Raw genomic sequence first — 144,179 nt, forward strand, 5'->3', positions numbered from 1 at the left:
AGTGAGATCTATGCGATATGGCCGAGAAATGTAATTTTGATGTTAACTCCCAAACCGCTGCGCAGAAGTCAACCAAACTTCACCCAATAGTGTATTGTATCACAATCTAGTAGTTACATTTGAAAATTTTGTTCTAGGACATTTTGTTTGAACGCAATAATCAAACTTAATTAAAAAAGTCATTTAAGCCTTTTCACAGTGAGATCTATGCGATATGGCCGAGAAATGTAATTTTGATGTTAACTCCCAAACCGCTGCGCAGAAGTCAACCAAACTTCACCCAATAGTGTATTGTATCACAATCTAGTAGTTACATTTGAAAATTTTGTTCTAGGAAATTTTGTTTGAGCGCAATCATCAAACTTAATTAAAAAAGTCATTTAAGCCTTTTCACAGTGAGATCTATGCGATATGGCCGAGAAATGTAATTTTGATGTTAACTCCCAAACCGCTGCGCAGAAGTCAACCAAACTTCACCCATTAGTGTATTGTATCACAATCTAGTAGTTACATGTGGAAATTTGGTTATAGGACATTTGATTTGAGCGCAATCCTCAAACTTAGGTCAAAAAAGCCATTTAAGCCTTTTCACAGTGAGATCTATGCGATATGGCCGAGAAATGTAATTTTGATGTTAACTCCCAAACCGCTGCGCAGAAGTCAACCAAACTTCACCCAATAGTGTATTTTATCACAATCTAGTAGTTACATTTGGAAATTTAGTTCTAGGACATTTGATTTGAGCGCAATCTTCAAACTTAATTAAAAAAAGTCATTTAAGCCTTTTCACAGTGAGATCTATGCGATATGGCCGAGAAATGTAATTTTGATGTTCACTCCCAAACCGCTGCGCAGAAGTCAACCAAACTTCAACCATTAGTGTATTGTATCACAATCTAGTAGTTACATGTGGAAATTTGGTTCTAGGACATTTGATTTGAGCGCAATCCTCAAACTTAGGTCAAAAAAGCCATTTAAGCCTTTTCACAGTGAGATCTATGCGATATGGCCGAGAAATGTAATTTTGATGTTAACTCCCAAACCGCTGCGCAGAAGTCAACCAAACTTCACCCAATAGTGTATTGTATCACAATCTAGTAGTTACATTTGAAAATTTTGTTCTAGGACATTTTGTTTGAACGCAATCATCAAACTTAATTAAAAAAGTCATTTAAGCCTTTTCACAGTGAGATCTATGCGATATGGCCGAGAAATGTAATTTTGATGTTAACTCCCAAACCGCTGCGCAGAAGTCAACCAAACTTCACCCATTAGTGTATTGTATCACAATCTAGTAGTTACATGTGGAAATTTGGTTATTGGACATTTGATTTGAGCGCAATCCTCAAACTTAGGTCAAAAAAGCCATTTAAGCCTTTTCACAGTGAGATCTATGCGATATGGCCGAGAAATGTAATTTTGATGTTAACTCCCAAACCGCTGCGCAGAAGTCAACCAAACTTCACCAATTAGTGTATTGTATCACAATCTAGTAGTTACATGTGGAAATTTGGTTCTAGGACATTTGATTTGAGCGCAATCCTCAAACTTAGGTCAAAAAAGCCATTTAAGCCTTTTCACAGTGAGATCTATGCGATATGGCCGAGAAATGTAATTTTGATGTTAACTCCCAAACCGCTGCGCAGAAGTCAACCAAACTTCACCCAATAGTGTATTGTATCACATTCTAGTAGTTACATTTGAAAATTTCGTTCTAGGACATTTGGTTTGAGCGCAATTATTAAACTTAGGTCAAAAAAGCCATTTAAGCCTTTTCACAGTGAGATCTATGCGATATGGCCGAGAAATGTAATTTTGATGTTAACTCCCAAACCGCTGCGCAGAAGTAAACCAAACTTCACCCATTAGTGTATTGTATCACAATCTAGTAGTTACATGTGGAAATTTGGTTCTAGGACATTTGATTTGAGCGCAATCCTCAAACTTAGGTCAAAAAAGCCATTTAAGCCTTTTCACAGTGAGATCTATGCGATATGGCCGAGAAATGTAATTTTGATGTTAACTCCCAAACCGCTGCGCAGAAGTCAACTAAACTTCACCCAATAGTGTATTGTATCACAATCTAGTAGTTACATGTGGAAATTTCGTTTTAGGACATTTGGTTTGAGCGCAATCCTCAAACTTAGGTCAAAAAAGCCATTTAAGCCTTTTCACAGTGAGATCTATGCGATATGGCCGAGAAATGTAATTTTGATGTTAACTCCCAAACCGCTGCGCAGAAGTCAACCAAACTTCACCCATTAGTGTATTGTATCACAATCTAGTAGTTACATGTGGAAATTTGGTTCTAGAACATTTGATTTGAGCGCAATCCTCAAACTTAGGTCAAAAAAGCCATTTAAGCCTTTTCACAGTGAGATCTATGCGATATGGCCGAGAAATGTAATTTTGATGTTAACTCCCAAACCGCTGCGCAGAAGTCAACCAAACTTCACCCAATAGTGTATTGTATCACATTCTAGTAGTTACATTTGAAAATTTCGTTCTAGGACATTTGGTTTGAGCGCAATTATTAAACTTAGGTCAAAAAAGCCATTTAAGCCTTTTCACAGTGAGATCTATGCGATATGGCCGAGAAATGTAATTTTGATGTTAACTCCCAAACCGCTGCGCAGAAGTAAACCAAACTTCACCCATTAGTGTATTGTATCACAATCTAGTAGTTACATGTGGAAATTTGGTTCTAGGACATTTGATTTGAGCGCAATCCTCAAACTTAGGTCAAAAAAGCCATTTAAGCCTTTTCACAGTGAGATCTATGCGATATGGCCGAGAAATGTAATTTTGATGTTAACTCCCAAACCGCTGCGCAGAAGTCAACTAAACTTCACCCAATAGTGTATTGTATCACATTCTAGTAGTTACATTTGAAAATTTCGTTTTAGGACATTTGGTTTGAGCGCAATCATTAAACTTAATTAAAAAAGTCATTTAAGCCTTTTCACAGTGAGATCTATGCGATATGGCCGAGAAATGTAATTTTGATGTTAACTCCCAAACCGCTGCGCAGAAGTCAACCAAACTTCACCCAATAGTGTATTGTATCACAATCTAGTAGTTACATTTTAAAATTTCGTTCTAGGACATTTGGTTTGAGCGCAATCTTTAAACTTAGGTCAAAAAAGCCATTTAAGCCTTTTCACAGTGAGATCTATGCGATATGGCCGAGAAATGTAATTTTGATGTTAACTCCCAAACCGCTGCGCAGAAGTCAACCAAACTTCACCCAATAGTGTATTGTATCACAATCTAGTAGTTACATTTGAAAATTTTGTTCTAGGACATTTTGTTTGAACGCAATCATCAAACTTAATTAAAAAAGTCATTTAAGCCTTTTCACAGTGAGATCTATGCGATATGGCCGAGAAATGTAATTTTGATGTTAACTCCCAAACCGCTGCGCAGAAGTCAACCAAACTTCACCCAATAGTGTATTGTATCACAATCTAGTAGTTACATTTGAAAATTTCGTTTTAGGACATTTGGTTTGAGCGCAATCCTCAAACTTAGGTCAAAAAAGCCATTTAAGCCTTTTCACAGTGAGATCTATGCGATATGGCCGAGAAATGTAATTTTGATGTTAACTCCCAAACCGCTGCGCAGAAGTCAACCAAACTTCACCCAATAGTGTATTGTATCACAATCTAGTAGTTACATTTGAAAATTTTGTTCTAGGAAATTTTGTTTGAGCGCAATCATCAAACTTAATTAAAAAAGTCATTTAAGCCTTTTCACAGTGAGATCTATGCGATATGGCCGAGAAATGTAATTTTGATGTTCACTCCCAAACCGCTGCGCAGAAGTCAACCAAACTTCACCCATTAGTGTATTGTATCACAATCTAGTAGTTACATGTGGAAATTTGGTTCTAGGACATTTGATTTGAGCGCAATCCTCAAACTTAGGTCAAAAAAGCCATTTAAGCCTTTTCACAGTGAGATCTATGCGATATGGCCGAGAAATGTAATTTTGATGTTAACTCCCAAACCGCTGCGCAGAAGTCAACCAAACTTCACCCAATAGTGTATTGTATCACAATCTAGTAGTTACATTTGAAAATTTTGTTCTAGGACATTTTGTTTGAACGCAATCATCAAACTTAATTAAAAAAGTCATTTAAGCCTTTTCACAGTGAGATCTATGCGATATGGCCGAGAAATGTAATTTTGATGTTAACTCCCAAACCGCTGCGCAGAAGTCAACCAAACTTCACCCAATAGTGTATTGTATCACAATCTAGTAGTTACATTTGAAAATTTCGTTTTAGGACATTTGGTTTGAGCGCAATCCTCAAACTTAGGTCAAAAAAGCCATTTAAGCCTTTTCACAGTGAGATCTATGCGATATGGCCGAGAAATGTAATTTTGATGTTAACTCCCAAACCGCTGCGCAGAAGTCAACCAAACTTCACCCAATAGTGTATTGTATCACAATCTAGTAGTTACATTTGAAAATTTTGTTCTAGGAAATTTTGTTTGAGCGCAATCATCAAACTTAATTAAAAAAGTCATTTAAGCCTTTTCACAGTGAGATCTATGCGATATGGCCGAGAAATGTAATTTTGATGTTAACTCCCAAACCGCTGCGCAGAAGTCAACCAAACTTCACCCATTAGTGTATTGTATCACAATCTAGTAGTTACATGTGGAAATTTGGTTCTAGGACATTTGATTTGAGCGCAATCCTCAAACTTAGGTCAAAAAAGCCATTTAAGCCTTTTCACAGTGAGATCTATGCGATATGGCCGAGAAATGTAATTTTGATGTTAACTCCCAAACCGCTGCGCAGAAGTCAACCTAACTTCACCCAATAGTGTATTGTATCACATTCTAGTAGTTACATTTGAAAATTTCGTTCTAGGACATTTGGTTTGAGCGCAATTATTAAACTTAAGTCAAAAAAGCCATTTAAGCCTTTTCACAGTGAGATCTATGCGATATGGCCGAGAAATGTAATTTTGATGTTAACTCCCAAACCGCTGCGCAGAAGTAAACCAAACTTCACCCATTAGTGTATTGTATCACAATCTAGTAGTTACATGTGGAAATTTGGTTCTAAGACATTTGATTTGAGCGCAATCCTCAAACTTAGGTCAAAAAAGCCATTTAAGCCTTTTCACAGTGAGATCTATGCGATATGGCCGAGAAATGTAATTTTGATGTTAACTCCCAAACCGCTGCGCAGAAGTCAACCAAACTTCACCCAATAGTGTATTGTATCACAATCTAGTAGTTACATTTGAAAATTTTGTTCTAGGACATTTTGTTTGAATGCAATCATCAAACTTAATTAAAAAAGTCATTTAAGCCTTTTCACAGTGAGATCTATGCGATATGGCCGAGAAATGTAATTTTGATGTTAACTCCCAAACCGCTGCGCAGAAGTCAACCAAACTTCACCCATTAGTGTATTGTATCAAAATCTAGTAGTTACATGTGGAAATTTGGTTATAGGACATTTGATTTGAGCGCAATCCTCAAACTTAGGTCAAAAAAGCCATTTAAGCCTTTTCACAGTGAGATCTATGCGATATGGCCGAGAAATTTAATTTTGATGTTAACTCCCAAACCGCTGCGCAGAAGTCAACCAAACTTCACCCAATAGTGTATTTTATCACAATCTAGTAGTTACATTTGGAAATTTAGTTCTAGGACATTTGATTTGAGCGCAATCTTCAAACTTAATTAAAAAAAGTCATTTAAGCCTTTTCACAGTGAGATCTATGCGATATGGCCGAGAAATGTAATTTTGATGTTCACTCCCAAACCGCTGCGCAGAAGTCAACCAAACTTCACCCATTAGTGTATTGTATCACAATCTAGTAGTTACATGTGGAAATTTGGTTCTAGGACATTTGATTTGAGCGCAATCCTCAAACTTAGGTCAAAAAAGCCATTTAAGCCTTTTCACAGTGAGATCTATGCGATATGGCCGAGAAATGTAATTTTGATGTTAACTCCCAAACCGCTGCGCAGAAGTCAACCAAACTTCACCCAATAGTGTATTGTATCACAATCTAGTAGTTACATTTGAAAATTTCTTCTAGGACATTTTGTTTGAACGCAATCATCAAACTTAATTAAAAAAGTCATTTAAGCCTTTTCACAGTGAGATCTATGCGATATGGCCGAGAAATGTAATTTTGATGTTAACTCCCAAACCGCTGCGCAGAAGTCAACCAAACTTCACCCATTAGTGTATTGTATCACAATCTAGTAGTTACATGTGGAAATTTGGTTATTGGACATTTGATTTGAGCGCAATCCTCAAACTTAGGTCAAAAAAGCCATTTAAGCCTTTTCACAGTGAGATCTATGCGATATGGCCGAGAAATGTAATTTTGATGTTAACTCCCAAACCGCTGCGCAGAAGTCAACCAAACTTCACCCATTAGTGTATTGTATCACAATCTAGTAGTTACATGTGGAAATTTGGTTCTAGGACATTTGATTTGAGCGCAATCCTCAAACTTAGGTCAAAAAAGCCATTTAAGCCTTTTCACAGTGAGATCTATGCGATATGGCCGAGAAATGTAATTTTGATGTTAACTCCCAAACCGCTGCGCAGAAGTCAACCAAACTTCACCCAATAGTGTATTGTATCACATTCTAGTAGTTACATTTGAAAATTTCGTTCTAGGACATTTGGTTTGAGCGCAATTATTAAACTTAGGTCAAAAAAGCCATTTAAGCCTTTTCACAGTGAGATCTATGCGATATGGCCGAGAAATGTAATTTTGATGTTAACTCCCAAACCGCTGCGCAGAAGTAAACCAAACTTCACCCATTAGTGTATTGTATCACAATCTAGTAGTTACATGTGGAAATTTGGTTCTAGGACATTTGATTTGAGCGCAATCCTCAAACTTAGGTCAAAAAAGCCATTTAAGCCTTTTCACAGTGAGATCTATGCGATATGGCCGAGAAATGTAATTTTGATGTTAACTCCCAAACCGCTGCGCAGAAGTCAACTAAACTTCACCCAATAGTGTATTGTATCACATTCTAGTAGTTACATTTGAAAATTTCGTTTTAGGACATTTGGTTTGAGCGCAATCATTAAACTTAATTAAAAAAGTCATTTAAGCCTTTTCACAGTGAGATCTATGCGATATGGCCGAGAAATGTAATTTTGATGTTAACTCCCAAACCGCTGCGCAGAAGTCAACCAAACTTCACCCAATAGTGTATTGTATCACATTCTAGTAGTTACATTTTAAAATTTCGTTCTAGGACATTTGGTTTGAGCGCAATCCTCAAACTTAGGTCAAAAAAGCCATTTAAGCCTTTTCACAGTGAGATCTATGCGATATGGCCGAGAAATGTAATTTTGATGTTAACTCCCAAACCGCTGCGCAGAAGTCAACCAAACTTCACCCAATAGTGTATTGTATCACATTCTAGTAGTTACATTTTAAAATTTCGTTCAAGGACATTTGGTTTGAGCGCAATTATTAAACTTAGGTCAAAAAAGCCATTTAAGCCTTTTCACAGTGAGATCTATGCGATATGGCCGAGAAATGTAATTTTGATGTTAACTCCCAAACCGCTGCGCAGAAGTAAACCAAACTTCACCCATTAGTGTATTGTATCACAATCTAGTAGTTACATGTGGAAATTTGGTTCTAGGACATTTGATTTGAGCGCAATCCTCAAACTTAGGTCAAAAAAGCCATTTAAGCCTTTTCACAGTGAGATCTATGTGATATGGCCGAGAAATGTAATTTTGATGTTAACTCCCAAACCGCTGCGCAGAAGTCAACCAAACTTCACCCAATAGTGTATTGTATCACAATCTAGTAGTTACATTTGAAAATTTTGTTCTAGGACATTTTGTTTGAACGCAATCATCAAACTTAATTAAAAAAGTCATTTAAGCCTTTTCACAGTGAGATCTATGCGATATGGCCGAGAAATGTAATTTTGATGTTAACTCCCAAACCGCTGCGCAGAAGTCAACCAAACTTCACCCAATAGTGTATTGTATCATAATCTAGTATTTACATTTGAAAATTTTGTTCTAGGACATTTTGTTTGAGCGCAATCCTCAAACTTAGGTCAAAAAAGCCATTTAAGCCTTTTCACAATGAGATCTATGCGATATGGCCGAGAAATGTAATTTTGATGTTAACTCCCAAACCGCTGCGCAGAAGTCAACCAAACTTCACCAATTAGTGTATTGTATCACAATCTAGTAGTTACATGTGGAAATTTGGTTCTAGGACATTTGATTTGAGCGCAATCCTCAAACTTAGGTCAAAAAAGCCATTTAAGCCTTTTCACAGTGAGATCTATGCGATATGGCCGAGAAATGTAATTTTGATGTTAACTCCCAAACCGCTGCGCAGAAGTCAACCAAACTTCACCCAATAGTGTATTTTATCACAATCTAGTAGTTACATTTGGAAATTTAGTTCTAGGACATTTGATTTGAGCGCAATCTTCAAACTTAATTAAAAAAAGTCATTTAAGCCTTTTCACAGTGAGATCTATGCGATATGGCCGAGAAATGTAATTTTGATGTTCACTCCCAAACCGCTGCGCAGAAGTCAACCAAACTTCACCCATTAGTGTATTGTATCACAATCTAGTAGTTACATGTGGAAATTTGGTTCTAGGACATTTGATTTGAGCGCAATCCTCAAACTTAGGTCAAAAAAGCCATTTAAGCCTTTTCACAGTGAGATCTATGCGATATGGCCGAGAAATGTAATTTTGATGTTAACTCCCAAACCGCTGCGCAGAAGTCAACCAAACTTCACCCAATAGTGTATTGTATCACATTCTAGTAGTTACATTTGAAAATTTCGTTCTAGGACATTTGGTTTGAGCGCAATTATTAAACTTAGGTCAAAAAAGCCATTTAAGCCTTTTCACAGTGAGATCTATGCGATATGGCCGAGAAATGTAATTTTGATGTTAACTCCCAAACCGCTGCGCAGAAGTCAACCAAACTTCACCCATTAGTGTATTGTATCACAATCTAGTAGTTACATGTGGAAATTTGGTTATAGGACATTTGATTTGAGCGCAATCCTCAAACTTAGGTCAAAAAAGCCATTTAAGCCTTTTCACAGTGAGATCTATGCGATATGGCCGAGAAATGTAATTTTGATGTTAACTCCCAAACCGCTGCGCAGAAGTCAACCAAACTTCACCCAATAGTGTATTTTATCACAATCTAGTAGTTACATTTGGAAATTTAGTTCTAGGACATTTGATTTGAGCGCAATCTTCAAACTTAATTAAAAAAAGTCATTTAAGCCTTTTCACAGTGAGATCTATGCGATATGGCCGAGAAATGTAATTTTGATGTTCACTCCCAAACCGCTGCGCAGAAGTCAACCAAACTTCAACCATTAGTGTATTGTATCACAATCTAGTAGTTACATGTGGAAATTTGGTTCTAGGACATTTGATTTGAGCGCAATCCTCAAACTTAGGTCAAAAAAGCCATTTAAGCCTTTTCACAGTGAGATCTATGCGATATGGCCGAGAAATGTAATTTTGATGTTAACTCCCAAACCGCTGCGCAGAAGTCAACCAAACTTCACCCAATAGTGTATTGTATCACAATCTAGTAGTTACATTTGAAAATTTTGTTCTAGGACATTTTGTTTGAGCGCAATCATCAAACTTAATTAAAAAAGTCATTTAAGCCTTTTCACAGTGAGATCTATGCGATATGGCCGAGAAATGTAATTTTGATGTTAACTCCCAAACCGCTGCGCAGAAGTCAACTAAACTTCACCCAATAGTGTATTGTATCACATTCTAGTAGTTACATTTGAAAATTTCGTTCTAAGACATTTGGTTTGAGCGCAATCATTAAACTTAATTAAAAAAGTCATTTAAGCCTTTTCACAGTAAGATCTATGCGATATGGCCGAGAAATGTAATTTTGATGTTAACTCCCAAACCGCTGCGCAGAAGTCAACCAAACTTCACCCATTAGTGTATTGTATCACAATCTAGTAATTACATGTGGAAATTTGGTTCTAGGACATTTGATTTGAGCGCAATCCTCAAACTTAGGTCAAAAAAGCCATTTAAGCCTTTTCACAGTGAGATCTATGCGATATGGCCGAGAAATGTAATTTTGATGTTAACTCCCAAACCGCTGCGCAGAAGTCAACCAAACTTCACCCAATAGTGTATTGTATCACATTCTAGTAGTTACATTTTAAAATTTCGTTCTAGGACATTTGGTTTGAGCGCAATCCTCAAACTTAGGTCAAAAAAGCCATTTAAGCCTTTTCACAGTGAGATCTATGCGATATGGCCGAGAAATGTAATTTTGATGTTAACTCCCAAACCGCTGCGCAGAAGTCAACCAAACTTCACCCAATAGTGTATTGTATCACAATCTAGTAGTTACATTTGAAAATTTTGTTCTAGGACATTTTGTTTGAACGCAATCATCAAACTTAATTAAAAAAGTCATTTAAGCCTTTTCACAGTGAGATCTATGCGATATGGCCGAGAAATGTAATTTTGATGTTAACTCCCAAACCGCTGCGCAGAAGTCAACCAAACTTCACCCAATAGTGTATTGTATCACATTCTAGTAGTTACATTTTAAAATTTCGTTCAAGGACATTTGGTTTGAGCGCAATTATTAAACTTAGGTCAAAAAAGCCATTTAAGCCTTTTCACAGTGAGATCTATGCGATATGTCCGAGAAATGTAATTTTGATGTTAACTCCCAAACCGCTGCGCAGAAGTAAACCAAACTTCACCCATTAGTGTATTGTATCACAATCTAGTAGTTACATGTGGAAATTTGGTTCTAGGACATTTGATTTGAGCGCAATCCTCAAACTTAGGTCAAAAAAGCCATTTAAGCCTTTTCACAGTGAGATCTATGCGATATGGCCGAGAAATGTAATTTTGATGTTAACTCCCAAACCGCTGCGCAGAAGTCAACCAAACTTCACCCAATAGTGTATTGTATCACAATCTAGTAGTTACATTTGAAAATTTTGTTCTAGGACATTTTGTTTGAACGCAATCATCAAACTTAATTAAAAAAGTCATTTAAGCCTTTTCACAGTGAGATCTATGCGATATGGCCGAGAAATGTAATTTTGATGTCAACTCCCAAACCGCTGCGCAGAAGTCAACCAAACTTCACCCAATAGTGTATTGTATAACAATCTAGTAGTTACATTTGAAAATTTTGTTCTAGGACATTTTGTTTGAGCGCAATCCTCAAACTTAGGTCAAAAAAGCCATTTAAGCCTTTTCACAATGAGATCTATGCGATATGGCCGAGAAATGTAATTTTGATGTTAACTCCCAAACCGCTGCGCAGAAGTCAACCAAACTTCACCCAATAGTGTATTGTATCACATTCTAGTAGTTACATTTGAAAATTTCGTTCTAGGACATTTGGTTTGAGCGCAATCATCAAACTTAGGTCAAAAAAGCCATTTAAGCCTTTTCACAGTGAGATCTATGCGATATGGCCGAGAAATGTAATTTTGATGTTAACTCCCAAACCGCTGCGCAGAAGTCAACCAAACTTCACCCATTAGTGTATTGTATCACAATCTAGTAGTTACATGTGGAAATTTGGTTCTAGGACATTTGATTTGAGCGCAATCCTCAAACTTAGGTCAAAAAAGCCATTTAAGCCTTTTCACAGTGAGATCTATGCGATATGGCCGAGAAATGTAATTTTGATGTTAACTCCCAAACCGCTGCGCAGAAGTCAACCAAACTTCACCCAATAGTGTATTGTGTCACATTCTAGTAGTTACATTTTAAAATTTCGTTCAAGGACATTTGGTTTGAGCGCAATTATTAAACTTAGGTCAAAAAAGCCATTTAAGCCTTTTCACAGTGAGATCTATGCGATATGGCCGAGAAATGTAATTTTGATGTTAACTCCCAAACCGCTGCGCAGAAGTAAACCAAACTTCACCCATTAGTGTATTGTATCACAATCTGGTAGTTACATGTGGAAATTTGGTTCTAGGACATTTGATTTGAGCGCAATCCTCAAACTTAGGTCAAAAAAGCCATTTAAGCCTTTTCACAGTGAGATCTATGCGATATGGCCGAGAAATGTAATTTTGATGTTAACTCCCAAACCGCTGCGCAGAAGTCAACCAAACTTCACCCAATAGTGTATTGTATCACAATCTAGTAGTTACATTTGAAAATTTTGTTCTAGGACATTTTGTTTGAACGCAATCATCAAACTTAATTAAAAAAGTCATTTAAGCCTTTTCACAGTGAGATCTATGCGATATGGCCGAGAAATGTAATTTTGATGTTAACTCCCAAACCGCTGCGCAGAAGTCAACCAAACTTCACCCAATAGTGTATTGTATCACAATCTAGTAGTTACATTTGAAAATTTTGTTCTAGGACATTTTGTTTGAGCGCAATCCTCAAACTTAGGTCAAAAAAGCCATTTAAGCCTTTTCACAATGAGATCTATGCGATATGGCCGAGAAATGTAATTTTGATGTTAACTCCCAAACCGCTGCGCAGAAGTCAACCAAACTTCACCCAATAGTGTATTGTATCACATTCTAGTAGTTACATTTGAAAATTTCGTTCTAGGACATTTGGTTTGAGCGCAATCATTAAACTTAGGTCAAAAAAGCCATTTAAGCCTTTTCACAGTGAGATCTATGCGATATGGCCGAGAAATGTAATTTTGATGTTAACTCCCAAACCGCTGCGCAGAAGTAAACCAAACTTCACCCATTAGTGTATTGTATCACAATCTAGTAGTTACATGTGGAAATTTGGTTCTAGGACATTTGATTTGAGCGCAATCCTCAAACTTAGGTCAAAAAAGCCATTTAAGCCTTTTCACAGTGAGATCTATGCGATATGGCCGAGAAATGTAATTTTGATGTTAACTCCCAAACCGCTGCGCAGAAGTCAACCAAACTTCACCCAATAGTGTATTGTATCACAATCTAGTAGTTACATTTGAAAATTTTGTTCTAGGACATTTTGTTTGAACGCAATCATCAAACTTAATTAAAAAAGTCATTTAAGCCTTTTCACAGTGAGATCTATGCGATATGGCCGAGAAATGTAATTTTGATGTTAACTCCCAAACCGCTGCGCAGAAGTCAACCAAACTTCACCCATTAGTGTATTGTATCACAATCTAGTAGTTACATGTGGAAATTTGGTTATAGGACATTTGATTTGAGCGCAATCCTCAAAATTAGGTCAAAAAAGCCATTTAAGCCTTTTCACAGTGAGATCTATGCGATATGGCCGAGAAATGTAATTTTGATGTTAACTCCCAAACCGCTGCGCAGAAGTCAACCAAACTTCACCCAATAGTGTATTTTATCACAATCTAGTAGTTACATTTGGAAATTTAGTTCTAGGACATTTGATTTGAGCGCAATCTTCAAACTTAATTAAAAAAAGTCATTTAAGCCTTTTCACAGTGAGATCTATGCGATATGGCCGAGAAATGTAATTTTGATGTTCACTCCCAAACCGCTGCGCAGAAGTAAACCAAACTTCACCCATTAGTGTATTGTATCACAATCTAGTAGTTACATGTGGAAATTTGGTTCTAGGACATTTGATTTGAGCGCAATCCTCAAACTTAGGTCAAAAAAGCCATTTAAGCCTTTTCACAGTGAGATCTATGCGATATGGCCGAGAAATGTAATTTTGATGTTAACTCCCAAACCGCTGCGCAGAAGTCAACCAAACTTCACCCAATAGTGTATTGTATCACAATCTAGTAGTTACATTTGAAAATTTTGTTCTAGGACATTTTGTTTGAACGCAATCATCAAACTTAATTAAAAAAGTCATTTAAGCCTTTTCACAGTGAGATCTATGCGATATGGCCGAGAAATGTAATTTTGAAGTTAACTCCCAAACCGCTGCGCAGAAGTCAACCAAACTTCACCCATTAGTGTATTGTATCACAATCTAGTAGTTACATGTGGAAATTTGGTTATAGGACATTTGATTTGAGCGCAATCCTCAAAATTAGGTCAAAAAAGCCATTTAAGCCTTTTCACAGTGAGATCTATGCGATATGGCCGAGAAATGTAATTTTGATGTTAACTCCCAAACCGCTGCGCAGAAGTCAACCAAACTTCACCCAATAGTGTATTTTATCACAATCTAGTAGTTACATTTGGAAATTTAGTTCTAGGACATTTGATTTGAGCGCAATCTTCAAACTTAATTAAAAAAAGTCATTTAAGCCTTTTCACAGTGAGATCTATGCGATATGGCCGAGAAATGTAATTTTGATGTTCACTCCCAAACCGCTGCGCAGAAGTCAACCAAACTTCAACCATTAGTGTATTGTATCACAATCTAGTAGTTACATGTGGAAATTTGGTTATAGGACATTTGATTTGAGCGCAATCCTCAAACTTAGGTCAAAAAAGCCATTTAAGCCTTTTCACAGTGAGATCTATGCGATATGGCCGAGAAATGTAATTTTGATGTTAACTCCCAAACCGCTGCGCAGAAGTCAACTAAACTTCACCCAATAGTGTATTGTATCACAATCTAGTAGTTACATTTGAAAATTTCGTTCTAGGACATTTTGTTTGAGCGCAATCATTAAACTTAATTAAAAAAGTCATTTAAGCCTTTTCACAGTGAGATCTATGCGATATGGCCGAGAAATGTAATTTTGATGTTAACTACCAAACCGCTGCGCAGAAGTCAACCAAACTTCACCCATTAGTGTATTGTATCATAATCTAGTAATTACATGTAGAAATTTGGTTCTAGGACATTTGATTTGAGCGCAATCCTCAAACTTAGGTCAAAAAAGCCATTTAAGCCTTTTCACAGTGAGATCTATGCGATATGGCCGAGAAATGTAATTTTGATGTTAACTCCCAAACCGCTGCGCAGAAGTCAACCAAACTTCACCCAATAGTGTATTGTATCACAATCTAGTAGTTACATTTGAAAATTTTTTTCTAGGACATTTTGTTTGAACGCAATCATCAAACTTAATTAAAAAAGTCATTTAAGCCTTTTCACAGTGAGATCTATGCGATATGGCCGAGAAATGTAATTTTGATGTTAACTCCCAAACCGCTGCGCAGAAGTCAACCAAACTTCACCCATTAGTGTATTGTATCACAATCTAGTAGTTACATGTGGAAATTTGGTTATAGGACATTTGATTTGAGCGCAATCCTCAAACTTAGGTCAAAAAAGCCATTTAAGCCTTTTCACAGTGAGATCTATGCGATATGGCCGAGAAATGTAATTTTGATGTTAACTCCCAAACCGCTGCGCAGAAGTCAACCAAACTTCACCCATTAGTGTATTGTATCACAATCTAGTAGTTACATGTGGAAATTTGGTTCTAGGACATTTGATTTGAGCGCAATCCTCAAACTTAGGTCAAAAAAGCCATTTAAGCCTTTTCACAGTGAGATCTATGCGATATGGCCGAGAAATGTAATTTTGATGTTAACTCCCAAACCGCTGCGCAGAAGTCAACCAAACTTCACCCAATAGTGTATTTTATCACATTCTAGTAGTTACATTTTAAAATTTCGTTCAAGGACATTTGGTTTGAGCGCAATTATTAAACTTAGGTCAAAAAAGCCATTTAAGCCTTTTCACAGTGAGATCTATGCGATATGGCCGAGAAATTTAATTTTGATGTTAACTCCCAAACCGCTGCGCAGAAGTAAACCAAACTTCACCCATTAGTGTATTGTATCACAATCTAGTAGTTACATGTGGAAATTTGGTTCTAGGACATTTGATTTGAGCGCAATCTTTAAACTTAGGTCAAAAAAGCCATTTAAGCCTTTTCACAATGAGATCTATGCGATATGGCCGAGAAATGTAATTTTGATGTTAACTCCCAAACCGCTGCGCAGAAGTCAACCAAACTTCACCCAATAGTGTATTGTATCACAATCTAGTAGTTACATTTGAAAATTTTGTTCTAGGACATTTTGTTTGAACGCAATCATCAAACTTAATTAAAAAAGTCATTTAAGCCTTTTCACAGTGAGATCTATGCGATATGGCCGAGAAATGTAATTTTGATGTTAACTCCCAAACCGCTGCGCAGAAGTCAACCAAACTTCACCCATTAGTGTATTGTATCATAATCTAGTAATTACATGTGGAAATTTGGTTCTAGGACATTTGATTTGAGCGCAATCCTCAAACTTAGGTCAAAAAAGCCATTTAAGCCTTTTCACAGTGAGATCTATGCGATATGGCCGAGAAATGTAATTTTGATGTTAACTCCCAAACCGCTGCGCAGAAGTCAACCAAACTTCACCCAATAGTGTATTGTATCACAATCTAGTAGTTACATTTGAAAATTTTTTTCTAGGACATTTTGTTTGAACGCAATCATCAAACTTAATTAAAAAAGTCATTTAAGCCTTTTCACAGTGAGATCTATGCGATATGGCCGAGAAATGTAATTTTGATGTTAACTCCCAAACCGCTGCGCAGAAGTCAACCAAACTTCACCCATTAGTGTATTGTATCACAATCTAGTAGTTACATGTGGAAATTTGGTTATAGGACATTTGATTTGAGCGCAATCCTCAAACTTAGGTCAAAAAAGCCATTTAAGCCTTTTCACAGTGAGATCTATGCGATATGGCCGAGAAATGTAATTTTGATGTTAACTCCCAAACCGCTGCGCAGAAGTCAACCAAACTTCACCCATTAGTGTATTGTATCACAATCTAGTAGTTACATGTGGAAATTTGGTTCTAGGACATTTGATTTGAGCGCAATCCTCAAACTTAGGTCAAAAAAGCCATTTAAGCCTTTTCACAGTGAGATCTATGCGATATGGCCGAGAAATGTAATTTTGATGTTAACTCCCAAACCGCTGCGCAGAAGTCAACCAAACTTCACCCAATAGTGTATTTTATCACATTCTAGTAGTTACATTTTAAAATTTCGTTCAAGGACATTTGGTTTGAGCGCAATTATTAAACTTAGGTCAAAAAAGCCATTTAAGCCTTTTCACAGTGAGATCTATGCGATATGGCCGAGAAATGTAATTTTGATGTTAACTCCCAAACCGCTGCGCAGAAGTAAACCAAACTTCACCCATTAGTGTATTGTATCACAATCTAGTAGTTACATGTGGAAATTTGGTTCTAGGACATTTGATTTGAGCGCAATCCTCAAACTTAGGTCAAAAAAGCCATTTAAGCCTTTTCACAGTGAGATCTATGCGATATGGCCGAGAAATGTAATTTTGATGTTAACTCCCAAACCGCTGCGCAGAAGTCAACCAAACTTCACCCAATAGTGTATTGTATCACAATCTAGTAGTTACATTTGAAAATTTTGTTCTAGGACATTTTGTTTGAACGCAATCATCAAACTTAATTAAAAAAGTCATTTAAGCCTTTTCACAGTGAGATCTATGCGATATGGCCGAGAAATGTAATTTTGATGTTAACTCCCAAACCGCTGCGCAGAAGTCAACCAAACTTCACCCAATAGTGTATTGTATCACAATCTAGTAGTTACATTTGAAAATTTTGTTCTAGGACATTTTGTTTGAGCGCAATCCTCAAACTTAGGTCAAAAAAGCCATTTAAGCCTTTTCACAATGAGATCTATGCGATATGGCCGAGAAATGTAATTTTGATGTTAACTCCCAAACCGCTGCGCAGAAGTCAACCAAACTTCACCCAATAGTGTATTGTATCACATTCTAGTAGTTACATTTGAAAATTTCGTTCTAGGACATTTGGTTTGAGCGCAATCATTAAACTTAGGTCAAAAAAGCCATTTAAGCCTTTTCACAGTGAGATCTATGCGATATGGCCGAGAAATGTAATTTTGATGTTAACTCCCAAACCGCTGCGCAGAAGTAAACCAAACTTCACCCATTAGTGTATTGTATCACAATCTAGTAGTTACATGTGGAAATTTGGTTCTAGGACATTTGATTTGAGCGCAATCTTTAAACTTAGGTCAAAAAAGCCATTTAAGCCTTTTCACAATGAGATCTATGCGATATGGCCGAGAAATGTAATTTTGATGTTAACTCCCAAACCGCTGCGCAGAAGTCAACCAAACTTCACCCAATAGTGTATTGTATCACAATCTAGTAGTTACATTTGAAAATTTTGTTCTAGGACATTTTGTTTGAACGCAATCATCAAACTTAATTAAAAAAGTCATTTAAGCCTTTTCACAGTGAGATCTATGCGATATGGCCGAGAAATGTAATTTTGATGTTAACTCCCAAACCGCTGCGCAGAAGTCAACCAAACTTCACCCAATAGTGTATTGTATCACAATCTAGTAGTTACATTTGAAAATTTTGTTCTAGGAAATTTTGTTTGAGCGCAATCATCAAACTTAATTAAAAAAGTCATTTAAGCCTTTTCACAGTGAGATCTATGCGATATGGCCGAGAAATGTAATTTTGATGTTAACTCCCAAACCGCTGCGCAGAAGTCAACCAAACTTCACCCATTAGTGTATTGTATCACAATCTAGTAGTTACATGTGGAAATTTGGTTCTAGGACATTTGATTTGAGCGCAATCCTCAAACTTAGGTCAAAAAAGCCATTTAAGCCTTTTCACAGTGAGATCTATGCGATATGGCCGAGAAATGTAATTTTGATGTTAACTCCCAAACCGCTGCGCAGAAGTCAACCAAACTTCACCCAATAGTGTATTGTATCACATTCTAGTAGTTACATTTTAAAATTTCGTTCTAGGACATTTGGTTTGAGCGCAATTATTAAACTTAGGTCAAAAAAGCCATTTAAGCCTTTTCACAGTGAGATCTATGCGATATGGCCGAGAAATGTAATTTTGATGTTAACTCCCAAACCGCTGCGCAGAAGTAAACCAAACTTCACCTATTAGACTATTGTATCACAATCTAGTAGTTACATGTGGAAATTTGGTTCTAGGACATTTGATTTGAGCGCAATCCTCAAACTTAGGTCAAAAAAACCATTTAAGCCTTTTCACAGTGAGATCTATGCGATATGGCCGAGAAATGTAATTTTGATGTTAACTCCCAAACCGCTGCGCAGAAGTCAACCAAACTTCACCCAATAGTGTATTGTATCACAATCTAGTAGTTACATTTGAAAATTTTGTTCTAGGACATTTTGTTTGAATGCAATCATCAAACTTAATTAAAAAAGTCATTTAAGCCTTTTCACAGTGAGATCTATGCGATATGGCCGAGAAATGTAATTTTGATGTTAACTCCCAAACCGCTGCGCAGAAGTCAACCAAACTTCACCCATTAGTGTATTGTATCACAATCTAGTAGTTACATGTGGAAATTTGGTTATAGGACATTTAATTTGAGCGCAATCCTCAAACTTAGGTCAAAAAAGCCATTTAAGCCTTTTCACAGTGAGATCTATGCGATATGGCCGAGAAATGTAATTTTGATGTTAACTCCCAAACCGCTGCGCAGAAGTCAACCAAACTTCACCCACTAGTGTATTTTATCACAATCTAGTAGTTACATTTGGAAATTTAGTTCTAGGACATTTGATTTGAGCGCAATCTTCAAACTTAATTAAAAAAAGTCATTTAAGCCTTTTCACAGTGAGATCTATGCGATATGGCCGAGAAATGTAATTTTGATGTTCACTCCCAAACCGCTGCGCAGAAGTCAACCAAACTTCAACCATTAGTGTATTGTATCACAATCTAGTAGTTACATTTGAAAATTTTGTTCTAGGACATTTTGTTTGAACGCAATCATCAAACTTAATTAAAAAAGTCATTTAAGCCTTTTCACAGTGAGATCTATGCGATATGGCCGAGAAATGTAATTTTGATGTTAACTCCCAAACCGCTGCGCAGAAGTCAACCAAACTTCACCCATTAGTGTATTGTATCACAATCTAGTAGTTACATGTGGAAATGTGGTTATTGGACATTTGATTTGAGCGCAATCCTCAAACTTAGGTCAAAAAAGCCATTTAAGCCTTTTCACAGTGAGATCTATGCGATATGGCCGAGAAATGTAATTTTGATGTTAACTCCCAAACCGCTGCGCAGAAGTCAACCAAACTTCACCCATTAGTGTATTGTATCACAATCTAGTAGTTACATGTGGAAATTTGGTTCTAGGACATTTGATTTGAGCGCAATCCTCAAACTTAGGTCAAAAAAGCCATTTAAGCCTTTTCACAGTGAGATCTATGCGATATGGCCGAGAAATGTAATTTTGATGTTAACTCCCAAACCGCTGCGCAGAAGTCAACCAAACTTCACCCAATAGTGTATTGTATCACATTCTAGTAGTTACATTTGAAAATTTCGTTCTAGGACATTTGGTTTGAGCGCAATTATTAAACTTAGGTCAAAAAAGCCATTTAAGCCTTTTCACAGTGAGATCTATGCGATATGGCCGAGAAATGTAATTTTGATGTTAACTCCCAAACCGCTGCGCAGAAGTAAACCAAACTTCACCCATTAGTGTATTGTATCACAATCTAGTAGTTACATGTGGAAATTTGGTTCTAGGACATTTGATTTGAGCGCAATCCTCAAACTTAGGTCAAAAAAGCCATTTAAGCCTTTTCACAGTGAGATCTATGCGATATGGCCGAGAAATGTAATTTTGATGTTAACTCCCAAACCGCTGCGCAGAAGTCAACTAAACTTCACCCAATAGTGTATTGTATCACATTCTAGTAGTTACATTTGAAAATTTCGTTTTAGGACATTTGGTTTGAGCGCAGTCATTAAACTTAATTAAAAAAGTCATTTAAGCCTTTTCACAGTGAGATCTATGCGATATGGCCGAGAAATGTAATTTTGATGTTAACTCCCAAACCGCTGCGCAGAAGTCAACCAAACTTCACCCAATAGTGTATTGTATCACAATCTAGTAGTTACATTTGAAAATTTTGTTCTAGGACATTTTGTTTTAACGCAATCATCAAACTTAATTAAAAAAGTCATTTAAGCCTTTTCACAGTGAGATCTATGCGATATGGCCGAGAAATGTAATTTTGATGTTAACTCCCAAACCGCTGCGCAGAAGTCAACCAAACTTCACTCAATAGTGTATTGTATCACAATCTAGTAGTTACATTTGAAAATTTTGTTCTAGGACATTTTGTTTGAACGCAATCATCAAACTTAATTAAAAAAGTCATTTAAGCCTTTTCACAGTGAGATCTATGCGATATGGCCGAGAAATGTAATTTTGATGTTAACTCCCAAACCGCTGCGCAGAAGTCAACCAAACTTCACCCATTAGTGTATTGTATCACAATCTAGTAGTTACATGTGGAAATTTGGTTATTGGACATTTGATTTGAGCGCAATCCTCAAACTTAGGTCAAAAAAGCCATTTAAGCCTTTTCACAGTGAGATCTATGCGATATGGCCGAGAAATGTAATTTTGATGTTAACTCCCAAACCGCTGCGCAGAAGTCAACCAAACTTCACCCATTAGTGTATTGTATCACAATCTAGTAGTTACATGTGGAAATTTGGTTCTAGGACATTTGATTTGAGCGCAATCCTCAAACTTAGGTCAAAAAAGCCATTTAAGCCTTTTCACAGTGAGATCTATGCGATATGGCCGAGAAATGTAATTTTGATGTTAACTCCCAAACCGCTGCGCAGAAGTCAACCAAACTTCACCCAATAGTGTATTGTATCACATTCTAGTAGTTACATTTGAAAATTTCGTTCTAGGACATTTGGTTTGAGCGCAATTATTAAACTTAGGTCAAAAAAGCCATTTAAGCCTTTTCACAGTGAGATCTATGCGATATGGCCGAGAAATGTAATTTTGATGTAAACTCCCAAACCGCTGCGCAGAAGTAAACCAAACTTCACCCATTAGTGTATTGTATCACAATCTAGTAGTTACATGTGGAAATTTGGTTCTAGGACATTTGATTTGAGCGCAATCCTCAAACTTAGGTCAAAAAAGCCATTTAAGCCTTTTCACAGTGAGATCTATGCGATATGGCCGAGAAATGTAATTTTGATGTTAACTCCCAAACCGCTGCGCAGAAGTCAACTAAACTTCACCCAATAGTGTATTGTATCACATTCTAGTAGTTACATTTGAAAATTTTGTTTTAGGACATTTGGTTTGAGCGCAATCATTAAACTTAATTAAAAAAGTCATTTAAGCCTTTTCACAGTGAGATCTATGCGATATGGCCGAGAAATGTAATTTTGATGTTAACTCCCAAACCGCTGCGCAGAAGTCAACCAAACTTCACCCAATAGTGTATTGTATCACAATCTAGTAGTTACATTTGAAAATTTTGTTCTAGGACATTTTGTTTGAACGCAATCATCAAACTTAATTAAAAAAGTCATTTAAGCCTTTTCACAGTGAGATCTATGCGATATGGCCGAGAAATGTAATTTTGATGTTAACTCCCAAACCGCTGCGCAGAAGTCAACCAAACTTCACCCAATAGTGTATTGTATCACATTCTAGTAGTTACATTTTAAAATTTCGTTCAAGGACATTTGGTTTGAGCGCAATTATTAAACTTAGGTCAAAAAAGCCATTTAAGCCTTTTCACAGTGAGATCTATGCGATATGGCCGAGAAATGTAATTTTGATGTTAACTCCCAAACCGCTGCGCAGAAGTAAACCAAACTTCACCCATTAGTGTATTGTATCACAATCTAGTAGTTACATGTGGAAATTTGGTTCTAGGACATTTGATTTGAGCGCAATCCTCAAACTTAGGTCAAAAAAGCCATTTAAGCCTTTTCACAGTGAGATCTATGCGATATGGCCGAGAAATGTAATTTTGATGTTAACTCCCAAACCGCTGCGCAGAAGTCAACCAAACTTCACCCAATAGTGTATTGTATCACATTCTAGTAGTTACATTTGAAAATTTCGTTCTAGGACATTTGGTTTGAGCGCAATCATTAAACTTAGGTCAAAAAAGCCATTTAAGCCTTTTCACAGTGAGATCTATGCGATATGGCCGAGAAATGTAATTTTGATGTTAACTCCCAAACCGCTGCGCAGAAGTCAACCAAACTTCACCCAATAGTGTATTGTATCACAATCTAGTAGTTACATTTGAAAATTTTGTTCTAGGACATTTTGTTTGAACGCAATCATCAAACTTAATTAAAAAAGTCATTTAAGCCTTTTCACAGTGAGATCTATGCGATATGGCCGAGAAATGTAATTTTGATGTTAACTCCCAAACCGCTGCGCAGAAGTCAACCAAACTTCACCCATTAGTGTATTGTATCACAATCTAGTAGTTACATGTGGAAATTTGGTTATAGGACATTTGATTTGAGCGCAATCCTCAAACTTAGGTCAAAAAAGCTATTTAAGCCTTTTCACAGTGAGATCTATGCGATATGGCCGAGAAATGTAATTTTGATGTTAACTCCCAAACCGCTGCGCAGAAGTCAACCAAACTTCACCCATTAGTGTATTGTATCACAATCTAGTAGTTACATGTGGAAATTTGGTTCTAGGACATTTGATTTGAGCGCAATCCTCAAACTTAGGTCAAAAAAGCCATTTAAGCCTTTTCACAGTGACATCTATGCGATATGGCCGAGAAATGTAATTTTGATGTTAACTCCCAAACCGCTGCGCAGAAGTCAACCAAACTTCACCCAATAATGTATTGTATCACAATCTAGTAGTTACATTTGAAAATTTTGTTCTAGGACATTTTGTTTGAACGCAATCATCAAACTTAATTAAAAAAGTCATTTAAGCCTTTTCACAGTGAGATCTATGCGATATGGCCGAGAAATGTAATTTTGATGTTAACTCCCAAACCGCTGCGCAGAAGTCAACCAAACTTCACCCAATAGTGTATTGTATCACAATCTAGTAGTTACATTTGAAAATTTTTTTCTAGGACATTTTGTTTGAGCGCAATCCTCAAACTTAGGTCAAAAAAGCCATTTAAGCCTTTTCACAATGAGATCTATGCGATATGGCCGAGAAATGTAATTTTGATGTTAACTCCCAAACCGCTGCGCAGAAGTCAACCACACTTCACCCAATAGTGTATTGTATCACATTCTAGTAGTTACATTGGAAAATTTCGTTCTAGGACATTTGGTTTGAGCGCAATCATTAAACTTAGGTCAAAAAAGCCATTTAAGCCTTTTCACAGTGAGATCTATGCGATATGGCCGAGAAATGTAATTTTGATGTTAACTCCCAAACCGCTGCGCAGAAGTAAACCAAACTTCACCCATTAGTGTATTGTATCACAATCTAGTAGTTACATGTGGAAATTTGGTTCTAGGACATTTGATTTGAGCGCAATCCTCAAACTTAGGTCAAAAAAGCCATTTAAGCCTTTTCACAGTGAGATCTATGCGATATGGCCGAGAAATGTAATTTTGATGTTAACTCCCAAACCGCTGCGCAGAAGTCAACCAAACTTCACCCAATAGTGTATTGTATCACAATCTAGTAGTTACATTTGAAAATTTTGTTCTAGGACATTTTGTTTGAACGCAATCATCAAACTTAATTAAAAAAGTCATTTAAGCCTTTTCACAGTGAGATCTATGCGATATGGCCGAGAAATGTAATTTTGATGTTAACTCCCAAACCGCTGCGCAGAAGTCAACCAAACTTCACCCATTAGTGTATTGTATCACAATCTAGTAGTTACATGTGGAAATTTGGTTATAGGACATTTGATTTGAGCGCAATCCTCAAACTTAGGTCAAAAAAGCCATTTAAGCCTTTTCACAGTGAGATCTATGCGATATGGCCGAGAAATGTAATTTTGATGTTAACTCCCAAACCGCTGCGCAGAAGTCAACCAAACTTCACCCAATAGTGTATTTTATCACAATCTAGTAGTTACATTTGGAAATTTAGTTCTAGGACATTTGATTTGAGCGCAATCTTCAAACTTAATTAAAAAAAGTCATTTAAGCCTTTTCACAGTGAGATCTATGCGATATGGCCGAGAAATGTAATTTTGATGTTCACTCCCAAACCGCTGCGCAGAAGTCAACCAAACTTCAACCATTAGTGTATTGTATCACAATCTAGTAGTTACATGTGGAAATTTGGTTCTAGGACATTTGATTTGAGCGCAATCCTCAAACTTAGGTCAAAAAAGCCATTTAAGCCTTTTCACAGTGAGATCTATGCGATATGGCCGAGAAATGTAATTTTGATGTTAACTCCCAAACCGCTGCGCAGAAGTCAACTAAACTTCACCCAATAGTGTATTGTATCACAATCTAGTAGTTACATTTGAAAATTTTGTTCTAGGACATTTTGTTTGAGCGCAATCATTACACTTAATTAAAAAAGTCATTTAAGCCTTTTCACAGTGAGATCTATGCGATATGGCCGAGAAATGTAATTTTGATGTTAACTCCCAAACCGCTGCGCAGAAGTCAACCAAACTTCACCCATTAGTGTATTGTATCATAATCTAGTAATTACATGTGGAAATTTGGTTCTAGGACATTTGATTTGAGCGCAATCCTCAAACTTAGGTCAAAAAAGCGATTTAAGCCTTTTCACAGTGAGATCTATGCGATATGGCCGAGAAATGTAATTTTGATGTTAACTCCCAAACCGCTGCGCAGAAGTCAACCAAACTTCACCCAATAGTGTATTGTATCACAATCTAGTAGTTACATTTGAAAATTTTGTTCTAGGACATTTTGTTTGAACGCAATCATCAAACTTAATTAAAAAAGTCATTTAAGCCTTTTCACAGTGAGATCTATGCGATATGGCCGAGAAATGTAATTTTGATGTTAACTCCCAAACCGCTGCGCAGAAGTCAACCAAACTTCACCCATTAGTGTATTGTATCACAATCTAGTAGTTACATGTGGAAATTTGGTTATAGGACATTTGATTTGAGCGCAATCCTCAAACTTAGGTCAAAAAAGCTATTTAAGCCTTTTCACAGTGAGATCTATGCGATATGGCCGAGAAATGTAATTTTGATGTTAACTCCCAAACCGCTGCGCAGAAGTCAACCAAACTTCACCCATTAGTGTATTGTATCACAATCTAGTAGTTACATGTGGAAATTTGGTTCTAGGACATTTGATTTGAGCGCAATCCTCAAACTTAGGTCAAAAAAGCCATTTAAGCCTTTTCACAGTGAGATCTATGCGATATGGCCGAGAAATGTAATTTTGATGTTAACTCCCAAACCGCTGCGCAGAAGTCAACCAAACTTCACCCAATAGTGTATTGTATCACATTCTAGTAGTTACATTTTAAAATTTCGTTCAAGGACATTTGGTTTGAGCGCAATTATTAAACTTAGGTCAAAAAAGCCATTTAAGCCTTTTCACAGTGAGATCTATGCGATATGGCCGAGAAATGTAATTTTGATGTTAACTCCCAAACCGCTGCGCAGAAGTAAACCAAACTTCACCCATTAGTGTATTGTATCACAATCTAGTAGTTACATGTGGAAATTTGGTTCTAGGACATTTGATTTGAGCGCAATCCTCAAACTTAGGTCAAAAAAGCCATTTAAGCCTTTTCACAGTGAGATCTATGCGATATGGCCGAGAAATGTAATTTTGATGTTAACTCCCAAACCGCTGCGCAGAAGTCAACCAAACTTCACCCAATAGTGTATTGTATCACAATCTAGTAGTTACATTTGAAAATTTTGTTCTAGGACATTTTGTTTGAACGCAATCATCAAACTTAATTAAAAAAGTCATTTAAGCCTTTTCACAGTGAGATCTATGCGATATGGCCGAGAAATGTAATTTTGATGTTAACTCCCAAACCGCTGCGCAGAAGTCAACCAAACTTCACCCAATAGTGTATTGTATCACAATCTAGTAGTTACATTTGAAAATTTTGTTCTAGGACATTTTGTTTGAGCGCAATCCTCAAACTTAGGTCAAAAAAGCCATTTAAGCCTTTTCACAATGAGATCTATGCGATATGGCCGAGAAATGTAATTTTGATGTTAACTCCCAAACCGCTGCGCAGAAGTCAACCAAACTTCACCCAATAGTGTATTGTATCACATTCTAGTAGTTACATTTGAAAATTTCGTTCTAGGACATTTGGTTTGAGCGCAATCATTAAACTTAGGTCAAAAAAGCCATTTAAGCCTTTTCACAGTGAGATCTATGCGATATGGCCGAGAAATGTAATTTTGATGTTAACTCCCAAACCGCTGCGCAGAAGTAAACCAAACTTCACCCATTAGTGTATTGTATCACAATCTAGTAGTTACATGTGGAAATTTGGTTCTAGGACATTTGATTTGAGCGCAATCCTCAAACTTAGGTCAAAAAAGCCATTTAAGCCTTTTCACAGTGAGATCTATGCGATATGGCCGAGAAATGTAATTTTGATGTTAACTCCTAAACCGCTGCGCAGAAGTCAACCAAACTTCACCCAATAGTGTATTGTATCACAATCTAGTAGTTACATTTGAAAATTTTGTTCTAGGACATTTTGTTTGAACGCAATCATCAAACTTAATTAAAAAAGTCATTTAAGCCTTTTCACAGTGAGATCTATGCGATATGGCCGAGAAATGTAATTTTGATGTTAACTCCCAAACCGCTGCGCAGAAGTCAACCAAACTTCACCCATTAGTGTATTGTATCACAATCTAGTAGTTCCATGTGGAAATTTCGTTCTAGGACATTTGGTTTGAGCGCAATCATTAAACTTAGGTCAAAAAAGCCATTTAAGCCTTTTCACAGTGAGATCTATGCGATATGGCCGAGAAATGTAATTTTGATGTTAACTCCCAAACCGCTGCGCAGAAGTAAACCAAACTTCACCCATTAGTGTATTGTATCACAATCTAGGAGTTACATGTGGAAATTTGGTTCTAGGACATTTGATTTGAGCGCAATCCTCAAACTTAGGTCAAAAAAGCCATTTAAGCCTTTTCACAGTGAGATCTATGCGATATGGCCGAGAAATGTAATTTTGATGTTAACTCCCAAACCGCTGCGCAGAAGTCAACTAAACTTCACCCAATAGTGTATTGTATCACAATCTAGTAGTTACATTTGAAAATTTTGTTCTAGGACATTTTGTTTGAGCGCAATCATTAAACTTAATTAAAAAAGTCATTTAAGCCTTTTCACAGTGAGATCTATGCGATATGGCCGAGAAATGTAATTTTGATGTTAACTCCCAAACCGCTGCGCAGAAGTCAACCAAACTTCACCCATTAGTGTATTGTATCATAATCTAGTAATTACATGTGGAAATTTGGTTCTAGGACATTTGATTTGAGCGCAATCCTCAAACTTAGGTCAAAAAAGCCATTTAAGCCTTTTCACAGTGAGATCTATGCGATATGGCCGAGAAATGTAATTTTGATGTTAACTCCCAAACCGCTGCGCAGAAGTCAACCAAACTTCACCCAATAGTGTATTGTATCACAATCTAGTAGTTACATTTGAAAATTTTGTTCTAGGACATTTTGTTTGAACGCAATCATCAAACTTAATTAAAAAAGTCATTTAAGCCTTTTCACAGTGAGATCTATGCGATATGGCCGAGAAATGTAATTTTGATGTTAACTCCCAAACCGCTGCGCAGAAGTCAACCAAACTTCACCCATTAGGGTATTGTATCACAATCTAGTAGTTACATGTGGAAATTTGGTTATTGGACATTTGATTTGAGCGCAATCCTCAAACTTAGGTCAAAAAAGCCATTTAAGCCTTTTCACAGTGAGATCTATGCGATATGGCCGAGAAATGTAATTTTGATGTTAACTCCCAAACCGCTGCGCAGAAGTCAACCAAACTTCACCCATTAGTGTATTGTATCACAATCTAGTAGTTACATGTGGAAATTTGGTTCTAGGACATTTGATTTGAGCGCAATCCTCAAACTTAGGTCAAAAAAGCCATTTAAGCCTTTTCACAGTGAGATCTATGCGATATGGCCGAGAAATGTAATTTTGATGTTAACTCCCAAACCGCTGCGCAGAAGTCAACCAAACTTCACCCAATATTGTATTGTATCACAATCTAGTAGTTACATTTTAAAATTTTGTTCTAGGACATTTTGTTTGAACGCAATCATCAAACTTAATTAAAAAAGTCATTTAAGCCTTTTCACAGTGAGATCTATGCGATATGGCCGAGAAATGTAATTTTGATGTTAACTCCCAAACCGCTGCGCAGAAGTCAACCAAACTTCACCCATTAGTGTATTGTATCACAATCTAGTAGTTACATGTGGAAATTTGGTTATTGGACATTTGATTTGAGCGCAATCCTCAAACTTAGGTCAAAAAAGCCATTTAAGCCTTTTCACAGTGAGATCTATGCGATATGGCCGAGAAATGTAATTTTGATGTTAACTCCCAAACCGCTGCGCAGAAGTCAACCAAACTTCACCCATTAGTGTATTGTATCACAATCTAGTAGTTACATGTGGAAATTTGGTTCTAGGACATTTGATTTGAGCGCAATCCTCAAACTTAGGTCAAAAAAGCCATTTAAGCCTTTTCACAGTGAGATCTATGCGATATGGCCGAGAAATGTAATTTTGATGTTAACTCCCAAACCGCTGCGCAGAAGTCAACCAAACTTCACCCAATAGTGTATTGTATCACATTCTAGTAGTTACATTTGAAAATTTCGTTCTAGGACATTTGGTTTGAGCGCAATTATTAAACTTAGGTCAAAAAAGCCATTTAAGCCTTTTCACAGTGAGATCTATGCGATATGGCCGAGAAATGTAATTTTGATGTTAACTTCCAAACCGCTGCGCAGAAGTAAACCAAACTTCACCCATTAGTGTATTGTATCACAATCTAGTAGTTACATGTGGAAATTTGGTTCTAGGACATTTGATTTGAGCGCAATCCTCAAACTTAGGTCAAAAAAGCCATTTAAGCCTTTTCACAGTGAGATCTATGCGATATGGCCGAGAAATGTAATTTTGATGTTAACTCCCAAACCGCTGCGCAGAAGTCAACCAAACTTCACCCAATAGGGTATTGTATCACAATCTAGTAGTTACATTTGAAAATTTTGTTCTAGGACATTTTGTTTGAACGCAATCATCAAACTTAATTAAAAAAGTCATTTAAGCCTTTTCACAGTGAGATCTATGCGATATGGCCGAGAAATGTAATTTTGATGTTAACTCCCAAACCGCTGCGCAGAAGTCAACCAAACTTCACCCAATAGTGTATTGTATCACAATCTAGTAGTTACATGTGGAAATTTGGTTCTAGGACATTTGATTTGAGCGCAATCCTCAAACTTAGGTCAAAAAAGCCATTTAAGCCTTTTCACAGTGAGATCTATGCGATATGGCCGAGAAATGTAATTTTGATGTTAACTCCCAAACCGCTGCGCAGAAGTCAACCAAACTTCACCCAATAGTGTATTGTATCACATTCTAGTAGTTACATTTTAAAATTTTGTTCTAGGACATTTGGTTTGAGCGCAATCCTCAAACTTAGGTCAAAAAAGCCATTTAAGCCTTTTCACAGTGAGATCTATGCGATATGGCCGAGAAATGTAATTTTGATGTTAACTCCCAAACCGCTGCGCAGAAGTCAACCAAACTTCACCCAATAGTGTATTGTATCACAATCTAGTAGTTACATTTGAAAATTTTGTTCTAGGACATTTTGTTTGAACGCAATCATCAAACTTAATTAAAAAAGTCATTTAAGCCTTTTCACAGTGAGATCTATGCGATATGGCCGAGAAATGTAATTTTGATGTTAACTCCCAAACCGCTGCGCAGAAGTCAACCAAACTTCACCCAATAGTGTATTGTATCACAATCTAGTAGTTACATTTGAAAATTTTGTTCTAGGACATTTTGTTTGAACGCAATCATCAAACTTAATTAAAAAAGTCATTTAAGCCTTTTCACAGTGAGATCTATGCGATATGGCCGAGAAATGTAATTTTGATGTTAACTCCCAAACCGCTGCGCAGAAGTCAACCAAACTTCACCCATTAGGGTATTGTATCACAATCTAGTAGTTACATGTGGAAATTTGGTTATTGGACATTTGATTTGAGCGCAATCCTCAAACTTAGGTCAAAAAAGCCATTTAAGCCTTTTCACAGTGAGATCTATGCGATATGGCCGAGAAATGTAATTTTGATGTTAACTCCCAAACCGCTGCGCAGAAGTCAACCAAACTTCACCTATTAGTGTATTGTATCACAATCTAGTAGTTACATGTGGAAATTTTGTTCTAGGACATTTTGTTTGAACGCAATCATCAAACTTAATTAAAAAAGTCATTTAAGCCTTTTCACAGTGAGATCTATGCGATATGGCCGAGAAATGTAATTTTGATGTTAACTCCCAAACCGCTGCGCAGAAGTCAACCAAACTTCACCCATTAGTGTATTGTATCACAATCTAGTAGTTACATTTGAAAATTTTGTTTTAGGAAATTTTGTTTGAGCGCAATCATCAAACTTAATTAAAAAAGTCATTTAAGCCTTTTCACAGTGAGATCTATGCGATATGGCCGAGAAATGTAATTTTGATGTTCACTCCCAAACCGCTGCGCAGAAGTCAACCAAACTTCACCCATTAGTGTATTGTATCACAATCTAGTAGTTACATGTGGAAATTTGGTTATAGGACATTTGATTTGAGCGCAATCCTCAAACTTAGGTCAAAAAAGCCATTTAAGCCTTTTCACAGTGAGCTCTATGCGATATGGCCGAGAAATGTAATTTTGATGTTAACTCCCAAACCGCTGCGCAGAAGTCAACCAAACTTCACCCATTAGTGTATTGTATCACAATCTAGTAGTTACATTTGAAAATTTCGTTCTAGGACATTTGGTTTGAGCGCAATCTTTAAACTTAGGTCAAAAAAGCCATTTAAGCCTTTTCACAGTGAGATCTATGCGATATGGCCGAGAAATGTAATTTTGATGTTAACTCCCAAACCGCTGCGCAGAAGTCAACCAAACTTCACCCAATAGTGTATTGTATCACAATCTAGTAGTTACATTTGAAAATTTTGTTCTAGGACATTTTGTTTGAACGCAATCATCAAACTTAATTAAAAAAGTCATTTAAGCCTTTTCACAGTGAGATCTATGCGATATGGCCGAGAAATGTAATTTTGATGTTAACTCCCAAACCGCTGCGCAGAAGTCAACCAAACTTCACCCAATAGTGTATTGTATCACAATCTAGTAGTTACATTTGAAAATTTTGTTCTAGGACATTTTGTTTGAGCGCAATCCTCAAACTTAGGTCAAAAAAGCCATTTAAGCCTTTTCACAATGAGATCTATGCGATATGGCCGAGAAATGTAATTTTGATGTTAACTCCCAAACCGCTGCGCAGAAGTCAACCACACTTCACCCAATAGTGTATTGTATCACATTCTAGTAGTTACATTGGAAAATTTCGTTCTAGGACATTTGGTTTGAGCGCAATCATTAAACTTAGGTCAAAAAAGCCATTTAAGCCTTTTCACAGTGAGATCTATGCGATATGGCCGAGAAATGTAATTTTGATGTTAACTCCCAAACCGCTGCGCAGAAGTAAACCAAACTTCACCCATTAGTGTATTGTATCACAATCTAGTAGTTACATGTGGAAATTTGGTTCTAGGACATTTGATTTGAGCGCAATCCTCAAACTTAGGTCAAAAAAGCCATTTAAGCCTTTTCACAGTGAGATCTATGCGATATGGCCGAGAAATGTAATTTTGATGTTAACTCCCAAACCGCTGCGCAGAAGTCAACCAAACTTCACCCAATAGTGTATTGTATCACAATCTAGTAGTTACATTTGAAAATTTTGTTCTAGGACATTTTGTTTGAACGCAATCATCAAACTTAATTAAAAAAGTCATTTAAGCCTTTTCACAGTGAGATCTATGCGATATGGCCGAGAAATGTAATTTTGATGTTAACTCCCAAACCGCTGCGCAGAAGTCAACCAAACTTCACCCATTAGTGTATTGTATCACAATCTAGTAGTTACATGTGGAAATTTGGTTATAGGACATTTGATTTGAGCGCAATCCTCAAACTTAGGTCAAAAAAGCCATTTAAGCCTTTTCACAGTGAGATCTATGCGATATGGCCGAGAAATGTAATTTTGATGTTAACTCCCAAACCGCTGCGCAGAAGTCAACCAAACTTCACCCAATAGTGTATTTTATCACAATCTAGTAGTTACATTTGGAAATTTAGTTCTAGGACATTTGATTTGAGCGCAATCTTCAAACTTAATTAAAAAAAGTCATTTAAGCCTTTTCACAGTGAGATCTATGCGATATGGCCGAGAAATGTAATTTTGATGTTCACTCCCAAACCGCTGCGCAGAAGTCAACCAAACTTCAACCATTAGTGTATTGTATCACAATCTAGTAGTTACATGTGGAAATTTGGTTCTAGGACATTTGATTTGAGCGCAATCCTCAAACTTAGGTCAAAAAAGCCATTTAAGCCTTTTCACAGTGAGATCTATGCGATATGGCCGAGAAATGTAATTTTGATGTTAACTCCCAAACCGCTGCGCAGAAGTCAACTAAACTTCACCCAATAGTGTATTGTATCACAATCTAGTAGTTACATTTGAAAATTTTGTTCTAGGACATTTTGTTTGAGCGCAATCATTACACTTAATTAAAAAAGTCATTTAAGCCTTTTCACAGTGAGATCTATGCGATATGGCCGAGAAATGTAATTTTGATGTTAACTCCCAAACCGCTGCGCAGAAGTCAACCAAACTTCACCCATTAGTGTATTGTATCATAATCTAGTAATTACATGTGGAAATTTGGTTCTAGGACATTTGATTTGAGCGCAATCCTCAAACTTAGGTCAAAAAAGCGATTTAATCCTTTTCACAGTGAGATCTATGCGATATGGCCGAGAAATGTAATTTTGATGTTAACTCCCAAACCGCTGCGCAGAAGTCAACCAAACTTCACCCAATAGTGTATTGTATCACAATCTAGTAGTTACATTTGAAAATTTTGTTCTAGGACATTTTGTTTGAACGCAATCATCAAACTTAATTAAAAAAGTCATTTAAGCCTTTTCACAGTGAGATCTATGCGATATGGCCGAGAAATGTAATTTTGATGTTAACTCCCAAACCGCTGCGCAGAAGTCAACCAAACTTCACCCATTAGTGTATTGTATCACAATCTAGTAGTTACATGTGGAAATTTGGTTATAGGACATTTGATTTGAGCGCAATCCTCAAACTTAGGTCAAAAAAGCTATTTAAGCCTTTTCACAGTGAGATCTATGCGATATGGCCGAGAAATGTAATTTTGATGTTAACTCCCAAACCGCTGCGCAGAAGTCAACCAAACTTCACCCATTAGTGTATTGTATCACAATCTAGTAGTTACATGTGGAAATTTGGTTCTAGGACATTTGATTTGAGCGCAATCCTCAAACTTAGGTCAAAAAAGCCATTTAAGCCTTTTCACAGTGAGATCTATGCGATATGGCCGAGAAATGTAATTTTGATGTTAACTCCCAAACCGCTGCGCAGAAGTCAACCAAACTTCACCCAATAGTGTATTGTATCACATTCTAGTAGTTACATTTTAAAATTTCGTTCAAGGACATTTGGTTTGAGCGCAATTATTAAACTTAGGTCAAAAAAGCCATTTAAGCCTTTTCACAGTGAGATCTATGCGATATGGCCGAGAAATGTAATTTTGATGTTAACTCCCAAACCGCTGCGCAGAAGTAAACCAAACTTCACCCATTAGTGTATTGTATCACAATCTAGTAGTTACATGTGGAAATTTGGTTCTAGGACATTTGATTTGAGCGCAATCCTCAAACTTAGGTCAAAAAAGCCATTTAAGCCTTTTCACAGTGAGATCTATGCGATATGGCCGAGAAATGTAATTTTGATGTTAACTCCCAAACCGCTGCGCAGAAGTCAACCAAACTTCACCCAATAGTGTATTGTATCACAATCTAGTAGTTACATTTGAAAATTTTGTTCTAGGACATTTTGTTTGAACGCAATCATCAAACTTAATTAAAAAAGTCATTTAAGCCTTTTCACAGTGAGATCTATGCGATATGGCCGAGAAATGTAATTTTGATGTTAACTCCCAAACCGCTGCGCAGAAGTCAACCAAACTTCACCCAATAGTGTATTGTATCACAATCTAGTAGTTACATTTGAAAATTTTGTTCTAGGACATTTTGTTTGAGCGCAATCCTCAAACTTAGGTCAAAAAAGCCATTTAAGCCTTTTCACAATGAGATCTATGCGATATGGCCGAGAAATGTAATTTTGATGTTAACTCCCAAACCGCTGCGCAGAAGTCAACCAAACTTCACCCAATAGTGTATTGTATCACATTCTAGTAGTTACATTTGAAAATTTCGTTCTAGGACATTTGGTTTGAGCGCAATCATTAAACTTAGGTCAAAAAAGCCATTTAAGCCTTTTCACAGTGAGATCTATGCGATATGGCCGAGAAATGTAATTTTGATGTTAACTCCCAAACCGCTGCGCAGAAGTAAACCAAACTTCACCCATTAGTGTATTGTATCACAATCTAGTAGTTACATGTGGAAATTTGGTTCTAGGACATTTGATTTGAGCGCAATCCTCAAACTTAGGTCAAAAAAGCCATTTAAGCCTTTTCACAGTGAGATCTATGCGATATGGCCGAGAAATGTAATTTTGATGTTAACTCCTAAACCGCTGCGCAGAAGTCAACCAAACTTCACCCAATAGTGTATTGTATCACAATCTAGTAGTTACATTTGAAAATTTTGTTCTAGGACATTTTGTTTGAACGCAATCATCAAACTTAATTAAAAAAGTCATTTAAGCCTTTTCACAGTGAGATCTATGCGATATGGCCGAGAAATGTAATTTTGATGTTAACTCCCAAACCGCTGCGCAGAAGTCAACCAAACTTCACCCATTAGTGTATTGTATCACAATCTAGTAGTTACATGTGGAAATTTGGTTCTAGGACATTTGATTTGAGCGCAATCCTCAAACTTAGGTCAAAAAAGCCATTTAAGCCTTTTCACAGTGAGATCTATGCGATATGGCCGAGAAATGTAATTTTGATGTTAACTCCCAAACCGCTGCGCAGAAGTCAACCAAACTTCACCCAATAGTGTATTGTATCACAATCTAGTAGTTACATTTGAAAATTTTGTTCTAGGACATTTTGTTTGAACGCAATCATCAAACTTAATTAAAAAAGTCATTTAAGCCTTTTCACAGTGAGATCTATGCGATATGGCCGAGAAATGTAATTTTGATGTTAACTCCCAAACCGCTGCGCAGAAGTCAACCAAACTTCACCCATTAGGGTATTGTATCACAATCTAGTAGTTACATGTGGAAATTTGGTTATTGGACATTTGATTTGAGCGCAATCCTCAAACTTAGGTCAAAAAAGCCATTTAAGCCTTTTCACAGTGAGATCTATGCGATATGGCCGAGAAATGTAATTTTGATGTTAACTCCCAAACCGCTGCGCAGAAGTCAACCAAACTTCACCCATTAGTGTATTGTATCACAATCTAGTAGTTACATGTGGAAATTTGGTTCTAGGACATTTGATTTGAGCGCAATCCTCAAACTTAGGTCAAAAAAGCCATTTAAGCCTTTTCACAGTGAGATCTATGCGATATGGCCGAGAAATGTAATTTTGATGTTAACTCCCAAACCGCTGCGTAGAAGTCAACCAAACTTCACCCAATATTGTATTGTATCACAATCTAGTAGTTACATTTTAAAATTTTGTTCTAGGACATTTTGTTTGAACGCAATCATCAAACTTAATTAAAAAAGTCATTTAAGCCTTTTCACAGTGAGATCTATGCGATATGGCCGAGAAATGTAATTTTGATGTTAACTCCCAAACCGCTGCGCAGAAGTCAACCAAACTTCACCCATTAGTGTATTGTATCACAATCTAGTAGTTACATGTGGAAATTTGGTTCTAGGACATTTGATTTGAGCGCAATCCTCAAACTTAGGTCAAAAAAGCCATTTAAGCCTTTTCACAGTGAGATCTATGCGATATGGCCGAGAAATGTAATTTTGATGTTAACTCCCAAACCGCTGCGCAGAAGTCAACCAAACTTCACCCAATAGTGTATTGTATCACAATCTAGTAGTTACATTTGAAAATTTTGTTCTAGGACATTTTGTTTGAACGCAATCATCAAACTTAATTAAAAAAGTCATTTAAGCCTTTTCACAGTGAGATCTATGCGATATGGCCGAGAAATGTAATTTTGATGTTAACTCCCAAACCGCTGCGCAGAAGTCAACCAAACTTCACCCAATAGTGTATTGTATCACAATCTAGTAGTTACATTTGAAAATTTTGTTCTAGGACATTTTGTTTGAGCGCAATCCTCAAACTTAGGTCAAAAAAGCCATTTAAGCCTTTTCACAATGAGATCTATGCGATATGGCCGAGAAATGTAATTTTGATGTTAACTCCCAAACCGCTGCGCAGAAGTCAACCAAACTTCACCCAATAGTGTATTGTATCACATTCTAGTAGTTACATTTGAAAATTTCGTTCTAGGACATTTGGTTTGAGCGCAATCATTAAACTTAGGTCAAAAAAGCCATTTAAGCCTTTTCACAGTGAGATCTATGCGATATGGCCGAGAAATGTAATTTTGATGTTAACTCCCAAACCGCTGCGCAGAAGTAAACCAAACTTCACCCATTAGTGTATTGTATCACAATCTAGTAGTTACATGTGGAAATTTGGTTCTAGGACATTTGATTTGAGCGCAATCCTCAAACTTAGGTCAAAAAAGCCATTTAAGCCTTTTCACAGTGAGATCTATGCGATATGGCCGAGAAATGTAATTTTGATGTTAACTCCTAAACCGCTGCGCAGAAGTCAACCAAACTTCACCCAATAGTGTATTGTATCACAATCTAGTAGTTACATTTGAAAATTTTGTTCTAGGACATTTTGTTTGAACGCAATCATCAAACTTAATTAAAAAAGTCATTTAAGCCTTTTCACAGTGAGATCTATGCGATATGGCCGAGAAATGTAATTTTGATGTTAACTCCCAAACCGCTGCGCAGAAGTCAACCAAACTTCACCCATTAGTGTATTGTATCACAATCTAGTAGTTACATGTGGAAATTTCGTTCTAGGACATTTGGTTTGAGCGCAATCATTAAACTTAGGTCAAAAAAGCCATTTAAGCCTTTTCACAGTGAGATCTATGCGATATGGCCGAGAAATGTAATTTTGATGTTAACTCCCAAACCGCTGCGCAGAAGTAAACCAAACTTCACCCATTAGTGTATTGTATCACAATCTAGTAGTTACATGTGGAAATTTGGTTCTAGGACATTTGATTTGAGCGCAATCCTCAAACTTAGGTCAAAAAAGCCATTTAAGCCTTTTCACAGTGAGATCTATGCGATATGGCCGAGAAATGTAATTTTGATGTTAACTCCCAAACCGCTGCGCAGAAGTCAACTAAACTTCACCCAATAGTGTATTGTATCACAATCTAGTAGTTACATTTGAAAATTTTGTTCTAGGACATTTTGTTTGAGCGCAATCATTAAACTTAATTAAAAAAGTCATTTAAGCCTTTTCAAAGTGAGATCTATGCGATATGGCCGAGAAATGTAATTTTGATGTTAACTCCCAAACCGCTGCGCAGAAGTCAACCAAACTTCACCCATTAGTGTATTGTATCATAATCTAGTAATTACATGTGGAAATTTGGTTCTAGGACATTTGATTTGAGCGCAATCCTCAAACTTAGGTCAAAAAAGCCATTTAAGCCTTTTCACAGTGAGATCTATGCGATATGGCCGAGAAATGTAATTTTGATGTTAACTCCCAAACCGCTGCGCAGAAGTCAACCAAACTTCACCCAATAGTGTATTGTATCACAATCTAGTAGTTACATTTGAAAATTTTGTTCTAGGACATTTTGTTTGAACGCAATCATCAAACTTAATTAAAAAAGTCATTTAAGCCTTTTCACAGTGAGATCTATGCGATATGGCCGAGAAATGTAATTTTGATGTTAACTCCCAAACCGCTGCGCAGAAGTCAACCAAACTTCACCCATTAGGGTATTGTATCACAATCTAGTAGTTACATGTGGAAATTTGGTTATTGGACATTTGATTTGAGCGCAATCCTCAAACTTAGGTCAAAAAAGCCATTTAAGCCTTTTCACAGTGAGATCTATGCGATATGGCCGAGAAATGTAATTTTGATGTTAACTCCCAAACCGCTGCGCAGAAGTCAACCAAACTTCACCCATTAGTGTATTGTATCACAATCTAGTAGTTACATGTGGAAATTTGGTTCTAGGACATTTGATTTGAGCGCAATCCTCAAACTTAGGTCAAAAAAGCCATTTAAGCCTTTTCACAGTGAGATCTATGCGATATGGCCGAGAAATGTAATTTTGATGTTAACTCCCAAACCGCTGCGCAGAAGTCAACCAAACTTCACCCAATATTGTATTGTATCACAATCTAGTAGTTACATTTGAAAATTTTGTTCTAGGACATTTTGTTTGAACGCAATCATCAAACTTAATTAAAAAAGTCATTTAAGCCTTTTCACAGTGAGATCTATGCGATATGGCCGAGAAATGTAATTTTGATGTTAACTCCCAAACCGCTGCGCAGAAGTCAACCAAACTTCACCCATTAGTGTATTGTATCACAATCTAGTAGTTACATGTGGAAATTTGGTTATTGGACATTTGATTTGAGCGCAATCCTCAAACTTAGGTCAAAAAAGCCATTTAAGCCTTTTCACAGTGAGATCTATGCGATATGGCCGAGAAATGTAATTTTGATGTTAACTCCCAAACCGCTGCGCAGAAGTCAACCAAACTTCACCCATTAGTGTATTGTATCACAATCTAGTAGTTACATGTGGAAATTTGGTTCTAGGACATTTGATTTGAGCGCAATCCTCAAACTTAGGTCAAAAAAGCCATTTAAGCCTTTTCACAGTGAGATCTATGCGATATGGCCGAGAAATGTAATTTTGATGTTAACTCCCAAACCGCTGCGCAGAAGTCAACCAAACTTCACCCAATAGTGTATTGTATCACATTCTAGTAGTTACATTTGAAAATTTCGTTCTAGGACATTTGGTTTGAGCGCAATTATTAAACTTAGGTCAAAAAAGCCATTTAAGCCTTTTCACAGTGAGATCTATGCGATATGGCCGAGAAATGTAATTTTGATGTTAACTTCCAAACCGCTGCGCAGAAGTAAACCAAACTTCACCCATTAGTGTATTGTATCACAATCTAGTAGTTACATGTGGAAATTTGGTTCTAGGACATTTGATTTGAGCGCAATCCTCAAACTTAGGTCAAAAAAGCCATTTAAGCCTTTTCACAGTGAGATCTATGCGATATGGCCGAGAAATGTAATTTTGATGTTAACTCCCAAACCGCTGCGCAGAAGTCAACCAAACTTCACCCAATAGGGTATTGTATCACAATCTAGTAGTTACATTTGAAAATTTTGTTCTAGGATATTTTGTTTGAACGCAATCATCAAACTTAATTAAAAAAGTCATTTAAGCCTTTTCACAGTGAGATCTATGCGATATGGCCGAGAAATGTAATTTTGATGTTAACTCCCAAACCGCTGCGCAGAAGTCAACCAAACTTCACCCAATAGTGTATTGTATCACAATCTAGTAGTTACATGTGGAAATTTGGTTCTAGGACATTTGATTTGAGCGCAATCCTCAAACTTAGGTCAAAAAAGCCATTTAAGCCTTTTCACAGTGAGATCTATGCGATATGGCCGAGAAATGTAATTTTGATTTTAACTCCCAAACCGCTGCGCAGAAGTCAACCAAACTTCACCCAATAGTGTATTGTATCACATTCTAGTAGTTACATTTTAAAATTTTGTTCTAGGACATTTGGTTTGAGCGCAATCCTCAAACTTAGGTCAAAAAAGCCATTTAAGCCTTTTCACAGTGAGATCTATGCGATATGGCCGAGAAATGTAATTTTGATGTTAACTCCCAAACCGCTGCGCAGAAGTCAACCAAACTTCACCCAATAGTGTATTGTATCACAATCTAGTAGTTACATTTGAAAATTTTGTTCTAGGACATTTTGTTTGAACGCAATCATCAAACTTAATTAAAAAAGTCATTTAAGCCTTTTCACAGTGAGATCTATGCGATATGGCCGAGAAATGTAATTTTGATGTTAACTCCCAAACCGCTGCGCAGAAGTCAACCAAACTTCACCCAATAGTGTATTGTATCACAATCTAGTAGTTACATTTGAAAATTTTGTTCTAGGACATTTTGTTTGAACGCAATCATCAAACTTAATTAAAAAAGTCATTTAAGCCTTTTCACAGTGAGATCTATGCGATATGGCCGAGAAATGTAATTTTGATGTTAACTCCCAAACCGCTGCGCAGAAGTCAACCAAACTTCACCCATTAGGGTATTGTATCACAATCTAGTAGTTACATGTGGAAATTTGGTTATTGGACATTTGATTTAAACGCAATCCTCAAACTTAGGTCAAAAAAGCCATTTAAGCCTTTTCACAGTGAGATCTATGCGATATGGCCGAGAAATGTAATTTTGATGTTAACTCCCAAACCGCTGCGCAGAAGTCAACCAAACTTCACCTATTAGTGTATTGTATCACAATCTAGTAGTTACATGTGGAAATTTTGTTCTAGGACATTTTGTTTGAACGCAATCATCAAACTTAATTAAAAAAGTCATTTAAGCCTTTTCACAGTGAGATCTATGCGATATGGCCGAGAAATGTAATTTTGATGTTAACTCCCAAACCGCTGCGCAGAAGTCAACCAAACTTCACCCAATAGTGTATTGTATCACAATCTAGTAGTTACATTTGAAAATTTTGTTTTAGGAAATTTTGTTTGAGCGCAATCATCAAACTTAATTAAAAAAGTCATTTAAGCCTTTTCACAGTGAGATCTATGCGATATGGCCGAGAAATGTAATTTTGATGTTCACTCCCAAACCGCTGCGCAGAAGTCAACCAAACTTCACCCATTAGTGTATTGTATCACAATCTAGTAGTTACATGTGGAAATTTGGTTATAGGACATTTGATTTGAGCGCAATCCTCAAACTTAGGTCAAAAAAGCCATTTAAGCCTTTTCACAGTGAGCTCTATGCGATATGGCCGAGAAATGTAATTTTGATGTTAACTCCCAAACCGCTGCGCAGAAGTCAACCAAACTTCACCCATTAGTGTATTGTATCACAATCTAGTAGTTACATTTGAAAATTTCGTTCTAGGACATTTGGTTTGAGCGCAATCTTTAAACTTAGGTCAAAAAAGCCATTTAAGCCTTTTCACAGTGAGATCTATGCGATATGGCCGAGAAATGTAATTTTGATGTTAACTCCCAAACCGCTGCGCAGAAGTCAACCAAACTTCACCCAATAGTGTATTGTATCACAATCTAGTAGTTACATTTGAAAATTTTGTTCTAGGACATTTTGTTTGAACGCAATCATCAAACTTAATTAAAAAAGTCATTTAAGCCTTTTCACAGTGAGATCTATGCGATATGGCCGAGAAATGTAATTTTGATGTTAACTCCCAAACCGCTGCGCAGAAGTCAACCAAACTTCACCCAATAGTGTATTGTATCACAATCTAGTAGTTACATTTGAAAATTTTGTTCTAGGACATTTTGTTTGAGCGCAATCCTCAAACTTAGGTCAAAAAAGCCATTTAAGCCTTTTCACAGTGAGATCTATGCGATATGGCCGAGAAATGTAATTTTGATGTTAACTCCCAAACCGCTGCGCAGAAGTCAACCAAACTTCACCCAATAGTGTATTGTATCACAATCTAGTAGTTACATTTATAAATTTTGTTCTAGGACATTTTGTTTGAGCGCAATCCTCAAACTTAGGTCAAAAAAGCCATTTAAGCCTTTTCACAGTGAGATCTATGCGATATGGCCGAGAAATGTAATTTTGATGTTAACTCCCAAACCGCTGCGCAGAAGTCAACCAAACTTCACCCAATAGTGTATTGTATCACATTCTAGTAGTTACATTTGAAAATTTCGTTCTAGGACATTTGGTTTGAGCGCAATCCTCAAACTTAGGTCAAAAAAGCCATTTAAGCCTTTTCACAGTGAGATCTATGCGATATGGCCGAGAAATGTAATTTTGATGTTAACTCCCAAACCGCTGCGCAGAAGTCAACCAAACTTCACCCAATAGTGTATTTTATCACAATCTAGTAGTTACATTTGGAAATTTAGTTCTAGGACATTTGATTTGAGCGCAATCTTCAAACTTAATTAAAAAAAGTCATTTAAGCCTTTTCACAGTGAGATCTATGCGATATGGCCGAGAAATGTAATTTTGATGTTCACTCCCAAACCGCTGCGCAGAAGTCAACCAAACTTCAACCATTAGTGTATTGTATCACAATCTAGTAGTTACATGTGGAAATTTGGTTCTAGGACATTTGATTTGAGCGCAATCCTCAAACTTAGGTCAAAAAAGCCATTTAAGCCTTTTCACAGTGAGATCTATGCGATATGGCCGAGAAATGTAATTTTGATGTTAACTCCCAAACCGCTGCGCAGAAGTCAACTAAACTTCACCCAATAGTGTATTGTATCACAATCTAGTAGTTACATTTGAAAATTTTGTTCTAGGACATTTTGTTTGAGCGCAATCATTAAACTTAATTAAAAAAGTCATTTAAGCCTTTTCACAGTGAGATCTATGCGATATGGCCGAGAAATGTAATTTTGATGTTAACTCCCAAACCGCTGCGCAGAAGTCAACCAAACTTCACCCATTAGTGTATTGTATCATAATCTAGTAATTACATGTGGAAATTTGGTTCTAGGACATTTGATTTGAGCGCAATCCTCAAACTTAGGTCAAAAAAGCCATTTAAGCCTTTTCACAGTGAGATCTATGCGATATGGCCGAGAAATGTAATTTTGATGTTAACTCCCAAACCGCTGCGCAGAAGTCAACCAAACTTCACCCAATAGTGTATTGTATCACAATCTAGTAGTTACATTTGAAAATTTTGTTCTAGGACATTTTGTTTGAACGCAATCATCAAACTTAATTAAAAAAGTCATTTAAGCCTTTTCACAGTGAGATCTATGCGATATGGCCGAGAAATGTAATTTTGATGTTAACTCCCAAACCGCTGCGCAGAAGTCAACCAAACTTCACCCATTAGGGTATTGTATCACAATCTAGTAGTTACATGTGGAAATTTGGTTATTGGACATTTGATTTGAGCGCAATCCTCAAACCTAGGTCAAAAAAGCCATTTAAGCCTTTTCACAGTGAGATCTATGCGATATGGCCGAGAAATGTAATTTTGATGTTAACTCCCAAACCGCTGCGCAGAAGTCAACCAAACTTCACCCAATAGTGTATTGTATCACAATCTAGTAGTTACATTTGAAAATTTTGTTCTAGGACATTTTGTTTGAACGCAATCATCAAACTTAATTAAAAAAGTCATTTAAGCCTTTTCACAGTGAGATCTATGCGATATGGCCGAGAAATGTAATTTTGATGTTAACTCCCAAACCGCTGCGCAGAAGTCAACCAAACTTCACCCATTAGTGTATTGTATCACAATCTAGTAGTTACATGTGGAAATTTGGTTATTGGACATTTGATTTGAGCGCAATCCTCAAACTTAGGTCAATAAAGCCATTTAAGCCTTTTCACAGTGAGATCTATGCGATATGGCCGAGAAATGTAATTTTGATGTTAACTCCCAAACCGCTGCGCAGAAGTAAACCAAACTTCACCCATTAGTGTATTGTATCACAATCTAGTAGTTACATGTGGAAATTTGGTTCTAGGACATTTGATTTGAGCGCAATCCTCAAACTTAGGTCAAAAAAGCCATTTAAGCCTTTTCACAGTGAGATCTATGCGATATGGCCGAGAAATGTAATTTTGATGTTAACTCCCAAACCGCTGCGCAGAAGTCAACTAAACTTCACCCAATAGTGTATTGTATCACATTCTAGTAGTTACATTTGAAAATTTCGTTTTAGGACATTTGGTTTGAGCGCAATTATTAAACTTAATTAAAAAAGTCATTTAAGCCTTTTCACAGTGAGATCTATGCGATATGGCCGAGAAATGTAATTTTGATGTTAACTCCCAAACCGCTGCACAGAAGTCAACCAAACTTCACCCAATAGTGTATTGTATCAAAATCTAGTAGTTACATTTGAAAATTTTGTTCTAGGACATTTTGTTTGAACGCAATCATCAAACTTAATTAAAAAAGTCATTTAAGCCTTTTCACAGTGAGATCTATGCGATATGGCCGAGAAATGTAATTTTGATGTTAACTCCCAAACCGCTGCGCAGAAGTCAACCAAACTTACCCATTAGTGTATTGTATCACAATCTAGTAGTTACATGTGGAAATTTGGTTCTAGGACATTTGATTTGAGCGCAATCCTCAAACTTAGGTCAAAAAAGCCATTTAAGCCTTTTCACAGTGAGATCTATGCGATATGGCCGAGAAATGTAATTTTGATGTTAACTCCCAAACCGCTGCGCAGAAGTCAACCAAACTTCACCCAATAGTGTATTGTATCACATTCTAGTAGTTACATTTTAAAATTTCGTTCTAGGACATTTGGTTTGAGCGCAATCCTCAAACTTAGGTCAAAAAAGCCATTTAAGCCTTTTCACAGTGAGATCTATGCGATATGGCCGAGAAATGTAATTTTGATGTTAACTCCCAAACCGCTGCGCAGAAGTCAACCAAACTTCACCCAATAGTGTATTGTATCACATTCTAGTAGTTACATTTGAAAATTTCGTTCTAGGACATTTGGTTTGAGCGCAATTATTAAACTTAGGTCAAAAAAGCCATTTAAGCCTTTTCACAGTGAGATCTATGCGATATGGCCGAGAAATGTAATTTTGATGTTAACTCCCAAACCGCTGCGCAGAAGTAAACCAAACTTCACCCATTAGTGTATTGTATCACAATCTAGTAGTTACATGTGGAAATTTGGTTCTAGGACATTTGATTTGAGCGCAATCCTCAAACTTAGGTCAAAAAAGCCATTTAAGCCTTTTCACAGTGAGATCTATGCGATATGGCCGAGAAATGTAATTTTGATGTTAACTCCCAAACCGCTGCGCAGAAGTCAACTAAACTTCACCCAATAGTGTATTGTATCACATTCTAGTAGTTACATTTGAAAATTTCGTTTTAGGACATTTGGTTTGAGCGCAATTATTAAACTTAATTAAAAAAGTCATTTAAGCCTTTTCACAGTGAGATCTATGCGATATGGCCGAGAAATGTAATTTTGATGTTAACTCCCAAACCGCTGCGCAGAAGTCAACCAAACTTCACCCAATAGTGTATTGTATCACAATCTAGTAGTTACATTTGAAAATTTTGTTTTAGGAAATTTTGTTTGAGCGCAATCATCAAACTTAATTAAAAAAGTCATTTAAGCCTTTTCACAGTGAGGTCTATGCGATATGGCCGAGAAATGTAATTTTGATGTTCACTCCCAAACCGCTGCGCAGAAGTCAACCAAACTTCACCCATTAGTGTATTGTATCACAATCTAGTAGTTACATGTGGAAATTTGGTTATAGGACATTTGATTTGAGCGCAATCCTCAAACTTAGGTCAAAAAAGCCATTTAAGCCTTTTCACAGTGAGATCTATGCGATATGGCCGAGAAATGTAATTTTGATGTTAACTCCCAAACCGCTGCGCAGAAGTCAACCAAACTTCACCCAATAGTGTATTGTATCACATTCTAGTAGTTACATTTTAAAATTTTGTTCTAGGACATTTGGTTTGAGCGCAATCCTCAAACTTAGGTCAAAAAAGCCATTTAAGCCTTTTCACAGTGAGATCTATGCGATATGGCCGAGAAATGTAATTTTGATGTTAACTCCCAAACCGCTGCGCAGAAGTCAACCAAACTTCACCCAATAGTGTATTGTATCACAATCTAGTAGTTACATTTGAAAATTTTGTTCTAGGACATTTTGTTTGAACGCAATCATCAAACTTAATTAAAAAAGTCATTTAAGCCTTTTCACAGTGAGATCTATGCGATATGGCCGAGAAATGTAATTTTGATGTTAACTCCCAAACCGCTGCGTAGAAGTCAACCAAACTTCACCCAATAGTGTATTGTATCACAATCTAGTAGTTACATTTGAAAATTTTGTTCTAGGACATTTTGTTTGAGCGCAATCCTCAAACTTAGGTCAAAAAAGCCATTTAAGCCTTTTCACAGTGAGATCTATGCGATATGGCCGAGAAATGTAATTTTGATGTTAACTCCCAAACCGCTGCGCAGAAGTCAACCAAACTTCACCCAATAGTGTATTGTATCACAATCTAGTAGTTACATTTATAAATTTTGTTCTAGGACATTTTGTTTGAGCGCAATCCTCAAACTTAGGTCAAAAAAGCCATTTAAGCCTTTTCACAGTGAGATCTATGCGATATGGCCGAGAAATGTAATTTTGATGTTAACTCCCAAACCGCTGCGCAGAAGTCAACCAAACTTCACCCAATAGTGTATTGTATCACATTCTAGTAGTTACATTTGAAAATTTCGTTCTAGGACATTTGGTTTGAGCGCAATCATTAAACTTAGGTCAAAAAAGCCATTTAAGCCTTTTCACAGTGAGATCTATGCGATATGGCCGAGAAATGTAATTTTGATGTTAACTCCCAAACCGCTGCGCAGAAGTCAACCAAACTTCACCCAATAGTGTATTGTATCACAATCTAGTAGTTACATTTGAAAATTTTGTTCTAGGACATTTTGTTTGAACGCAATCATCAAACTTAATTAAAAAAGTCATTTAAGCCTTTTCACAGTGAGATCTATGCGATATGGCCGAGAAATGTAATTTTGATGTTAACTCCCAAACCGCTGCGCAGAAGTCAACCAAACTTCACCCATTAGTGTATTGTATCACAATCTAGTAGTTACATGTAGAAATTTGGTTATAGGACATTTGATTTGAGCGCAATCCTCAAACTTAGGTCAAAAAAGCCATTTAAGCCTTTTCACAGTGAGATCTATGCGATATGGCCGAGAAATGTAATTTTGATGTTAACTCCCAAACCGCTGCGCAGAAGTCAACCAAACTTCACCCAATAGTGTATTTTATCACAATCTAGTAGTTACATTTGGAAATTTAGTTCTAGGACATTTGATTTGAGCGCAATCTTCAAACTTAATTAAAAAAAGTCATTTAAGCCTTTTCACAGTGAGATCTATGCGATATGGCCGAGAAATGTAATTTTGATGTTCACTCCCAAACCGCTGCGCAGAAGTCAACCAAACTTCAACCATTAGTGTATTGTATCACAATCTAGTAGTTACATGTGGAAATTTGGTTCTAGGACATTTGATTTGAGCGCAATCCTCAAACTTAGGTCAAAAAAGCCATTTAAGCCTTTTCACAGTGAGATCTATGCGATATGGCCGAGAAATGTAATTTTGATGTTAACTCCCAAACCGCTGCGCAGAAGTCAACTAAACTTCACCCAATAGTGTATTGTATCACAATCTAGTAGTTACATTTGAAAATTTTGTTCTAGGACATTTTGTTTGAGCGCAATCATTAAACTTAATTAAAAAAGTCATTTAAGCCTTTTCACAGTGAGATCTATGCGATATGGCCGAGAAATGTAATTTTGATGTTAACTCCCAAACCGCTGCGCAGAAGTCAACCAAACTTCACCCATTAGTGTATTGTATCATAATCTAGTAATTACATGTGGAAATTTGGTTCTAGGACATTTGATTTGAGCGCAATCCTCAAACTTAGGTCAAAAAAGCCATTTAAGCCTTTTCACAGTGAGATCTATGCGATATGGCCGAGAAATGTAATTTTGATGTTAACTCCCAAACCGCTGCGCAGAAGTCAACCAAACTTCACCCAATAGTGTATTGTATCACAATCTAGTAGTTACATTTGAAAATTTTGTTCTAGGACATTTTGTTTGAACGCAATCATCAAACTTAATTAAAAAAGTCATTTAAGCCTTTTCACAGTGAGATCTATGCGATATGGCCGAGAAATGTAATTTTGATGTTAACTCCCAAACCGCTGCGCAGAAGTCAACCAAACTTCACCCATTAGGGTATTGTATCACAATCTAGTAGTTACATGTGGAAATTTGGTTATTGGACATTTGATTTGAGCGCAATCCTCAAACTTAGGTCAAAAAAGCCATTTAAGCCTTTTCACAGTGAGATCTATGCGATATGGCCGAGAAATGTAATTTTGATGTTAACTCCCAAACCGCTGCGCAGAAGTCAACCAAACTTCACCTATTAGTGTATTGTATCACAATCTAGTAGTTACATGTGGAAATTTGGTTCTAGGACATTTGATTTGAGCGCAATCCTCAAACTTAGGTCAAAAAAGCCATTTAAGCCTTTTCACAGTGAGATCTATGCGATATGGCCGAGAAATGTAATTTTGATGTTAACTCCCAAACCGCTGCGCAGAAGTCAACCAAACTTCACCCAATAGTGTATTGTATCACAATCTAGTAGTTACATTTGAAAATTTTGTTCTAGGACATTTTGTTTGAACGCAATCATCAAACTTAATTAAAAAAGTCATTTAAGCCTTTTCACAGTGAGATCTATGCGATATGGCCGAGAAATGTAATTTTGATGTTAACTCCCAAACCGCTGCGCAGAAGTCAACCAAACTTCACCCATTAGTGTATTGTATCACAATCTAGTAGTTACATGTGGAAATTTGGTTATTGGACATTTGATTTGAGCGCAATCCTCAAACTTAGGTCAAAAAACCATTTAAGCCTTTTCACATGCGATATGGCCGAGAAATGTAATTTTGATGTTAACTCCCAAACCGCTGCGCAGAAGTAAACCAAACTTCACCCATTAGTGTATTGTATCACAATCTAGTAGTTACATGTGGAAATTTGGTTCTAGGACATTTGATTTGAGCGCAATCCTCAAACTTAGGTCAAAAAAGCCATTTAAGCCTTTTCACAGTGAGATCTATGCGATATGGCCGAGAAATGTAATTTTGATGTTAACTCCCAAACCGCTGCGCAGAAGTCAACTAAACTTCACCCAATAGTGTATTGTATCACATTCTAGTAGTTACATTTGAAAATTTCGTTTTAGGACATTTGGTTTGAGCGCAATTATTAAACTTAATTAAAAAAGTCATTTAAGCCTTTTCACAGTGAGATCTATGCGATATGGCCGAGAAATGTAATTTTGATGTTAACTCCCAAACCGCTGCGCAGAAGTCAACCAAACTTCACCCAATAGTGTATTGTATCACAATCTAGTAGTTACATTTGAAAATTTTGTTCTAGGACATTTTGTTTGAACGCAATCATCAAACTTAATTAAAAAAGTCATTTAAGCCTTTTCACAGTGAGATCTATGCGATATGGCCGAGAAATGTAATTTTGATGTTAACTCCCAAACCGCTGCGCAGAAGTCAACCAAACTTCACCCAATAGTGTATTGTATCACAATCTAGTAGTTACATTTGAAAATTTAGTTTTAGGAAATTTTGTTTGAGCGCAATCATCAAACTTAATTAAAAAAGTCATTTAAGCCTTTTCACAGTGAGATCTATGCGATATGGCCGAGAAATGTAATTTTGATGTTCACTCCCAAACCGCTGCGCAGAAGTCAACCAAACTTCACCCATTAGTGTATTGTATCACAATCTAGTAGTTACATGTGGAAATTTGGTTATAGGACATTTGATTTGAGCGCAATCCTCAAACTTAGGTCAAAAAAGCCATTTAAGCCTTTTCACAGTGAGCTCTATGCGATATGGCCGAGAAATGTAATTTTGATGTTAACTCCCAAACCGCTGCGCAGAAGTCAACCAAACTTCACCCATTAGTGTATTGTATCACAATCTAGTAGTTACATTTGAAAATTTCGTTCTAGGACATTTGGTTTGAGCGCAATCTTTAAACTTAGGTCAAAAAAGCCATTTAAGCCTTTTCACAGTGAGATCTATGCGATATGGCCGAGAAATGTAATTTTGATGTTAACTCCCAAACCGCTGCGCAGATGTCAACCAAACTTCACCCAATAGTGTATTGTATCACAATCTAGTAGTTACATTTGAAAATTTTGTTCTAGGACATTTTGTTTGAGCGCAATCATTAAACTTAATTAAAAAAGCCATTTAAGCCTTTTCACAGTGAGATCTATGCGATATGGCCGAGAAATGTAATTTTGATGTTAACTCCCAAACCGCTGCGCAGAAGTCAACCAAACTTCACCCAATAGTGTATTGTATCACAATCTAGTAGTTACATTTGAAAATTTTGTTCTAGGACATTTTGTTTGAACGCAATCATCAAACTTAATTAAAAAAGTCATTTAAGCCTTTTCACAGTGAGATCTATGCGATATGGCCGAGAAATGTAATTTTGATGTTAACTCCCAAACCGCTGCGCAGAAGTCAACCAAACTTCACCCATTAGGGTATTGTATCACAATCTAGTAGTTACATGTGGAAATTTGGTTATTGGACTTTTGATTTGAGCGCAATCCTCAAACTTAGGTCAAAAAAGCCATTTAAGCCTTTTCACAGTGAGATCTATGCGATATGGCCGAGAAATGTAATTTTGATGTTAACTCCCAAACCGCTGCGCAGAAGTCAACCAAACTTCACCTATTAGTGTATTGTATCACAATCTAGTAGTTACATGTGGAAATTTGGTTCTAGGACATTTGATTTGAGCGCAATCCTCAAACTTAGGTCAAAAAAGCCATTTAAGCCTTTTCACAGTGAGATCTATGCGATATGGCCGAGAAATGTAATTTTGATGTTAACTCCCAAACCGCTGCGCAGAAGTCAACCAAACTTCACCCAATAGTGTATTGTATCACAATCTAGTAGTTACATTTGAAAATTTTGTTCTAGGACATTTTGTTTGAACGCAATCATCAAACTTAATTAAAAAAGTCATTTAAGCCTTTTCACAGTGAGATCTATGCGATATGGCCGAGAAATGTAATTTTGATGTTAACTCCCAAACCGCTGCGCAGAAGTCAACCAAACTTCACCCATTAGTGTATTGTATCACAATCTAGTAGTTACATGTGGAAATTTGGTTATTGGACATTTGATTTGAGCGCAATCCTCAAACTTAGGTCAAAAAAGCCATTTAAGCCTTTTCACAGTGAGATCTATGCGATATGGCCGAGAAATGTAATTTTGATGTTAACTCCCAAACCGCTGCGCAGAAGTAAACCAAACTTCACCCATTAGTGTATTGTATCACAATCTAGTAGTTACATGTGGAAATTTGGTTCTAGGACATTTGATTTGAGCGCAATCCTCAAACTTAGGTCAAAAAAGCCATTTAAGCCTTTTCACAGTGAGATCTATGCGATATGGCCGAGAAATGTAATTTTGATGTTAACTCCCAAACCGCTGCGCAGAAGTCAACTAAACTTCACCCAATAGTGTATTGTATCACATTCTAGTAGTTACATTTGAAAATTTCGTTTTAGGACATTTGGTTTGAGCGCAATTATTAAACTTAATTAAAAAAGTCATTTAAGCCTTTTCACAGTGAGATCTATGCGATATGGCCGAGAAATGTAATTTTGATGTTAACTCCCAAACCGCTGCGCAGAAGTCAACCAAACTTCACCCAATAGTGTATTGTATCACAATCTAGTAGTTACATTTGAAAATTTTGTTCTAGGACATTTTGTTTGAACGCAATCATCAAACTTAATTAAAAAAGTCATTTAAGCCTTTTCACAGTGAGATCTATGCGATATGGCCGAGGAATGTAATTTTGATGTTAACTCCCAAACCGCTGCGCAGAAGTCAACCAAACTTCACCCAATAGTGTATTGTATCACAATCTAGTAGTTACATTTGAAAATTTAGTTTTAGGAAATTTTGTTTGAGCGCAATCATCAAACTTAATTAAAAAAGTCATTTAAGCCTTTTCACAGTGAGATCTATGCGATATGGCCGAGAAATGTAATTTTGATGTTCACTCCCAAACCGCTGCGCAGAAGTCAACCAAACTTCACCCATTAGTGTATTGTATCACAATCTAGTAGTTACATGTGGAAATTTGGTTCTAGGACATTTGATTTGAGCGCAATCCTCAAACTTAGGTCAAAAAAGCCATTTAAGCCTTTTCACAGTGAGATCTATGCGATATGGCCGAGAAATGTAATTTTGATGTTAACTCCCAAACCGCTGCGCAGAAGTCAACCAAACTTCACCTATTAGTGTATTGTATCACAATCTAGTAGTTACATGTGGAAATTTGGTTCTAGGACATTTGATTTGAGCGCAATCCTCAAACTTAGGTCAAAAAAGCCATTTAAGCCTTTTCACAGTGAGATCTATGCGATATGGCCGAGAAATGTAATTTTGATGTTAACTCCCAAACCGCTGCGCAGAAGTCAACCAAACTTCACCCAATAGTGTATTGTATCACAATCTAGTAGTTACATTTGAAAATTTTGTTCTAGGACATTTTGTTTGAACGCAATCATCAAACTTAATTAAAAAAGTCATTTAAGCCTTTTCACAGTGAGATCTATGCGATATGGCCGAGAAATGTAATTTTGATGTTAACTCCCAAACCGCTGCGCAGAAGTCAACCAAACTTCACCCATTAGTGTATTGTATCACAATCTAGTAGTTACATGTGGAAATTTGGTTATTGGACATTTGATTTGAGCGCAATCCTCAAACTTAGGTCAAAAAAGCCATTTAAGCCTTTTCACAGTGAGATCTATGCGATATGGCCGAGAAATGTAATTTTGATGTTAACTCCCAAACCGCTGCGCAGAAGTAAACCAAACTTCACCCATTAGTGTATTGTATCACAATCTAGTAGTTACATGTGGAAATTTGGTTCTAGGACATTTGATTTGAGCGCAATCCTCAAACTTAGGTCAAAAAAGCCATTTAAGCCTTTTCACAGTGAGATCTATGCGATATGGCCGAGAAATGTAATTTTGATGTTAACTCCCAAACCGCTGCGCAGAAGTCAACTAAACTTCACCCAATAGTGTATTGTATCACATTCTAGTAGTTACATTTGAAAATTTCGTTTTAGGACATTTGGTTTGAGCGCAATTATTAAACTTAATTAAAAAAGTCATTTAAGCCTTTTCACAGTGAGATCTATGCGATATGGCCGAGAAATGTAATTTTGATGTTAACTCCCAAACCGCTGCGCAGAAGTCAACCAAACTTCACCCAATAGTGTATTGTATCACAATCTAGTAGTTACATTTGAAAATTTTGTTCTAGGACATTTTGTTTGAACGCAATCATCAAACTTAATTAAAAAAGTCATTTAAGCCTTTTCACAGTGAGATCTATGCGATATGGCCGAGAAATGTAATTTTGATGTTAACTCCCAAACCGCTGCGCAGAAGTCAACCAAACTTCACCCAATAGTGTATTGTATCACAATCTAGTAGTTACATTTGAAAATTTAGTTTTAGGAAATTTTGTTTGAGCGCAATCATCAAACTTAATTAAAAAAGTCATTTAAGCCTTTTCACAGTGAGATCTATGCGATATGGCCGAGAAATGTAATTTTGATGTTCACTCCCAAACCGCTGCGCAGAAGTCAACCAAACTTCACCCATTAGTGTATTGTATCACAATCTAGTAGTTACATGTGGAAATTTGGTTATAGGACATTTGATTTGAGCGCAATCCTCAAACTTAGGTCAAAAAAGCCATTTAAGCCTTTTCACAGTGAGCTCTATGCGATATGGCCGAGAAATGTAATTTTGATGTTAACTCCCAAACCGCTGCGCAGAAGTCAACCAAACTTCACCCATTAGTGTATTGTATCACAATCTAGTAGTTACATTTGAAAATTTCGTTCTAGGACATTTGGTTTGAGCGCAATCTTTAAACTTAGGTCAAAAAAGCCATTTAAGCCTTTTCACAGTGAGATCTATGCGATATGGCCGAGAAATGTAATTTTGATGTTAACTCCCAAACCGCTGCGCAGATGTCAACCAAACTTCACCCAATAGTGTATTGTATCACAATCTAGTAGTTACATTTGAAAATTTTGTTCTAGGACATTTTGTTTGAGCGCAATCATTAAACTTAATTAAAAAAGCCATTTAAGCCTTTTCACAGTGAGATCTATGCGATATGGCCGAGAAATGTAATTTTGATGTTAACTCCCAAACCGCTGCGCAGAAGTCAACCAAACTTCACCCAATAGTGTATTGTATCACAATCTAGTAGTTACATTTGAAAATTTTGTTCTAGGACATTTTGTTTGAACGCAATCATCAAACTTAATTAAAAAAGTCATTTAAGCCTTTTCACAGTGAGATCTATGCGATATGGCCGAGAAATGTAATTTTGATGTTAACTCCCAAACCGCTGCGCAGAAGTCAACCAAACTTCACCCATTAGGGTATTGTATCACAATCTAGTAGTTACATGTGGAAATTTGGTTATTGGACATTTGATTTGAGCGCAATCCTCAAACTTAGGTCAAAAAACCATTTAAGCCTTTTCACATGCGATATGGCCGAGAAATGTAATTTTGATGTTAACTCCCAAACCGCTGCGCAGAAGTAAACCAAACTTCACCCATTAGTGTATTGTATCACAATCTAGTAGTTACATGTGGAAATTTGGTTCTAGGACATTTGATTTGAGCGCAATCCTCAAACTTAGGTCAAAAAAGCCATTTAAGCCTTTTCACAGTGAGATCTATGCGATATGGCCGAGAAATGTAATTTTGATGTTAACTCCCAAACCGCTGCGCAGAAGTCAACTAAACTTCACCCAATAGTGTATTGTATCACATTCTAGTAGTTACATTTGAAAATTTCGTTTTAGGACATTTGGTTTGAGCGCAATTATTAAACTTAATTAAAAAAGTCATTTAAGCCTTTTCACAGTGAGATCTATGCGATATGGCCGAGAAATGTAATTTTGATGTTAACTCCCAAACCGCTGCGCAGAAGTCAACCAAACTTCACCCAATAGTGTATTGTATCACAATCTAGTAGTTACATTTGAAAATTTTGTTCTAGGACATTTTGTTTGAACGCAATCATCAAACTTAATTAAAAAAGTCATTTAAGCCTTTTCACAGTGAGATCTATGCGATATGGCCGAGAAATGTAATTTTGATGTTAACTCCCAAACCGCTGCGCAGAAGTCAACCAAACTTCACCCAATAGTGTATTGTATCACAATCTAGTAGTTACATTTGAAAATTTAGTTTTAGGAAATTTTGTTTGAGCGCAATCATCAAACTTAATTAAAAAAGTCATTTAAGCCTTTTCACAGTGAGATCTATGCGATATGGCCGAGAAATGTAATTTTGATGTTCACTCCCAAACCGCTGCGCAGAAGTCAACCAAACTTCACCCATTAGTGTATTGTATCACAATCTAGTAGTTACATGTGGAAATTTGGTTATAGGACATTTGATTTGAGCGCAATCCTCAAACTTAGGTCAAAAAAGCCATTTAAGCCTTTTCACAGTGAGCTCTATGCGATATGGCCGAGAAATGTAATTTTGATGTTAACTCCCAAACCGCTGCGCAGAAGTCAACCAAACTTCACCCATTAGTGTATTGTATCACAATCTAGTAGTTACATTTGAAAATTTCGTTCTAGGACATTTGGTTTGAGCGCAATCTTTAAACTTAGGTCAAAAAAGCCATTTAAGCCTTTTCACAGTGAGATCTATGCGATATGGCCGAGAAATGTAATTTTGATGTTAACTCCCAAACCGCTGCGCAGATGTCAACCAAACTTCACCCAATAGTGTATTGTATCACAATCTAGTAGTTACATTTGAAAATTTTGTTCTAGGACATTTTGTTTGAGCGCAATCATTAAACTTAATTAAAAAAGCCATTTAAGCCTTTTCACAGTGAGATCTATGCGATATGGCCGAGAAATGTAATTTTGATGTTAACTCCCAAACCGCTGCGCAGAAGTCAACCAAACTTCACCCAATAGTGTATTGTATCACAATCTAGTAGTTACATTTGAAAATTTTGTTCTAGGACATTTTGTTTGAACGCAATCATCAAACTTAATTAAAAAAGTCATTTAAGCCTTTTCACAGTGAGATCTATGCGATATGGCCGAGAAATGTAATTTTGATGTTAACTCCCAAACCGCTGCGCAGAAGTCAACCAAACTTCACCCATTAGGGTATTGTATCACAATCTAGTAGTTACATGTGGAAATTTGGTTATTGGACTTTTGATTTGAGCGCAATCCTCAAACTTAGGTCAAAAAAGCCATTTAAGCCTTTTCACAGTGAGATCTATGCGATATGGCCGAGAAATGTAATTTTGATGTTAACTCCCAAACCGCTGCGCAGAAGTCAACCAAACTTCACCTATTAGTGTATTGTATCACAATCTAGTAGTTACATGTGGAAATTTGGTTCTAGGACATTTGATTTGAGCGCAATCCTCAAACTTAGGTCAAAAAAGCCATTTAAGCCTTTTCACAGTGAGATCTATGCGATATGGCCGAGAAATGTAATTTTGATGTTAACTCCCAAACCGCTGCGCAGAAGTCAACCAAACTTCACCCAATAGTGTATTGTATCACAATCTAGTAGTTACATTTGAAAATTTTGTTCTAGGACATTTTGTTTGAACGCAATCATCAAACTTAATTAAAAAAGTCATTTAAGCCTTTTCACAGTGAGATCTATGCGATATGGCCGAGAAATGTAATTTTGATGTTAACTCCCAAACCGCTGCGCAGAAGTCAACCAAACTTCACCCATTAGTGTATTGTATCACAATCTAGTAGTTACATGTGGAAATTTGGTTATTGGACATTTGATTTGAGCGCAATCCTCAAACTTAGGTCAAAAAAGCCATTTAAGCCTTTTCACAGTGAGATCTATGCGATATGGCCGAGAAATGTAATTTTGATGTTAACTCCCAAACCGCTGCGCAGAAGTAAACCAAACTTCACCCATTAGTGTATTGTATCACAATCTAGTAGTTACATGTGGAAATTTGGTTCTAGGACATTTGATTTGAGCGCAATCCTCAAACTTAGGTCAAAAAAGCCATTTAAGCCTTTTCACAGTGAGATCTATGCGATATGGCCGAGAAATGTAATTTTGATGTTAACTCCCAAACCGCTGCGCAGAAGTCAACTAAACTTCACCCAATAGTGTATTGTATCACATTCTAGTAGTTACATTTGAAAATTTCGTTTTAGGACATTTGGTTTGAGCGCAATTATTAAACTTAATTAAAAAAGTCATTTAAGCCTTTTCACAGTGAGATCTATGCGATATGGCCGAGAAATGTAATTTTGATGTTAACTCCCAAACCGCTGCGCAGAAGTCAACCAAACTTCACCCAATAGTGTATTGTATCACAATCTAGTAGTTACATTTGAAAATTTTGTTCTAGGACATTTTGTTTGAACGCAATCATCAAACTTAATTAAAAAAGTCATTTAAGCCTTTTCACAGTGAGATCTATGCGATATGGCCGAGGAATGTAATTTTGATGTTAACTCCCAAACCGCTGCGCAGAAGTCAACCAAACTTCACCCAATAGTGTATTGTATCACAATCTAGTAGTTACATTTGAAAATTTAGTTTTAGGAAATTTTGTTTGAGCGCAATCATCAAACTTAATTAAAAAAGTCATTTAAGCCTTTTCACAGTGAGATCTATGCGATATGGCCGAGAAATGTAATTTTGATGTTCACTCCCAAACCGCTGCGCAGAAGTCAACCAAACTTCACCCATTAGTGTATTGTATCACAATCTAGTAGTTACATGTGGAAATTTGGTTCTAGGACATTTGATTTGAGCGCAATCCTCAAACTTAGGTCAAAAAAGCCATTTAAGCCTTTTCACAGTGAGATCTATGCGATATGGCCGAGAAATGTAATTTTGATGTTAACTCCCAAACCGCTGCGCAGAAGTCAACCAAACTTCACCTATTAGTGTATTGTATCACAATCTAGTAGTTACATGTGGAAATTTGGTTCTAGGACATTTGATTTGAGCGCAATCCTCAAACTTAGGTCAAAAAAGCCATTTAAGCCTTTTCACAGTGAGATCTATGCGATATGGCCGAGAAATGTAATTTTGATGTTAACTCCCAAACCGCTGCGCAGAAGTCAACCAAACTTCACCCAATAGTGTATTGTATCACAATCTAGTAGTTACATTTGAAAATTTTGTTCTAGGACATTTTGTTTGAACGCAATCATCAAACTTAATTAAAAAAGTCATTTAAGCCTTTTCACAGTGAGATCTATGCGATATGGCCGAGAAATGTAATTTTGATGTTAACTCCCAAACCGCTGCGCAGAAGTCAACCAAACTTCACCCATTAGTGTATTGTATCACAATCTAGTAGTTACATGTGGAAATTTGGTTATTGGACATTTGATTTGAGCGCAATCCTCAAACTTAGGTCAAAAAAGCCATTTAAGCCTTTTCACAGTGAGATCTATGCGATATGGCCGAGAAATGTAATTTTGATGTTAACTCCCAAACCGCTGCGCAGAAGTAAACCAAACTTCACCCATTAGTGTATTGTATCACAATCTAGTAGTTACATGTGGAAATTTGGTTCTAGGACATTTGATTTGAGCGCAATCCTCAAACTTAGGTCAAAAAAGCCATTTAAGCCTTTTCACAGTGAGATCTATGCGATATGGCCGAGAAATGTAATTTTGATGTTAACTCCCAAACCGCTGCGCAGAAGTCAACTAAACTTCACCCAATAGTGTATTGTATCACATTCTAGTAGTTACATTTGAAAATTTCGTTTTAGGACATTTGGTTTGAGCGCAATTATTAAACTTAATTAAAAAAGTCATTTAAGCCTTTTCACAGTGAGATCTATGCGATATGGCCGAGAAATGTAATTTTGATGTTAACTCCCAAACCGCTGCGCAGAAGTCAACCAAACTTCACCCAATAGTGTATTGTATCACAATCTAGTAGTTACATTTGAAAATTTTGTTCTAGGACATTTTGTTTGAACGCAATCATCAAACTTAATTAAAAAAGTCATTTAAGCCTTTTCACAGTGAGATCTATGCGATATGGCCGAGGAATGTAATTTTGATGTTAACTCCCAAACCGCTGCGCAGAAGTCAACCAAACTTCACCCAATAGTGTATTGTATCACAATCTAGTAGTTACATTTGAAAATTTAGTTTTAGGAAATTTTGTTTGAGCGCAATCATCAAACTTAATTAAAAAAGTCATTTAAGCCTTTTCACAGTGAGATCTATGCGATATGGCCGAGAAATGTAATTTTGATGTTCACTCCCAAACCGCTGCGCAGAAGTCAACCAAACTTCACCCATTAGTGTATTGTATCACAATCTAGTAGTTACATGTGGAAATTTGGTTCTAGGACATTTGATTTGAGCGCAATCCTCAAACTTAGGTCAAAAAAGCCATTTAAGCCTTTTCACAGTGAGCTCTATGCGATATGGCCGAGAAATGTAATTTTGATGTTAACTCCCAAACCGCTGCGCAGAAGTCAACCAAACTTCACCCATTAGTGTATTGTATCACAATCTAGTAGTTACATTTGAAAATTTCGTTCTAGGACATTTGGTTTGAGCGCAATCTTTAAACTTAGGTCAAAAAAGCCATTTAAGCCTTTTCACAGTGAGATCTATGCGATATGGCCGAGAAATGTAATTTTGATGTTAACTCCCAAACCGCTGCGCAGAAGTCAACCAATCTTCACCCAATAGTGTATTGTATCACAATCTAGTAGTTACATTTGAAAATTTTGTTCTAGGACATTTTGTTTGAACGCAATCATCAAACTTAATTAAAAAAGTCATTTAAGCCTTTTCACAGTGAGATCTATGCGATATGGCCGAGAAATGTAATTTTGATGTTAACTCCCAAACCGCTGCGCAGAAGTCAACCAAACTTCACCCAATAGTGTATTGTATCACAATCTAGTAGTTACATTTGAAAATTTTGTTCTAGGAAATTTTGTTTGAGCGCAATCATCAAACTTAATTAAAAAAGTCATTTAAGCCTTTTCACAGTGAGATCTATGCGATATGGCCGAGAAATGTAATTTTGATGTTCACTCCAAAACCGCTGCGCAGAAGTCAACCAAACTTCACCCATTAGTGTATTGTATAACAATCTAGTAGTTACATGTGGAAATTTGGTTCTAGGACATTTGATTTGAGCGCAATCCTCAAACTTAGGTCAAAAAAGCCATTTAAGCCTTTTCACAGTGAGATCTATGCGATATGGCCGAGAAATGTAATTTTGATGTTAACTCCCAAACCGCTGCGCAGAAGTCAACCAAACTTCACCCAATAGTGTATTGTATCACATTCTAGTAGTTACATTTTAAAATTTCGTTCTAGGACATTTGGTTTGAGCGCAATCCTCAAACTTAGGTCAAAAAAGCCATTTAAGCCTTTTCACAGTGAGATCTATGCGATATGGCCGAGAAATGTAATTTTGATGTTAACTCCCAAACCGCTGCGCAGAAGTCAACCAAACTTCACACAATAGTGTATTGTATCACAATCTAGTAGTTACATTTGAAAATTTTGTTCTAGGACATTTTGTTTGAACGCAATCATCAAACTTAATTAAAAAAGTCATTTAAGCCTTTTCACAGTGAGATCTATGCGATATGGCCGAGAAATGTAATTTTGATGTTAACTCCCAAACCGCTGCGCAGAAGTCAACCAAACTTCACCCAATAGTGTACTGTATCACAATCTAGTAGTTACATTTGAAAATTTTGTTCTAGGACATTTTGTTTGAGCGCAATCCTCAAACTTAGGTCAAAAAAGCCATTTAAGCCTTTTCACAGTGAGAACTATGCGATATGGCCGAGAAATGTAATTTTGATGTTAACTCCCAAACCGCTGCGCAGAAGTCAACCAAACTTCACCCAATAGTGTATTGTATCACATTCTAGTAGTTACATTTGAAAATTTCGTTCTAGGACATTTGGTTTGAGCGCAATCATTAAACTTAGGTCAAAAAAGCCATTTAAGCCTTTTCACAGTGAGATCTATGCGATATGGCCGAGAAATGTAATTTTGATGTTAACTCCCAAACCGCTGCGCAGAAGTAAACCAAACTTCACCCATTAGTGTATTGTATCACAATCTAGTAGTTACATGTGGAAATTTGGTTCTAGGACATTTGATTTGAGCGCAATCCTCAAACTTAGGTCAAAAAAGCCATTTAAGCCTTTTCACAGTGAGATCTATGCGATATGGCCGAGAAATGTAATTTTGATGTTAACTCCCAAACCGCTGCGCAGAAGTCAACCAAACTTCACCCAATAGTGTATTGTATCACAATCTAGTAGTTACATTTGAAAATTTTGTTCTAGGACATTTTGTTTGAACGCAATCATCAAACTTAATTAAAAAAGTCATTTAAGCCTTTTCACAGTGAGATCTGTGCGATATGGCCGAGAAATGTAATTTTGATGTTAACTCCCAAACCGCTGCGCAGAAGTCAACCAAACTTCACCCATTAGTGTATTGTATCACAATCTAGTAGTTACATGTGGAAATTTGGTTATAGGACATTTGATTTGAGCGCAATCCTCAAACTTAGGTCAAAAAAGCCATTTAAGCCTTTTCACAGTGAGATCTATGCGATATGGCCGAGAAATGTAATTTTGATGTTAACTCCCAAACCGCTGCGCAGAAGTCAACCAAACTTCACCCATTAGTGTATTGTATCACAATCTAGTAGTTACATGTGGAAATTTGGTTCTAGGACATTTGATTTGAGCGCAATCCTCAAACTTAGGTCAAAAAAGCCATTTAAGCCTTTTCACAGTGAGATCTATGCGATATGGCCGAGAAATGTAATTTTGATGTTAACTCCCAAACCGCTGCGCAGAAGTCAACCAAACTTCACCCAATAGTGTATTGTATCACATTCTAGTAGTTACTTTTTAAAATTTCGTTCAAGGACATTTGGTTTGAGCGCAATTATTAAACTTAGGTCAAAAAAGCCATTTAAGCCTTTTCACAGTGAGATCTATGCGATATGGCCGAGAAATGTAATTTTGATGTTAACTCCCAAACCGCTGCGCAGAAGTAAACCAAACTTCACCCATTAGTGTATTGTATCACAATCTAGTAGTTACATGTGGAAATTTGGTTCTAGGACATTTGATTTGAGCGCAATCCTCAAACTTAGGTCAAAAAAGCCATTTAAGCCTTTTCACAGTGAGATCTATGCGATATGGCCGAGAAATGTAATTTTGATGTTAACTCCCAAACCGCTGCGCAGAAGTCAACTAAACTTCACCCAATAGTGTATTGTATCACATTCTAGTAGTTACATTTGAAAATTTCGTTTTAGGACATTTGGTTTGAGCGCAATTATTAAACTTAATTAAAAAAGTCATTTAAGCCTTTTCACAGTGAGATCTATGCGATATGGCCGAGAAATGTAATTTTGATGTTAACTCCCAAACCGCTGCGCAGAAGTCAACCAAACTTCACCCAATAGTGTATTGTATCACAATCTAGTAGTTACATTTGAAAATTTTGTTCTAGGACATTTTGTTTGAACGCAATCATCAAACTTAATTAAAAAAGTCATTTAAGCCTTTTCACAGTGAGATCTATGCGATATGGCCGAGAAATGTAATTTTGATGTTAACTCCCAAACCGCTGCGCAGAAGTCAACCAAACTTCACCCAATAGTGTATTGTATCACAATCTAGTAGTTACATTTGAAAATTTTGTTTTAGGAAATTTTGTTTGAGCGCAATCCTCAAACTTAATTAAAAAAGTCATTTAAGCCTTTTCACAGTGAGATCTATGCGATATGGCCGAGAAATGTAATTTTGATGTTAACTCCCAAACCGCTGCGCAGAAGTAAACCAAACTTCACCCATTAGTGTATTGTATCACAATCTAGTAGTTACATGTGGAAATTTGGTTCTAGGACATTTGATTTGAGCGCAATCCTCAAACTTAGGTCAAAAAAGCCATTTAAGCCTTTTCACAGTGAGATCTATGCGATATGGCCGAGAAATGTAATTTTGATGTTAACTCCCAAACCGCTGCGCAGAAGTCAACCAAACTTCACCCAATAGTGTATTGTATCACATTCTAGTAGTTACATTTTAAAATTTCGTTCTAGGACATTTGGTTTGAGCGCAATCCTCAAACTTAGGTCAAAAAAGCCATTTAAGCCTTTTCACAGTGAGATCTATGCGATATGGCCGAGAAATGTAATTTTGATGTTAACTCCCAAACCGCTGCGCAGAAGTCAACCAAACTTCACCCAATAGTGTATTGTATCACAATCTAGTAGTTACATGTGGAAATTTAGTTCTAGGACATTTGATTTGAGCGCAATCCTCAAACTTAATTAAAAAAGTCATTTAAGCCTTTTCACAGTGAGATCTATGCGATATGGCCGAGAAATGTAATTTTGATGTTAACTCCCAAACCGCTGCGCAGAAGTCAACCAAACTTCACCCAATAGTGTATTGTATCACAATCTAGTAGTTACATGTGGAAATTTGGTTCTAGGACATTTGATTTGAGCGCAATCCTCAAACTTAGGTAAAAAAAGCCATTTAAGCCTTTTCACAGTGAGATCTATGCGATATGGCCGAGAAATGTAATTTTGATGTTAACTCCCAAACCGCTGCGCAGAAGTCAACCAAACTTCACCCAATAGTGTATTGTATCACATTCTAGTAGTTACATTTGAAAATTTCGTTCTAGGACATTTGGTTTGAGCGCAATCATTAAACTTAGGTCAAAAAAGCCATTTAAGCCTTTTCACAGTGAGATCTATGCGATATGGCCGAGAAATGTAATTTTGATGTTAACTCCCAAACCGCTGCGCAGAAGTAAACCAAACTTCACCCATTAGTGTATTGTATCACAATCTAGTAGTTACATGTGGAAATTTGGTTCTAGGACATTTGATTTGAGCGCAATCCTCAAACTTAGGTCAAAAAAGCCATTTAAGCCTTTTCACAGTGAGATCTATGCGATATGGCCGAGAAATGTAATTTTGATGTTAACTCCCAAACCGCTGCGCAGAAGTCAACCAAACTTCACCCAATAGTGTATTGTATCACAATCTAGTAGTTACATTTGAAAATTTTGTTCTAGGACATTTTGTTTGAACGCAATCATCAAACTTAATTAAAAAAGTCATTTAAGCCTTTTTACAGTGAGATCTATGCGATATGGCCGAGAAATGTAATTTTGATGTTAACTCCCAAACCGCTGCGCAGAAGTCAACCAAACTTCACCCATTAGTGTATTGTATCACAATCTAGTAGTTACATGTGGAAATTTGGTTATAGGACATTTGATTTGAGCGCAATCCTCAAACTTAGGTCAAAAAAGCCATTTAAGTCTTTTCACAGTGAGATCTATGCGATATGGCCGAGAAATGTAATTTTGATGTTAACTCCCAAACCGCTGCGCAGAAGTCAACCAAACTTCACCCAATAGTGTATTTTATCACAATCTAGTAGTTACATTTAGAAATTTAGTTCTAGGACATTTGATTTGAGCGCAATCTTCAAACTTAATTAAAAAAAGTCATTTAAGCCTTTTCACAGTGAGATCTATGCGATATGGCCGAGAAATGTAATTTTGATGTTCACTCCCAAACCGCTGCGCAGAAGTCAACCAAACTTCAACCATTAGTGTATTGTATCACAATCTAGTAGTTACATGTGGAAATTTGGTTCTAGGACATTTGATTTGAGCGCAATCCTCAAACTTAGGTCAAAAAAGCCATTTAAGCCTTTTCACAGTGAGATCTATGCGATATGGCCGAGAAATGTAATTTTGATGTTAACTCCCAAACCGCTGCGCAGAAGTCAACCAAACTTCACCCATTAGGGTATTGTATCACAATCTAGTAGTTACATGTGGAAATTTGGTTATTGGACATTTGATTTGAGCGCAATCCTCAAACTTAGGTCAAAAAAGCCATTTAAGCCTTTTCACAGTGAGATCTATGCGATATGGCCGAGAAATGTAATTTTGATGTTAACTCCCAAACCGCTGCGCAGAAGTCAACCAAACTTCACCTATTAGTGTATTGTATCACAATCTAGTAGTTACATGTGGAAATTTGGTTCTAGGACATTTGATTTGAGCGCAATCCTCAAACTTAGGTCAAAAAAGCCATTTAAGCCTTTTCACAGTGAGATCTATGCGATATGGCCGAGAAATGTAATTTTGATGTTAACTCCCAAACCGCTGCGCAGAAGTCAACCAAACTTCACCCAATAGTGTATTGTATCACATTCTAGTAGTTACTTTTTAAAATTTCGTTCAAGGACATTTGGTTTGAGCGCAATTATTAAACTTAGGTCAAAAAAGCCATTTAAGCCTTTTCACAGTGAGATCTATGCGATATGGCCGAGAAATGTAATTTTGATGTTAACTCCCAAACCGCTGCGCAGAAGTAAACCAAACTTCACCCATTAGTGTATTGTATCACAATCTAGTAGTTACATGTGGAAATTTGGTTCTAGGACATTTGATTTGAGCGCAATCCTCAAACTTAGGTCAAAAAAGCCATTTAAGCCTTTTCACAGTGAGATCTATGCGATATGGCCGAGAAATGTAATTTTGATGTTAACTCCCAAACCGCTGCGCAGAAGTCAACTAAACTTCACCCAATAGTGTATTGTATCACATTCTAGTAGTTACATTTGAAAATTTCGTTTTAGGACATTTGGTTTGAGCGCAATTATTAAACTTAATTAAAAAAGTCATTTAAGCCTTTTCACAGTGAGATCTATGCGATATGGCCGAGAAATGTAATTTTGATGTTAACTCCCAAACCGCTGCGCAGAAGTCAACCAAACTTCACCCAATAGTGTATTGTATCACAATCTAGTAGTTACATTTGAAAATTTTGTTCTAGGACATTTTGTTTGAACGCAATCATCAAACTTAATTAAAAAAGTCATTTAAGCCTTTTCACAGTGAGATCTATGCGATATGGCCGAGAAATGTAATTTTGATGTTAACTCCCAAACCGCTGCGCAGAAGTCAACCAAACTTCACCCAATAGTGTATTGTATCACAATCTAGTAGTTACATTTGAAAATTTTGTTTTAGGAAATTTTGTTTGAGCGCAATCCTCAAACTTAATTAAAAAAGTCATTTAAGCCTTTTCACAGTGAGATCTATGCGATATGGCCGAGAAATGTAATTTTGATGTTAACTCCCAAACCGCTGCGCAGAAGTAAACCAAACTTCACCCATTAGTGTATTGTATCACAATCTAGTAGTTACATGTGGAAATTTGGTTCTAGGACATTTGATTTGAGCGCAATCCTCAAACTTAGGTCAAAAAAGCCATTTAAGCCTTTTCACAGTGAGATCTATGCGATATGGCCGAGAAATGTAATTTTGATGTTAACTCCCAAACCGCTGCGCAGAAGTCAACCAAACTTCACCCAATAGTGTATTGTATCACATTCTAGTAGTTACATTTTAAAATTTCGTTCTAGGACATTTGGTTTGAGCGCAATCCTCAAACTTAGGTCAAAAAAGCCATTTAAGCCTTTTCACAGTGAGATCTATGCGATATGGCCGAGAAATGTAATTTTGATGTTAACTCCCAAACCGCTGCGCAGAAGTCAACCAAACTTCACCCAATAGTGTATTGTATCACAATCTAGTAGTTACATGTGGAAATTTAGTTCTAGGACATTTGATTTGAGCGCAATCCTCAAACTTAATTAAAAAAGTCATTTAAGCCTTTTCACAGTGAGATCTATGCGATATGGCCGAGAAATGTAATTTTGATGTTAACTCCCAAACCGCTGCGCAGAAGTCAACCAAACTTCACCCAATAGTGTATTGTATCACAATCTAGTAGTTACATGTGGAAATTTGGTTCTAGGACATTTGATTTGAGCGCAATCCTCAAACTTAGGTCAAAAAAGCCATTTAAGCCTTTTCACAGTGAGATCTATGCGATATGGCCGAGAAATGTAATTTTGATGTTAACTCCCAAACCGCTGCGCAGAAGTCAACCAAACTTCACCCAATAGTGTATTGTATCACATTCTAGTAGTTACATTTGAAAATTTCGTTTTAGGACATTTGGTTTGAACGCAATTATTAAACTTAATTAAAAAAGTCATTTAAGCCTTTTCACAGTGAGATCTATGCGATATGGCCGAGAAATGTAATTTTGATGTTAACTCCCAAACCGCTGCGCAGAAGTCAACCAAACTTCACCCAATAGTGTATTGTATCACAATCTAGTAGTTACATTTGAAAATTTTGTTCTAGGACATTTTGTTTGAACGCAATCATCAAACTTAATTAAAAAAGTCATTTAAGCCTTTTCACAGTGAGATCTATGCGATATGGCCGAGAAATGTAATTTTGATGTTAACTCCCTAACCGCTGCGCAGAAGTCAACCAAACTTCACCCAATAGTGTATTGTATCACAATCTAGTAGTTACATTTGAAAATTTTGTTTTAGGAAATTTTGTTTGAGCGCAATCCTCAAACTTAATTAAAAAAGTCATTTAAGCCTTTTCACAGTGAGATCTATGCGATATGGCCGAGAAATGTAATTTTGATGTTAACTCCCAAACCGCTGCGCAGAAGTAAACCAAACTTCACCCATTAGTGTATTGTATCACAATCTAGTAGTTACATGTGGAAATTTGGTTCTAGGACATTTGATTTGAGCGCAATCCTCAAACTTAGGTCAAAAAAGCCATTTAAGCCTTTTCACAGTGAGATCTATGCGATATGGCCGAGAAATGTAATTTTGATGTTAACTCCCAAACCGCTGCGCAGAAGTCAACCAAACTTCACCCAATAGTGTATTGTATCACATTCTAGTAGTTACATTTTAAAATTTCGTTCTAGGACATTTGGTTTGAGCGCAATCCTCAAACTTAGGTCAAAAAAGCCATTTAAGCCTTTTCACAGTGAGATCTATGCGATATGGCCGAGAAATGTAATTTTGATGTTAACTCCCAAACCGCTGCGCAGAAGTCAACCAAACTTCACCCAATAGTGTATTGTATCACAATCTAGTAGTTACATGTGGAAATTTAGTTCTAGGACATTTGATTTGAGCGCAATCCTCAAACTTAATTAAAAAAGTCATTTAAGCCTTTTCACAGTGAGATCTATGCGATATGGCCGAGAAATGTAATTTTGATGTTAACTCCCAAACCGCTGCGCAGAAGTCAACCAAACTTCACCCATTAGTGTATTGTATCACAATCTAGTAGTTACATGTGGAAATTTGGTTCTAGGACATTTGATTTGAGCGCAATCCTCAAACTTAGGTCAAAAAAGCCATTTAAGCCTTTTCACAGTGAGATCTATGCGATATGGCCGAGAAATGTAATTTTGATGTTAACTCCCAAACCGCTGCGCAGAAGTCAACCAAACTTCACCCAATAGTGTATTGTATCACATTCTAGTAGTTACATTTGAAAATTTCGTTCTAGGACATTTGGTTTGAGCGCAATCATTAAACTTAGGTCAAAAAAGTCATTTAAGCCTTTTCACAGTGAGATCTATGCGATATGGCCGAGAAATGTAATTTTGATGTTAACTCCCAAACCGCTGCGCAGAAGTCAACCAAACTTCACCCAATAGTGTATTGTATCACAATCTAGTAGTTACATTTGAAAATTTTGTTCTAGGACATTTTGTTTGAACGCAATCATCAAACTTAATTAAAAAAGTCATTTAAGCCTTTTCACAGTGAGATCTATGCGATATGGCCGAGAAATGTAATTTTGATGTTAACTCCCAAACCGCTGCGCAGAAGTCAACCAAACTTCACCCAATAGTGTATTGTATCACAATCTAGTAGTTACATTTGAAAATTTAGTTTTAGGAAATTTTGTTTGAGCGCAATCATCAAACTTAATTAAAAAAGTCATTTAAGCCTTTTCACAGTGAGATCTATGCGATATGGCCGAGAAATGTAATTTTGATGTTCACTCCCAAACCGCTGCGCAGAAGTCAACCAAACTTCACCCATTAGTGTATTGTATCACAATCTAGTAGTTACATGTGGAAATTTGGTTATAGGACATTTGATTTGAGCGCAATCCTCAAACTTAGGTCAAAAAAGCCATTTAAGCCTTTTCACAGTGAGCTCTATGCGATATGGCCGAGAAATGTAATTTTGATGTTAACTCCCAAACCGCTGCGCAGAAGTCAACCAAACTTCACCCATTAGTGTATTGTATCACAATCTAGTAGTTACATTTGAAAATTTCGTTCTAGGACATTTGGTTTGAGCGCAATCTTTAAACTTAGGTCAAAAAAGCCATTTAAGCCTTTTCACAGTGAGATCTATGCGATATGGCCGAGAAATGTAATTTTGATGTTAACTCCCAAACCGCTGCGCAGAAGTCAACCAAACTTCACCCAATAGTGTATTGTATCACAATCTAGTAGTTACATTTGAAAATTTTGTTCTAGGACATTTTGTTTGAACGCAATCATCAAACTTAATTAAAAAAGTCATTTAAGCCTTTTCACAGTGAGATCTATGCGATATGGCCGAGAAATGTAATTTTGATGTTAACTCCCAAACCGCTGCGCAGAAGTCAACCAAACTTCACCCAATAGTGTATTGTATCACAATCTAGTAGTTACATTTGAAAATTTTGTTCTAGGAAATTTTGTTTGAGCGCAATCATCAAACTTAATTAAAAAAGTCATTTAAGCCTTTTCACAGTGAGATCTATGCGATATGGCCGAGAAATGTAATTTTGATGTTCACTCCCAAACCGCTGCGCAGAAGTCAACCAAACTTCACCCATTAGTGTATTGTATAACAATCTAGTAGTTACATGTGGAAATTTGGTTCTAGGACATTTGATTTGAGCGCAATCCTCAAACTTAGGTCAAAAAAGCCATTTAAGCCTTTTCACAGTGAGATCTATGCGATATGGCCGAGAAATGTAATTTTGATGTTAACTCCCAAACCGCTGCGCAGAAGTCAACCAAACTTCACCCAATAGTGTATTGTATCACATTCTAGTAGTTACATTTTAAAATTTCGTTCTAGGACATTTGGTTTGAGCGCAATCCTCAAACTTAGGTCAAAAAAGCCATTTAAGCCTTTTCACAGTGAGATCTATGCGATATGGCCGAGAAATGTAATTTTGATGTTAACTCCCAAACCGCTGCGCAGAAGTCAACCAAACTTCACCCAATAGTGTATTGTATCACAATCTAGTAGTTACATTTGAAAATTTTGTTCTAGGACATTTTGTTTGAACGCAATCATCAAACTTAATTAAAAAAGTCATTTAAGCCTTTTCACAGTGAAATCTATGCGATATGGCCGAGAAATGTAATTTTGATGTTAACTCCCAAACCGCTGCGCAGAAGTCAACCAAACTTCACCCAATAGTGTATTGTATCACAATCTAGTAGTTACATTTGAAAATTTTGTTCTAGGACATTTTGTTTGAGCGCAGTCCTCAAACTTAGGTCAAAAAAGCCATTTAAGCCTTTTCACAGTGAGAACTATGCGATATGGCCGAGAAATGTAATTTTGATGTTAACTCCCAAACCGCTGCGCAGAAGTCAACCAAACTTCACCCAATAGTGTATTGTATCACATTCTAGTAGTTACATTTGAAAATTTCGTTCTAGGACATTTGGTTTGAGCGCAATCATTAAACTTAGGTCAAAAAAGCCATTTAAGCCTTTTCACAGTGAGATCTATGCGATATGGCCGAGAAATGTAATTTTGATGTTAACTCCCAAACCGCTGCGCAGAAGTAAACCAAACTTCACCCATTAGTGTATTGTATCACAATCTAGTAGTTACATGTGGAAATTTGGTTCTAGGACATTTGATTTGAGCGCAATCCTCAAACTTAGGTCAAAAAAGCCATTTAAGCCTTTTCACAGTGAGATCTATGCGATATGGCCGAGAAATGTAATTTTGATGTTAACTCCCAAACCGCTGCGCAGAAGTCAACCAAACTTCACCCAATAGTGTATTGTATCACAATCTAGTAGTTACATTTGAAAATTTTGTTCTAGGACATTTTGTTTGAACGCAATCATCAAACTTAATTAAAAAAGTCATTTAAGCCTTTTCACAGTGAGATCTGTGCGATATGGCCGAGAAATGTAATTTTGATGTTAACTCCCAAACCGCTGCGCAGAAGTCAACCAAACTTCACCCATTAGTGTATTGTATCACAATCTAGTAGTTACATGTGGAAATTTGGTTCTAGGACATTTGATTTGAGCGCAATCCTCAAACTTAGGTCAAAAAAGCCATTTAAGCCTTTTCACAGTGAGATCTATGCGATATGGCCGAGAAATGTAATTTTGATGTTAACTCCCAAACCGCTGCGCAGAAGTCAACCAAACTTCACCCATTAGTGTATTGTATCACAATCTAGTAGTTACATGTGGAAATTTGGTTCTAGGACATTTGATTTGAGCGCAATCCTCAAACTTAGGTCAAAAAAGCCATTTAAGCCTTTTCACAGTGAGATCTATGCGATATGGCCGAGAAATGTAATTTTGATGTTAACTCCCAAACCGCTGCGCAGAAGTCAACCAAACTTCACCCAATAGTGTATTGTATCACATTCTAGTAGTTACTTTTTAAAATTTCGTTCAAGGACATTTGGTTTGAGCGCAATTATTAAACTTAGGTCAAAAAAGCCATTTAAGCCTTTTCACAGTGAGATCTATGCGATATGGCCGAGAAATGTAATTTTGATGTTAACTCCCAAACCGCTGCGCAGAAGTAAACCAAACTTCACCCATTAGTGTATTGTATCACAATCTAGTAGTTACATGTGGAAATTTGGTTCTAGGACATTTGATTTGAGCGCAATCCTCAAACTTAGGTCAAAAAAGCCATTAAAGCCTTTTCACAGTGAGATCTATGCGATATGGCCGAGAAATGTAATTTTGATGTTAACTCCCAAACCGCTGCGCAGAAGTCAACTAAACTTCACCCAATAGTGTATTGTATCACATTCTAGTAGTTACATTTGAAAATTTCGTTTTAGGACATTTGGTTTGAGCGCAATTATTAAACTTAATTAAAAAAGTCATTTAAGCCTTTTCACAGTGAGATCTATGCGATATGGCCGAGAAATGTAATTTTGATGTTAACTCCCAAACCGCTGCGCAGAAGTCAACCAAACTTCACCCAATAGTGTATTGTATCACAATCTAGTAGTTACATTTGAAAATTTTGTTCTAGGACATTTTGTTTGAACGCAATCATCAAACTTAATTAAAAAAGTCATTTAAACCTTTTCACAGTGAGATCTATGCGATATGGCCGAGAAATGTAATTTTGATGTTAACTCCCAAACCGCTGCGCAGAAGTCAACCAAACTTCACCCATTAGTGTATTGTATCACAATCTAGTAGTTACATTTGAAAATTTCGTTCTAGGACATTTGGTTTGAGCGCAATCTTTAAACTTAGGTCAAAAAAGCCATTTAAGCCTTTTCACAGTGAGATCTATGCGATATGGCCGAGAAATGTAATTTTGATGTTAACTCCCAAACCGCTGCGCAGAAGTCAACCAAACTTCACCCAATAGTGTATTGTATCACAATCTAGTAGTTACATTTGAAAATTTTGTTCTAGGAAATTTTGTTTGAGCGCAATCATCAAACTTAATTAAAAAAGTCATTTAAGCCTTTTCACAGTGAGATCTATGCGATATGGCCGAGAAATGTAATTTTGATGTTAACTCCCAAACCGCTGCGCAGAAGTCAACCAAACTTACCCATTAGTGTATTGTATCACAATCTAGTAGTTACATGTGGAAATTTGGTTCTAGGACATTTGATTTGAGCGCAATCCTCAAACTTAGGTCAAAAAAGCCATTTAAGCCTTTTCACAGTGAGATCTATGCGATATGGCCGAGAAATGTAATTTTGATGTTAACTCCCAAACCGCTGCGCAGAAGTCAACCAAACTTCACCCAATAGTGTATTGTATCACATTCTAGTAGTTACATTTTAAAATTTCGTTCTAGGACATTTGGTTTGAGCGCAATCCTCAAACTTAGGTCAAAAAAGCCATTTAAGCCTTTTCACAGTGAGATCTATGCGATATGGCCGAGAAATGTAATTTTGATGTTAACTCCCAAACCGCTGCGCAGAAGTCAACCAAACTTCACCCAATAGTGTATTGTATCACAATCTAGTAGTTACATGTGGAAATTTAGTTCTAGGACATTTGATTTGAGCGCAATCCTCAAACTTAATTAAAAAAGTCATTTAAGCCTTTTCACTGTGAGATCTATGCGATATGGCCGAGAAATGTAATTTTGATGTTAACTCCCAAACCGCTGCGCAGAAGTCAACCAAACTTCACCCAATAGTGTATTGTATCACAATCTAGTAGTTACATGTGGAAATTTGGTTCTAGGACATTTGATTTGAGCGCAATCCTCAAACTTAGGTCAAAAAAGCCATTTAAGCCTTTTCACAGTGAGATCTATGCGATATGGCCGAGAAATGTAATTTTGATGTTAACTCCCAAACCGCTGCGCAGAAGTCAACCAAACTTCACCCAATAGTGTATTGTATCACATTCTAGTAGTTACATTTGAAAATTTCGTTCTAGGACATTTGGTTTGAGCGCAATCATTAAACTTAGGTCAAAAAAGCCATTTAAGCCTTTTCACAGTGAGATCTATGCGATATGGCCGAGAAATGTAATTTTGATGTTAACTCCCAAACCGCTGCGCAGAAGTAAACCAAACTTCACCCATTAGTGTATTGTATCACAATCTAGTAGTTACATGTGGAAATTTGGTTCTAGGACATTTGATTTGAGCGCAATCCTCAAACTTAGGTCAAAAAAGCCATTTAAGCCTTTTCACAGTGAGATCTATGCGATATGGCCGAGAAATGTAATTTTGATGTTAACTCCCAAACCGCTGCGCAGAAGTCAACCAAACTTCACCCAATAGTGTATTGTATCACAATCTAGTAGTTACATTTGAAAATTTTGTTCTAGGACATTTTGTTTGAACGCAATCATCAAACTTAATTAAAAAAGTCATTTAAGCCTTTTCACAGTGAGATCTATGCGATATGGCCGAGAAATGTAATTTTGATGTTAACTCCCAAACCGCTGCGCAGAAGTCAACCAAACTTCAACCATTAGTGTATTGTATCACAATCTAGTAGTTACATGTGGAAATTTGGTTCTAGGACATTTGATTTGAGCGCAATCCTCAAACTTAGGTCAAAAAAGCCATTTAAGCCTTTTCACAGTGAGATCTATGCGATATGGCCGAGAAATATAATTTTGATGTTAACTCCCAAACCGCTGCGCAGAAGTCAACCAAACTTCACCCAATAGTGTATTGTATCACAATCTAGTAGTTACATTTGAAAATTTAGTTCTAGGACATTTGGTTTGAAGGCAATTATTAAACTTAGGTCAAAAAAGCTATTTAAGCCTTTTCACAGTGAGATCTATGCGATATGGCCGAGAAATGTAATTTTGATGTTAACTCCCAAACCGCTGCGCAGAAGTCAACCAAACTTACCCATTAGTGTATTGTATCACAATCTAGTAGTTACATGTGGAAATTTGGTTCTAGGACATTTGATTTGAGCGCAATCCTCAAACTTAGGTCAAAAAAGCCATTTAAGCCTTTTCACAGTGAGATCTATGCGATATGGCCGAGAAATGTAATTTTGATGTTAACTCCCAAACCGCTGCGCAGAAGTCAACCAAACTTCACCCAATAGTGTATTGTATCACATTCTAGTAGTTACATTTTAAAATTTCGTTCTAGGACATTTGGTTTGAGCGCAATCCTCAAACTTAGGTCAAAAAAGCCATTTAAGCCTTTTCACAGTGAGATCTATGCGATATGGCCGAGAAATGTAATTTTGATGTTAACTCCCAAACCGCTGCGCAGAAGTCAACCAAACTTCACCCAATAGTGTATTGTATCACAATCTAGTAGTTACATGTGGAAATTTAGTTCTAGGACATTTGATTTGAGCGCAATCCTCAAACTTAATTAAAAAAGTCATTTAAGCCTTTTCACTGTGAGATCTATGCGATATGGCCGAGAAATGTAATTTTGATGTTAACTCCCAAACCGCTGCGCAGAAGTCAACCAAACTTCACCCAATAGTGTATTGTATCACAATCTAGTAGTTACATGTGGAAATTTGGTTCTAGGACATTTGATTTGAGCGCAATCCTCAAACTTAGGTCAAAAAAGCCATTTAAGCCTTTTCACAGTGAGATCTATGCGATATGGCCGAGAAATGTAATTTTGATGTTAACTCCCAAACCGCTGCGCAGAAGTCAACCAAACTTCACCCAATAGTGTATTGTATCACATTCTAGTAGTTACATTTGAAAATTTCGTTCTAGGACATTTGGTTTGAGCGCAATCATTAAACTTAGGTCAAAAAAGCCATTTAAGCCTTTTCACAGTGAGATCTATGCGATATGGCCGAGAAATGTAATTTTGATGTTAACTCCCAAACCGCTGCGCAGAAGTAAACCAAACTTCACCCATTAGTGTATTGTATCACAATCTAGTAGTTACATGTGGAAATTTGGTTCTAGGACATTTGATTTGAGCGCAATCCTCAAACTTAGGTCAAAAAAGCCATTTAAGCCTTTTCACAGTGAGATCTATGCGATATGGCCGAGAAATGTAATTTTGATGTTAACTCCCAAACCGCTGCGCAGAAGTCAACCAAACTTCACCCAATAGTGTATTGTATCACAATCTAGTAGTTACATTTGAAAATTTAGTTCTAGGACATTTGGTTTGAAGGCAATTATTAAACTTAGGTCAAAAAAGCCATTTAAGCCTTTTCACAGTGAGATCTATGCGATATGGCCGAGAAATGTAATTTTGATGTTAACTCCCAAACTGCTGCGCAGAAGTAAACCAAACTTCACCCATTAGTGTATTGTATCGCAATCTAGTAGTTACATGTGGAAATTTGGTTCTAGGACATTTGATTTGAGCGCAATCCTCAAACTTAGGTCAAAAAAGCCATTTAAGCCTTTTCACAGTGAGATCTATGCGATATGGCCGAGAAATGTAATTTTGATGTTAACTCCCAAACCGCTGCGCAGAAGTCAACCAAACTTCACCCAATAGTGTATTGTATCACAATCTAGTAGTTACATTTGAAAATTTTGTTCTAGGACATTTTGTTTGAACACAATCATCAAACTTAATTAAAAAAGTCATTTAAGCCTTTTCACAGTGAGATCTATAAGATATGGCCGAGAAATGTAATTTTGATGTTAACTCCCAAACCGCTGCGCAGAAGTCAACCAAACTTCACCCAATAGTGTATTGTATCACAATCTAGTAGTTACATTTGAAAATTTTGTTCTAGGACATTTTGTTTGAGCGCAATCCTCAAACTTAGGTCAAAAAAGCCATTTAAGCCTTTTCACAGTGAGATCTATGCGATATGGCCGAGAAATGTAATTTTGATGTTAACTCCCAAACCGCTGCGCAGAAGTCAACCAAACTTCACCCAATAGTGTATTGTATCACATTCTAGTAGTTACATTTGAAAATTTCGTTCTAGGACATTTGGTTTGAGCGCAATCATTAAACTTAGGTCAAAAAAGCCATTTAAGCCTTTTCACAGTGAGATCTATGCGATATGGCCGAGAAATGTAATTTTGATGTTAACTCCCAAACCGCTGCGCAGAAGTAAACCAAACTTCACCCATTAGTGTATTGTATCACAATCTAGTAGTTACATGTGGAAATTTGGTTCTAGGACATTTGATTTGAGCGCAATCCTCAAACTTAGGTCAAAAAAGCCATTTAAGCCTTTTCACAGTGAGATCTATGCGATATGGCCGAGAAATGTAATTTTGATGTTAACTCCCAAACCGCTGCGCAGAAGTCAACCAAACTTCACCCAATAGTGTATTGTATCACAATCTAGTAGTTACATTTGAAAATTTTGTTCTAGGACATTTTGTTTGAACGCAATCATCAAACTTAATTAAAAAAGTCATTTAAGCCTTTTCACAGTGAGATCAATGCGATATGGCCGAGAAATCTAATTTTGATGTTAACTCCCAAACCGCTGCGCAGAAGTCAACCAAACTTCACCCATTAGTGTATTGTATCATAATCTAGTAGTTACATGTGGAAATTTGGTTATAGGACATTTGATTTGAGCGCAATCCTCAAACTTAGGTCAAAAAAGCCATTTAAGCCTTTTCACAGTGAGATCTATGCGATATGGCCGAGAAATGTAATTTTGATGTTAACTCCCAAACCGCTGCGCAGAAGTCAACCAAACTTCACCCAATAGTGTATTTTATCACAATCTAGTAGTTACATTTAGAAATTTAGTTCTAGGACATTTGATTTGAGCGCAATCTTCAAACTTAATTAAAAAAAGTCATTTAAGCCTTTTCACAGTGAGATCTATGCGATATGGCCGAGAAATGTAATTTTGATGTTCACTCCCAAACCGCTGCGCAGACGTCAACCAAACTTCAACCATTAGTGTATTGTATCACAATCTAGTAGTTACATGTGGAAATTTGGTTCTAGGACATTTGATTTGAGCGCAATCCTCAAACTTAGGTCAAAAAAGCCATTTAAGCCTTTTCACAGTGAGATCTATGCGATATGGCCGAGAAATGTAATTTTGATGTTAACTCCCAAACCGCTGCGCAGAAGTCAACCAAACTTCACCCAATAGTGTATTGTATCACAATCTAGTAGTTACATTTGAAAATTTAGTTCTAGGACATTTGGTTTGAAGGCAATTATTAAACTTAGGTCAAAAAAGCCATTTAAGCCTTTTCACAGTGAGATCTATGCGATATGGCCGAGAAATGTAATTTTGATGTTAACTCCCAAACTGCTGCGCAGAAGTAAACCAAACTTCACCCATTAGTGTATTGTATCGCAATCTAGTAGTTACATGTGGAAATTTGGTTCTAGGACATTTGATTTGAGCGCAATCCTCAAACTTAGGTCAAAAAAGCCATTTAAGCCTTTTCACAGTGAAATCTATGCGATATGGCCGAGAAATGTAATTTTGATGTTAACTCCCAAACCGCTGCGCAGAAGTCAACTAAACTTCACCCAATAGTGTATTGTATCACAATCTAGTAGTTACATTTGAAAATTTTGTTCTAGGACATTTTGTTTGAACACAATCATCAAACTTAATTAAAAAAGTCATTTAAGCCTTTTCACAGTGAGATCTATAAGATATGGCCGAGAAATGTAATTTTGATGTTAACTCCCAAACCGCTGCGCAGAAGTCAACCAAACTTCACCCAATAGTGTATTGTATCACAATCTAGTAGTTACATTTGAAAATTTTGTTCTAGGACATTTTGTTTGAGCGCAATCCTCAAACTTAGGTCAAAAAAGCCATTTAAGCCTTTTCACAGTGAGATTTATGCGATATGGCCGAGAAATGTAATTTTGATGTTAACTCCCAAACCGCTGCGCAGAAGTCAACCAAACTTCACCCAATAGTGTATTGTATCACATTCTAGTAGTTACATTTGAAAATTTCGTTCTAGGACATTTGGTTTGAGCGCAATCATTAAACTTAGGTCAAAAAAGCCATTTAAGCCTTTTCACAGTGAGATCTATGCGATATGGCCGAGAAATGTAATTTTGATGTTAACTCCCAAACCGCTGCGCAGACGTCAACCAAACTTCAACCATTAGTGTATTGTATCACAATCTAGTAGTTACATGTGGAAATTTGGTTCTAGGACATTTGATTTGAGCGCAATCCTCAAACTTAGGTCAAAAAAGCCATTTAAGCCTTTTCACAGTGAGATCTATGCGATATGGCCGAGAAATGTAATTTTGATGTTAACTCCCAAACCGCTGCGCAGAAGTCAACCAAACTTCACCCAATAGTGTATTGTATCACAATCTAGTAGTTACATTTGAAAATTTAGTTCTAGGACATTTGGTTTGAAGGCAATTATTAAACTTAGGTCAAAAAAGCCATTTAAGCCTTTTCACAGTGAGATCTATGCGATATGGCCGAGAAATGTAATTTTGATGTTAACTCCCAAACCGCTGCGCAGAAGTAAACCAAACTTCACCCATTAGTGTATTGTATCACAATCTAGTAGTTACATGTGGAAATTTGGTTCTAGGACATTTGATTTGAGCGCAATCCTCAAACTTAGGTCAAAAAAGCCATTTAAGCCTTTTCACAGTGAGATCTATGCGATATGGCCGAGAAATGTAATTTTGATGTTAACTCCCAAACCGCTGCGCAGAAGTCAACCAAACTTCACCCAATAGTGTATTGTATCACAATCTAGTAGTTACATTTGAAAATTTTGTTCTAGGACATTTTGTTTGAACGCAATCATCAAACTTAATTAAAAAAGTCATTTAAGCCTTTTCACAGTGAGATCTATGCGATATGGCCGAGAAATGTAATTTTGATGTTAACTCCCAAACCGCTGCGCAGAAGTCAACCAAACTTCACCCAATAGTGTATTGTATCACAATCTAGTAGTTACATTTGAAAATTTTGTTCTAGGACATTTTGTTTGAGCGCAATCCTCAAACTTAGGTCAAAAAAGCCATTTAAGCCTTTTCACAGTGAGATCTATGCGATATGGCCGAGAAATGTAATTTTGATGTTAACTCCCAAACCGCTGCGCAGAAGTCAACCAAACTTCACCCAATAGTGTATTGTATCACATTCTAGTAGTTACATTTGAAAATTTCGTTCTAGGACATTTGGTTTGAGCGCAATCATTAAACTTAGGTCAAAAAAGCCATTTAAGCCTTTTCACAGTGAGATCTATGCGATATGGCCGAGAAATGTAATTTTGATGTTAACTCCCAAACCGCTGCGCAGAAGTAAACCAAACTTCACCCATTAGTGTATTGTATCACAATCTAGTAGTTACATGTGGAAATTTGGTTCTAGGACATTTGATTTGAGCGCAATCCTCAAACTTAGGTCAAAAAAGCCATTTAAGCCTTTTCACAGTGAGATCTATGCGATATGGCCGAGAAATGTAATTTTGATGTTAACTCCCAAACCGCTGCGCAGAAGTCAACCAAACTTCACCCAATAGTGTATTGTATCACAATCTAGTAGTTACATTTAAAAATTTTGTTCTAGGACATTTTGTTTGAACGCAATCATCAAACTTAATTAAAAAAGTCATTTAAGCCTTTTCACAGTGAGATCTATGCGATATGGCCGAGAAATGTAATTTTGATGTTAACTCCCAAACCGCTGCGCAGAAGTCAACCAAACTTCACCCATTAGTGTATTGTATCACAATCTAGTAGTTACATGTGGAAATTTGGTTATAGGACATTTGATTTGAGCGCAATCCTCAAACTTAGGTCAAAAAAGCCATTTAAGCCTTTTCACAGTGAGATCTATGCGATATGGCCGAGAAATGTAATTTTGATGTTAACTCCCAAACCGCTGCGCAGAAGTCAACCAAACTTCACCCAATAGTGTATTTTATCACAATCTAGTAGTTACATTTGGAAATTTAGTTCTAGGACATTTGGTTTGAGCGCAATTATTAAACTTAGGTCAAAAAATCCATTTAAGCCTTTTCACAGTGAGATCTATGCGATATGGCCGAGAAATGTAATTTTGATGTTAACTCCCAAACCGCTGCGCAGAAGTAAACCAAACTTCACCCATTAGTGTATTGTATCACAATCTAGTAGTTACATGTGGAAATTTGGTTCTAGGACATTTGATTTGAGCGCAATCCTCAAACTTAGGTCAAAAAAGCCATTTAAGCCTTTTCACAGTGAGATCTATGCGATATGGCCGAGAAATGTAATTTTGATGTTAACTCCCAAACCGCTGCGCAGAAGTCAACTAAACTTCACCCAATAGTGTATTGTATCACATTCTAGTAGTTACATTTGAGAATTTCGTTCTAGGACATTTGGTTTAAGCGCAATCATTAAACTTAATTAAAAAAGTCATTTAAGCCTTTTCACAGTGAGATCTATGCGATATGGCCGAGAAATGTAATTTTGATGTTAACTCCCAAACCGCTGCGCAGAAGTCAACCAAACTTCACCCAATAGTGTATTGTATCACAATCTAGTAGTTACATTTGAAAATTTTGTTCTAGGACATTTTGTTTGAACGCAATCATCAAACTTAATTAAAAAAGTCATTTAAGCCTTTTCACAGTGAGATCTATGCGATATGGCCGAGAAATGTAATTTTGATGTTAACTCCCAAACCGCTGCGCAGAAGTCAACCAAACTTCACCCATTAGTGTATTGTATCACAATCTAGTAGTTACATTTGAAAATTTTGTTCTAGGACATTTTGTTTGAACGCAATCATCAAACTTAATTAAAAAAAGTCATTTAAGCCTTTTCACAGTGAGATCTATGCGATATGGCCGAGAAATGTAATTTTGATGTTAACTCCCAAACCGCTGCGCAGAAGTCAACCAAACTTCACCCATTAGTGTATTGTATCACAATCTAGTAGTTACATGTGGAAATTTTGTTCTAGGAAATTTTGTTTGAGCGCAATCATCAAACTTAATTAAAAAAGTCATTTAAGCCTTTTCACAGTGAGATCTATGCGATATGGCCGAGAAATGTAATTTTGATGTTAACTCCCAAACCGCTGCGCAGAAGTCAACCAAACTTCACCCATTAGTGTATTGTATCACAATCTAGTAGTTACATGTGGAAATTTGGTTCTAGGACATTTGATTTGAGCGCAATCCTCAAACTTAGGTCAAAAAAGCCATTTAAGCCTTTTCACAGTGAGATCTATGCGATATGGCCGAGAAATGTAATTTTGATGTTAACTCCCAAACCGCTGCGCAGAAGTCAACCAAACTTCACCCAATAGTGTATTGTATCACATTCTAGTAGTTACATTTGAAAATTTCGTTTTAGGACATTTGGTTTGAGCGCAATTATTAAACTTAATTAAAAAAGTCATTTAAGCCTTTTCACAGTGAGATCTATGCGATATGGCCGAGAAATGTAATTTTGATGTTAACTCCCAAACCGCTGCGCAGAAGTCAACCAAACTTCACCCAATAGTGTATTGTATCACAATCTAGTAGTTACATTTGAAAATTTTGTTCTAGGACATTTTGTTTGAACGCAATCATCAAACTTAATTAAAAAAGTCATTTAAGCCTTTTCACAGTGAGATCTATGCGATATGGCCGAGAAATGTAATTTTGATGTTAACTCCCAAACCGCTGCGCAGAAGTCAACCAAACTTCACCCAATAGTGTATTGTATCACAATCTAGTAGTTACATTTGAAAATTTTGTTTTAGGAAATTTTGTTTGAGCGCAATCATCAAACTTAATTAAAAAAGTCATTTAAGCCTTTTCACAGTGAGATCTATGCGATATGGCCGAGAAATGTAATTTTGATGTTCACTCCCAAACCGCTGCGCAGAAGTCAACCAAACTTCACCCATTAGTGTATTGTATCACAATCTAGTAGTTACATGTGGAAATTTGGTTATAGGACATTTGATTTGAGCGCAATCCTCAAACTTAGGTCAAAAAAGCCATTTAAGCCTTTTCACAGTGAGATCTATGCGATATGGCCGAGAAATGTAATTTTGATGTTAACTCCCAAACCGCTGCGCAGAAGTCAACCAAACTTCACCCATTAGTGTATTGTATCACAATCTAGTAGTTACATTTGAAAATTTCGTTCTAGGACATTTGGTTTGAGCGCAATCTTTAAACTTAGGTCAAAAAAGCCATTTAAGCCTTTTCACAGTGAGATCTATGCGATATGGCCGAGAAATGTAATTTTGATGTTAACTCCCAAACCGCTGCGCAGAAGTCAACCAAACTTCACCCAATAGTGTATTGTATCACAATCTAGTAGTTACATTTGAAAATTTTGTTCTAGGACATTTTGTTTGAACGCAATCATCAAACTTAATTAAAAAAGTCATTTAAGCCTTTTCACAGTGAGATCTATGCGATATGGCCGAGAAATGTAATTTTGATGTTAACTCCCAAACCGCTGCGCAGAAGTCAACCAAACTTCACCCAATAGTGTATTGTATCACAATCTAGTAGTTACATTTGAAAATTTTGTTCTAGGAAATTTTGTTTGAGCGCAATCATCAAACTTAATTAAAAAAGTCATTTAAGCCTTTTCACAGTGAGATCTATGCGATATGGCCGAGAAATGTAATTTTGATGTTAACTCCCAAACCGCTGCGCAGAAGTAAACCAAACTTCACCCATTAGTGTATTGTATCACAATCTAGTAGTTACATGTGGAAATTTGGTTCTAGGACATTTGATTTGAGCGCAATCCTCAAACTTAGGTCAAAAAAGCCATTTAAGCCTTTTCACAGTGAGATCTATGCGATATGGCCGAGAAATGTAATTTTGATGTTAACTCCCAAACCGCTGCGCAGAAGTCAACCAAACTTCACCCAATAGTGTATTGTATCACAATCTAGTAGTTACATTTAAAAAATTTGTTCTAGGACATTTTGTTTGAACGCAATCATCAAACTTAATTAAAAAAGTCATTTAAGCCTTTTCACAGTGAGATCTATGCGATATGGCCGAGAAATGTAATTTTGATGTTAACTCCCAAACCGCTGCGCAGAAGTCAACCAAACTTCACCCATTAGTGTATTGTATCACAATCTAGTAGTTACATGTGGAAATTTGGTTATAGGACATTTGATTTGAGCGCAATCCTCAAACTTAGGTCAAAAAAGCCATTTAAGCCTTTTCACAGTGAGATCTATGCGATATGGCCGAGAAATGTAATTTTGATGTTAACTCCCAAACCGCTGCGCAGAAGTAAACCAAACTTCACCCATTAGTGTATTGTATCACAATCTAGTAGTTACATGTGGAAATTTGGTTCTAGGACATTTGATTTGAGCGCAATCCTCAAACTTAGGTCAAAAAAGCCATTTAAGCCTTTTCACAGTGAGATCTATGCGATATGGCCGAGAAATGTAAATTTGATGTTAACTCCCAAACCGCTGCGCAGAAGTCAACTAAACTTCACCCAATAGTGTATTGTATCACATTCTAGTAGTTACATTTGAGAATTTCGTTCTAGGACATTTGGTTTGAGCGCAATCATTAAACTTAATTAAAAAAGTCATTTAAGCCTTTTCACAGTGAGATCTATGCGATATGGCCGAGAAATGTAATTTTGATGTTAACTCCCAAACCGCTGCGCAGAAGTCAACCAAACTTCACCCAATAGTGTATTGTATCACAATCTAGTAGTTACATTTGAAAATTTTGTTCTAGGACATTTTGTTTGAACGCAATCATCAAACTTAATTAAAAAAGTCATTTAAGCCTTTTCACAGTGAGATCTATGCGATATGGCCGAGAAATGTAATTTTGATGTTAACTCCCAAACCGCTGCGCAGAAGTCAACCAAACTTCACCCAATAGTGTATTTTATCACAATCTAGTAGTTACATTTGGAAATTTAGTTCTAGGACATTTGATTTGAACGCAATCTTCGAACTTAATTAAAAAAAGTCATTTAAGCCTTTTCACAGTGAGATCTATGCGATATGGCCGAGAAATGTAATTTTGATGTTCACTCCCAAACCGCTGCGCAGAAGTCAACCAAACTTCAACCATTAGTGTATTGTATCACAATCTAGTAGTTACATGTAGAAATTTGGTTCTAGGACATTTGATTTGAGCGCAATCCTCAAACTTAGGTCAAAAAAGCCTTTTAAGCCTTTTCACAGTGAGATCTATGCGATATGGCCGAGAAATGTAATTTTGATGTTAACTCCCAAACCGCTGCGCAGAAGTCAACTAAACTTCACCCAATAGTGTATTGTATCACAATCTAGTAGTTACATTTGAAAATTTTGTTCTAGGACATTTTGTTTGAGCGCAATCATTAAACTTAATTAAAAAAGTCATTTAAGCCTTTTCACAGTGAGATCTATGCGATATGGCCGAGAAATGTAATTTTGATGTTAACTCCCAAACCGCTGCGCAGAAGTCAACCAAACTTCACCCATTAGTGTATTGTATCATAATCTAGTAATTACATGTGGAAATTTGGTTCTAGGACATTTGATTTGAGCGCAATCCTCAAACTTAGGTCAAAAAAGTATGTAATTTTGATGTTAACTCCCAAACCGCTGCGCAGAAGTCAACCAAACTTCACCCAATAGTGTATTGTATCACAATCTAGTAGTTACATTTGAAAATTTTGTTCTAGGACATTTTGTTTGAACGCAATCATCAAACTTAATTAAAAAAGTCATTTAAGCCTTTTCACAGTGAGATCTATGCGATATGGCCGAGAAATGTAATTTTGATGTTAACTCCCAAACCGCTGCGCAGAAGTCAACCAAACTTCACCCATTAGTGTATTGTATCACAATCTAGTAGTTACATGTGGAAATTTGGTTCTAGGACATTTGATTTGAGCGCAATCCTCAAACTTAGGTCAAAAAAGCCATTTAAGCCTTTTCACAGTGAGATCTATGCGATATGGCCGAGAAATGTAATTTTGATGTTAACTCCCAAACCGCTGCGCAGAAGTCAACCAAACTTCACCCAATAGTGTATTGTATCACATTCTAGTAGTTACATTTGAAAATTTCGTTTTAGGACATTTGGTTTGAGCGCAATTATTAAACTTAATTAAAAAAGTCATTTTAGCCTTTTCACAGTGAGATCTATGCGATATGGCCGAGAAATGTAATTTTGATGTTAACTCCCAAACCGCTGCGCAGAAGTCAACCAAACTTCACCCAATAGTGTATTGTATCACAATCTAGTAGTTACATTTGAAAATTTTGTTCTAGGACATTTTGTTTGAACGCAATCATCAAACTTAATTAAAAAAGTCATTTAAGCCTTTTCACAGTGAGATCTATGCGATATGGCCGAGAAATGTAATTTTGATGTTAACTCCCAAACCGCTGCGCAGAAGTCAACCAAACTTCACCCAATAGTGTATTGTATCACAATCTAGTAGTTACATTTGAAAATTTTGTTTTAGGAAATTTTGTTTGAGCGCAATCATCAAACTTAATTAAAAAAGTCATTCAAGCCTTTTCACAGTGAGATCTATGCGATATGGCCGAGAAATGTAATTTTGATGTTCACTCCCAAACCGCTGCGCAGAAGTCAACCAAACTTCACCCATTAGTGTATTGTATCACAATCTAGTAGTTACATGTGGAAATTTGGTTATAGGACATTTGATTTGAGCGCAATCCTCAAACTTAGGTCAAAAAAGCCATTTAAGCCTTTTCACAGTGAGATCTATGCGATATGGCCGAGAAATGTAATTTTGATGTTAACTCCCAAACCGCTGCGCAGAAGTCAACCAAACTTCACCCATTAGTGTATTGTATCACAATCTAGTAGTTACATTTGAAAATTTCGTTCTAGGACATTTGGTTTGAGCGCAATCTTTAAACTTAGGTCAAAAAAGCCATTTAAGCCTTTTCACAGTGAGATCTATGCGATATGGCCGAGAAATGTAATTTTGATGTTAACTCCCAAACCGCTGCGCAGAAGTCAACCAAACTTCACCCAATAGTGTATTGTATCACAATCTAGTAGTTACAATTGAAAATTTTGTTCTAGGACATTTTGTTTGAACGCAATCATCAAACTTAATTAAAAAAGTCATTTAAGCCTTTTCACAGTGAGATCTATGCGATATGGCCGAGAAATGTAATTTTGATGTTAACTCCCAAACCGCTGCGCAGAAGTCAACCAAACTTCACCCAATAGTGTATTGTATCACAATCTAGTAGTTACATTTGAAAATTTTGTTCTAGGAAATTTTGTTTGAGCGCAATCATCAAACTTAATTAAAAAAGTAATTTAAGCCTTTTCACAGTGAGATCTATGCGATATGGCCGAGAAATGTAATTTTGATGTTAACTCCCAAACCGCTGCGCAGAAGTCAACCAAACTTCACCCATTAGTGTATTGTATCACATTCTAGTAGTTACATTTTAAAATTTCGTTCTAGGACATTTGGTTTGAGCGCAATCCTCAAACTTAGGTCAAAAAAGCCATTTAAGCCTTTTCACAGTGAGATCTATGCGATATGGCCGAGAAATGTAATTTTGATGTTAACTCCCAAACCGCTGCGCAGAAGTCAACCAAACTTCACCCAATAGTGTATTGTATCACAATCTAGTAGTTACATTTGAAAATTTTGTTCTAGGACATTTTGTTTGAACGCAATCATCAAACTTAATTTAAAAAGTCATTTAAGCCTTTTCACAGTGAGATCTATGCGATATGGCCGAGAAATGTAATTTTGATGTTAACTCCCAAACCGCTGCGCAGAAGTAAACCAAACTTCACCCATTAGTGTATTGTATCACAATCTAGTAGTTACATGTGGAAATTTGGTTCTAGGACATTTGATTTGAGCGCAATCCTCAAACTTAGGTCAAAAAAGCCATTTAAGCCTTTTCACAGTGAGATCTATGCGATATGGCCGAGAAATGTAATTTTGATGTTAACTCCCAAACCGCTGCGCAGAAGTCAACCAAACTTCACCCAATAGTGTATTGTATCACAATCTAGTAGTTACATTTGAAAATTTTGTTCTAGGACATTTTGTTTGAACGCAATCATCAAACTTAATTAAAAAAGTCATTTAAGCCTTTTCACAGTGAGATCTGTGCGATATGGCCGAGAAATGTAATTTTGATGTTAACTCCCAAACCGCTGCGCAGAAGTCAACCAAACTTCATCCATTAGTGTATTGTATCACAATCTAGTAGTTACATGTGGAAATTTGGTTATAGGACATTTGATTTGAGCGCAATCCTCAAACTTAGGTCAAAAAAGCCATTTAAGCCTTTTCACAGTGAGATCTATGCGATATGGCCGAGAAATGTAATTTTGATGTTAACTCCCAAACCGCTGCGCAGAAGTCAAGCAAACTCTACCCATTAGTGTATTGTATCACATTCTAGTAGTTACATGTGGAAATTTGGTTCTAGGACATTTGATTTGAGCGCAATCCTCAAACTTAGGTCAAAAAAGCCATTTAAGCCTTTTCACAGTGAGATCTATGCGATATGGCCGAGAAATGTAATTTTGATGTTAACTCCCAAACCGCTGCGCAGAAGTCAACCAAACTTCACCCAATAGTGTATTGTATCACATTCTAGTAGTTACATTTTAAAATTTCGTTCAAGGACATTTGGTTTGAGCGCAATTATTAAACTTAGGTCAAAAAAGCCATTTAAGCCTTTTCACAGTGAGATCTATGCGATATGGCCGAGAAATGTAATTTTGATGTTAACTCCCAAACCGCTGCGCAGAAGTAAACCAAACTTCACCCATTAGTGTATTGTATCACAATCTAGTAGTTACATGTGGAAATTTGGTTCTAGGACATTTGATTTGAGCGCAATCCTCAAACTTAGGTCAAAAAAGCCATTTAAGCCTTTTCACAGTGAGATCTATGCGATATGGCCGAGAAATGTAATTTTGATGTTAACTCCCAAACCGCTGCGCAGAAGTCAACCAAACTTCACCCAATAGTGTATTTTATCACAATCTAGTAGTTACATTTGGAAATTTAGTTCTAGGACATTTGATTTGAGCGCAATCTTCAAACTTAATTAAAAAAAGTCATTTAAGCCTTTTCACAGTGAGATCTATGCGATATGGCCGAGAAATGTAATTTTGATGTTCACTCCCAAACCGCTGCGCAGAAGTCAACCAAACTTCAACCATTAGTGTATTGTATCACAATCTAGTAGTTACATGTGGAAATTTGGTTCTAGGACATTTGATTTGAGCGCAATCCTCAAACTTAGGTCAAAAAAGCCATTTAAGCCTTTTCACAGTGAGATCTATGCGATATGGCCGAGAAATGTAATTTTGATGTTAACTCCCAAACCGCTGCGCAGAAGTCAACTAAACTTCACCCAATAGTGTATTGTATCACAATCTAGTAGTTACATTTGAAAATTTTGTTCTAGGACATTTTGTTTGAGCGCAATCATTAAACTTAATTAAAAAAGTCATTTAAGCCTTTTCACAGTGAGATCTATGCGATATGGCCGAGAAATGTAATTTTGATGTTAACTCCCAAACCGCTGCGCAGAAGTCAACCAAACTTCACCCATTAGTGTATTCTAACATAATCTAGTAATTACATGTGGAAATTTGGTTCTAGGACATTTGATTTGAGCGCAATCCTCAAACTTAGGTCAAAAAAGCCATTTAAGCCTTTTCACAGTGAGATCTATGCGATATGGCCGAGAAATGTAATTTTGATGTTAACTCCCAAACCGCTGCGCAGAAGTCAACCAAACTTCACCCAATAGTGTATTGTATCACAATCTAGTAGTTACATTTGAAAATTTTGTTCTAGGACATTTTGTTTGAACGCAATCATCAAACTTAGGTCAAAAAAGCCATTTAAGCCTTTTCACAGTGAGATCTATGCGATATGGCCGAGAAATGTAATTTTGATGTTAACTCCCAAACCGCTGCGCAGAAGTCAACCAAACTTCACCCAATAGTGTATTGTATCACAATCTAGTAGTTACATTTGAAAATTTTGTTCTAGGACATTTTGTTTGAACGCAATCATCAAACTTAGGTCAAAAAAGCCATTTAAGCCTTTTCACAGTGAGATCTATGCGATATGGCCGAGAAATGTAATTTTGATGTTAACTCCCAAACCGCTGCGCAGAAGTCAACTAAACTTCACCCAATAGTGTATTGTATCACAATCTAGTAGTTACATTTGAAAATTTTGTTCTAGGAAATTTTGTTTGAGCGCAATCATCAAACTTAATTAAAAAAGTCATTCAAGCCTTTTCACAGTGAGATCTATGCGATATGGCCGAGAAATGTAATTTTGATGTTCACTCCCAAACCGCTGCGCAGAAGTCAACCAAACTTCACCCATTAGTGTATTGTATCACAATCTAGTAGTTACATGTGGAAATTTGGTTATAGGACATTTGATTTGAGCGCAATCCTCAAACTTAGGTCAAAAAAGCCATTTAAGCCTTTTCACAGTGAGATCTATGCGATATGGCCGAGAAATGTAATTTTGATGTTAACTCCCAAACCGCTGCGCAGAAGTCAACCAAACTTCACCCATTAGTGTATTGTATCACAATCTAGTAGTTACATTTGAAAATTTCGTTCTAGGACATTTGGTTTGAGCGCAATCTTTAAACTTAGGTCAAAAAAGCCATTTAAGCCTTTTCACAGTGAGATCTATGCGATATGGCCGAGAAATGTAATTTTGATGTTAACTCCCAAACCGCTGCGCAGAAGTCAACCAAACTTCACCCAATAGTGTATTGTATCACAATCTAGTAGTTACAATTGAAAATTTTGTTCTAGGACATTTTGTTTGAACGCAATCATCAAACTTAATTAAAAAAGTCATTTAAGCCTTTTCACAGTGAGATCTATGCGATATGGCCGAGAAATGTAATTTTGATGTTAACTCCCAAACCGCTGCGCAGAAGTCAACCAAACTTCACCCAATAGTGTATTGTATCACAATCTAGTAGTTACATTTGAAAATTTTGTTCTAGGAAATTTTGTTTGAGCGCAATCATCAAACTTAATTAAAAAAGTAATTTAAGCCTTTTCACAGTGAGATCTATGCGATATGGCCGAGAAATGTAATTTTGATGTTAACTCCCAAACCGCTGCGCAGAAGTCAACCAAACTTCACCCATTAGTGTATTGTATCACATTCTAGTAGTTACATTTTAAAATTTCGTTCTAGGACATTTGGTTTGAGCGCAATCCTCAAACTTAGGTCAAAAAAGCCATTTAAGCCTTTTCACAGTGAGATCTATGCGATATGGCCGAGAAATGTAATTTTGATGTTAACTCCCAAACCGCTGCGCAGAAGTCAACCAAACTTCACCCAATAGTGTATTGTATCACAATCTAGTAGTTACATTTGAAAATTTTGTTCTAGGACATTTTGTTTGAACGCAATCATCAAACTTAATTTAAAAAGTCATTTAAGCCTTTTCACAGTGAGATCTATGCGATATGGCCGAGAAATGTAATTTTGATGTTAACTCCCAAACCGCTGCGCAGAAGTAAACCAAACTTCACCCATTAGTGTATTGTATCACAATCTAGTAGTTACATGTGGAAATTTGGTTCTAGGACATTTGATTTGAGCGCAATCCTCAAACTTAGGTCAAAAAAGCCATTTAAGCCTTTTCACAGTGAGATCTATGCGATATGGCCGAGAAATGTAATTTTGATGTTAACTCCCAAACCGCTGCGCAGAAGTCAACCAAACTTCACCCAATAGTGTATTGTATCACAATCTAGTAGTTACATTTGAAAATTTTGTTCTAGGACATTTTGTTTGAACGCAATCATCAAACTTAATTAAAAAAGTCATTTAAGCCTTTTCACAGTGAGATCTGTGCGATATGGCCGAGAAATGTAATTTTGATGTTAACTCCCAAACCGCTGCGCAGAAGTCAACCAAACTTCACCCATTAGTGTATTGTATCACAATCTAGTAGTTACATGTGGAAATTTGGTTATAGGACATTTGATTTGAGCGCAATCCTCAAACTTAGGTCAAAAAAGCCATTTAAGCCTTTTCACAGTGAGATCTATGCGATATGGCCGAGAAATGTAATTTTGATGTTAACTCCCAAACCGCTGCGCAGAAGTCAAGCAAACTCTACCCATTAGTGTATTGTATCACATTCTAGTAGTTACATGTGGAAATTTGGTTCTAGGACATTTGATTTGAGCGCAATCCTCAAACTTAGGTCAAAAAAGCCATTTAAGCCTTTTCACAGTGAGATCTATGCGATATGGCCGAGAAATGTAATTTTGATGTTAACTCCCAAACCGCTGCGCAGAAGTCAACCAAACTTCACCCAATAGTGTATTGTATCACATTCTAGTAGTTACATTTTAAAATTTCGTTCAAGGACATTTGGTTTGAGCGCAATTATTAAACTTAGGTCAAAAAAGCCATTTAAGCCTTTTCACAGTGAGATCTATGCGATATGGCCGAGAAATGTAATTTTGATGTTAACTCCCAAACCGCTGCGCAGAAGTAAACCAAACTTCACCCATTAGTGTATTGTATCACAATCTAGTAGTTACATGTGGAAATTTGGTTCTAGGACATTTGATTTGAGCGCAATCCTCAAACTTAGGTCAAAAAAGCCATTAAAGCCTTTTCACAGTGAGATCTGTGCGATATGGCCGAGAAATGTAATTTTGATGTTAACTCCCAAACCGCTGCGCAGAAGTCAACCAAACTTCACCCAATAGTGTATTGTATCACAATCTAGTAGTTACATTTGAAAATTTTGTTCTAGGACATTTTGTTTGAACGCAATCATCAAACTTAATTAAAAAAGTCATTTAAGCCTTTTCACAGTGAGATCTATGCGATATGGCCGAGAGATGTAATTTTGATGTTAACTCCCAAACCGCTGCGCAGAAGTCAACCAAACTTCACCCAATAGTGTATTGTATCACAATCTAGTAGTAACATTTGAAAATTTTGTTCTAGGACATTTTGTTTGAGCGCAATCCTCAAACTTAGGTCAAAAAAGCCATTTAAGCCTTTTCACAGTGAGATCTATGCGATATGGCCGAGAAATGTAATTTTGATGTTAACTCCCAAACCGCTGCGCAGAAGTCAACCAAACTTCACCCAATAGTGTATTTTATCACAATCTAGTAGTTACATTTGGAAATTTAGTTCTAGGACATTTGATTTGAGCGCAATCTTCAAACTTAATTAAAAAAAGTCATTTAAGCCTTTTCACAGTGAGATCTATGCGATATGGCCGAGAAATGTAATTTTGATGTTCACTCCCAAACCGCTGCGCAGAAGTCAACCAAACTTCAACCATTAGTGTATTGTATCACAATCTAGTAGTTACATGTGGAAATTTGGTTCTAGGACATTTGATTTGAGCGCAATCCTCAAACTTAGGTCAAAAAAGCCATTTAAGCCTTTTCACAGTGAGATCTATGCGATATGGCCGAGAAATGTAATTTTGATGTTAACTCCCAAACCGCTGCGCAGAAGTCAACTAAACTTCACCCAATAGTGTATTGTATCACAATCTAGTAGTTACATTTGAAAATTTTGTTCTAGGACATTTTGTTTGAGCGCAATCATTAAACTTAATTAAAAAAGTCATTTAAGCCTTTTCACAGTGAGATCTATGCGATATGGCCGAGAAATGTAATTTTGATGTTAACTCCCAAACCGCTGCGCAGAAGTCAACCAAACTTCACCCATTAGTGTATTGTAACATAATCTAGTAATTACATGTGGAAATTTGGTTCTAGGACATTTGATTTGAGCGCAATCCTCAAACTTAGGTCAAAAAAGCCATTTAAGCCTTTTCACAGTGAGATCTATGCGATATGGCCGAGAAATGTAATTTTGATGTTAACTCCCAAACCGCTGCGCAGAAGTCAACCAAACTTCACCCAATAGTGTATTGTATCACAATCTAGTAGTTACATTTGAAAATTTTGTTCTAGGACATTTTGTTTGAACGCAATCATCAAACTTAGGTCAAAAAAGCCATTTAAGCCTTTTCACAGTGAGATCTATGCGATATGGCCGAGAAATGTAATTTTGATGTTAACTCCCAAACCGCTGCGCAGAAGTCAACCAAACTTCACCCAATAGTGTATTGTATCACAATCTAGTAGTTACATTTGAAAATTTTGTTCTAGGACATTTTGTTTGAACGCAATCATCAAACTTAGGTCAAAAAAGCCATTTAAGCCTTTTCACAGTGAGATCTATGCGATATGGCCGAGAAATGTAATTTTGATGTTAACTCCCAAACCGCTGCGCAGAAGTCAACTAAACTTCACCCAATAGTGTATTGTATCACAATCTAGTAGTTACATTTGAAAATTTTGTTCTAGGACATTTTGTTTGAGCGCAATCATTAAACTTAATTAAAAAAGTCATTTAAGCCTTTTCACAGTGAGATCTATGCGATATGGCCGAGAAATGTAATTTTGATGTTAACTCCCAAACCGCTGCGCAGAAGTCAACCAAACTTGACCTATTAGTGTATTGTATCACAATCTAGTAGTTACATGTGGAAATTTGGTTCTAGGACATTTGATTTGAGCGCAATCCTCAAACTTAGGTCAAAAAAGCCATTTAAGCCTTTTCACAGTGAGATCTATGCGATATGGCCGAGAAATGTAATTTTGATGTTAACTCCCAAACCGCTGCGCAGAAGTCAACCAAACTTCACCCAATAGTGTATTGTATCACAATCTAGTAGTTACATTTGAAAATTTTGTTCTAGGACATTTTGTTTGAACGCAATCATCAAACTTAATTAAAAAAGTCATTTAAGCCTTTTCACAGTGAGATCTATGCGATATGGCCGAGAAATGTAATTTTGATGTTAACTCCCAAACCGCTGCGCAGAAGTCAACCAAACTTCACCCATTAGTGTATTGTATCACAATCTAGTAGTTACATGTGGAAATTTGGTTCTAGGACATTTGATTTGAGCGCAATCCTCAAACTAGGTCAAAAAAGCCATTTAAGCCTTTTCACAGTGAGATCTATGCGATATGGCCGAGAAATGTAATTTTGATGTTAACTCCCAAACCGCTGCGCAGAAGTAAACCAAACTTCACCCATTAGTGTATTGTATCACAATCTAGTAGTTACATGTGGAAATTTGGTTCTAGGACATTTGATTTGAGCGCAATCCTCAAACTTAGGTCAAAAAAGCCATTTAAGCCTTTTCACAGTGAGATCTATGCGATATGGCCGAGAAATGTAATTTTGATGTTAACTCCCAAACCGCTGCGCAGAAGTCAACTAAACTTCACCCAATAGTGTATTGTATCACATTCTAGTAGTTACATTTGAAAATTTCGTTTTAGGACATTTGGTTTGAGCGCAATTATTAAACTTAATTAAAAAAGTCATTTAAGCCTTTTCACAGTGAGATCTATGCGATATGGCCGAGAAATGTAATTTTGATATTAACTCCCAAACCGCTGCGCAGAAGTCAACCAAACTTCACCCAATAGTGTATTGTATCACAATCTAGTAGTTACATTTGAAAATTTTGTTCTAGGACATTTTGTTTGAACGCAATCATCAAACTTAATTAAAAAAGTCATTTAAGCCTTTTCACAGTGAGATCTATGCGATATGGCCGAGAAATGTAATTTTGATGTTAACTCCCAAACCGCTGCGCAGAAGTCAACCAAACTTCACCCAATAGTGTATTGTATCACAATCTAGTAGTTACATTTGAAAATTTTGTTTTAGGAAATTTTGTTTGAGCGCAATCATCAAACTTAATTAAAAAAGTCATTTAAGCCTTTTCACAGTGAGATCTATGAGATATGGCCGAGAAATGTAATTTTGATATTAACTCCCAAACCGCTGCGCAGAAGTCAACCAAACTTCACCCATTAGTGTATTGTATCACAATTTAGTAGTTACATGTGGAAATTTGGTTATAGGACATTTGATTTGAGCGCAATCCTCAAACTTAGGTCAAAAAAGCCATTTAAGCCTTTTCACAGTGAGATCTATGCGATATGGCCGAGAAATGTAATTTTGATGTTAACTCCCAAACCGCTGCGCAGAAGTCAACCAAACTTCACCCATTAGTGTATTGTATCACAATCTAGTAGTTACATTTGAAAATTTCGTTCTAGGACATTTGGTCTGAGCGCAATCTTTAAACTTAGGTCAAAAAAGCCATTTAAGCCTTTTCACAGTGAGATCTATGCGATATGGCCGAGAAATGTAATTTTGATGTTAACTCCCAAACCGCTGCGCAGAAGTCAACCAAACTTCACCCATTAGTGTATTGTATCACAATCTAGTAGTTACATTTGAAAATTTCGTTCTAGGACATTTGGTCTGAGCGCAATCTTTAAACTTAGGTCAAAAAAGCCATTTAAGCCTTTTCACAGTGAGATCTATGCGATATGGCCGAGAAATGTAATTTTGATGTTAACTCCCAAACCGCTGCGCAGAAGTCAACCAAACTTCACCCAATAGTGTATTGTATCACAATCTAGTAGTTACATTTGAAAATTTTGTTCTAGGACATTTTGTTTGAACGCAATCATCAAACTTAATTAAAAAAGTCATTTAAGCCTTTTCACAGTGAGATCTATGCGATATGGCCGAGAAATGTAATTTTGATGTTAACTCCCAAACCGCTGCGCAGAAGTCAACCAAACTTCACCCAATAGTGTATTGTATCACAATCTAGTAGTTACATTTGAAAATTTTGTTCTAGGAAATTTTGTTTGAGCGCAATCATCAAACTTAATTAAAAAAGTCATTTAAGCCTTTTCACAGTGAGATCTATGCGATATGGCCGAGAAATGTAATTTTGATGTTAACTCCCAAACCGCTGCGCAGAAGTCAACCAAACTTCACCCATTAGTGTATTGTATCACAATCTAGTAGTTACATGTGGAAATTTGGTTCTAGGACATCTGATTTGAGCGCAATCCTCAAACTTAGGTCAAAAAAGCCATTTAAGCCTTTTCACAGTGAGATCTATGCGATATGGCCGAGAAATGTAATTTTGATGTTAACTCCCAAACCGCTGCGCAGAAGTCAACCAAACTTCACCCAATAGTGTATTGTATCACATTCTAGTAGTTACATTTTAAAATTTCGTTCTAGGACATTTGGTTTGAGCGCAATCCTCAAACTTAGGTCAAAAAAGCCTTTTAAGCCTTTTCACAGTGAGATCTATGCGATATGGCCGAGAAATGTAATTTTGATGTTAACTCCCAAACCGCTGCGCAGAAGTCAACCAAACTTCACCCAATAGTGTATTGTATCACATTCTAGTAGTTACATTTTAAAATTTCGTTCTAGGACATTTGGTTTGAGCGCAATCCTCAAACTTAGGTCAAAAAAGCCATTTAAGCCTTTTCACAGTGAGATCTATGCGATATGGCCGAGAAAAGTAATTTTGATGTTAACTCCCAAACCGCTGCGCAGAAGTCAACCAAACTTCACCCAATAGTGTATTGTATCACAATCTAGTAGTTACATTTGAAAATTTTGTTCTAGGACATTTTGTTTGAACGCAATCATCAAACTTAATTAAAAAAGTCATTTAAGCCTTTTCACAGTGAGATCTATGCGATATGGCCGAGAAATGTAATTTTGATGTTAACTCCCAAACCGCTGCGCAGAAGTCAACCAAACTTCACCCAATAGTGTATTGTATCAAAATCTAGTAGTTACATTTGAAAATTTTGTTCTAGGACATTTTGTTTGAGCGCAATCCTCAAACTTAGGTCAAAAAAGCCATTTAAGCCTTTTCACAGTGAGATCTATGCGATATGGCCGAGAAATGTAATTTTGATGTTAACTCCCAAACCGCTGCGCAGAAGTCAACCAAACTTCACCCAATAGTGTATTGTATCACATTCTAGTAGTTACATTTGAAAATTTCGTTCTAGGACATTTGGTTTGAGCGCAATCATTAAACTTAGGTCAAAAAAGCCATTCAAGCCTTTTCACAGTGAGATCTATGCGATATGGCCGAGAAATGTAATTTTGATGTTAACTCCCAAACCGCTGCGCAGAAGTAAACCAAACTTCACCCATTAGTGTATTGTATCACAATCTAGTAGTTACATGTGGAAATTTGGTTCTAGGACATTTGATTTGAGCGCAATCCTCAAACTTAGGTCAAAAAAGCCATTTAAGCCTTTTCACAGTGAGATCTATGCGATATGGCCGAGAAATGTAATTTTGATGTTAACTCCCAAACCGCTGCGCAGAAGTCAACCAAACTTCACCCAATAGTGTATTGTATCACAATCTAGTAGTTACATTTGAAAATTTTGTTCTAGGACATTTTGTTTGAACGCAATCATCAAACTTAATTAAAAAAGTCATTTAAGCCTTTTCACAGTGAGATCTGTGCGATATGGCCGAGAAATGTAATTTTGATGTTAACTCCCAAACCGCTGCGCAGAAGTCAACCAAACTTCACCCATTAGTGTATTGTATCACAATCTAGTAGTTACATGTGGAAATTTGGTTCTAGGACATTTGATTTGAGCGCAATCCTCAAACTTAGGTCAAAAAAGCCATTTAAGCCTTTTCACAGTGAGATCTATGCGATATGGCCGAGAAATGTAATTTTGATGTTAACTCCCAAACCGCTGCGCAGAAGTCAACCAAACTTCAGCCAATAGTGTATTGTATCACATTCTAGTAGTTACATTTGAAAATTTCGTTTTAGGACATTTGGTTTGAGCGCAATTATTAAACTTAATTAAAAAAGTCATTTAAGCCTTTTCACAGTGAGATCTATGCGATATGGCCGAGAAATGTAATTTTGATGTTAACTCCCAAACCGCTGCGCAGAAGTCAACCAAACTTCAGCCAATAGTGTATTGTATCACATTCTAGTAGTTACATTTGAAAATTTCGTTTTAGGACATTTGGTTTGAGCGCAATTATTAAACTTAATTAAAAAAGTCATTTAAGCCTTTTCACAGTGAGATCTATGCGATATGGCCGAGAAATGTAATTTTGATGTCAACTCCCAAACCGCTGCGCAGAAGTCAACCAAACTTCACCCAATAGTGTATTGTATCACATTCTAGTAGTTACATTTGAAAATTTTGTTCTAGGACATTTTGTTTGAACGCAATCATCAAACTTAATTAAAAAAGTCATTTAAGCCTTTTAACAGTGAGATCTATGCGATATGGCCGAGAAATGTAATTTTGATGTTAACTCCCAAACCGCTGCGCAGAAGTCAACCAAACTTCACCCATTAGTGTATTGTATCACAATCTAGTAGTTACATGTGGAAATTTGGTTCTAGGACATTTGATTTGAGCGCAATCCTCAAACTTAGGTCAAAAAAGCCATTTAAGCCTTTTCACAGTGAGATCTATGCGATATGGCCGAGAAATGTAATTTTGATGTTAACTCCCAAACCGCTGCGCAGAAGTCAACCAAACTTCACCCAATAGTGTATTTTATCACAATCTAGTAGTTACATTTGGAAATTTAGTTCTAGGACATTTGATTTGAGCGCAATCTTCAAACTTAATTAAAAAAAGTCATTTGAGCCTTTTCACAGTGAGATCTATGCGATATGGCCGAGAAATGTAATTTTGATGTTCACTCCCAAACCGCTGCGCAGAAGTCAACCAATCTTCAACCATTAGTGTATTGTATCACAATCTAGTAGTTACATGTGGAAATTTGGTTCTAGGACATTTGATTTGAGCGCAATCCTCAAACTTAGGTCAAAAAAGCCATTTAAGCCTTTTCACAGTGAGATCTATGCGATATGGCCGAGAAATGTAATTTTGATGTTAACTCCCAAACCGCTGCGCAGAAGTCAACCAAACTTCACCCAATAGTGTATTGTATCACAATCTAGTAGTTACATTTGAAAATTTTGTTCTAGGACATTTTGTTTGAACGCAATCATCAAACTTAATTAAAAAAGTCATTTAAGCCTTTTCACAGTGAGATCTATGCGATATGGCCGAGAAATGTAATTTTGATGTTAACTCCCAAACCGCTGCGCAGAAGTCAACCAAACTTCACCCATTAGGGTATTGTATCACAATCTAGTAGTTACATGTGGAAATTTGGTTATTGGACATTTGATTTGAGCGCAATCCTCAAACTTAGCTCAAAAAAGCCATTTAAGCCTTTTCACAGTGAGATCTATGCGATATGGCCGAGAAATGTAATTTTGATGTTAACTCCCAAACCGCTGCGCAGAAGTCAACCAAACTTCACCCAATAGTGTATTGTATCACAATCTAGTAGTTACATTTGAAAATTTTGTTCTAGGACATTTTGTTTAAACGCAATCATCAAACTTAATTAAAAAAGTCATTTAAGCCTTTTCACAGTGAGATCTATGCGATATGGCCGAGAAATGTAATTTTGATGTTAACTCCCAAACCGCTGCGCAGAAGTCAACCAAACTTCACCCAATAGTGTATTGTATCACATTCTAGTAGTTACATTTGAAAATTTTGTTCTAGGACATTTGGTTTGAGCGCAATCATTAAACTTAGGTCAAAAAAGCCATTCAAGCCTTTTCACAGTGAGATCTATGCGATATGGCCGAGAAATGTAATTTTGATGTTAACTCCCAAACCGCTGCGCAGAAGTAAACCAAACTTCACCCATTAGTGTATTGTATCACAATCTAGTAGTTACATGTGGAAATTTGGTTCTAGGACATTTGATTTGAGCGCAATCCTCAAACTTAGGTCAAAAAAGCCATTTAAGCCTTTTCACAGTGAGATCTATGCGATATGGCCGAGAAATGTAATTTTGATGTTAACTCCCAAACCGCTGCGCAGAAGTAAACCAAACTTCACCCAATAGTGTATTGTATCACAATCTAGTAGTTACATTTGAAAATTTTGTTCTAGGACATTTTGTTTGAACGCAATCATCAAACTTAATTAAAAAAGTCATTTAAGCCTTTTCACAGTGAGATCTGTGCGATATGGCCGAGAAATGTAATTTTGATGTTAACTCCCAAACCGCTGCGCAGAAGTCAACCAAACTTCACCCATTAGTGTATTGTATCACAATCTAGTAGTTACATGTGGAAATTTGGTTCTAGGACATTTGATTTGAGCGCAATCCTCAAACTTAGGTCAAAAAAGCCATTTAAGCCTTTTCACAGTGAGATCTATGCGATATGGCCGAGAAATGTAATTTTGATGTTAACTCCCAAACCGCTGCGCAGAAGTCAACCAAACTTCACCCAATAGTGTATTTTATCACAATCTAGTAGTTACATTTGGAAATTTAGTTCTAGGACATTTGATTTGAGCGCAATCTTCAAACTTAATTAAAAAAAGTCATTTGAGCCTTTTCACAGTGAGATCTATGCGATATGGCCGAGAAATGTAATTTTGATGTTCACTCCCAAACCGCTGCGCAGAAGTCAACCAATCTTCAACCATTAGTGTATTGTATCACAATCTAGTAGTTACATGTGGAAATTTGGTTCTAGGACATTTGATTTGAGAGCAATCCTCAAACTTAGGTCAAAAAAGCCATTTAAGCCTTTTCACAGTGAGATCTATGCGATATGGCCGAGAAATGTAATTTTGATGTTAACTCCCAAACCGCTGCGCAGAAATCAACTAAACTTCACCCAATAGTGTATTGTATCACAATCTAGTAGTTACATTTGAAAATTTTGTTCTAGGACATTTTGTTTGAGCGCAATCATTAAACTTAATTAAAAAAGTCATTTAAGCCTTTTCACAGTGAGATCTATGCGATATGGCCGAGAAATGTAATTTTGATGTTAACTCCCAAACCGCTGCGCAGAAGTCAACCAAACTTCACCCATTAGTGTATTGTATCATAATCTAGTAATTACATGTGGAAATTTGGTTCTAGGACATTTGATTTGAGCGCAATCCTCAAACTTAGGTCAAAAAAGCCATTTAAGCCTTTTCACAGTGAGATCTATGCGATATGGCCGAGAAATGTAATTTTGATGTTAACTCCCAAACCGCTGCGCAGAAGTCAACCAAACTTCACCCAATAGTGTATTGTATCACAATCTAGTAGTTACATTTGAAAATTTTGTTCTAGGACATTTTGTTTGAACGCAATCATCAAACTTAATTAAAAAAGTCATTTAAGCCTTTTCACAGTGAGATCTATGCGATATGGCCGAGAAATGTAATTTTGATGTTAACTCCCAAACCGCTGCGCAGAAGTCAACCAAACTTCACCCATTAGGGTATTGTATCACAATCTAGTAGTTACATGTGGAAATTTGGTTATTGGACATTTGATTTGAGCGCAATCCTCAAACTTAGCTCAAAAAAGCCATTTAAGCCTTTTCACAGTGAGATCTATGCGATATGGCCGAGAAATGTAATTTTGATGTTAACTCCCAAACCGCTGCGCAGAAGTCAACCAAACTTCACCTATTAGTGTATTGTATCACAATCTAGTAGTTACATGTGGAAATTTGGTTCTAGGACATTTGATATGAGCGCAATCCTCAAACTTAGGTCAAAAAAGCCATTTAAGCCTTTTCACAGTGAGATCTATGCGATATGGCCGAGAAATGTAATTTTGATGTTAACTCCCAAACCGCTGCGCAGAAGTCAACCAAACTTCACCCAATAGTGTATTGTATCACAATCTAGTAGTTACATTTGAAAATTTTGTTCTAGGACATTTTGTTTAAACGCAATCATCAAACTTAATTAAAAAAGTCATTTAAGCCTTTTCACAGTGAGATCTATGCGATATGGCCGAGAAATGTAATTTTGATGTTAACTCCCAAACCGCTGCGCAGAAGTCAACCAAACTTCACCCATTAGTGTATTGTATCACAATCTAGTAGTTACATGTGGAAATTTGGTTCTAGGACATTTGATTTGAGCGCAATCCTCAAACTTAGGTCAAAAAAGCCATTTAAGCCTTTTCACAGTGAGATCTATGGGATATGGCCGAGAAATGTAATTTTGATGTTAACTCCCAAACCGCTGCGCAGAAGTCAACCAAACTTCACCCAATAGTGTATTGTATCACATTCTAGTAGTTACATTTGAAAATTTCGTTCTAGGACATTTGGTTTGAGCGCAATTATTAAACTTAGGTCAAAAAAGCCATTTAAGCCTTTTCACAGTGAGATCTATGCGATATGGCCGAGAAATGTAATTTTGATGTTAACTCCCAAACCGCTGCGCAGAAGTCAACCAAACTTCACCCATTAGTGTATTGTATCACAATCTAGTAGTTACATGTGGAAATTTGGTTCTAGGACATTTGATTTGAGCGCAATCCTCAAACTTAGGTCAAAAAAGCCATTTAAGCCTTTTCACAGTGAGATCTATGCGATATGGCCGAGAAATGTAATTTTGATGTTAACTCCCAAACCGCTGCGCAGAAGTCAACTAAACTTCACCCAATAGTGTATTGTATCACATTCTAGTAGTTACATTTGAAAATTTCGTTTTAGGACATTTGGTTTGAGCGCAATTATTAAACTTAATTAAAAAAGTCATTTAAGCCTTTTCACAGTGAGATCTATGCGATATGGCCGAGAAATGTAATTTTGATGTTAACTCCCAAACCGCTGCGCAGAAGTCAACCAAACTTCACCCAATAGTGTATTGTATCACAATCTAGTAGTTACATTTGAAAATTTTGTTCTAGGACATTTTGTTTGAACGCAATCATCAAACTTAATTAAAAAAGTCATTTAAGCCTTTTCACAGTGAGATCTATGCGATATGGCCGAGAAATGTAATTTTGATGTTAACTCCCAAACCGCTGCGCAGAAGTCAACCAAACTTCACCCAATAGTGTATTGTATCACAATCTAGTAGTTACATTTGAAAATTTTGTTTTAGGAAATTTTGTTTGAGCGCAATCATCAAACTTAATTAAAAAAGTCATTTAAGCCTTTTCACAGTGAGATCTATGCGATATGGCCGAGAAATGTAATTTTGATGTTCACTCCCAAACCGCTGCGCAGAAGTCAACCAAACTTCACCCATTAGTGTATTGTATCACAATCTAGTAGTTACATGTGGAAATTTGGTTATAGGACATTTGATTTGAGCGCAATCCTCAAACTTAGGTCAAAAAAGCCATTTAAGCCTTTTCACAGTGAGATCTATGCGATATGGCCGAGAAATGTAATTTTGATGTTAACTCCCAAACCGCTGCGCAGAAGTCAACCAAACTTCACCCATTAGTGTATTGTATCACAATCTAGTAGTTACATTTGAAAATTTCGTTCTAGGACATTTGGTTTGAGCGCAATCTTTAAACTTAGGTCAAAAAAGCCATTTAAGCCTTTTCACTGTGAGATCTATGCGATATGGCCGAGAAATGTAATTTTGATGTTAACTCCCAAACCGCTGCGCAGAAGTCAACCAAACTTCACCCAATAGTGTATTGTATCACAATCTAGTAGTTACATTTGAAAATTTTGTTCTAGGACATTTTGTTTGAACGCAATCATCAAACTTAATTTAAAAAGTCATTTAAGCCTTTTCACAGTGAGATCTATGCGATATGGCCGAGAAATGTAATTTTGATGTTAACTCCCAAACCGCTGCGCAGAAGTCAACCAAACTTCACCCAATAGTGTATTGTATCACAATCTAGTAGTTACATTTGAAAATTTTGTTCTAGGACATTTTGTTTGAACGCAATCATCAAACTTAATTAAAAAAGTCATTTAAGCCTTTTCACAGTGAGATCTGTGCGATATGGCCGAGAAATGTAATTTTGATGTTAACTCCCAAACCGCTGCGCAGAAGTCAACCAAACTTCACCCATTAGTGTATTGTATCACAATCTAGTAGTTACATGTTGAAATTTGGTTATAGGACATTTGATTTGAGCGCAATCCTCAAACTTAGGTCAAAAAAGCCATTTAAGCCTTTTCACAGTGAGATCTATGCGATATGGCCGAGAAATGTAATTTTGATGTTAACTCCCAAACCGCTGCGCAGAAGTCAACCAAACTTCACCCATTAGTGTATTGTATCACAATCTAGTAGTTACATGTGGAAATTTGGTTCTAGGACATTTGATTTGAGCGCAATCCTCAAACTTATGTCAAAAAAGCCATTTAAGCCTTTTCACAGTGAGATCTATGCGATATGGCCGAGAAATGTAATTTTGATGTTAACTCCCAAACCGCTGCGCAGAAGTCAACCAAACTTCACCCAATAGTGTATTGTATCACAATCTAGTAGTTACATTTGAAAATTTTGTTCTAGGAAATTTTGTTTGAGCGCAATCATCAAACTTAATTAAAAAAGTCATTTAAGCCTTTTCACAGTGAGATCTATGCGATATGGCCGAGAAATGTAATTTTGATGTTAACTCCCAAACCGCTGCGCAGAAGTCAACCAAACTTCACCCATTAGTGTATTGTATCACAATCTAGTAGTTACATGTGGAAATTTGGTTCTAGGACATTTGATTTGAGCGCAATCCTCAAACTTAGGTCAAAAAACCAATTTAAGCCTTTTCACAGTGAGATCTATGCGATATGGCCGAGAAATGTAATTTTGATGTTAACTCCCAAACCGCTGCGCAGAAGTCAACCAAACTTCACCCAATAGTGTATTGTATCACATTCTAGTAGTTACATTTGAAAATTTCGTTCTAGGACATTTGGTTTGAGCGCAATTATTAAACTTAGGTCAAAAAAGCCATTTAAGCCTTTTCACAGTGAGATCTATGCGATATGGCCGAGAAATGTAATTTTGATGTTAACTCCCAAACCGCTGCGCAGAAGTCAACCAAACTTCACCCATTAGTGTATTGTATCACAATCTAGTAGTTACATGTGGAAATTTGGTTCTAGGACATTTGATTTGAGCGCAATCCTCAAACTTAGGTCAAAAAAGCCATTTAAGCCTTTTCACAGTGAGATCTATGCGATATGGCCGAGAAATGTAATTTTGATGTTAACTCCCAAACCGCTGCGCAGAAGTCAACTAAACTTCACCCAATAGTGTATTGTATCACATTCTAGTAGTTACATTTGAAAATTTCGTTTTAGGACATTTGGTTTGAGCGCAATTATTAAACTTAATTAAAAAAGTCATTTAAGCCTTTTCACAGTGAGATCTATGCGATATGGCCGAGAAATGTAATTTTGATGTTAACTCCCAAACCGCTGCGCAGAAGTCAACCAAACTTCACCCAATAGTGTATTGTATCACAATCTAGTAGTTACATTTGAAAATTTTGTTCTAGGACATTTTGTTTGAACGCAATCATCAAACTTAATTAAAAAAGTCATTTAAGCCTTTTCACAGTGAGATCTATGCGATATGGCCGAGAAATGTAATTTTGATGTTAACTCCCAAACCGCTGCGCAGAAGTCAACCAAACTTCACCCAATAGTGTATTGTATCACAATCTAGTAGTTACATTTGAAAATTTTGTTTTAGGAAATTTTGTTTGAGCGCAATCATCAAACTTAATTAAAAAAGTCATTTAAGCCTTTTCACAGTGAGATCTATGCGATATGGCCGAGAAATGTAATTTTGATGTTCACTCCCAAACCGCTGCGCAGAAGTCAACCAAACTTCACCCATTAGTGTATTGTATCACAATCTAGTAGTTACATGTGGAAATTTGGTTATAGGACATTTGATTTGAGCGCAATCCTCAAACTTAGGTCAAAAAAGCCATTTAAGCCTTTTCACAGTGAGATCTATGCGATATGGCCGAGAAATGTAATTTTGATGTTAACTCCCAAACCGCTGCGCAGAAGTCAACCAAACTTCACCCAATAGTGTATTGTATCACAATCTAGTAGTTACATTTGAAAATTTTGTTCTAGGACATTTTGTTTGAACGCAATCATCAAACTTAATTTAAAAAGTCATTTAAGCCTTTTCACAGTGAGATCTATGCGATATGGCCGAGAAATGTAATTTTGATGTTAACTCCCAAACCGCTGCGCAGAAGTCAACCAAACTTCACCCAATAGTGTATTGTATCACAATCTAGTAGTTACATTTGAAAATTTTGTTCTAGGACATTTTGTTTGAACGCAATCATCAAACTTAATTAAAAAAGTCATTTAAGCCTTTTCACAGTGAGATCTGTGCGATATGGCCGAGAAATGTAATTTTGATGTTAACTCCCAAACCGCTGCGCAGAAGTCAACCAAACTTCACCCATTAGTGTATTGTATCACAATCTAGTAGTTACATGTTGAAATTTGGTTATAGGACATTTGATTTGAGCGCAATCCTCAAACTTAGGTCAAAAAAGCCATTTAAGCCTTTTCACAGTGAGATCTATGCGATATGGCCGAGAAATGTAATTTTGATGTTAACTCCCAAACCGCTGCGCAGAAGTCAACCAAACTTCACCCATTAGTGTATTGTATCACAATCTAGTAGTTACATGTGGAAATTTGGTTCTAGGACATTTGATTTGAGCGCAATCCTCAAACTTATGTCAAAAAAGCCATTTAAGCCTTTTCACAGTGAGATCTATGCGATATGGCCGAGAAATGTAATTTTGATGTTAACTCCCAAACCGCTGCGCAGAAGTCAACCAAACTTCACCCAATAGTGTATTGTATCACAATCTAGTAGTTACATTTGAAAATTTTGTTCTAGGAAATTTTGTTTGAGCGCAATCATCAAACTTAATTAAAAAAGTCATTTAAGCCTTTTCACAGTGAGATCTATGCGATATGGCCGAGAAATGTAATTTTGATGTTAACTCCCAAACCGCTGCGCAGAAGTCAACCAAACTTCACCCATTAGTGTATTGTATCACAATCTAGTAGTTACATGTGGAAATTTGGTTCTAGGACATTTGATTTGAGCGCAATCCTCAAACTTAGGTCAAAAAACCAATTTAAGCCTTTTCACAGTGAGATCTATGCGATATGGCCGAGAAATGTAATTTTGATGTTAACTCCCAAACCGCTGCGCAGAAGTCAACCAAACTTCACCCAATAGTGTAATGTATCACATTCTAGTAGTTACATTTTAAAATTTCGTTCTAGGACATTTGGTTTGAGCGCAATTATTAAACTTAGGTCAAAAAAGCCATTTAAGCCTTTTCACAGTGAGATCTATGCGATATGGCCGAGAAATGTAATTTTGATGTTAACTCCCAAACCGCTGCGCAGAAGTAAACCAAACTTCACCCATTAGTGTATTGTATCACAATCTAGTAGTTACATTTGAAAATTTTGTTCTAGGACATTTTGTTTAAACGCAATCATCAAACGTAATTAAAAAAGTCATTTAAGCCTTTTCACAGTGAGATCTATGCGATATGGCCGAGAAATGTAATTTTGATGTTAACTCCCAAACCGCTGCGCAGAAGTCAACCAAACTTCACCCAATAGTGTATTGTATCACATTCTAGTAGTTACATTTGAAAATTTCGTTCTAGGACATTTGGTTTGAGCGCAATTATTAAACTTAGGTCAAAAAAGCCATTTTAGCCTTTTCACAGTGAGATCTATGCGATATGGCCGAGAAATGTAATTTTGATGTTAACTCCCAAACCGCTGCGCAGAAGTCAACCAAACTTCACCCATTAGTGTATTGTATCACAATCTAGTAGTTACATGTGGAAATTTGGTTCTAGGACATTTGATTTGAGCGCAATCCTCAAACTTAGGTCAAAAAAGCCATTTAAGCCTTTTCACAGTGAGATCTATGCGATATGGCCGAGAAATGTAATTTTGATGTTAACTCCCAAACCGCTGCGCAGAAGTCAACTAAACTTCACCCAATAGTGTATTGTATCACATTCTAGTAGTTACATTTGAAAATTTCGTTTTAGGACATTTGGTTTGAGCGCAATTATTAAACTTAATTAAAAAAGTCATTTAAGCCTTTTCACAGTGAGATCTATGCGATATGGCCGAGAAATGTAATTTTGATTTTAACTCCCAAACCGCTGCGCAGAAGTCAACCAAACTTCACCCAATAGTGTATTGTATCACATTCTAGTAGTTACATTTGAAAATTTCGTTCTAGGACATTTGGTTTGAGCGCAATCATTAAACTTAGGTCAAAAAAGCCATTTAAGCCTTTTCACAGTGAGATCTATGCGATATGGCCGAGAAATGTAATTTTGATGTTAACTCCCAAACCGCTGCGCAGAAGTCAACCAAACTTCACCCATTAGTGTATTGTATCACAATCTAGTAGTTACATTTGAAAATTTTGTTTTAGGAAATTTTGTTTGAGCGCAATCATCAAACTTAATTAAAAAAGTCATTTAAGCCTTTTCACAGTGAGATCTATGCGATATGGCCGAGAAATGTAATTTTGATGTTCACTCCCAAACCGCTGCGCAGAAGTCAACCAAACTTCACCCATTAGTGTATTGTATCACAATCTAGTAGTTACATGTGGAAATTTGGTTATAGGACATTTGATTTGAGCGCAATCCTCAAACTTAAGTCAAAAAAGCCATTTAAGCCTTTTCACAGTGAGATCTATGCGATATGGCCGAGAAATGTAATTTTGATGTTCACTCCCAAACCGCTGCGCAGAAGTCAACCAAACTTCACCCATTAGTGTATTGTATCACAATCTAGTAGTTACATGTGGAAATTTGGTTATAGGACATTTGATTTGAGCGCAATCCTCAAACTTAGGTCAAAAAAGCCATTTAAGCCTTTTCACAGTGAGATCTATGCGATATGGCCGAGAAATGTAATTTTGATGTTAACTCCCAAACCGCTGCGCAGAAGTCAACCAAACTTCACCCAATAGTGTATTGTATCACAATCTAGTAGTTACATTTGAAAATTTTGTTCTAGGACATTTTGTTTGAACGCAATCATCAAACTTAATTAAAAAAGTCATTTAAGCCTTTTCACAGTGAGATCTATGCGATATGGCCGAGAAATGTAATTTTGATGTTAACTCCCAAACCGCTGCGCAGAAGTCAACCAAACTTCACCCAATAGTGTATTGTATCACAATCTAGTAGTTACATTTGAAAATTTTGTTCTAGGAAATTTTGTTTGAGCGCAATCATCAAACTTAATTAAAAAAGTCATTTAAGCCTTTTCACAGTGAGATCTATGCGATATGGCCGAGAAATGTAATTTTGATGTTAACTCCCAAACCGCTGCGCAGAAGTCAACCAAACTTCACCCATTAGTGTATTGTATCACAATCTAGTAGTTACATGTGGAAATTTGGTTCTAGGACATTTGATTTGAGCGCAATCCTCAAACTTAGGTCAAAAAAGCCATTTAAGCCTTTTCACAGTGAGATCTATGCGATATGGCCGAGAAATGTAATTTTGATGTTAACTCCCAAACCGCTGCGCAGAAGTCAACCAAACTTCACCCAATAGTGTATTGTATCACATTCTAGTAGTTACATTTTAAAATTTCGTTCTAGGACATTTGGTTTGAGCGCAATTATTAAACTTAGGTCAAAAAAGCCATTTAAGCCTTTTCACAGTGAGATCTATGCGATATGGCCGAGAAATGTAATTTTGATGTTAACTCCCAAACCGCTGCGCAGAAGTAAACCAAACTTCACCCATTGGTGTATTGTATCACAATCTAGTAGTTACATGTGGAAATTTGGTTCTAGGACATTTGATTTGAGCGCAATCCTCAAACTTAGGTCAAAAAAGCCATTTAAGCCTTTTCACAGTGAGATCTATGCGATATGGCCGAGAAATGTAATTTTGATGTTAACTCCCAAACCGCTGCGCAGAAGTCAACCAAACTTCACCCAATAGTGTATTGTATCACAATCTAGTAGTTACATTTGAAAATTTTGTTCTAGGACATTTTGTTTGAACGCAATCATCAAACTTAATTAAAAAAGTCATTTAAGCCTTTTCACAGTGAGATCTATGCGATATGGCCGAGAAATGTAATTTTGATGTTAACTCCCAAACCGCTGCGCAGAAGTCAACCAAACTTCACCCATTAGTGTATTGTATCACAATCTAGTAGTTACATGTGGAAATTTGGTTATAGGACATTTGATTTGAGCGCAATCCTCAAACTTAGGTCAAAAAAGCCATTTAAGCCTTTTCACAGTGAGATCTATGCGATATGGCCGAGAAATGTAATTTTGATGTTAACTCCCAAACCGCTGCGCAGAAGTCAACCAAACTTCACCCAATAGTGTATTGTATCACAATCTAGTAGTTACATTTGAAAATTTTGTTCTAGGACATTTTGTTTGAACGCAATCATCAAACTTAATTAAAAAAGTCATTTAAGCCTTTTCACAGTGAGATCTATGCGATATGGCCGAGAAATGTAATTTTGATGTTAACTCCCAAACCGCTGCGCAGAAGTCAACCAAACTTCACCCAATAGTGTATTGTATCACATTCTAGTAGTTACATTTGAAAATTTCGTTCTAGGACATTTGGTTTGAGCGCAATTATTAAACTTAGGTCAAAAAAGCCATTTAAGCCTTTTCACAGTGAGATCTATGCGATATGGCCGAGAAATGTAATTTTGATTTTAACTCCCAAACCGCTGCGCAGAAGTCAACCAAACTTCACCCAATAGTGTATTGTATCACATTCTAGTAGTTACATTTGAAAATTTCGTTCTAGGACATTTGGTTTGAGCGCAATCATTAAACTTAGGTCAAAAAAGCCATTTAAGCCTTTTCACAGTGAGATCTATGCGATATGGCCGAGAAATGTAATTTTGATGTTAACTCCCAAACCGCTGCGCAGAAGTCAACCAAACTTCCCCCATTAGTGTATTGTATCACAATCTAGTAGTTACATTTGAAAATTTTGTTTTAGGAAATTTTGTTTGAGCGCAATCATCAAACTTAATTAAAAAAAGTCATTTAAGCCTTTTCACAGTGAGATCTATGCGATATGGCCGAGAAATGTAATTTTGATGTTCACTCCCAAACCGCTGCGCAGAAGTCAACCAAACTTCACCCATTAGTGTATTGTATCACAATCTAGTAGTTACATGTGGAAATTTGGTTATAGGACATTTGATTTGAGCGCAATCCTCAAACTTAAGTCAAAAAAGCCATTTAAGCCTTTTCACAGTGAGATCTATGCGATATGGCCGAGAAATGTAATTTTGATGTTAACTCCCAAACCGCTGCGCAGAAGTCAACCAAACTTCACCCATTAGTGTATTGTATCACAATCTAGTAGTTACATTTGAAAATTTCGTTCAAGGACATTTGGTTTGAGCGCAATCTTTAAACTTAGGTCAAAAAAGCCATTTAAGCCTTTTCACAGTGAGATCTATGCGATATGGCCGAGAAATGTAATTTTGATGTTAACTCCCAAACCGCTGCGCAGAAGTCAACCAAACTTCACCCAATAGTGTATTGTATCACAATCTAGTAGTTACATTTGAAAATTTTGTTCTAGGACATTTTGTTTGAACGCAATCATCAAACTTAATTAAAAAAGTCATTTAAGCCTTTTCACAGTGAGATCTATGCGATATGGCCGAGAAATGTAATTTTGATGTTAACTCCCAAACCGCTGCGCAGAAGTCAACCAAACTTCACCCAATAGTGTATTGTATCACAATCTAGTAGTTACATTTGAAAATTTTGTTCTAGGAAATTTTGTTTGAGCGCAATCATCAAACTTAATTAAAAAAGTCATTTAAGCCTTTTCACAGTGAGATCTATGCGATATGGCCGAGAAATGTAATTTTGATGTTAACTCCCAAACCGCTGCGCAGAAGTCAACCAAACTTCACCCATTAGTGTATTGTATCACAATCTAGTAGTTACATGTGGAAATTTGGTTCTAGGACATTTGATTTGAGCGCAATCCTCAAACTTAGGTCAAAAAAGCCATTTAAGCCTTTTCACAGTGAGATCTATGCGATATGGCCGAGAAATGTAATTTTGATGTTAACTCCCAAACCGCTGCGCAGAAGTCAACCAAACTTCACCCAATAGTGTATTGTATCACATTCTAGTAGTTACATTTTAAAATTTCGTTCTAGGACATTTGGTTTGAGCGCAATCCTCAAACTTAGGTCAAAAAAGCCATTTAAGCCTTTTCACAGTGAGATCTATGCGATATGGCCGAGAAATGTAATTTTGATGTTAACTCCCAAACCGCTGCGCAGAAGTCAACCAAACTTCACCCAATAGTGTATTGTATCACAATCTAGTAGTTACATTTGAAAATTTTGTTCTAGGACATTTTGTTTGAACGCAATCATCAAACTTAATTTAAAAAGTCATTTAAGCCTTTTCACAGTGAGATCTATGCGATATGGCCGAGAAATGTAATTTTGATGTTAACTCCCAAACCGCTGCGCAGAAGTAAACCAAACTTCACCCATTAGTGTATTGTATCACAATCTAGTAGTTACATGTGGAAATTTGGTTCTAGGACATTTGATTTGAGCGCAATCCTCAAACTTAGGTCAAAAAAGCCATTTAAGCCTTTTCACAGTGAGATCTATGCGATATGGCCGAGAAATGTAATTTTGATGTTAACTCCCAAACCGCTGCGCAGAAGTCAACCAAACTTCACCCAATAGTGTATTGTATCACAATCTAGTAGTTACATTTGAAAATTTTGTTCTAGGACATTTTGTTTGAACGCAATCATCAAACTTAATTAAAAAAGTCATTTAAGCCTTTTCACAGTGAGATCTGTGCGATATGGCCGAGAAATGTAATTTTGATGTTAACTCCCAAACCGCTGCGCAGAAGTCAACCAAACTTCACCCATTAGTGTATTGTATCACAATCTAGTAGTTACATGTGGAAATTTGGTTATAGGACATTTGATTTGAGCGCAATCCTCAAACTTAGGTCAAAAAAGCCATTTAAGCCTTTTCACAGTGAGATCTATGCGATATGGCCGAGAAATGTAATTTTGATGTTAACTCCCAAACCGCTGCGCAGAAGTCAACCAAACTCTACCCATTAGTGTATTGTATCACAATCTAGTAGTTACATGTGGAAATTTGGTTCTAGGACATTTGATTTGAGCGCAATCCTCAAACTTAGGTCAAAAAAGCCATTTAAGCCTTTTCACAGTGAGATCTATGCGATATGGCCGAGAAATGTAATTTTGATGTTAACTCCCAAAAATGCTGCGCAGAAGTCAACCAAACTTCACCCAATAGTGTATTGTATCACATTCTAGTAGTTACATTTTAAAATTTCGTTCAAGGACATTTGGTTTGAGCGCAATTATTAAACTTAGGTCAAAAAAGCCATTTAAGCCTTTTCACAGTGAGATCTATGCGATATGGCCGAGAAATGTAATTTTGATGTTAACTCCCAAACCGCTGCGCAGAAGTAAACCAAACTTCACCCATTAGTGTATTGTATCACAATCTAGTAGTTACATGTGGAAATTTGGTTCTAGGACATTTGATTTGAGCGCAATCCTCAAACTTAGGTCAAAAAAGCCATTTAAGCCTTTTCACAGTGAGATCTATGCGATATGGCCGAGAAATGTAATTTTGATGTTAACTCCCAAACCGCTGCGCAGAAGTCAACCAAACTTCACCCAATAGTGTATTGTATCACAATCTAGTAGTTACATTTGAAAATTTTGTTCTAGGACATTTTGTTTGAACGCAATCATCAAACTTAATTAAAAAAGTCATTTAAGCCTTTTCACAGTGAGATCTATGCGATATGGCCGAGAAATGTAATTTTGATGTTAACTCCCAAACCGCTGCGCAGAAGTCAACCAAACTTCACCCAATAGTGTATTGTATCACAATCTAGTAGTTACATTTGAAAATTTTGTTCTAGGACATTTTGTTTGAGCGCAATCCTCAAACTTAGGTCAAAAAAGCCATTTAAGCCTTTTCACAGTGAGATCTATGCGATATGGCCGAGAAATGTAATTTTGATGTTAACTCCCAAACCGCTGCGCAGAAGTCAACCAAACTTCACCCAATAGTGTATTGTATCACATTCTAGTAGTTACATTTGAAAATTTTGTTCTAGGACATTTGGTTTGAGCGCAATCATTAAACTTAGGTCAAAAAAGCCATTTAAGCCTTTTCACAGTGAGATCTATGCGATATGGCCGAGAAATGTAATTTTGATGTTAACTCCCAAACCGCTGCGCAGAAGTCAACCAAACTTCACCCATTAGTGTATTGTATCATAATCTAGTAATTACATGTGGAAATTTGGTTCTAGGACATTTGATTTTAGCGCAATCCTCAAACTTAGGTCAAAAAAGCCATTTAAGCCTTTTCACAGTGAGATCTATGCGATATGGCCGAGAAATGTAATTTTGATGTTAACTCCCAAACCGCTGCGCAGAAGTCAACCAAACTTCACCCAATAGTGTATTGTATCACAATCTAGTAGTTACATTTGAAAATTTTGTTCTAGGACATTTTGTTTGAACGCAATCATCAAACTTAATTAAAAAAGTCATTTAAGCCTTTTCACAGTGAGATCTATGCGATATGGCCGAGAAATGTAATTTTGATGTTAACTCCCAAACCGCTGCGCAGAAGTCAACCAAACTTCACCCATTAGGGTATTGTATCACAATCTAGTAGTTACATGTGGAAATTTGGTTATTGGACATTTGATTTGAGCGCAATCCTCAAACTTAGGTCAAAAAAGCCATTTAAGCCTTTTCACAGTGAGATCTATGCGATATGGCCGAGAAATGTAATTTTGATGTTAACTCCCAAACCGCTGCGCAGAAGTCAACCAAACTTCACCTATTAGTGTATTGTATCACAATCTAGTAGTTACATGTGGAAATTTGGTTCTAGGACATTTGATTTGAGCGCAATCCTCAAACTTAGGTCAAAAAAGCCATTTAAGCCTTTTCACAGTGAGATCTATGCGATATGGCCGAGAAATGTAATTTTGATGTTAACTCCCAAACCGCTGCGGAGAAGTCAACCAAACTTCACCCAATAGTGTATTGTATCACATTCTAGTAGTTACATGTGAAAATTTCGTTCTAGGACATTTGATTTGAGCGCAATCCTCAAACTTAGGTCAAAAAAGCCATTTAAGCCTTTTCACAGTGAGATCTATGCGATATGGCCGAGAAATGTAATTTTGATGTTAACTCCCAAACCGCTGCGCAGAAGTCAACCAAACTTCACCCATTAGTGTATTGTATCACAATCTAGTAGTTACATTTGAAAATTTCGTTCTAGGACATTTGGTTTGAGCGCAATCTTTAAACTTAGGTCAAAAAAGCCATTTAAGCCTTTTCACAGTGAGATCTATGCGATATGGCCGAGAAATGTAATTTTGATGTTAACTCCCAAACCGCTGCGCAGAAGTCAACCAAACTTCACCCAATAGTGTATTGTATCACAATCTAGTAGTTACATTTGAAAATTTTGTTCTAGGACATTTTGTTTGAACGCAATCATCAAACTTAATTAAAAAAGTCATTTAAGCCTTTTCACAGTGAGATCTATGCGATATGGCCGAGAAATGTAATTTTGATGTTAACTCCCAAACCGCTGCGCAGAAGTCAACCAAACTTCACCCAATAGTGTATTGTATCACAATCTAGTAGTTACATTTGAAAATTTTGTTCTAGGAAATTTTGTTTGAGCGCAATCATCAAACTTAATTAAAAAAGTCATTTAAGCCTTTTCACAGTGAGATCTATGCGATATGGCCGAGAAATGTAATTTTGATGTTAACTCCCAAACCGCTGCGCAGAAGTCAACCAAACTTCACCCATTAGTGTATTGTATCACAATCTAGTAGTTACATGTGGAAATTTGGTTCTAGGACATTTGATTTGAGCGCAATCCTCAAACTTAGGTCAAAAAAGCCATTTAAGCCTTTTCACAGTGAGATCTATGCGATATGGCCGAGAAATGTAATTTTGATGTTAACTCCCAAACCGCTGCGCAGAAGTCAACCAAACTTCACCCAATAGTGTATTGTATCACATTCTAGTAGTTACATTTTAAAATTTCGTTCTAGGACATTTGGTTTGAGCGCAATTATTAAACTTAGGTCAAAAAAGCCATTTAAGCCTTTTCACAGTGAGATCTATGCGATATGGCCGAGAAATGTAATTTTGATGTTAACTCCCAAACCGCTGCGCAGAAGTAAACCAAACTTCACCCATTAGTGTATTGTATCACAATCTAGTAGTTACATGTGGAAATTTGGTTCTAGCACATTTGATTTGAGCGCAATCCTCAAACTTAGGTCAAAAAATCCATTTAAGCCTTTTCACAGTGAGATCTATGCGATATGGCCGAGAAATGTAATTTTGATGTTAACTCCCAAACCGCTGCGCAGAAGTCAACTAAACTTCACCCAATAGTGTATTGTATCACATTCTAGTAGTTACATTTGAAAATTTCGTTCTAGGACATTTGGTTTGAGCGCAATCATTAAACTTAATTAAAAAAGTCATTTAAGCCTTTTCACAGTGAGATCTATGCGATATGGCCGAGAAATGTAATTTTGATGTTAACTCCCAAACCGCTGCGCAGAAGTCAACCAAACTTCACCCATTAGGGTATTGTATCACAATCTCGTAGTTACATGTGGAAATTTGGTTATTGGACATTTGATTTGAGCGCAATCCTCAAACTTAGGTCAAAAAAGCCATTTAAGCCTTTTCACAGTGAGATCTATGCGATATGGCCGAGAAATGTAATTTTGATGTTCACTCCCAAACCGCTGCGCAGAAGTCAACCAAACTTCAACCATTAGTGTATTGTATCACAATCTAGTAGTTACATGTGGAAATTTGGTTCTAGGACATTTGATTTGAGCGCAATCCTCAAACTTAGGTCAAAAAAGCCATTTAAGCCTTTTCACAGTGAGATCTATGCGATATGGCCGAGAAATGTAATTTTGATGTTAACTCCCAAACCGCTGCGCAGAAGTCAACTAAACTTCACCCAATAGTGTATTGTATCACAATCTAGTAGTTACATTTGAAAATTTCGTTCTAGGACATTTGGTTTGAGCGCAATTATTAAACTTAGGTCAAAAAAGCCATTTAAGCCTTTTCACAGTGAGATCTATGCGATATGGCCGAGAAATGTAATTTTGATTTTAACTCCCAAACCGCTGCGCAGAAGTCAACCAAACTTCACCCAATAGTGTATTGTATCACATTCTAGTAGTTACATTTGAAAATTTCGTTCTAGGACATTTGGTTTGAGCGCAATCATTAAACTTAGGTCAAAAAAGCCATTTAAGCCTTTTCACAGTGAGATCTATGCGATATGGCCGAGAAATGTAATTTTGATGTTAACTCCCAAACCGCTGCGCAGAAGTCAACCAAACTTCACCCATTAGTGTATTGTATCACAATCTAGTAGTTACATTTGAAAATTTTGTTTTAGGAAATTTTGTTTGAGCGCAATCATCAAACTTAATTAAAAAAGTCATTTAAGCCTTTTCACAGTGAGATCTATGCGATATGGCCGAGAAATGTAATTTTGATGTTCACTCCCAAACCGCTGCGCAGAAGTCAACCAAACTTCACCCATTAGTGTATTGTATCACAATCTAGTAGTTACATGTGGAAATTTGGTTATAGGACATTTGATTTGAGCGCAATCCTCAAACTTAAGTCAAAAAAGCCATTTAAGCCTTTTCACAGTGAGATCTATGCGATATGGCCGAGAAATGTAATTTTGATGTTAACTCCCAAACCGCTGCGCAGAAGTCAACCAAACTTCACCCATTAGTGTATTGTATCACAATCTAGTAGTTACATTTGAAAATTTCGTTCTAGGACATTTGGTTTGAGCGCAATCTTTAAACTTAGGTCAAAAAAGCCATTTAAGCCTTTTCACAGTGAGATCTATGCGATATGGCCGAGAAATGTAATTTTGATGTTAACTCCCAAACCGCTGCGCAGAAGTCAACCAAACTTCACCCAATAGTGTATTGTATCACAATCTAGTAGTTACATTTGAAAATTTTGTTCTAGGACATTTTGTTTGAACGCAATCATCAAACTTAATTAAAAAAGTCATTTAAGCCTTTTCACAGTGAGATCTATGCGATATGGCCGAGAAATGTAATTTTGATGTTAACTCCCAAACCGCTGCGCAGAAGTCAACCAAACTTCACCCAATAGTGTATTGTATCACAATCTAGTAGTTACATTTGAAAATTTTGTTCTAGGAAATTTTGTTTGAGCGCAATCATCAAACTTAATTAAAAAAGTCATTTAAGCCTTTTCACAGTGAGATCTATGCGATATGGCCGAGAAATGTAATTTTGATGTTAACTCCCAAACCGCTGCGCAGAAGTCAACCAAACTTCACCAATTAGTGTATTGTATCACAATCTAGTAGTTACATGTGGAAATTTGGTTCTAGGACATTTGATTTGAGCGCAATCCTCAAACTTAGGTCAAAAAAGCCATTTAAGCCTTTTCACAGTGAGAACTATGCGAGATGGCCGAGAAATGTAATTTTGATGTTAACTCCCAAACCGCTGCGCAGAAGTCAACCAAACTTCACCCAATAGTGTATTGTATCACAATCTAGTAGTTACATTTGAAAATTTTGTTTTAGGAAATTTTGTTTGAGCGCAATCATCAAACTTAATTAAAAAAGCCATTTAAGCCTTTTCACAGTGAGATCTATGCGATATGGCCGAGAAATGTAATTTTGATGTTCACTCCCAAACCGCTGCGCAGAAGTCAACCAAACTTCACCCATTAGTGTATTGTATCACAATCTAGTAGTTACATGTGGAAATTTGGTTATAGGACATTTGATTTGAGCGCAATCCTCAAACTTAGGTCAAAAAAGCCATTTAAGCCTTTTCACAGTGAGATCTATGCGATATGGCCGAGAAATGTAATTTTGATGTTAACTCCCAAACCGCTGCGCAGAAGTCAACCAAACTTCACCCATTAGTGTATTGTATCACAATCTAGTAGTTACATTTGAAAATTTCGTTCTAGGACATTTGGTTTGAGCGCAATCTTTAAACTTAGGTCAAAAAAGCCATTTAAGCCTTTTCACAGTGAGATCGATGCGATATGGCCGAGAAATGTAATTTTGATGTTAACTCCCAAACCGCTGCGCAGAAGTCAACCAAACTTCACCCAATAGTGTATTGTATCACAATCTAGTAGTTACATTTGAAAATTTTGTTCTAGGACATTTTGTTTGAACGCAATCATCAAACTTAATTAAAAATGTCATTTAAGCCTTTTCACAGTGAGATCTATGCGATATGGCCGAGAAATGTAATTTTGATGTTAACTCCCAAACCGCTGCGCAGAAGTCAACCAAACTTCACCCAATAGTGTATTGTATCACAATCTAGTAGTTACATTTGAAAATTTTGTTCTAGGAAATTTTGTTTGAGCGCAATCATCAAACTTTATTAAAAAAGTCATTTAAGCCTTTTCACAGTGAGATCTATGCGATATGGCCGAGAAATGTAATTTTGATGTTAACTCCCAAACCGCTGCGCAGAAGTCAACCAAACTTCACCCATTAGTGTATTGTATCACAATCTAGTAGTTACATGTGGAAATTTGGTTCTAGGACATTTGATTTGAGCGCAATCCTCAAACTTAGGTCAAAAAAGCCATTTAAGCCTTTTCACAGTGAGATCTATGCGATATGGCCGAGAAATGTAATTTTGATGTTAACTCCCAAACCGCTGCGCAGAAGTCAACCAAACTTCACCCAATAGTGTATTGTATCACATTCTAGTAGTTACATTTTAAAATTTCGTTCTAGGACATTTGGTTTGAGCGCAATTATTAAACTTAGGTCAAAAAAGCCATTTAAGCCTTTTCACAGTGAGATCTATGCGATATGGCCGAGAAATGTAATTTTGATTTTAACTCCCAAACCGCTGCGCAGAAGTCAACCAAACTTCACCCATTAGTGTATTGTATCACATTCTAGTAGTTACATTTGAAAATTTCGTTCTAGGACATTTGGTTTGAGCGCAATCATTAAACTTAGGTCAAAAAAGCCATTTAAGCCTTTTCACAGTGAGATCTATGCGATATGGCCGAGAAATGTAATTTTGATGTTAACTCCCAAACCGCTGCGCAGAAGTCAACCAAACTTCACCCATTAGTGTATTGTATCACAATCTAGTAGTTACATTTGAAAATTTTGTTTTAGGAAATTTTGTTTGAGCGCAATCATCAAACTTAATTAAAAAAGTCATTTAAGCCTTTTCACAGTGAGATCTATGCGATATGGCCGAGAAATGTAATTTTGATGTTCACTCCCAAACCGCTGCGCAGAAGTCAACCAAACTTCACCCATTAGTGTATTGTATCACAATCTAGTAGTTACATGTGGAAATTTGGTTATAGGACATTTGATTTGAGCGCAATCCTCAAACTTAAGTCAAAAAAGCCATTTAAGCCTTTTCACAGTGAGATCTATGCGATATGGCCGAGAAATGTAATTTTGATGTTCACTCCCAAACCGCTGCGCAGAAGTCAACCAAACTTCACCCATTAGTGTATTGTATCACAATCTAGTAGTTACATGTGGAAATTTGGTTATAGGACATTTGATTTGAGCGCAATCCTCAAACTTAGGTCAAAAAAGCCATTTAAGCCTTTTCACAGTGAGATCTATGCGATATGGCCGAGAAATGTAATTTTGATGTTAACTCCCAAACCGCTGCGCAGAAGTCAACCAAACTTCACCCAATAGTGTATTGTATCACAATCTAGTAGTTACATTTGAAAATTTTGTTCTAGGACATTTTGTTTGAACGCAATCATCAAACTTAATTAAAAAAGTCATTTAAGCCTTTTCACAGTGAGATCTATGCGATATGGCCGAGAAATGTAATTTTGATGTTAACTCCCAAACCGCTGCGCAGAAGTCAACCAAACTTCACCCAATAGTGTATTGTATCACAATCTAGTAGTTACATTTGAAAATTTTGTTCTAGGAAATTTTGTTTGAGCGCAATCATCAAACTTAATTAAAAAAGTCATTTAAGCCTTTTCACAGTGAGATCTATGCGATATGGCCGAGAAATGTAATTTTGATGTTAACTCCCAAACCGCTGCGCAGAAGTCAACCAAACTTCACCCATTAGTGTATTGTATCACAATCTAGTAGTTACATGTGGAAATTTGGTTCTAGGACATTTGATTTGAGCGCAATCCTCAAACTTAGGTCAAAAAAGCCATTTAAGCCTTTTCACAGTGAGATCTATGCGATATGGCCGAGAAATGTAATTTTGATGTTAACTCCCAAACCGCTGCGCAGAAGTCAACCAAACTTCACCCAATAGTGTATTGTATCACATTCTAGTAGTTACATTTTAAAATTTCGTTCTAGGACATTTGGTTTGAGCGCAATTATTAAACTTAGGTCAAAAAAGCCATTTAAGCCTTTTCACAGTGAGATCTATGCGATATGGCCGAGAAATGTAATTTTGATGTTAACTCCCAAACCGCTGCGCAGAAGTAAACCAAACTTCACCCATTGGTGTATTGTATCACAATCTAGTAGTTACATGTGGAAATTTGGTTCTAGGACATTTGATTTGAGCGCAATCCTCAAACTTAGGTCAAAAAAGCCATTTCAGCCTTTTCACAGTGAGATCTATGCGATATGGCCGAGAAATGTAATTTTGATGTTAACTCCCAAACCGCTGCGCAGAAGTCAACCAAACTTCACCCAATAGTGTATTGTATCACAATCTAGTAGTTACATTTGAAAATTTTGTTCTAGGACATTTTGTTTGAACGCAATCATCAAACTTAATTAAAAAAGTCATTTAAGCCTTTTCACAGTGAGATCTATGCGATATGGCCGAGAAATGTAATTTTGATGTTAACTCCCAAACCGCTGCGCAGAAGTCAACCAAACTTCACCCATTAGTGTATTGTATCACAATCTAGTAGTTACATGTGGAAATTTGGTTATAGGACATTTGATTTGAGCGCAATCCTCAAACTTAGGTCAAAAAAGCCATTTAAGCCTTTTCACAGTGAGATCTATGCGATATGGCCGAGAAATGTAATTTTGATGTTAACTCCCAAACCGCTGCGCAGAAGTCAACCAAACTTCACCCAATAGTGTATTGTATCACAATCTAGTAGTTACATTTGAAAATTTTGTTCTAGGACATTTTGTTTGAACGCAATCATCAAACTTAATTAAAAAAGTCATTTAAGCCTTTTCACAGTGAGATCTATGCGATATGGCCGAGAAATGTAATTTTGATGTTAACTCCCAAACCGCTGCGCAGAAGTCAACCAAACTTCACCCAATAGTGTATTGTATCACATTCTAGTAGTTACATTTGAAAATTTCGTTCTAGGACATTTGGTTTGAGCGCAATTATTAAACTTAGGTCAAAAAAGCCATTTAAGCCTTTTCACAGTGAGATCTATGCGATATGGCCGAGAAATGTAATTTTGATTTTAACTCCCAAACCGCTGCGCAGAAGTCAACCAAACTTCACCCAATAGTGTATTGTATCACATTCTAGTAGTTACATTTGAAAATTTCGTTCTAGGACATTTGGTTTGAGCGCAATCATTAAACTTAGGTCAAAAAAGCCATTTAAGCCTTTTCACAGTGAGATCTATGCGATATGGCCGAGAAATGTAATTTTGATGTTAACTCCCAAACCGCTGCGCAGAAGTCAACCAAACTTCCCCCATTAGTGTATTGTATCACAATCTAGTAGTTACATTTGAAAATTTTGTTTTAGGAAATTTTGTTTGAGCGCAATCATCAAACTTAATTAAAAAAGTCATTTAAGCCTTTTCACAGTGAGATCTATGCGATATGGCCGAGAAATGTAATTTTGATGTTCACTCCCAAACCGCTGCGCAGAAGTCAACCAAACTTCACCCATTAGTGTATTGTATCACAATCTAGTAGTTACATGTGGAAATTTGGTTATAGGACATTTGATTTGAGCGCAATCCTCAAACTTAAGTCAAAAAAGCCATTTAAGCCTTTTCACAGTGAGATCTATGCGATATGGCCGAGAAATGTAATTTTGATGTTAACTCCCAAACCGCTGCGCAGAAGTCAACCAAACTTCACCCATTAGTGTATTGTATCACAATCTAGTAGTTACATTTGAAAATTTCGTTCAAGGACATTTGGTTTGAGCGCAATCTTTAAACTTAGGTCAAAAAAGCCATTTAAGCCTTTTCACAGTGAGATCTATGCGATATGGCCGAGAAATGTAATTTTGATGTTAACTCCCAAACCGCTGCGCAGAAGTCAACCAAACTTCACCCAATAGTGTATTGTATCACAATCTAGTAGTTACATTTGAAAATTTCGTTCTAGGACATTTTGTTTGAACGCAATCATCAAACTTAATTAAAAAAGTCATTTAAGCCTTTTCACAGTGAGATCTATGCGATATGGCCGAGAAATGTAATTTTGATGTTAACTCCCAAACCGCTGCGCAGAAGTCAACCAAACTTCACCCAATAGTGTATTGTATCACATTCTAGTAGTTACATTTTAAAATTTCGTTCTAGGACATTTGGTTTGAGCGCAATTATTAAACTTAGGTCAAAAAAGCCATTTAAGCCTTTTCACAGTGAGATCTATGCGATATGGCCGAGAAATGTAATTTTGATGTTCACTCCCAAACCGCTGCGCAGAAGTCAACCAAACTTCAACCATTAGTGTATTGTATCACAATCTAGTAGTTACATGTGGAAATTTGGTTCTAGGACATTTGATTTGAGCGCAATCCTCAATTTTAGGTCAAAAAAGCCATTTAAGCCTTTTCACAGTGAGATCTATGCGATATGGCCGAGAAATGTAATTTTGATGTTAACTCCCAAACCGCTGCGCAGAAGTCAACTAAACTTCACCCAATAGTGTATTGTATCACAATCTAGTAGTTACATTTGAAAATTTCGTTCTAGGACATTTGGTTTGAGCGCAATTATTAAACTTAGGTCAAAAAAGCCATTTAAGCCTTTTCACAGTGAGATCTATGCGATATGGCCGAGAAATGTAATTTTGATTTTAACTCCCAAACCGCTGCGCAGAAGTCAACCAAACTTCACCCAATAGTGTATTGTATCACATTCTAGTAGTTACATTTGAAAATTTCGTTCTAGGACATTTGGTTTGAGCGCAATCATTAAACTTAGGTCAAAAAAGCCATTTAAGCCTTTTCACAGTGAGATCTATGCGATATGGCCGAGAAATGTAATTTTGATGTTAACTCCCAAACCGCTGCGCAGAAGTCAACCAAACTTCACCCATTAGTGTATTGTATCACAATCTAGTAGTTACATTTGAAAATTTTGTTTTAGGAAATTTTGTTTGAGCGCAATCATCAAACTTAATTAAAAAAGTCATTTAAGCCTTTTCACAGTGAGATCTATGCGATATGGCCGAGAAATGTAATTTTGATGTTCACTCCCAAACCGCTGCGCAGAAGTCAACCAAACTTCACCCATTAGTGTATTGTATCACAATCTAGTAGTTACATGTGGAAATTTGGTTATAGGACATTTGATTTGAGCGCAATCCTCAAACTTAAGTCAAAAAAGCCATTTAAGCCTTTTCACAGTGAGATCTATGCGATATGGCCGAGAAATGTAATTTTGATGTTAACTCCCAAACCGCTGCGCAGAAGTCAACCAAACTTCACCCAATAGTGTATTGTATCACAATCTAGTAGTTACATTTGAAAATTTCGTTCTAGGACATTTGGTTTGAGCGCAATCTTTAAACTTAGGTCAAAAAAGCCATTTAAGCCTTTTCACAGTGAGATCTATGCGATATGGCCGAGAAATGTAATTTTGATGTTAACTCCCAAACCGCTGCGCAGAAGTCAACCAAACTTCACCCAATAGTGTATTGTATCACAATCTAGTAGTTACATTTGAAAATTTTGTTCTAGGACATTTTGTTTGAACGCAATCATCAAACTTAATTAAAAAAGTCATTTAAGCCTTTTCACAGTGAGATCTATGCGATATGGCCGAGAAATGTAATTTTGATGTTAACTCCCAAACCGCTGCGCAGAAGTCAACCAAACTTCACCCAATAGTGTATTGTATCACAATCTAGTAGTTACATTTGAAAATTTTGTTCTAGGAAATTTTGTTTGAGCGCAATCATCAAACTTAATTAAAAAAGTCATTTAAGCCTTTTCACAGTGAGATCTATGCGATATGGCCGAGAAATGTAATTTTGATGTTAACTCCCAAACCGCTGCGCAGAAGTAAACCAAACTTCACCCATTAGTGTATTGTATCACAATCTAGTAGTTACATGTGGAAATTTGGTTCTAGGACATTTGATTTGAGCGCAATCCTCAAACTTAGGTCAAAAAAGCCATTTAAGCCTTTTCACAGTGAGAACTATGCGATATGGCCGAGAAATGTAATTTTGATGTTAACTCCCAAACCGCTGCGCAGAAGTCAACCAAACTTCACCCAATAGTGTATTGTATCACAATCTAGTAGTTACATTTGAAAATTTTGTTTTAGGAAATTTTGTTTGAGCGCAATCATCAAACTTAATTAAAAAAGCCATTTAAGCCTTTTCACAGTGAGATCTATGCGATATGGCCGAGAAATGTAATTTTGATGTTCACTCCCAAACCGCTGCGCAGAAGTCAACCAAACTTCACCCATTAGTGTATTGTATCACAATCTAGTAGTTACATGTGGAAATTTGGTTATAGGACATTTGATTTGAGCGCAATCCTCAAACTTAGGTCAAAAAAGCCATTTAAGCCTTTTCACAGTGAGATCTATGCGATATGGCCGAGAAATGTAATTTTGATGTTAACTCCCAAACCGCTGCGCAGAAGTCAACCAAACTTCACCCATTAGTGTATTGTATCACAATCTAGTAGTTACATTTGAAAATTTCGTTCTAGGACATTTGGTTTGAGCGCAATCTTTAAACTTAGGTCAAAAAAGCCATTTAAGCCTTTTCACAGTGAGATCTATGCGATATGGCCGAGAAATGTAATTTTGATTTTAACTCCCAAACCGCTGCGCAGAAGTCAACCAAACTTCACCCAATAGTGTATTGTATCACATTCTAGTAGTTACATTTGAAAATTTCGTTCTAGGACATTTGGTTTGAGCGCAATCATTAAACTTAGGTCAAAAAAGCCATTTAAGCCTTTTCACAGTGAGATCTATGCGATATGGCCGAGAAATGTAATTTTGATGTTAACTCCCAAACCGCTGCGCAGAAGTCAACCAAACTTCACCCATTAGTGTATTGTATCACAATCTAGTAGTTACATTTGAAAATTTTGTTTTAGGAAATTTTGTTTGAGCGCAATCATCAAACTTAATTAAAAAAGTCATTTAAGCCTTTTCACAGTGAGATCTATGCGATATGGCCGAGAAATGTAATTTTGATGTTCACTCCCAAACCGCTGCGCAGAAGTCAACCAAACTTCACCCATTAGTGTATTGTATCACAATCTAGTAGTTACATGTGGAAATTTGGTTATAGGACATTTGATTTGAGCGCAATCCTCAAACTTAAGTCAAAAAAGCCATTTAAGCCTTTTCACAGTGAGATCTATGCGATATGGCCGAGAAATGTAATTTTGATGTTAACTCCCAAACCGCTGCGCAGAAGTCAACCAAACTTCACCCAATAGTGTATTGTATCACAATCTAGTAGTTACATTTGAAAATTTCGTTCTAGGACATTTGGTTTGAGCGCAATCTTTAAACTTAGGTCAAAAAAGCCATTTAAGCCTTTTCACAGTGAGATCTATGCGATATGGCCGAGAAATGTAATTTTGATGTTAACTCCCAAACCGCTGCGCAGAAGTCAACCAAACTTCACCCAATAGTGTATTGTATCACAATCTAGTAGTTACATTTGAAAATTTTGTTCTAGGACATTTTGTTTGAACGCAATCATCAAACTTAATTAAAAAAGTCATTTAAGCCTTTTCACAGTGAGATCTATGCGATATGGCCGAGAAATGTAATTTTGATGTTAACTCCCAAACCGCTGCGCAGAAGTCAACCAAACTTCACCCAATAGTGTATTGTATCACAATCTAGTAGTTACATTTGAAAATTTTGTTCTAGGAAATTTTGTTTGAGCGCAATCATCAAACTTAATTAAAAAAGTCATTTAAGCCTTTTCACAGTGAGATCTATGCGATATGGCCGAGAAATGTAATTTTGATGTTAACTCCCAAACCGCTGCGCAGAAGTAAACCAAACTTCACCCATTAGTGTATTGTATCACAATCTAGTAGTTACATGTGGAAATTTGGTTCTAGGACATTTGATTTGAGCGCAATCCTCAAACTTAGGTCAAAAAAGCCATTTAAGCCTTTTCACAGTGAGAACTATGCGATATGGCCGAGAAATGTAATTTTGATGTTAACTCCCAAACCGCTGCGCAGAAGTCAACCAAACTTCACCCAATAGTGTATTGTATCACAATCTAGTAGTTACATTTGAAAATTTTGTTTTAGGAAATTTTGTTTGAGCGCAATCATCAAACTTAATTAAAAAAGCCATTTAAGCCTTTTCACAGTGAGATCTATGCGATATGGCCGAGAAATGTAATTTTGATGTTAACTCCCAAACCGCTGCGCAGAAGTCAACCAAACTTCACCCAATAGTGTATTGTATCACAATCTAGTAGTTACATTTGAAAATTTTGTTCTAGGAAATTTTGTTTGAGCGCAATCATCAAACTTAATTAAAAAAGTCATTTAAGCCTTTTCACAGTGAGATCTATGCGATATGGCCGAGAAATGTAATTTTGATGTTAACTCCCAAACCGCTGCGCAGAAGTCAACCAAACTTCACCCATTAGTGTATTGTATCACAATCTAGTAGTTACATGTGGAAATTTGGTTCTAGGACATTTGATTTGAGCGCAATCCTCAAACTTAGGTCAAAAAAGCCATTTAAGCCTTTTCACAGTGAGATCTATGCGATATGGCCGAGAAATGTAATTTTGATGTTAACTCCCAAACCGCTGCGCAGAAGTCAACCAAACTTCACCCAATAGTGTATTGTATCACATTCTAGTAGTTACATTTTAAAATTTCGTTCTAGGACATTTGGTTTGAGCGCAATTATTAAACTTAGGTCAAAAAAGCCATTTAAGCCTTTTCACAGTGAGATCTATGCGATATGGCCGAGAAATGTAATTTTGATGTTAACTCCCAAACCGCTGCGCAGAAGTAAACCAAACTTCACCCATTAGTGTATTGTATCACAATCTAGTAGTTACATGTGGAAATTTGGTTCTAGGACATTTGATTTGAGCGCAATCCTCAAACTTAGGTCAAAAAAGCCATTTAAGCCTTTTCACAGTGAGATCTATGCGATATGGCCGAGAAATGTAATTTTGATGTTAACTCCCAAACCGCTGCGCAGAAGTCAACCAAACTTCACCCAATAGTGTATTGTATCACAATCTAGTAGTTACATTTGAAAATTTTGTTCTAGGACATTTTGTTTGAACGCAATCATCAAACTTAATTAAAAAAGTCATTTAAGCCTTTTCACAGTGAGATCTATGCGATATGGCCGAGAAATGTAATTTTGATGTTAACTCCCAAACCGCTGCGCAGAAGTCAACCAAACTTCACCCATTAGTGTATTGTATCACAATCTAGTAGTTACATGTGGAAATTTGGTTATAGGACATTTGATTTGAGCGCAATCCTCAAACTTAGGTCAAAAAAGCCATTTAAGCCTTTTCACAGTGAGATCTATGCGATATGGCCGAGAAATGTAATTTTGATGTTAACTCCCAAACCGCTGCGCAGAAGTCAACCAAACTTCACCCATTAGTGTATTGTATCACAATCTAGTAGTTACATGTGGAAATTTGGTTCTAGGACATTTGATTTGAGCGCAATCCTCAAACTTAGGTCAAAAAAGCCATTTAAGCCTTTTCACAGTGAGATCTATGCGATATGGCCGAGAAATGTAATTTTGATGTTAACTCCCAAACCGCTGCGCAGAAGTCAACCAAACTTCACCCAATAGTGTATTGTATCACATTCTAGTAGTTACATTTTAAAATTTCGTTCAAGGACATTTGGTTTGAGCGCAATTATTAAACTTAGGTCAAAAAAGCCATTTAAGCCTTTTCACAGTGAGATCTATGCGATATGGCCGAGAAATGTAATTTTGATGTTAACTCCCAAACCGCTGCGCAGAAGTAAACCAAACTTCACCCATTAGTGTATTGTATCACAATCTAGTAGTTACATGTGGAAATTTGGTTCTAGGACATTTGATTTGAGCGCAATCCTCAAACTTAGGTCAAAAAAGCCATTTAAGCCTTTTCACAGTGAGATCTATGCGATATGGCCGAGAAATGTAATTTTGATGTTAACTCCCAAACCGCTGCGCAGAAGTCAACCAAACTTCACCCAATAGTGTATTGTATCACAATCTAGTAGTTACATTTGAAAATTTTGTTCTAGGACATTTTGTTTGAACGCAATCATCAAACTTAATTAAAAAAGTCATTTAAGCCTTTTCACAGTGAGATCTATGCGATATGGCCGAGAAATGTAATTTTGATGTTAACTCCCAAACCGCTGCGCAGAAGTCAACCAAACTTCACCCAATAGTGTATTGTATCACAATCTAGTAGTTACATTTGAAAATTTTGTTCTAGGACATTTTGTTTGAGCGCAATCCTCAAACTTAGGTCAAAAAAGCCATTTAAGCCTTTTCACAATGAGATCTATGCGATATGGCCGAGAAATGTAATTTTGATGTTAACTCCCAAACCGCTGCGCAGAAGTCAACCAAACTTCACCCAATAGTGTATTGTATCACATTCTAGTAGTTACATTTGAAAATTTCGTTCTAGGACATTTGGTTTGAGCGCAATCATTAAACTTAGGTCAAAAAAGCCATTTAAGCCTTTTCACAGTGAGATCTATGCGATATGGCCGAGAAATGTAATTTTGATGTTAACTCCCAAACCGCTGCGCAGAAGTAAACCAAACTTCACCCATTAGTGTATTGTATCACAATCTAGTAGTTACATGTGGAAATTTGGTTCTAGGACATTTGATTTGAGCGCAATCCTCAAACTTAGGTCAAAAAAGCCATTTAAGCCTTTTCACAGTGAGATCTATGCGATATGGCCGAGAAATGTAATTTTGATGTTAACTCCCAAACCGCTGCGCAGAAGTCAACCAAACTTCACCCAATAGTGTATTTTATCACAATCTAGTAGTTACATTTGGAAATTTAGTTCTAGGACATTTGATTTGAGCGCAATCTTCAAACTTAATTAAAAAAAGTCATTTAAGCCTTTTCACAGTGAGATCTATGCGATATGGCCGAGAAATGTAATTTTGATGTTCACTCCCAAACCGCTGCGCAGAAGTCAACCAAACTTCAACCATTAGTGTATTGTATCACAATCTAGTAGTTACATGTGGAAATTTGGTTCTAGGACATTTGATTTGAGCGCAATCCTCAAACTTAGTTCAAAAAAGCCATTTAAGCCTTTTCACAGTGAGATCTATGCGATATGGCCGAGAAATGTAATTTTGATGTTAACTCCCAAACCGCTGCGCAGAAGTCAACTAAACTTCACCCAATAGTGTATTGTATCACAATCTAGTAGTTACATTTGAAAATTTTGTTCTAGGACATTTTGTTTGAGCGCAATCATTAAACTTAATTAAAAAAGTCATTTAAGCCTTTTCACAGTGAGATCTATGCGATATGGCCGAGAAATGTAATTTTGATGTTAACTCCCAAACCGCTGCGCAGAAGTCAACCAAACTTCACCCATTAGTGTATTGTATCATAATCTAGTAATTACATGTGGAAATTTGGTTCTAGGACATTTGATTTGAGCGCAATCCTCAAACTTAGGTCAAAAAAGCCATTTAAGCCTTTTCACAGTGAGATCTATGCGATATGGCCGAGAAATGTAATTTTGATGTTAACTCCCAAACCGCTGCGCAGAAGTCAACCAAACTTCACCCAATAGTGTATTGTATCACAATCTAGTAGTTACATTTGAAAATTTTGTTCTAGGACATTTTGTTTGAACGCAATCATCAAACTTAATTAAAAAAGTCATTTAAGCCTTTTCACAGTGAGATCTATGCGATATGGCCGAGAAATGTAATTTTGATGTTAACTCCCAAACCGCTGCGCAGAAGTCAACCAAACTTCACCCAATAGTGTATTGTATCACAATCTAGTAGTTACATTTGAAAATTTTGTTTTAGGAAATTTTGTTTGAGCGCAATAATCAAACTTAATTAAAAAAGTCATTTAAGCCTTTTCACAGTGAGATCTATGCGATATGGCCGAGAAATGTAATTTTGATGTTCACTCCCAAACCGCTGCGCAGAAGTCAACCAAACTTCACCCATTAGTGTATTGTATCACAATCTAGTAGTTACATGTGGAAATTTGGTTATAGGACATTTGATTTGAGCGCAATCCTCAAACTTAGGTCAAAAAAGCCATTTAAGCCTTTTCACAGTGAGATCTATGCGATATGGCCGAGAAATGTAATTTTGATGTTAACTCCCAAACCGCTGCGCAGAAGTCAACCAAACTTCACCCATTAGTGTATTGTATCACAATCTAGTAGTTACATTTGAAAATTTCGTTCTAGGACATTTGGTTTGAGCGCAATCTTTAAACTTAGGTCAAAAAAGCCATTTAAGCCTTTTCACAGTGAGATCTATGCGATATGGCCGAGAAATGTAATTTTGATGTTAACTCCCAAACCGCTGCGCAGAAGTCAACCAAACTTCACCCAATAGTGTATTGTATCACAATCTAGTAGTTACATTTGAAAATTTTGTTCTAGGACATTTTGTTTGAACGCAATCATCAAACTTAATTAAAAAAGTCATTTAAGCCTTTTCACAGTGAGATCTATGCGATATGGCCGAGAAATGTAATTTTGATGTTAACTCCCAAACCGCTGCGCAGAAGTCAACCAAACTTCACCCAATAGTGTATTGTATCACAATCTAGTAGTTACATTTGAAAATTTTGTTCTAGGAAATTTTGTTTGAGCGCAATCATCAAACTTAATTAAAAAAGTCATTTAAGCCTTTTCACAGTGAGATCTATGCGATATGGCCGAGAAATGTAATTTTGATGTTAACTCCCAAACCGCTGCGCAGAAGTCAACCAAACTTCACCCATTAGTGTATTGTATCACAATCTAGTAGTTACATGTGGAAATTTGGTTCTAGGACATTTGATTTGAGCGCAATCCTCAAACTTAGGTCAAAAAAGCCATTTAAGCCTTTTCACAGTGAGATCTATGCGATATGGCCGAGAAATGTAATTTTGATGTTAACTCCCAAACCGCTGCGCAGAAGTCAACCAAACTTCACCCAATAGTGTATTGTATCACATTCTAGTAGTTACATTTTAAAATTTCGTTCTAGGACATTTGGTTTGAGCGCAATTATTAAACTTAGGTCAAAAAAGCCATTTAAGCCTTTTCACAGTGAGATCTATGCGATATGGCCGAGAAATGTAATTTTGATGTTAACTCCAAAACCGCTGCGCAGAAGTAAACCAAACTTCACCTATTAGACTATTGTATCACAATCTAGTAGTTACATGTGGAAATTTGGTTCTAGGACATTTGATTTGAGCGCAATCCTCAAACTTAGGTCAAAAAAGCCATTTAAGCCTTTTCACAGTGAGATCTATGCGATATGGCCGAGAAATGTAATTTTGATGTTAACTCCCAAACCGCTGCGCAGAAGTCAACCAAACTTCACCCAATAGTGTATTGTATCACAATCTAGTAGTTACATTTGAAAATTTTGTTCTAGGACATTTTGTTTGAACGCAATCATCAAACTTAATTAAAAAAGTCATTTAAGCCTTTTCACAGTGAGATCTATGCGATATGGCCGAGAAATGTAATTTTGATGTTAACTCCCAAACCGCTGCGCAGAAGTCAACCAAACTTCACCCATTAGTGTATTGTATCACAATCTAGTAGTTACATGTGGAAATTTGGTTATAGGACATTTGATTTGAGCGCAATCCTCAAACTTAGGTCAAAAAAGCCATTTAAGCCTTTTCACAGTGAGATCTATGCGATATGGCCGAGAAATGTAATTTTGATGTTAACTCCCAAACCGCTGCGCAGAAGTCAACCAAACTTCACCCAATAGTGTATTTTATCACAATCTAGTAGTTACATTTGGAAATTTAGTTCTAGGACATTTGATTTGAGCGCAATCTTCAAACTTAATTAAAAAAAGTCATTTAAGCCTTTTCACAGTGAGATCTATGCGATATGGCCGAGAAATGTAATTTTGATGTTCACTCCCAAACCGCTGCGCAGAAGTCAACCAAACTTCAACCATTAGTGTATTGTATCACAATCTAGTAGTTACATTTGAAAATTTTGTTCTAGGACATTTTGTTTGAACGCAATCATCAAACTTAATTAAAAAAGTCATTTAAGCCTTTTCACAGTGAGATCTATGCGATATGGCCGAGAAATGTAATTTTGATGTTAACTCCCAAACCGCTGCGCAGAGGTCAACCAAACTTCACCCATTAGTGTATTGTATCACAATCTAGTAGGTACATGTGGAAATTTGGTTATTGGACATTTGATTTGAGCGCAATCCTCAAACTTAGGTCAAAAAAGCCATTTAAGCCTTTTCACAGTGAGATCTATGCGATATGGCCGAGAAATGTAATTTTGATGTTAACTCCCAAACCGCTGCGCAGAAGTCAACCAAACTTCACCCATTAGTGTATTGTATCACAATCTAGTAGTTACATGTGGAAATTTGGTTCTAGGACATTTGATTTGAGCGCAATCCTCAAACTTAGGTCAAAAAAGCCATTTAAGCCTTTTCACAGTGAGATCTATGCGATATGGCCGAGAAATGTAATTTTGATGTTAACTCCCAAACCGCTGCGCAGAAGTCAACCAAACTTCACCCAATAGTGTATTGTATCACATTCTAGTAGTTACATTTGAAAATTTCGTTCTAGGACATTTGGTTTGAGCGCAATTATTAAACTTAGGTCAAAAAAAACCATTTAAGCCTTTTCACAGTGAGATCTATGCGATATGGCCGAGAAATGTAATTTTGATGTTAACTCCCAAACCGCTGCGCAGAAGTAAACCAAACTTCACCCATTAGTGTATTGTATCACAATCTAGTAGTTACATTTGAAAATTTTGTTCTAGGACATTTTGTTTGAGCGCAATCCTCAAACTTAGGTCAAAAAAGCCATTTAAGCCTTTTCACAATGAGATCTATGCGATATGGCCGAGAAATGTAATTTTGATGTTAACTCCCAAACCGCTGCGCAGAAGTCAACCAAACTTCACCCAATAGTGTATTGTATCACATTCTAGTAGTTACATTTGAAAATTTCGTTCTAGGACATTTGGTTTGAGCGCAATCATTAAACTTAGGTCAAAAAAGCCATTTAAGCCTTTTCACAGTGAGATCTATGCGATATGGCCGAGAAATGTAATTTTGATGTTAACTCCCAAACCGCTGCGCAGAAGTCAACCAAACTTCACCCAATAGTGTATTGTATCACAATCTAGTAGTTACATTTGAAAATTTTGTTCTAGGACATTTTGTTTGAACGCAATCATCAAACTTAATTAAAAAAGTCATTTAAGCCTTTTCACAGTGAGATCTATGCGATATGGCCGAGAAATGTAATTTTGATGTTAACTCCCAAACCGCTGCGCAGAAGTCAACCAAACTTCACCCATTAGTGTATTGTATCAGAATCTAGTAGTTACATGTGGAAATGTGGTTATAGGACATTTGATTTGAGCGCAATCCTCAAACTTAGGTCAAAAAAGCTATTTAAGCCTTTTCACAGTGAGATCTATGCGATATGGCCGAGAAATGTAATTTTGATGTTAACTCCCAAACCGCTGCGCAGAAGTCAACCAAACTTCACCCATTAGTGTATTGTATCACAATCTAGTAGTTACATGTGGAAATTTGGTTCTAGGACATTTGATTTGAGCGCAATCCTCAAACTTAGGTCAAAAAAGCCATTTAAGCCTTTTCACAGTGACATCTATGCGATATGGCCGAGAAATGTAATTTTGATGTTAACTCCCAAACCGCTGCGCAGAAGTCAACCAAACTTCACCCATTAGTGTATTGTATCACAATCTAGTAGTTACATGTGGAAATTTGGTTCTAGGACATTTGATTTGAGCGCAATCCTCAAACTTAGGTCAAAAAAGCCATTTAAGCCTTTTCACAGTGAGATCTATGCGATATGGCCGAGAAATGTAATTTTGATGTTAACTCCCAAACCGCTGCGCAGAAATCAACCAAACTTCACCCAATAGTGTATTGTATCACAATCTAGTAGTTACATTTGAAAATTTGGTTCTAGGACATTTTGTTTGAACGCAATCATCAAACTTAATTAAAAAAGTCATTTAAGCCTTTTCACAGTGAGATCTATGCGATATGGCCGAGAAATGTAATTTTGATGTTAACTCCCAAACCGCTGCGCAGAAGTCAACCAAACTTCACCCAATAGTGTATTGTATCACAATCTAGTAGTTACATTTGAAAATTTTGTTCAAGGACATTTTGTTTGAGCGCAATCCTCAAACTTAGGTCAAAAAAGCCATTTAAGCCTTTTCACAATGAGATCTATGCGATATGGCCGAGAAATGTAATTTTGATGTTAACTCCCAAACCGCTGCGCAGAAGTCAACCACACTTCACCCAATAGTGTATTGTATCACATTCTAGTAGTTACATTGGAAAATTTCGTTCTAGGACATTTGGTTTGAGCGCAATCATTAAACTTAGGTCAAAAAAGCCATTTAAGCCTTTTCACAGTGAGATCTATGCGATATGGCCGAGAAATGTAATTTTGATGTTAACTCCCAAACCGCTGCGCAGAAGTAAACCAAACTTCACCCATTAGTGTATTGTATCACAATCTAGTAGTTACATGTGGAAATTTGGTTCTAGGACATTTGATTTGAGCGCAATCCTCAAACTTAGGTCAAAAAAGCCATTTAAGCCTTTTCACAGTGAGATCTATGCGATATGGCCGAGAAATGTAATTTTGATGTTAACTCCCAAACCGCTGCGCAGAAGTCAACCAAACTTCACCCAATAGTGTATTGTATCACAATCTAGTAGTTACATTTGAAAATTTTGTTCTAGGACATTTTGTTTGAACGCAATCATCAAACTTAATTAAAAAAGTCATTTAAGCCTTTTCACAGTGAGATCTATGCGATATGGCCGAGAAATGTAATTTTGATGTTAACTCCCAAACCGCTGCGCAGAAGTCAACCAAACTTCACCCATTAGTGTATTGTATCACAATCTAGTAGTTACATGTGGAAATTTGGTTATAGGACATTTGATTTGAGCGCAATCCTCAAACTTAGGTCAAAAAAGCCATTTAAGCCTTTTCACAGTGAGATCTATGCGATATGGCCGAGAAATGTAATTTTGATGTTAACTCCCAAACCGCTGCGCAGAAGTCAACCAAACTTCACCCAATAGTGTATTTTATCACAATCTAGTAGTTACATTTGGAAATTTAGTTCTAGGACATTTGATTTGAGCGCAATCTTCAAACTTAATTTAAAAAAGTCATTTAAGCCTTTTCACAGTGAGATCTATGCGATATGGCCGAGAAATGTAATTTTGATGTTCACTCCCAAACCGCTGCGCAGAAGTCAACCAAACTTCAACCATTAGTGTATTGTATCACAATCTAGTAGTTACATGTGGAAATTTGGTTCTAGGACATTTGATTTGAGCGCAATCCTCAAACTTAGGTCAAAAAAGCCATTTAAGCCTTTTCACAGTGAGATCTATGCGATATGGCCGAGAAATGTAATTTTGGTGTTAACTCCCAAACTGCTGCGCAGAAGTCAACTAAACTTCACCAAATAGTGTATTGTATCACAATCTAGTAGTTACATTTGAAAATTTTGTTCTAAGACATTTTGTTTGAGCGCAATCATTACACTTAATTAAAAAAGTCATTTAAGCCTTTTCACAGTGAGATCTATGCGATATGGCCGAGAAATGTAATTTTGATGTTAACTCCCAAACCGCTGCGCAGAAGTCAACCAAACTTCACCCAATAGTGTATTGTATCACAATCTAGTAGTTACATTTGAAAATTTTGTTCTAGGACATTTTGTTTGAGCGCAATCATTACACTTAATTAAAAAAGTCATTTAAGCCTTTTCACAGTGAGATCTATGCGATATGGCCGAGAAATGTAATTTTGATGTTAACTCCCAAACCGCTGCGCAGAAGTCAACCAAACTTCACCCATTAGTGTATTGTATCATAATCTAGTAATTACATGTGGAAATTTGGTTCTAGGACATTTGATTTGAGCGCAATCCTCAAACTTAGGTCAAAAAAGCCATTTAAGCCTTTTCACAGTGAGATCTATGCGATATGGCCGAGAAATGTAATTTTGATGTTAACTCCCAAACCGCTGCGCAGAAGTCAACCAAACTTCACCCAATAGTGTATTGTATCACAATCTAGTAGTTACATTTGAAAAATTTGTTCTAGGACATTTTGTTTGAACGCAATCATCAAACTTAATTTAAAAAGTCATTTAAGCCTTTTCACAGTGAGATCTATGCGATATGGCCGAGAAATGTAATTTTGATGTTAACTCCCAAACCGCTGCGCAGAAGTCAACCAAACTTCACCCAATAGTGTATTGTATCACATTCTAGTAGTTACATTTTAAAATTTCGTTCAAGGACATTTGGTTAGAGCGCAATTATTAAACTTAGGTCAAAAAAGCCATTTAAGCCTTTTCACAGTGAGATCTATGCGATATGGCCGAGAAATGTAATTTTGATGTTAACTCCCAAACCGCTGCGCAGAAGTAAACCAAACTTCACCCATTAGTGTATTGTATCACAATCTAGTAGTTACATGTGGAAATTTGGTTCTAGGACATTTGATTTGAGCGCAATCCTCAAACTTAGGTCAAAAAAGCCATTTAAGCCTTTTCACAGTGAGATCTATGCGATATGGCCGAGAAATGTAATTTTGATGTTAACTCCCAAACCGCTGCGCAGAAGTCAACCAAACTTCACCCAATAGTGTATTGTATCACAATCTAGTAGTTACATTTGAAAATTTTGTTCTAGGACATTTTGTTTGAACGCAATCATCAAACTTAATTAAAAAAGTCATTTAAGCCTTTTCACAGTGAGATCTATGCGATATGGCCGAGAAATGTAATTTTGATGTTAACTCCCAAACCGCTGCGCAGAAGTCAACCAAACTTCACCCAATAGTGTATTGTATCACAATCTAGTAGTTACATTTGAAAATTTTGTTCTAGGACATTTTGTTTGAGCGCAATCCTCAAACTTAGGTCAAAAAAGCCATTTAAGCCTTTTCACAATGAGATCTATGCGATATGGCCGAGAAATGTAATTTTGATGTTAACTCCCAAACCGCTGCGCAGAAGTCAACCAAACTTCACCCAATAGTGTATTGTATCACATTCTAGTAGTTACATTTGAAAATTTCGTTCTAGGACATTTGGTTTGAGCGCAATCATTAAACTTAGGTCAAAAAAGCCATTTAAGCCTTTTCACAGTGAGATCTATGCGATATGGCCGAGAAATGTAATTTTGATGTTAACTCCCAAACCGCTGCGCAGAAGTAAACCAAACTTCACCCATTAGTGTATTGTATCACAATCTAGTAGTTACATGTGGAAATTTGGTTATAGGACATTTGATTTGAGCGCAATCCTCAAACTTAGGTCAAAAAAGCCATTTAAGCCTTTTCACAGTGAGATCTATGCGATATGGCCGAGAAATGTAATTTTGATGTTAACTCCCAAACCGCTGCGCAGAAGTCAACCAAACTTCACCCAATAGTGTATTGTATCACAATCTAGTAGTTACATTTGAAAATTTTGTTCTAAGACATTTTGTTTGAGCGCAATCATTACACTTAATTAAAAAAGTCATTTAAGCCTTTTCACAGTGAGATCTATGCGATATGGCCGAGAAATGTAATTTTGATGTTAACTCCCAAACCGCTGCGCAGAAGTCAACCAAACTTCACCCATTAGTGTATTGTATCATAATCTAGTAATTACATGTGGAAATTTGGTTCTAGGACATTTGATTTGAGCGCAATCCTCAAACTTAGGTCAAAAAAGCCATTTAAGCCTTTTCACAGTGAGATCTATGCGATATGGCCGAGAAATGTAATTTTGATGTTAACTCCCAAACCGCTGCGCAGAAGTCAACCAAACTTCACCCAATAGTGTATTGTATCACAATCTAGTAGTTACATTTGAAAATTTTGTTCTAGGACATTTTGTTTGAACGCAATCATCAAACTTAATTAAAAAAGTCATTTAAGCCTTTTCACAGTGAGATCTATGCGATATGGCCGAGAAATGTAATTTTGATGTTAACTCCCAAACCGCTGCGCAGAAGTCAACCAAACTTCACCCAATAGTGTATTGTATCACATTCTAGTAGTTACATTTGAAAATTTCGTTCTAGGACATTTGGTTTGAGCGCAATCATTAAACTTAGGTCAAAAAAGCCATTTAAGCCTTTTCACAGTGAGATCTATGCGATATGGCCGAGAAATGTAATTTTGATGTTAACTCCCAAACCGCTGCGCAGAAGTAAACCAAACTTCACCCATTAGTGTATTGTATCACAATCTAGTAGTTACATGTGGAAATTTGGTTCTAGGACATTTGATTTGAGCGCAATCCTCAAACTTAGGTCAAAAAAGCCATTTAAGCCTTTTCACAGTGAGATCTATGCGATATGGCCGAGAAATGTAATTTTGATGTTAACTCCCAAACCGCTGCGCAGAAGTCAACCAAACTTCACCCAATAGTGTATTGTATCACAATCTAGTAGTTACATTTGAAAATTTTGTTCTAGGACATTTTGTTTGAACGCAATCATCAAACTTAATTAAAAAAGTCATTTAAGCCTTTTCACAGTGAGATCTATGCGATATGGCCGAGAAATGTAATTTTGATGTTAACTCCCAAACCGCTGCGCAGAAGTCAACCAAACTTCACCCATTAGTGTATTGTATCACAATCTAGTAGTTACATGTGGAAATTTGGTTATAGGACATTTGATTTGAGCGCAATCCTCAAACTTAGGTCAAAAAAGCTATTTAAGCCTTTTCACAGTGAGATCTATGCGATATGGCCGAGAAATGTAATTTTGATGTTAACTCCCAAACCGCTGCGCAGAAGTCAACCAAACTTCACCCATTAGTGTATTGTATCACAATCTAGTAGTTACATGTGGAAATTTGGTTCTAGGACATTTGATTTGAGCGCAATCCTCAAACTTAGGTCAAAAAAGCCATTTAAGCCTTTTCACAGTGAGATCTATGCGATATGGCCGAGAAATGTAATTTTGATGTTAACTCCCAAACCGCTGCGCAGAAGTCAACTAAACTTCACCCAATAGTGTATTGTATCACATTCTAGTAGTTACATTTGAAAATTTAGTTCTAGGACATTTGATTTGAGCGCAATCTTCAAACTTAATTAAAAAAAGTCATTTAAGCCTTTTCACAGTGAGATCTATGCGATATGGCCGAGAAATGTAATTTTGATGTTCACTCCCAAACCGCTGCGCAGAAGTCAACCAAACTTCAACCATTAGTGTATTGTATCACAATCTAGTAGTTACATGTGGAAATTTGGTTCTAGGACATTTGATTTGAGCGCAATCCTCAAACTTAGGTCAAAAAAGCCATTTAAGCCTTTTCACAGTGAGATCTATGCGATATGGCCGAGAAATGTAATTTTGATGTTAACTCCCAAACCGCTGCGCAGAAGTCAACTAAACTTCACCCAATAGTGTATTGTATCACAATCTAGTAGTTACATTTGAAAATTTTGTTCTAGGACATTTTGTTTGAGCGCAATCATTACACTTAATTAAAAAAGTCATTTAAGCCTTTTCACAGTGAGATCTATGCGATATGGCCGAGAAATGTAATTTTGATGTTAACTCCCAAACCGCTGCGCAGAAGTCAACCAAACTTCACCCATTAGTGTATTGTATCATAATCTAGTAATTACATGTGGAAATTTGGTTCTAGGACATTTGATTTGAGCGCAATCCTCAAACTTAGGTCAAAAAAGCCATTTAAGCCTTTTCACAGTGAGATCTATGCGATATGGCCGAGAAATGTAATTTTGATGTTAACTCCCAAACCGCTGCGCAGAAGTCAACCAAACTTCACCCAATAGTGTATTGTATCACAATCTAGTAGTTACATTTGAAAATTTTGTTCTAGGACATTTTGTTTGAACGCAATCATCAAACTTAATTTAAAAAGTCATTTAAGCCTTTTCACAGTGAGATCTATGCGATATGGCCGAGAAATGTAATTTTGATGTTAACTCCCAAACCGCTGCGCAGAAGTCAACCAAACTTCACCCAATAGTGTATTGTATCACATTCTAGTAGTTACATTTTAAAATTTCGTTCAAGGACATTTGGTTTGAGCGCAATTATTAAACTTAGGTCAAAAAAGCCATTTAAGCCTTTTCACAGTGAGATCTATGCGATATGGCCGAGAAATGTAATTTTGATGTTAACTCCCAAACCGCTGCGCAGAAGTAAACCAAACTTCACCCATTAGTGTATTGTATCACAATCTAGTAGTTACATGTGGAAATTTGGTTCTAGGACATTTGATTTGAGCGCAATCCTCAAACTTAGGTCAAAAAAGCCATTTAAGCCTTTTCACAGTGAGATCTATGCGATATGGCCGAGAAATGTAATTTTGATGTTAACTCCCAAACCGCTGCGCAGAAGTCAACCAAACTTCACCCAATAGTGTATTGTATCACAATCTAGTAGTTACATTTGAAAATTTTGTTCTAGGACATTTTGTTTGAACGCAATCATCAAACTTAATTAAAAAAGTCATTTAAGCCTTTTCACAGTGAGATCTATGCGATATGGCCGAGAAATGTAATTTTGATGTTAACTCCCAAACCGCTGCGCAGAAGTCAACCAAACTTCACCCAATAGTGTATTGTATCACAATCTAGTAGTTACATTGGAAAATTTTGTTCTAGGACATTTTGTTTGAGCGCAATCCTCAAACTTAGGTCAAAAAAGCCATTTAAGCCTTTTCACAATGAGATCTATGCGATATGGCCGAGAAATGTAATTTTGATGTTAACTCCCAAACCGCTGCGCAGAAGTCAACCAAACTTCACCCAATAGTGTATTGTATCACATTCTAGTAGTTACATTTGAAAATTTCGTTCTAGGACATTTGGTTTGAGCGCAATCATTAAACTTAGGTCAAAAAAGCCATTTAAGCCTTTTCACAGTGAGATCTATGCGATATGGCCGAGAAATGTAATTTTGATGTTAACTCCCAAACCGCTGCGCAGAAGTAAACCAAACTTCACCCATTAGTGTATTGTATCACAATCTAGTAGTTGCATGTGGAAATTTGGTTCTAGGACATTTGATTTGAGCGCAATCCTCAAACTTAGGTCAAAAAAGCCATTTAAGCCTTTTCACAGTGAGATCTATGCGATATGGCCGAGAAATGTAATTTTGATGTTAACTCCCAAACCGCTGCGCAGAAGTCAACCAAACTTCACCCAATAGTGTATTGTATCACAATCTAGTAGTTACATTTGAAAATTTTGTTCTAGGACATTTTGTTTGAACGCAATAATCAAAC

The sequence above is a fragment of the Corythoichthys intestinalis genome, chromosome 11 (assembly GCF_030265065.1).
Source record: "Corythoichthys intestinalis isolate RoL2023-P3 chromosome 11, ASM3026506v1, whole genome shotgun sequence".
NCBI classification, from domain to species: domain Eukaryota; kingdom Metazoa; phylum Chordata; class Actinopteri; order Syngnathiformes; family Syngnathidae; genus Corythoichthys; species Corythoichthys intestinalis.